This window comes from Chiroxiphia lanceolata, chromosome 4, assembly GCF_009829145.1.
Source record: "Chiroxiphia lanceolata isolate bChiLan1 chromosome 4, bChiLan1.pri, whole genome shotgun sequence".
NCBI lineage: Eukaryota > Metazoa > Chordata > Aves > Passeriformes > Pipridae > Chiroxiphia > Chiroxiphia lanceolata.
In genome coordinates this window covers 58,433,851-58,575,101 of record NC_045640.1, presented here as the reverse complement: position 1 = coordinate 58,575,101, position 141,251 = coordinate 58,433,851, and the positions used below count along the sequence as shown (strand labels likewise).

General features: G+C 44.3%; 8 protein-coding genes across 14 annotated transcripts in view; 4 read left to right on the top strand and 4 right to left on the bottom strand.

The window, feature by feature from the left end:
- MEPE (matrix extracellular phosphoglycoprotein) overlaps positions 1-100 on the bottom strand; it is a 4,674-nt gene extending 4,574 nt beyond the window's left edge. The window contains exon 1 of the mRNA XM_032684824.1: positions 41-100. Coding sequence (XP_032540715.1) covers positions 41-100 — 60 coding nt within the window. The remainder of the gene's footprint in view (positions 1-40) is intronic.
- A 2,892-nt stretch (positions 101-2,992) lies between these two features.
- Positions 2,993-7,852, bottom strand: IBSP (integrin binding sialoprotein). Its single transcript, XM_032684827.1, has 7 exons — positions 7,822-7,852; positions 6,705-6,769; positions 6,575-6,625; positions 6,376-6,447; positions 6,122-6,178; positions 4,086-4,187; positions 2,993-3,788 (listed from the first exon to the last, which is right to left on the bottom strand). The coding sequence occupies exons 2-7, from the start codon at positions 6,756-6,758 to the stop codon at positions 3,189-3,191; spliced, it is 936 nt and encodes a 311-aa protein (XP_032540718.1). The 5' UTR covers positions 6,759-6,769; positions 7,822-7,852; the 3' UTR covers positions 2,993-3,188.
- An 8,879-nt stretch (positions 7,853-16,731) lies between these two features.
- LOC116785960 (dentin matrix acidic phosphoprotein 1-like) lies at positions 16,732-20,188 on the bottom strand. Its single transcript, XM_032686181.1, has 5 exons — positions 20,015-20,188; positions 19,106-19,182; positions 18,965-19,006; positions 18,231-18,485; positions 16,732-18,075 (listed from the first exon to the last, which is right to left on the bottom strand). The coding sequence occupies exons 2-5, from the start codon at positions 19,160-19,162 to the stop codon at positions 16,801-16,803; spliced, it is 1,629 nt and encodes a 542-aa protein (XP_032542072.1). The 5' UTR covers positions 19,163-19,182; positions 20,015-20,188; the 3' UTR covers positions 16,732-16,800.
- Positions 20,189-36,948: 16,760 nt separating this feature from the next.
- Positions 36,949-54,532, top strand: SPARCL1 (SPARC like 1). The gene is made up of 11 exons (XM_032685134.1): positions 36,949-37,130; positions 42,678-42,795; positions 42,923-42,976; positions 45,495-46,658; positions 47,345-47,414; positions 48,062-48,180; positions 48,780-48,900; positions 49,738-49,874; positions 51,589-51,737; positions 52,650-52,798; positions 54,103-54,532. Exons 2-11 carry the CDS (start codon positions 42,742-42,744, stop codon positions 54,129-54,131), a joined length of 2,046 nt encoding a protein of 681 aa, XP_032541025.1. The 5' UTR covers positions 36,949-37,130; positions 42,678-42,741; the 3' UTR covers positions 54,132-54,532.
- Positions 54,533-56,549: 2,017 nt separating this feature from the next.
- Positions 56,550-65,749, bottom strand: NUDT9 (nudix hydrolase 9). 2 transcript variants are annotated; one of them, XM_032685137.1, is made up of 8 exons: positions 65,617-65,749; positions 63,095-63,331; positions 60,987-61,082; positions 59,961-60,047; positions 58,984-59,095; positions 58,436-58,582; positions 58,106-58,190; positions 56,550-57,175 (listed from the first exon to the last, which is right to left on the bottom strand). In XM_032685137.1, exons 2-8 carry the CDS (start codon positions 63,286-63,288, stop codon positions 57,000-57,002), a joined length of 897 nt encoding a protein of 298 aa, XP_032541028.1. In that variant the 5' UTR covers positions 63,289-63,331; positions 65,617-65,749; the 3' UTR covers positions 56,550-56,999. The 2 variants fall into 2 exon arrangements, with proteins under 2 accessions (XP_032541028.1, XP_032541026.1); XM_032685135.1 differs by lacking the exon at positions 65,617-65,749 and adding an exon at positions 65,201-65,497.
- Positions 65,750-66,235: 486 nt separating this feature from the next.
- LOC116785510 (estradiol 17-beta-dehydrogenase 11-like) lies at positions 66,236-73,665 on the top strand. The gene is made up of 7 exons (XM_032685139.1): positions 66,236-66,520; positions 68,380-68,487; positions 69,103-69,234; positions 69,845-69,951; positions 71,445-71,582; positions 71,835-71,951; positions 73,440-73,665. Exons 1-7 carry the CDS (start codon positions 66,311-66,313, stop codon positions 73,525-73,527), a joined length of 900 nt encoding a protein of 299 aa, XP_032541030.1. The 5' UTR covers positions 66,236-66,310; the 3' UTR covers positions 73,528-73,665.
- A 2,937-nt stretch (positions 73,666-76,602) lies between these two features.
- Positions 76,603-84,581, top strand: LOC116785509 (estradiol 17-beta-dehydrogenase 11-like). Its single transcript, XM_032685138.1, has 7 exons — positions 76,603-76,934; positions 79,747-79,854; positions 80,470-80,601; positions 81,207-81,313; positions 82,330-82,467; positions 82,720-82,836; positions 83,915-84,581. Exons 1-7 carry the CDS (start codon positions 76,725-76,727, stop codon positions 84,000-84,002), a joined length of 900 nt encoding a protein of 299 aa, XP_032541029.1. The 5' UTR covers positions 76,603-76,724; the 3' UTR covers positions 84,003-84,581.
- An 8,448-nt stretch (positions 84,582-93,029) lies between these two features.
- On the top strand, positions 93,030-114,627 carry KLHL8 (kelch like family member 8). Of its 6 annotated transcripts, none has more exons than XM_032685990.1 (10): positions 93,030-93,083; positions 100,871-101,117; positions 104,319-104,867; positions 107,265-107,451; positions 108,142-108,285; positions 109,179-109,290; positions 110,742-110,910; positions 111,488-111,647; positions 112,621-112,822; positions 113,210-114,627. In XM_032685990.1, the coding sequence occupies exons 2-10, from the start codon at positions 100,911-100,913 to the stop codon at positions 113,331-113,333; spliced, it is 1,854 nt and encodes a 617-aa protein (XP_032541881.1). In that variant the 5' UTR covers positions 93,030-93,083; positions 100,871-100,910; the 3' UTR covers positions 113,334-114,627. The 6 variants fall into 6 exon arrangements, with proteins under 6 accessions (XP_032541881.1, XP_032541879.1, XP_032541882.1 ...); XM_032685988.1 differs by having other exon boundaries at positions 100,808-101,117; XM_032685991.1 differs by lacking the exon at positions 93,030-93,083 and adding an exon at positions 95,247-95,337.
- Positions 114,628-141,251: the final 26,624 nt, after the last annotated feature.

Here is a 141,251-nt window from a genome sequence, read left to right as displayed (position 1 = left end):
TTCAGCAGCATGCTGGCAATCCAGGGAGAGCCATACTTACAGGTGTTGAGAGGGCTGTGCTGAGCAGGCACAGGCACAGGCAGACCAGGGCTGTTTTCATCTTGGGCTGCTCCTGGGGGCACAAAGCGAAGCATCACTGGAGTGTGTCTTCCTAGGACTTGTGGTCCCCAATGATCCCGGGTAGCAGCAACCTAAAAGCTCCTGATATCCCAAAGTCCTCGTGGCAGCAAGGTTTTCCAGCAAACCCTGCTTTCCCCAGCTTTGTGGTGGCCTCTGACATCACCCTGCCCCTCTGCATTCCTTGCAGCAAAGGTGATGCTCTCACCATGTGCAGAGGGCAGGACCAGCAGCACCGAGTGGGTTCTCTGATATCAGGTACTTCCTAACTCCCTCTGTCAAAGCAGCTTGGGTGGGTATTTGCAATAAATGATCCCCAAAGCCACTGCAGGCTAAGCTGTTCAGTCATAAGTCTGAATTAAGAAACTTGCAGGCTCTTTTCAAGGACACTGATAAATGGCAGGAAGCAATAGCTCTGTTGGCCAGTAATTCTCATTTCACCCAACCAGCCTGGCTTGGGCTTGCAGGTCCATCCCAGACTCTATATTCAGCCATACAAGCATTGCTACAGGAAACACCAGAAGGAAATTCATGCACAAGGATCAGCAGTACAAAGCAGTGTAGGCTCAAGAGATATGCACAGCCGAGGACTGGGATGTTCCCGTCCCCACTGTGGCTTGCCTGGAGTGAAAGCAGGAGAAGAAGCCCTGTTCAGGGAAAGCAGAGGTGAAGGGCTAGGGAGAGAGAGGGCAGGAAACTAGGTAAGAAGATTACCTTTCCCTGTCAGAGGCAGATCCCAGTGGCAGACCATGGAGTGTATGCCCACTTTGCTGAAATTTAAAGTTGGCCCCAGGTGCGCAGAGCCAATCAGCTCCTGCCCAGGGACATTTGTCAGCACTGGCAGCACCCGCAGATAACCAGGGGGAGTAATTTCCAGCTAAAAATGTGTTTGTGGTGAAAGACAGCTATCAAATGTTCCACCTGGCTGGATAAACAGAAAGCACAGTTTATAAATATCTGTTCTGAAGGCGAAATTGCTCGATCATTAGCGTAGATCTTAGTGTGGCACACAGCCAGCTTGGTTATTGATAAGAGGGTGTGCAGTGGGTCTTGGCGTGCTCACTGTGACCGACATGGGAAAGCCAGCAGGGCTGCAGAAAGGGAAGGGCAATATCCTGAGCCAGGCCTGGTCCTGGGCATGACTGTACATTGCAGGGCAGCATTGACCAAGCCAAGAGCTACCACCACGCCATAGCTTCTGACACTTGTTTTTGGGTTTCAACCTCAATACCTCTGAGCTAAACCTGTGCAAGTACAAAATAGCAGAGTGGCAAAAAATGAAAAAAAAGGTATTTTTCCATGCACTTCTTGCGCAGGTCCCTTCGAGCCCACCTTTGCTATGGAAAGGTACTACAAAGATGTGCATGATGTACATACCCTTTCTTCTCCCCACCTCAAGTTTTGGTGGCATTGCTGGTCACCTATACCCTTGCCAAGAAGGGTTCCCCCTGCTGCAGCCAGCCTGGCTCAGCTGCTCAATGTGATGATGGTGACAGCAGCTCTCATCCCACTCTGCCCCAGCCCAAATCCTGGGAGCTTGCATGACAGCTGGATTAACACTAGAAACGCTTAAACCATCAGCATCCAGCCCCAGGCAGGAGCAAATCTCAGAGCTAGCTTGAAACTTGCCCTTGCCCTGGGAGCTGCAGCCAGATGCTGTCCCACAGGTACCAGAGCAGCCAGCCCATGTGCCTTGGCTCAGGGAGGAGAGCTTTTGCCAGGTGCCTGGGGGGCTGACGCACACGGGACTGGGCTACGTGCCCTGTGGGAGTGGGACCCGGCCCCTGGCAGTGCCAGGGCCCTTTGTCCATGCTGGTTCCCTGACGTCTTTGGGCACCCCCTGGGGATGTGGATGATGGGGCTCTCGTGTCCCTCCCACCAGCCATGAGGGCATGCAGGGCTCCCCAGTGCCACCATAGGGATTTGGCTCCAGGGGTGCCCACCCTGCAGGCAGCACCTCCTGCCTCCCCAGCATCTGCAGCCTGGCTTTGGTACAGAGAGGCAGTTTTGTACAATGCCCAGCAGTTTGCTGCTGTGAAACTGGACTCATTTTGCAGTCAGACCTTCACTGGGAGCTGAACACAGGTTTCCTTTCTAGGAGTGTGAGAGCAGCATGGTACCTGCCGTAAACCTGCCATCATTATTCCCAAATGGTGGCACCTGTCTGGATCCCAGGCAAAGTCATTCTATCCCTATCTGTAGTGCTGATCCCTAGCTACACAGGGACATGCTCCTGTTGGGAAGTAACTGTGAGCAGGGATCCTGGGGACTGCAAGCCAGGCATGCCCATCCCTGATGCAGGAGGCAAGTGCATGCATTGCTGTCACTAGGACAGCCCTACCTTGCCCTGGGGATGAGACTGTGTGACAGGGACATTTTGGGCTGCAGTACTGGTGTTTAACACACACATCGAAGGTGCCCAGCCTTTTACCTGCGTGCCTGGTCCAGGGACACAGAAGCAAAGCCCTCATTGCAGGGGCATACATCTACAGCTAGTGATGCACAGAAAGAGAAATCAATGTCTTTACCTCTATTAACATTGCCTACTGTGTGGCCAGGCCGTGGGAGGCATGCTACTGAGGAATGGAGGATGTGGTAAAGTTATCACTGTAAATTCATGTCAACTCTACATAAAACATAGCTGTAAACCCAAAGCAGTGATGCTAAAAAGTGTCCTTTCATTTTTCAGAGAGGACTCTATGGAGGCTTTCCAAGTTAGCCTTTCCTTCCTCCCTCCTTTCATGTGCACCTGAGCTGGAATAAAAAGATTCAGCCCTGAGCAGCACGAGCACCAGTAACCCGTCAGCCCACCAAGCACTGTGCTGCCCCACTGATCCCAGCAAATTTGGCAGCAAACCTTTCATCACCAACAAGCTCAGTTCGGTTGCTTTATTTCATTTCACTTTGTAAGATACAAAAAAAAAAAACAAAGCCTGGGACGGAGCCAGTGTGCATGGCAAGCTGCCTGGCATCCCCTCTGGCGTGCAGTGGCTGCAGTGAGCCTTCGGATGCACCTTCCTGAGTGGCATGGGGCAGGTGGGGGGCAGCACCAGGGATGCCCCCCGACCCACTCACTGGCTGTAGTAGTAATCCTGGCCATACACGTCGTAGCCGTGCCCTTTGTAGTAGCCGTACTCGTCCTCGTAGGCCCGGTAGCTGTCCCCACGGGCGTACTCGTCCTGCTCCTCATACCCACCCGCGGTGGTGCCCTCGTCCCCCCGGCTGTGGTCCCTGGCCGTCACATCGTAATCCCACAGCTCCCCAACTGTGGTGGCATCTGTGGTGGCGTCTGTGGGTCCCCCATCTCCCACAGTGGTCGCTTGGGTCAGCCCCTCTTCATCGGTGGTGCTGGCGATGGTGGTGGCTTCAGTTTCCTCCTCTTCCTCCTCCTCCTCTTCCTCCTCTTCTTCTTCTTCCTCCTCCTCCTCTTCCTCCTCTTCCTCAGCTGCACCAGTGCCCTCCTCAGCCACTGCAGTGCCATTGCCATGAGGTCCATCAGCCCCCTCAGTGGTGTTAGTGCTTGTGCCATTGATGCCATTCTCGTTCTCATCTACTTCTTCTTCCTCCTCTTCCTCCTCCTCATTCTCATCACTGTCTTCATTTTCAGAGTCTTCCCCCTTGCTGGCAGTTCCATGCCTAACCCCCTTCAGGGTCCCTTGGCAGTCCTTGCCCTGGCAGGGGAAGACAGCACAGCATTAGTTGGGTGTCAGGAGGCTGGAGCTCCATGTGACAAGGGGCAGGCATGGGCACAGCTGAGCATCCCCCCCACACCTTGCATGGCAGGACTGTCTTTTTGGGGTACTCCTTCCAACCCCAACTTAATACCCAGAGCTTGGTCCAGCCATGGGTGTCTTGCACAGCAGCCCCCCAAGGCAGAAAGGTGGTGGAGGGCACCCATAGGTGCAAGCAAACATGCAGTGAACACACCCCTCCCCCTGGGTGCTCCCCTCCAGCTCCCCAAACCACACCTGCTGGGGAGATGCGGCGTCTCCTCCCAGCCCACCTTGGCAGTCCCCAGGGGCTGCTCCAGCAGGATGGCCAGCTACCTTGGTGCCAGCATGAAACAGCTCCTGCAAGGACAGGGAGAGGACAGGGCAGGGGGTCAGCAGCAGGAGTGGAGCGCAGCCCTCCCAGCAGCGAGGTGGGCACGCAGCATCCCCACACAGCATTTGGGCATTGCTCCGAGTTTCCTGCTTTCCCACGGGTCTTGTTCCAGACTGAAATGGAGAAGCTGCAGCAGGGCAGCCGGAGCTGTGCAATTAAGTGGTGGTGGCTGGAGTCGGGTGTTCCCATTCTGGCTACACATTTTGCTTTACAAAGCATCTAAAGGTTTTCTTTTGAAGTCATCTCTCCCAGTTTCCAGTAAACAAAGAAAGCCACAGGCACACTACACATGGACACACTGCACGTCATATGAGATGGTTAGTGAGAGCATGATGGCCCAAAGCCAGGCATGAGCCCGAACCCCACCAGCAACCAGCCATCGAGCACTGCTTGGCCCCCGAGACCAGAGTGGGGCTCCCAGCAGTGTGCATGGCAGTGTGCTCTGCTAAAAAAGGCAATGAATATCCCAAATGCAAGCAGAGCCTGGAGCAACCACTCGTGGGGCAGCTCACCCAGTGCCCAGCCTGGGAGGAGGAGCACGTTGCCACCAGCAAATGAACCCAGCCGTGGCAGGGAGACACGAGGTCAGGGTCATCTCTGCCCTGGGCAATCCCTGCTGCTCACAAGCCAAGACCAAGGACACTTACCCTGGCATTTTGGGCAAACTCAGACCTTAAAATACGGGTGCACGTGATGCCAGAGAAAATCCAGGCTGTTTTCCTCTCCAATGGGAGAGCCATCGAATTGCACGGTACATCCAGCTGTGCCGATGGGAGTGATGCTCCCCATCTAGTAGCTGATATAATTGGTCTTTACATACCTGTAACTGACCTTGGGGCCTTTCAGCACAATTTCTCTTGTGGACCAGCCCCTGTCAGTATTCCTGCATGGGAACAGTCACTGCTCTGGTGCCTTGGAAAGGAAAGGGGCAGCCCCAAACAGCAGCTACATTCCTGCATAACTCTTAATTTCTTCCTGAGGCTGCCCAATCCCACTACTGAAAGTTATCCCTAGAGATTGCCGTGGTAGGGAAGAGAAACACGCAAAAAGGGGCAAATTGCAGGGAGGTGCTGGTGCTGGCAGAGGTGTCTGGGGGACAGGAGCTACCCCATACTGTACTCCAGCCCCAAAAAGGCCTCCAAAGGGGGTTTTAGTACCAGACTCCCAGACTTTCATTAAATTATATATAAAAAAAGAAGAAAATAATAAAAGATGCGATTAGACCTGACACACCGGTTTCCAGGCATACCAGATCCTTCTTTCAAAGCACCCATGTGCTGGAGACCGCTGGATTATTTTTGAACATTTGCAGCTCAGTGAGGCACAAGAGACCTTTGTAATCCTTTGCATTTAATGTTGAACCTGGATGAGTCTCACAAATGCAGAGGTGCCCAAGCTCATGTTGATCCAGCAGACAGGAGAAGCATTACCATCTGGATTGATACAAATGGGCATTTCCCAATTTTCATCAGCACACACATAAGTGCGGAGCGTAACTGTGTTCTCCATAGCAATTTTGTCAGCATTGTGGGGGCAGCACACCCTGAAAGAGGACGGTAAGAGGAGTTCCTAACAGCGCTTTCTTCCTTGCATGAGCCTCCCTGCTTTTGCCTTTTGGCCTGTCTTGCTCCTTTCTGAGCCACTGAAAATGGAAACCCGGAGCATTTGTCTCAGGGTTGTTTGGTGCATCCCCCCCACAGGAATAAAAAGGAAAGAAAAAAGGGAAAAAATCCACAAAAAATAATAAAATAAGCCCCAGAGTAGAAAATCCAGTTGCATCCAGAGTGCAAGGCTGTGGGCGGTCAGCAGCCACAAATGCTGATGAGCAGAGACTACAAAACCAAAGAAAGTTCCCAATTTCCCGTATTTGTTTTGCAAGCTGTTGGTTTGCCATACTCACCCCCCCTTCCTCCTCCTCCTCCGAGCCATCCCCCTCTTCCTCAGATGAGTCACTGCCCTAAGAAGAGGGAAAACCAAGTGGTAGGCGAGTGGGTGGGTTTCTGCTGGCGTCACAGTGCGAGGCTCTGTGCCCAGCCCCGCAGGCCAGGGGCAAAGAGGGCACAGACCGTGCCTCACAGACCGTGCCTCCCAATCTCATTTGGGCCAACATCCCTGCATTTGGTGAAGCATCAGCAACCCCTCTGAAGCACCCACCTGGTACCGTCGCTGCGGGGGATACACATAGATGTATCTGTACAGGTAATGCCGGTGTCTGTTCTTGAACACCTACCGGGAGAAGAAGGGGGTAAATCCCATCAGTCTGGGGGCTTGGGTACAGGAGTGACCGAAACATGCTCTTCCTCAAGACCAGCACCGTGTGGGACTGGGCACGCAGGGTGGGGGGAGACCCTACCGCGTTTTCTTCCGAGTCATCCAGCTTGGCTCGCCGCAGCCAGCTCTTGACCTGGGGGAAAGGGTGGGTTGGCACAAGCCCCACACTAGCCCTGGCAGGGATGGGGTGTCCCCCCCTGCCTGGCACTCACCGAGAAGGCACACGCCATCCCCACCAGGCAGACAAAGACCAGGACTGTCCTCATGGCTGCTTTCTCTAGGAACAGTGAAACACATTGAGAGCTTGCTTTTCAGCTACCCCAAACTATCCATGTCTGTGTCCACATGGATGAGCAGGGAGAAGAAAGGCTGACCTCCAGCCACCTCTTGATGGGGTCTCCCAACCCCTCCCCAGACCCAAATCCTTCCTTTATTTTTTTTTTTTCTCCATGAATACATCATTTTTCAAGAAGCCACAAAATAGCAGAAAAGTGAGTTTCACCACGTAGTAGATGCACTGCTTTCCCTGAGCAGGACTACTCACTCTTGCTTTCCCATTGCCTTTGAGGGAGGGGAGAAAGCCAAGCCCCACCAGAGATGTGACAGGAGCAACTGGGAGCACTGCCCACTGTGGCTGCCCTCCCACAACCGTGAGGTCTGCTTGGGCTCTGCCCAGGGAGCATTGCTGCTGGGAATTACACCATAGAGAGTTTAACCTCTCTGAGGAAAAATAAATGAGCAAACAAAGAAATTAATATAGTTCCCTTCTGCAGTCTGCCATTGACGAAAATAGCAGTAGCAAGACACCAAGGCAAGGAGCCCCCTGTAGGCATATCTGGGAGGGGGCTTGGCTCTGGGCAGGTCTGAGCTGCACACCCTAAGCACCAAATCCCAGCCTGCCCTCCCCCATCAAGGAGCAAGAGCACATCCAACCCTTCCTGCAGCATCCCAGCCTTGCCCCAGGGAGGGATGCTCCCGGCATCCCCCCAAACTCAGTAAGGCCCACTAACCTTCATTTTTCCTACCCTTCCTCTATCTAAACCCACCATCAGCTGTGCTTGGGGGGAGTTGTTGTTAAATTCAGCTGTGCTTGAAGTTTGCTCTTCTTTGTTTAAGTCAGGCTTGAAAACAAGTGGCCGCAAGCTTCCCTGACCACGCAGCAAGGCTCTGGATATTCATCCCCTCCACCCAAGGGCTTCATGAAGCCACAGACCCAGAAAAGGACAAAAAGCAGCACCCAACCCTGACAGTGAGCTGAGCCCCCCCATCCTCCTACAAAAAGCAGACAGCAGCACACAAAAAGACTGGGAAAAGTCGCAGGAAGCTTACCCTGCCACAGCACCGACAGCTCCCCGCGGAGTCAGCTGGCACAGATTTCCTCCTGCTGCTGCCCTGCTGGGATATAAGGTCTGGTTTTGCCTCCCCCCAAGCCAAGTCACCGCCCTGCCCAGAGTGACGCCAGCCCGCCGCCGTGCACCAGAAAACCCCAAAAACTTCAGAGCTGGCAGATTTGGTGCACAAACATAGCGCCCCGTGCCGCTGCCAAACCTGGGGAGGTTTGCATTGCACCGCCTAATTGAGGGTCTGGCCTCAGAGGAACGGCCATGAGGCCGAGGGTATAATAACACTCTTGGCTTAAATTAAAATAAATATTGGGAAATCTGTTCCTAGGGGGTGTCCACCTCCCGTTTTTGGGAAATTCTGTCACTGTTTTTTCAAGTAGACAAAAAGACCGACCTCAAAGGCCCCTCTCCACAGCCACTTGGGCATAGCCGTTAGACAGAAAAAAGCTAAATCCAAACAAATCCCCCTCCAGGATGCTTGCAGAGGCCTTGGTAAGGGCAGGGAAAAAAAAGGGGACTCAGATACAGGTGTCACCAGTCCCCTCTTAAGAGCCATTTCTTCCACAGTGATACTACAAAATGCATGTCTGCTTTATTTCTTGTGCCCCCCAAACCATGCAGACCCACACAGGGGCCAGCCTGGTTACCTGTCTCCAAAATCAGGCATTCTCCAGCTGAAATCTGTGTATGTCCCCAGCGAAGCAGAAAAAAAAAATGCAAAAATACCACCCATGCTCAGTCAAAGCTCAGTGAGGAACTTGGCGGCCAGTGATCAGAGCCCACCACTGCTGCCCTGCACCTGATGGCAGTGGATGGGGGCACGTGGATGCTGCCCTGGCACCCACCTCTGCAGGGGCATCCTTTCTCCTTTAGCTATATTTGTCATTTCCTGCTGGGATTTCAGCCACCCAGTTCTCCAGTGCACCTTTTCTCAGCCTTTCCCAGACTTTTTCTGCACTCCGCAGCAAAGGCCCCTGAGCTCCTTCACACACCTGGGCTGCAGCAGCTCAGGAGAATGACTCCTCCCCAAACGCAGCTTTGCTTTCCACAGTGGCAAGGAGAACTGCAAATCCCCTGCCACCTAGTGCCTTCAGCCCCACAACCCTTGGAGGTGGAACAATGGTGCTGGAAAAAACATGCCTTCAAGCAGGTCCATGACATTCATCTTAGCTAGTGGTAAAACTATGGTTATTTAGGGCAGAAAAATCCACTTTGCCACAAAAGACCTGAAGGTTCATGTTTCTGCTCAAAACTAGGGTCACAAAAAGCCTCACCTACAACCAGTTGACCAAATTCCCAGGTTATGATCAGAATGACAAAGCCTTTTTTCTTTCTCATCACCACATCAATAGGTACATCATGGGGAGTTGCTAACTGCTTATGGAACACCATGCACACCACACACTTTCGGGAAGGGAGAGGTCCTTTGCAGCCCACTGGGAGTCCAGCAGCCCTGCTGTGCCTGCCCCACGGGTTTCAAAACCTGTTGTGTCACGTGAGGAGCCCTAATTACAAGGGAGGCCTGGAGCTGGCTGTGGCTTTCAGCTGGTGCCTCATGCCAGGAAAACCCACACACGCACAAAAAAAAAAAAAAAAAAAAAAAAAAGGAGGAAAAAAAAGCAGCCATGCAGTTTTCCAATGCCAACACAGCAGCCTCCACTAAAGAGAGAGACCAGCATTGTGAGGGTTCCCATGCTCCCCCAACCCCATGGGGTTGGAGCAGCTGGAGGGGCTGCTCAGCTAGTGGGTGTGATGCAGGGGGCTCAGAATAGAGACAGCCCTGCTTCCGACTGTCCCATGCTGTCCTGGGCTGCCTGGCCCAGGAAAGCAGTGAGCATGTGCCCAGCTTTGAGGTTAAAATTTCATCAGGGCTTGGGAACAGAGAGTGCTGGTGGGAGGCGATTTTTAATGTAATTAAAGGGCTTTTGCTCCAGGCTACTTAAAACAAAATAGAAAACTGACTATAAAAACACATATTTCACCCAAGATCCCTAAAAAGCACCAGGATAATTAACATGTACCCAAGTGCCTTGTGCAGCCAGCACCTATGTTTAGCTCCTGGAGCGGGTGCTCCCTGGGCAGGCCACCAGCAGCAGTAGCATCAACCTCACAGCACCAGGCAGGGAGACCAGCAGAGAAGTCAGCCAACGCATCCAAAATGTTTCCATTTGAATTTTTTTTATTATTATTACTTTAAAAAGCTTCACATCTCAGAACTGGAGCATTCATCTTTGTCTCTTAATGCTTTTGCAAGAACTCTGGCTGTCCAAGGGAGCAGGGCTTGGAGAGATAACCCATTTGCCCAAAAAGGTATCTTTTATTAAAAGTGACTGTAGGCTCTGAAAGCTTTATGAAAATTATCTCACCTTTGTAGATAACCAGTTGGGAAAAAAACCATGGAACAGCTCATGGAGGCTCATCTGCCTCTGGGGGATGGGGCTTTGACCAACCTAGACAAGCAGAAGGTGTCCCTGCCTGTGGCAGGGGGCCTGGAATTAGATGATGAGGTAACAGCAGCAAAAGCCCTTTTTTGGGAGGGAGAAGGTAGGCATGCATCATGCAGCCCACATGTGCAAATGCACTCCCATCAGTTTTTTAAAGTGTACAAATATGCTGCCATGTCGCTCATTATGCACCCTGATGAGCAGGGTGGGGGTCAGGCACACAGCCCACTCCCAAACTCTGTCTGGGCACACTGCTGCCCTCACACAGCCCATGGTGATGAACCTGCTGTGCCCAGGCCCTGACACCCCCTCATGCCCAACGCTGGTGGGGTTGGCACTAGCTGCTGGCACCAGCTCTGAGCTGCAGCTGGGTGGGCTTGCACCCGGCAAGGGCACCGTGTGTGGTTTCAGTGTACTCTCCTGATCCCGTGGGGACCTCACGGTCAGAGTGTCCCTGTCTGGCACAGGCTGACATGGCTCCGAGGTCCAAATTTAATTATTATTTTTTCAGGGCAGTAAATGAGAAGAGCAGCATGCTCCTGTCCTGCCTGGGTCCACTGTGGGGCTGAGGCTGTGGCTGGGGCTACACCATCCTATTTCCACGCCCTGGAGCTATTCTGGAAGGAAACCTCAGGGCCAAAAATAAGTAAAGAAAACAAAACCAGAAGGACACTTTGACCATGATGAGAAAAGACCAAGGTGCTGCTGCAGTCACAGAAAGGGGCACCCCTGCCATGCAGCTCAGTGGCCAAGGCACCTCCAAAATTTGTGCAGAGAGGCACCTGAGGCAGAGCTTTCCTTGGCTCCCACCTCTCCCTGTGTGCTGTCAAGGACAGCAGCATGTGTGCCATGGCCACCAACTGCGGAGAGAAGTAATGAGCTAGAAGAGGGAGCAAATGTAAGAATAAGGGATGCCTCTCTCTTTCCCTATCCTCCCACAGTACAAACCCAAATGCAAATCAGCATCAGCTGGGCACACAGCTTGTTATCTTTTCGCCAACAGTCGATTTTAGAATAAAAGTGTGAGGGGAAAATGTCTAAAATGCACCACACATCAATCTTGGCTATCAGTGCACAGTCTTTATATATTAACCCTCTGCAACTGAACATTTCATATGATTTTCCTTTTTCTTTGAGCAGAAACCAGGTGAAGGAAATTAATTCCATCTACATGCCTGGCAAAATGCAGGACAGGAGCAGCTATAATGTGAGCACTTTGAAGCAGCACAAACTCTGGGAACAGAAACCCAGGAAATCACTGAGGCAAAGTCACAGCATTATCACAAATCCCAGCACTTGCCATCACCCAGGCCCTCATGTGTTTGAGTAATATATGTATATCAGATTTCCTCTGACTTTTTGCTTGTTTTGTTTTTTTCAGGAGCAAGAAGCTGCTCATGAGCCAGAATAAGTTACCAGGTCTGGTCCCACCACCTGTCTGCTGCCTCCATCCACATGTGAGAGCTCTCAAACACAGCCACAGGAGAAAAAGCCAAATAAACCCCCTCAGAGGCCCCATTTTCAGAAGGAGAGCAGGCAGATAACCTGGGTTCATTGCAAAGGTACCACCTGCCCACCAGCTCAGGAAATGAGCTCTCTAACAAAGCTAAATCAGTGTCCCTGAAGAGTCAGGCATCTGGATGGCATGGAGGCACGCTGCTCCCATACCACACTAGTGATGGCTGCTGACCTCCCTGCCACTGTGCTCCCTGGAAAAAACCCTGAGTCTGGGATTAAAATGGTGCCATTTGCAGCAGAGACAGTGTCAGCAGGAACTGCTGCACTTACACTGGTTATTCGTTACTGCGTACATACCTGAGTTGCACAAAACTAGTATATGTATCCACATATCATAGGATCACAGAATGGTTTGGGTTGGAAGGGCCCTTAATGATCATGTAGTTCCAGCCACACAGGGACACCTTCAGCAAGACCAGGTTACTCAAAGCCCTGTCCAAAATGGCCTATATACACAGGGAAGTACATGTCTCTGGCAAAAAAAGTACCTTAGCAGTCAGACACCCATTTTATTTTTGAAAAAGATGGCTTTGGAAGTTTTCACCCTATGATGAACCTACTTTTTTCTCTGCAGGTTAAATAACATCAGGTTTAGGACAGAAAGGGCAGGTGTTGCCTGTGCTTCCCTGTTGCAGGTTCAGCTCCTTTGTTCGGAAACCTGATGCCTTCTGCTAAAACACAATACCACCTCTTTGCGGCTTGGCTTTGCATTTCAGGGTGTGAAAACAAAAGAAACCTGAACTGCAAACCACTTAGTCACTCTGCAGCTTTAAGATCTCCATTATGAGTTCAGGGGGTTGCAGTACGGGTGGATGTTAATGCTTGAACTTTACTTGTATCATCCTGCGGTGCCCAACTCCTTGGGGCAGTGCTGGGGGGACCACAAAACTCCCAGGACATGGCTGAGCCAGCAGGGGTGGGAAAGTTATTTGCCATTGAAGTGCATGGCAGTAAAGGCAGCTGGAAGAAAAATTTCTTTAGAGCATTCAAAAGGTTTTAATATTTTGGTGTTTCACTGAGGTCAGGGGCTGTTTTCTCATGGCCAAGATATTTCTTTTACTCAGATTGATGGCCATGGTGATTCTGTCAGAGGTTTTTCCTCCACGTTGAAAAAGGCCAGAGAAATGTAATCAAACTCTCCCGGCCTCACTGAGTACTTGGCAAGGAGTGGTTCCCATCACAGAATTCCATCACAGCGGGCATAGAAGAGAAAATTCCATCAGACCTTAAGGGAACCTACAAGGAAGATGACGAGAAACTTCTCACAAGGGCATGTAGTGACTGGGCAAGGGGGAATGGCTTCAAACTGAGAGTAGGTTTAGATTGGATATTAGGAAGTAATTATTTATTGTCAGGTGGTGAAGCAGGTTGCCCAAAGAAGTCATGGATGCCCCATCCCTGGAAGTGTTCAAGACCAGGCAGGCTCTGAACAGCCTCGTCTAGCAACAGGTGACCCTGCCTTTGGCAGGGGGCTGAAACTGTGGCACTCAGCTCACCATAAGAAGCCCGGGACATTTGGCTGTGATGTCAAAAAAGCCATTGCTGGAGGGAGAGGGAGACTGTGAACTCCAAGGGTATCTCTGTTTCACCCACCAACCCAGGAAAATAAGTGTTGAATAAATGCAGCTTATGTGCCATGGCTGCCCCAGGTCCAGCTGCTGCAGACAGCGTCAGCACTGCTGCCTCCCACTGCTTCAGCCACACCAACTACTTATTAAAAATAGACTTTTTTCTTCTTGGAAAGAACAAAAAAAAAAACCAACCAAGAAACCTTTCTTTTAGGATGATGCAAACTTATGTTTTCTCAAACCTAAATGCATCCAAAAATACCTGTTTTAAACCCCAGCGCTGATTCCTGGGTAAATCACTGCATTCAGCTCTAGAGGCCACCCCCAATGCACAAAAAATGTCATGTGGGTGGATAAGAAAAGCATACATTGATGTGGACACTTTTTATCCTTGCCTAACCCATCAGGTAAACTGTCCCTTACAACTTCATTGCATAACCATCACAAAACTGGAGGCAGAAACATCTCCAGTGATGGCAGAGCCTGTGGCTAACCTTCCCTGTTGCTTTGCCTGCCTGGCTGACAGCAGAGAGCAGGAGCACCCCCTTCCAGTGCTCACTCCCCTCTGATAAACAGGCACATGCCACAAAAACCAAACACATGGACTGCTAAAAATGCCTTAAAATCCTCCAAGGGAGCATTTTGGTCACACTCTGTTCATCCAAAACCTCACCCTGTGAAGCACTGCCCGTCATCAAGGCCGTCCAGATGTCAAGCAGAGTGGCCCAGCTTGCACAGGGATGAACAGAATTTAGTAGGGATAATCCAGTGCCACTAGTGTCCCCTGAAACCTGCCTGTCCTTGAAGACAAAATGCCAGGTCCTGGGCATATCCCTGCTTGACGCCAGCCAGTACGAGCGGCTCCTTCCCTGCGGCCGGGCAGGTTTCCCTAGTGAAGGGCTGTTTCCTCACCCTGTAATGCCCGGGATGGATGGTTCCGTGGGAAGCCGTCCTGGCAGGACCGGCAGGCAGCAGTCAGCTCTGGCACCGACTCCCTGGCCTTTGAGGAGCAGCCAGGCAGCGGGAGGCAAATTTTGGGCGTTGCTGGCAGAGACTGCAGCACGTCCCTGGGAAGGCACGTGAAGGGGACCCACGTGCAGGGGGGGAGCACAGCCGGCTGCCCCTCGGCACAGGGGGCACTGGGGCTGCTGCGTGCCCTGTTTGCAAGGCACCCGCGCCTCCCGTTCAGATTAAACCCAAGTTAACCCCGTTTTTCTCTCCCTTTGCAGAGAGGAGAGGGTGAGCAGTCCCCTTCCCAGCTGTGCTAGGCTGCTGCTCACCCCAGCACCGCTCACACAAGGGTGAGGACGGACATAGGGCCATGCACAAACTGCAAGAAGCAGCTTAACCCCAATCCTGCAGCGTCTTGACCGTCCTACTCAGTCTGGGCTCACTGCAGAGCTGTGTGGCACCCTCGATTTCCTGGAGGCATCCGGAAAAAAACCTCCCAGTCCCCATTCCCACCTCCATCGGTTGTCCCCACGCAAACATCACCTCTGATGGCCCCAGGGATGTGGCCCAGCCCTGTGGCAGAGCCAGCACCCAGAAGGTGCCCGCTGCCTGAGCAGCAGCACCGCTTCGTGGACACCAGAGGTTTCACAGCAGCGCCCTGCCCTGCCCTGCCCCGCCCCGCACCAAACACGTCAGTACTACAGCTTGAAACCAAACCGACAGCTGTCACCCAGCCCTTTTTGCGCTTCTGGGCATTTTGGTATCCAAGACCCTGACAGGCATCATCACCATCACAGTATCTCCAACTCCTCACATAACTGGTGCAAGGGGTCCAAAAAATAAGGGGCAAGTCATGACCGACGTATTCACCGTGAAGTGGGGATCAGTGGGGTGGAGGAGGGAGGGTCAGGAAAGAGACTCCCAGGGCAGCAACGTGGGGGAGCTGCAATTTTCAGAGCTGACCTCATACAGAAGGAAAAAAAGTTACACAGGGTGAAAATGAAAACATAATTTCCGCTAAAACCAGGAGCTGTTTAGCTCCCAGCCTTCGTAGTGGTGGAAAGAGGCTACAAACAAGGTGTGGTTCTGCCGTAAATAGTAAAAAAATTATTTCATTTCATTACTAGTTCTTGAATTCTGTATTGCAATGCCCAGGAGTGACACCCTGGAGCCTGGGCAGCTCAAGGGCATCTATCCACTCACGCTGGCCCCTTGGGGACTGTCCTCTGCAGAGCCACAACTCCATGCTGTAAAACCGCACAGCTACACAACAGCCCGTGGCTTCACCTGTCAGCATCGATACCCATGTTGCACAACTCATCACACACATGTGAATAAGGAAGAAGGGCCTGAGTGGGATTTTAAATAAAGAATGTGTTGTTTACTTGCTTGCTGGTAGGAGAAAAAAATAATAAAAGGTACGTGATAACATCTTTTCCCTGCTTACCTGCGTTTCTGCTGCAGGGGACCTCGTACCAGGGGCCACCCTGGGGACCCAGAGCTGGTGGTCCAGGAGAGCCCTCATGCCCTGGAACATCTTCCCAGCACCTCAGGAAGAGCAGCACAACCCTTGCTCGCATTGCAGCAGTGATGGCCATAATACAGCAAAGCTCCAGGCCCAGCTCGTTGGGGTCATTGGCCAGATTTTCTACTCCACTACGTGGTCACCTAGAGGCAGGGGTGGCCTTTGGGGTACCTGGAAATGGCAGGTGTGGGAACACCTTCAACCTCTGCTTTCCCCCTCACCCCAGCATGCTGTGGCTCCCCATGCAAATAGCCTCCCCTTTGCTCCCCACTCCCTCTAGTCTGGCTCCAAATCGCAGCACGAGTCCCCTGGGAGAGAAGAACAGCAACACCTCAAACCACACCACTGTGGAGTTTTGGTGGTTTTAATGGTAATTAAAGAAATCAACAGGGTACATTTCGGCTTTGAAATACAAATGCAAAAAGGGTACAATATAATGTTTTCTGTACATTTCTTACAAAATATTACATACATCCCATCCTGAAGTGGTACTTCACACCCTGCTGCACCCATGAACCACATATGCCCACCAGCTGTAGCTTTTCCTTTTTATGTGCAGGACATGGAGCTAACAGAAAGCTCCAGCTGGAGTCTTGGCAGAGGTTTTTAGGGCCATGGTAGGTAAATATAAGGGGTGAACACAGGGACCTTTCTGCCCAGCATGCCCAGGAGTGCCAAGCCACCACTGTACCCTTGGGACAAGTGGGCAGCATCACCCTGCTGGCATTCACAGCTGTTCAGAAAATGCCAATTCTTGCTGTGGTTTGGCATTTTCCCTGTGCCTGGCATCACCTACCTCTTCACACCCTGTGCAGTGTGCCCAGGTCTAGCCCTGGCGAACCCAATTCCATTTTAACCACAGCATCTTCTTGAGAAGAAGTCAACCAGGCTATATGGCAAATAAATTAAACCCCTCCTCCCCCCAAACCCCCCACACCGATGAGGCTGTGGGGCACATATCAGTATCCATCCTGGCAGTCATTGTCATCATAGTCAGCAGCAGGTTTGTGGCGGAGAGCGCCCAGCCGCCGCTTGCGAATCCCACTCTCCAGGCTCTGCAGCGAGCTGTCATCCTCATGGCTGCTGGACTCGTGGGTGGCATCCTCCTGGGAGTGGCTCTCCTCATTGCCATCCTCCTCCTGGGACTCACTGTTGTCGCTCTCTGGGGACCTGCTGTCCTCACCTGTGTTGTCCTCTGGGCTGCTGTCATCCTCTGGGGATGCACTCTGGCTCTCGCCTGATGTGCTTGGCACAGAGTCGGAGTCATTCTCGTCCTCCCGTGACTCCTCCACAGTGTCCTCTATGGACTGGGTCTGGTCCTCATCATCTTCCCTGGACTTGCTCTGGTCACCCTCTTCTTCTTCAGACTCGCTGTCAGGCATGGATGGCACACTCCTGTCCTCAGCAGACTCCCAGTCCTCTTGCCCTTCCCAGGTCCGGCTGTTGCTGTGCTCGTTCAGTGTGCTCACTACATCTGGGAACTCCTGTGGTTCTTCATCTGACTGGTCATCAGTGCCCTCCCTGGATCTGCTGTCCTCATCCTCGCTGGAGGGGCTGTCCTCCTCATCCCCATCCTCCCTGGAGCGGCTGGGGCTTTTTTCCTCTGATTCACTGTCAACAGGCTCTTCTGACTGACTGTTGTCCTCCACAGATGGGCTGTCTTCTCCAGAGTCAGCATCCTCCACCTCTGGGGACCTGCTATCACCCTCCTCCCATTGGTGAGAGCCAGCCCCCTGGATGCTCTCACGGCTGTTCCCCAGGGCACGGCGGCCAGCACGGTGCACCCTGTAGCTGCTGCCCCAGCTGTCGAAGGCAGAGGGGTCATCACCCTGCATGGCTCCGTCCTCGAAGTCATAGCTCTCCTCCTCCTGGCTGCTGCTGCTGGCCCCTCCCTGCCTGTAGCTCCGCTCATACCAGCTGCCCACGTAGTTCCTGTACCGCCGGTGGTCTGCCCCAGTGCTCTCGCTGCTGCTGCTGCTGCTGCTGTCGCCGTGCCCTCTGCCAGCCCCAGCATCCCCACGACCAGCATCGCGGTCGGGTTCACCCGCCCCATCGGCACCAGCCACGTAAGTAGGACCTTCTCCCCTCTCCTCTTCCCCATTCCCATCGAAGGTGTCATCCCCACTGTCATCCTCCTCATCCAGGAACCCACCGGCGTGGGAGGGAAGCCCGTTGGCTCCAGTGCCGTAATGGTCTCCGTTGTCACCATCATCAGTATCACGTGCATCCCCCTCCTGCGGAGGTGACAAACAGAGATGAATGTCAAGGCTTGCAGGTGGCAGGCACTATCAGCACTGCTCACCGTACAGGCCAAGCTCAGCCTTGACCAATGCCAGATTCGAGGCCAAGGGAGCTTTCCTGGCAGAGCAGAAGACGTCTCTCCACTTACCAGGAAACCAAGGTCGTTCCCATTGCGGGCACTTGCATCCTCGTGATCCACCTGATTCACGTGCTGAGCCTGCCCAACTCGGTCTCCCTTGTCTCGACCACTGTGCTCACCAAGCTCCTCATCCACAGCATTCCCACCCATCAGGTCCCCGGCAAGGGCATTGTCCCCCCTCTCCACACCAACAGGAGGATGTCTGCCATCTCCACCATCTAGGAGGTTGCCCAGCTTGTTGACGTGCTCTTCATTTGCTGTGTCCTGGAGGCAAAATGTGACATGATGCTTTGGTTTATTAAACACCAACTACAGCACATTTTTACTGCTGCTGCAGGACATCATTCCTAAGCCATGCAAGTGCTCAAGACTTTTTCATTGCTTGCACCTCAGCCCTTCAGATATTTCTGCTGATACAAAAAAACCTAGTAGCCACCAACAAAAGGACAACTCAGAAAAGCCCAAACTGTGACAGTTCAGAGCACAGAAACTCCTTTTTCAGGGCCAACACAGCAGAAAGCATCAGGTAAACTGGGAACATGCTCAGGGAGGCAAGTTAAAATGAGGTGAAACCAACCTAGCTTGAAAAGACCAAGTAGATGGGCAAAGCTCAAAGATCTGCAGAAGCAGCAGCTCCCCTCCCAGGTCCCTGGTCCAAGGATGCCTGCCCAAGGCTGGCTCCCCATCCTAGACTTGCTCCATGAGTGGCTGCTACCTGTGGGACTGGGGCACCCCTGGCTTACCTCCTGCTGGGCGCTGGGATGGGTGGACTCATGGCCAGGCACCTAAACACATCCAGGAGACATCTGATCAGTGATCGGTGCACCCTGGCTGGGCCAAACCGATGGGGTTTGGGTGTGAGTATCAGTCCAGTGTGTACTTACGGGGTGAGCGCTGGCCACGGCCCAGAGGAGCAGCACCAGGAATGCAGCCACCCTCATGTCACCTGTGGTCCCTGTGGCTGCAACAAGGAATAAAGTAATTGCACACTAGTGCAAAGCATTTGCACGTGCCTCTGGCTGTAACTTGGCCCCACAAAGCCCTTACAGCTGATACAGCCTTGTCATCCTGGCACATGGTGCTCAGCCTGGCATGTCATCAAACAAGCCAAGGACTAGTCCTTGTGCCACCTCCTGGCGTCTCCTTTGCAGAAACCTCCCTGTAGTTTGGGATTTGAAATATTTGGCCATGTTCTGGCAGATTTTTTGTCTAAGCATCATGAAAGAGCAGGAAAACTCTCCTGAATGTCCTGTTCCCCCAGTAATGTCCACCCATCACCCAGGAGAGCTCAGTGGCTGTGACAGGAGCCAGCACCACAGATAGGCAGCACCATAAGTCTGTGGGCTGCAGAGCTGCACTTCCCACCTGGACTGGTCCCCACAACTCTGTAAAATCTCCCACCACCCCAAAGTGGAGGATCGTGGTAAGGTAAACCCAGGGAGAACTGCATCCTCAGAGGCCACTGGGTCAGCATTCCAGCAGCACTGCTGCCAGGCAGGCAGGTAAGGCAGTGGGGGCTTTCCTCTAGCTCTGCTGTCATTTTCCAAGTCCCTTAAGCAGCCCAGCACCACATCCCCATGGGCCACATTAACTGCACTGTGCATCACTCTGCGCCCACAACACAGGCACGCTCCTGATTTCTTCCCTTACAAACCAATTCCTACATCTCAGCTTACAAGCCTTGTGCTTTCTACCAAAACTTGTGAGGAAATTTACAGCCCCTATTCCCAAACACTGCCATTTTCGCTCCAGGCATTTTCGCCAGATCAAGCCAAAGAAACCAAAACTTTTACCTTAAGGTGTAGTGCAAGTCCACGTCTCCTCCGGTGCTGGGGGTGGGATGAGCCAGCTGCCTGTGTTGGGATGCTCAGGGCTGTGTGCCCCAGCGTGGTCGTGCAGGCATTTAACCGCTGGCCAGTGTCAGCCCCGGGCAGGGGGCAGCCAATGGCACCAGCGGGCAGCGGTGCCACGCGTGGAGATGTCACCGGGAACTGGCCTCCCACGCTTCCTCTGCCCTCCGCCAGGACGTCGGCCCTAAAAAAGCTCCTTGTGGTTGCAGGATGACGAGACGGGCTGGCAGTTAATGACTGACTGCACTGACCCTGTGTTTTGACTGCTAAATTTATTCCATTCACACACTTCCCGCCATGACAAACACAAACAACTACGGCGTCACCCACGCCAAGCACTGGACCCTGTCCCAGAGATGGCATCCTCCTAACCCGTGCACTTGGGAATGGTGTTTGCCCTGTGTCACGGGCCAGGGTGCTGAAACCCACAGGGGATGATTCCCTTGCCAGGTCTCAGCCTTTTCGTGTACCTTGAGCACAAAACCATGCTGGAAGGAAAGGACTTTGTCTATTTTCATGCCCACACAGGCAAGGGAGAAGGGAAATATTAATGGAGGTGGGTACAGAGCATCTCATCCCCTGCAAGGAGGGAGTGTAACACCCCAGCTCTCCTTCCAGTTACCGGACAGAGGGAAGATGAAACCTCTGATCTGGAAAACACAGGCAACAACATGTGCACATGAGTATGGGCATGTATAGGTAATTCTATAGATATGAACACATATACACATGCTACATATTCCCCAGGGATTCTTGGTGGTAGCATGGACCACCTACTCCAAACAGCACCATGACGCAGCAGGACAGATGGACCCTCCTCACTCACAGGTACTACAAGAGAGAGTTTGCAAACCTCTACAGGTGAGAGTGCGACCACAGCTCTCTGCCCATGTGGAGTAGGACAGGACTAGTATGCCTCAACCATATGCCTGGCTTTTCCTTCTGCCCCAGCATGGGTAGAAGGAAGGCAGCTTCTTTCCCTGTATTTAGCCATTGCTAAATCTTCTGTGCCCACAATACCCCCCTCTGCTGCATGTGCAAGCAGGTTGCTTCGAAGCAGGCGATGCATCTCTACTCTGCCAGCTGGGCTCTCCCCACAGTCACCTGCAATGGCCCCTTGGTGCAGGATCCCAAATTCTCAGAGGGGAGTGTAGTACCCAGGGAACATGGGCACACTGCAGGTTTACAGGGATTCACAGGAGATGGTGGCACTGCAAAATAAATGACTGAAGGAAACTTGAGCAATAATGATTGAGTCAGGGCTCTGTAAATGGTGAGTTATCTGAATTTGCCCAGGATGTACCATCTGTAGACAACAGCATCCAGAAAACATGCCTTGTGCTGTGACACCACTGTGGCTGGACAGAGCACCTTGTGAAACCAGATTTGTCAGTCTGCTGTTGTGGGTGCCAGCTTAATTTCATTCTCCAAAATCTCCTGCCTTCTCCCCCCATCATCACCAGGCAGACCATGTGTGTCTGCCCTGTGAGGACTGCAAGGTGCCATCTGTGATGAGCATTTTTCTCCTGTCCCCTAAGCGCGGAGGTCCCACTGCTTTCCCCATGGCCCCTCGGTCTCAAGGTGGTCACCACTGAGCTGCCTACTCTCACTCTCACTCACACCTTTGGCAGATGTTTTCCCTCTTCTTCCCTGCCTGACCCCTGCCGCAGCTACTGTGGGATGTATTTTCCTTTTGACCTGGGACAAAATTATACCCCTGTCCCCAGCCAGATATGAGTTCATGTTGCCAACCTTTTTTAGGTACCTCCAACAATTACCATGTTTTGTTGTATTTTTTTTGTAATGTCAAACCTGTATTTAACTCAACCCCCAAAGATCTGATGCTGCCTCGCATCCAGGTGCTGTGGTGAAGAAGGAAATAAACACCAAGCTGTGCATACCCAGCTCTTTTATGACACAGGTCACCCACTGCCCCATCAGCCACCACTCCAAGGTCACCTCCCTCCCCTCCTTGAAACATCCACAACACCAGCACACCTAACAGTGCTCACAGTCAGCACCCCAGTCTGACCCCAGGTCCCTGTGATCTCCAATAGCCCTGGCTCAAAAGACCAAGGTCTGTCCCCCATATCCCTTCCAGAGATTATCCCACACCATCAGCTAGACCACCCAAGCAGATCTGCCTCTGTTTTGCAAGGAGAGGAAACCCCAGCCCACATACTGTAACCTGCCAATCAACCTTAAAAAAAAACCAAGACAAAAACCCCCAATAGTATTAAGGATTATTGTTACGTCAGAGATGAGAAAAGGACTGAGGGTGGGGGACATAGCTGTCTGATGGATGTTTAAAATGTCACTGGGCATTTCCCCAAGTCCTACTCTCCTGAAACAGTCGGTCCCTTGAGATGGTCGTGATGGAAAGCAGTGGGGCAAGGAAGATGTGGGAAACTTGGCCAGGCTAAACCTGGCACCCTCAGGCTACCAGGGATAAGGTGGCTGAGTCAGAGGGGACTGGCAGAGCGGGTAAAAAGATGCAGGAATATCACTTCTCTGTTTGAAAAGCTGGACTATGCAGTGTTCTTGAGGACAGAAAAGAAATTAGTGCAGACAGCAGCAGGGATTAGAGATGCCAAAGCCAAGAGAGAAGTTGGCACAGCAGAGAGACAGCTGACAGAGGAGGCACATAACAGCTGTTCTCCTCCACTGACTGAGACATCTCGGCATTAAAAACCAGAAATTATTATTGTTCAAAAAAAGCACCATTCCCTCTGTTTTTTTCCAGTCTAGGGTATTTTCACAGTACTGATGTTACTGGTGCACTTCTCTCCTGAATAGACCTATGGGCTTTGACGGTAGCATCAAAAGGAAAAGAATCAATGAATGAACTGGAGCAGAAGAGACTAGGATGAGAGCAGGACTCAAGCCTGTTGACACATCCTTAGCCCTCTCCCAAACACTGAACACCAGCTCCTACCTTATGGTCACACCCAAACCCAAATCCCTTTGCCAAGCGCTTTCTGGTGACAAAGGCTACAATGCATTGCTGATGTTTCCATTGGGAGCAGGTGGGGAAAACCTGCCTCCTAAATATTAATTTTCCCCATAAGTGCGCCAGGAATCATCTAGTGCCCAGTCCTAAGGGATTCATTCCCACAGTGCTTCTCTAAACAGGGGTGTTCAGCCTTGAAAACCAGCCAGGTTCCCAAGTCACTGCCTGCTTTGCAGGTGGGCAGAGCACAGCTGGTGGCTGCGTGTGCAAGGGGGGAGAAGCAGCCTGGCTTTGGCTCCTCTGCGCTCAAGGGATCTGAACAAAGGCATCACACCTGTTACTCGAAGCCTGAGTAAATATGGGCTGCGTTTCACAGCACTAACGTGACACGTAACAGTGTAGCTAATGATAACATTTTAGATGTTTGAAGAACAGCACTGATATTCCAACTCCCCCTGGAAGCAAGCCTTGAAGCTACAAATGCTGTGATAAGCAGCAGATGGAAGTTACCAGCATGGTTGTCACAGTGCAGAGGCGTGCACAAGCTTGGTTTATGCTAGGCCTTTAAAATTTGCTGTTTCTCTGCGCTGGAAAAAAGACATCATAGCTGCCTGAGTCCTGGAGCCCTGAATTACAGACAGTCACAGGACCCACCCTAATGCTACACCTCTGCACAAGACCAACTTCCCTCTGCCCTGGCCTCCTGACAGCACAAAGATAGGATTGTTAACCCACCCTTCTGTGTCTACAATGAAGTTTACTTTACAGCCAGAGAAAACAGGCACTTTTAAGGCACCAATCATTTGCCCTATTTCAGATACCTATTTCAGAAGGAAATGCATCACAGACTGTTTGAAGTCTTTGTGATGCTGTCGAAGGAAGGTGACCAGCATGCTGATCTTGTCCTACCAACAAGATGCACCATTCCCTCTCCCAAAACACATGCAAAGTGAGTTCCTGAAACCCCTCTCTCCCATGCCAACCCCACACTCCCTCAACTTCTGTTTCTAGCATTTTTATATCACCCTCCTCTGAGCAATGGGCTCCAGCAAAACCAGCACATCATCTTCACAGTCTGTCAGGATGAAGGCCCACTGATGTTGTACCTGTTCTGTGCTACTTGGAAGTTTGTGCTGCTTCTTGTTGCTGAGGCGAAATGCCAGGAACAATAATTGCTATTCACACTGTGTCCACTGCAACTGGAACTTGTGGCTGGACAGGTACCTTGGGCCATCTCTGCCAGGTGTGTGTGACCAGATTGTCAGGTCCTATAGATCCATATTCATCAGTCACCTCATTCGAGGCCGTGACTTCATCAGCTGTGAACAGAGTGCCACTGTCAGATCTAGCATGTCTTCCTGCACAAAGGGACTGCTGCAGCTTGCTGCCCTCGGTCAGAATAAGAGCAGGGACAGAACCCTGGCTCTGCCTCACATCAGGGACCAGTTTTGGCACTGCTGGCACCAGTACCAGGCAACTCCAGTGCGACTGGGCTGTCAAAAGCTCAGCAGTGACAGCAGTAATCATAGAGAAAGCAATGGGTAGTTACAGCTCCAATCTTATTCAGAGTACAATATCTTTTACAATCACTCCCTGCTCAGAATTGAATCCCTTGGGAGGCAGGAGCAATAATTATTTGTTAGTAACAAGCTGGAAATTGAACAATAACAGATCCTTAACGTATGAAGCTCTCTCCAGCCACCTCTCTGTGCTCGCCCCCGCTCCAACTGGAACTGAGGAGATCTGTGCCAGACACCCTCAAAGCAGCGTGATGTCAGTGCTCTCAGGAAGGAAAATACAGCAGTGATCTGGGGCCAGCTTTGCCCTCACATCAGCTGGCAGCCTGGGGTGACCTGCTCCAAGCTGCAGGTTGGACATATGGGCAGCTGCGCTGTGTGTGCCTGTCAGATGTGTGTATGTCTAGTGAGTCACAGTACCCTGATTTCTTTCCTTTTCAGAAGGAAATGACTGATGGAATGGATTGTATGAAGCAGCCACTGCACAAGTGCAAATGGGTAATGCGGAGGCACGGGCTGCCCAGAGTGGGCAGAGAGGTCAGGACAGGGTTGGCAGCCTGAGGGATTAAGACGTCTGTATGGAGTGCCAGACCCTCCTTGTGGAGAGCAGTCAGCACTCCTCTGGTTCCTGTACTGTCATTATGGCTCACTTGGTCTAAATTTATTGCTGCTTGGTGTAGCTGGACAGGAAGCATTACCACAGTCCCCTGGGAGCCTAGAAGCTGGATAGACACCATCAATGCAGCTCTGAGCAGGAGACCAGCAGTAATTTGGCTCTTGCCTCCAAAGGACAGAAGCCAGCTTCCAGTGTTTTCTCCACTCTGAGCTTCATCACGTGGAGATGCTGAGCAGCTGTGACCTGGGGCAGCCCAGGCTTCAGCCAGCCTTCTGGGTGCACAGAGTGCACAGCTCCATCAGAGAATCACCACCACTGACCCTGTGAGTGGAAAGCTGGGCCCATAGTCACAGCATCAGCTGTCACAACAAGGTTTGCACACTTCTTGCAGATGTGTCATGCATCAGGCCCCACTGGAAAGAGGGTTATCAGACCCTTCATCTGGCTTGGAGTAATAAAGCATATCTCCAAGTTCATCCAGTTTGCAATGACTTAAATTCCTGAAGTGCTTGAACTGGATGTTCTGCCCTAACGCTGACAACATACTTTTCCTTAGCCTTATGCATATTTTTTTTTTTAATCTTCAAAATGCTTACTCCTTTTAAGACCTGGATTTGTATGGTCTTCTACTTATTCCCCCAGTGATCAGTTTACCCAATCCAGATACCAGTCACAGGGCTGGATCAACTGTTCACTCTCAACGCTGTGGTGACTTTAACACTCTTCCTTGTTTGATCTATCAATGAATAAAGATTTTTTTCCCCCTACTTGTTCTTTGTAATTTCGTACCAATCAACTTAAATGAGCAGCTGTAAATGACAGATCAAAGTCTTACACAACAGACTAAGTCTGCTGGTCAAATATATTCACACTCTATTAAACTTCCAGCTGAATTCAACGGTACACCTCAAAGGAGTTACATATGTGTGATTGCACGTGTTAATCACAACCTTTTGACTCAAGCTAGTTCCTCTTCACTGTTCCCACTGGAAATTTCTTTTGTCGCTCTGTGCTTTTTTTCTGCATGCTGAATGCATAGAATAATTCTGCACAGGAGATAAGGAACAGAAATCTTAAAAAGAAGTCTGCAAGAAATGAATACTGGATAAGCGTTGACCCTCATGCACAGAATTCACACTTTTGCATAACCAGTCACAAGAAAAAGATGTGAAAATATGCTTGAGAGGCAAGCAGGGAAAACTGATGCAAACAAATTCAAGCAAGGTGCTGTCTGGGGAAGCAGCATCAAGAACTGCTGCCTATTCCCAACCTGTGTGGTCCCACAGCTGTAGCAGGAACACAACACTCTCTTCCAACTTTTTTTAGTAACTTCAGGGCTCAAGTTATTGACAAAAGATTTCCTGAGGATTTCTAATATTTGTGCCTCTTGAAATGTCTGAAAGCTCCAGCACTGCCTGTGTCCTCAAGTCACGTATGTAACTGCCTGTGCTGCGGGAGCAGCCCTGCTCTGCCCAGATGTAATTACACGGTACACTCCGTGGCTTTCTATGAGGAAGTGGCATCACCACCTCTGTGTTCCGCCAGGCACCTCTCCAGAAGCAGCCCAAATGGGAATGCAAAGCCATGAAAGGACTTCCTTCGTCTGCTCAACCCTGCGGGAGCAGGAGGATCCCTGGAAGTGTCGCCCCAGCTAATGTGCCGGAGCATCCTTTGCCTTCAGCAGGGTCTTGGCACTCTTCATTGAAGAAATCAGGCCCAAATCACAAAACCTCATCCAGCTCACCCATAATCCTCTCAGCATTGTGGGCTTAAGCACTTCACTACCCAGCCCACGTTCAAATCTCGCCCATGCCCACAACCATCATCTCTTCATATGACTAATGTGCTCCAGCAGGTAAGCTCATATCTTTCCATTCCCTCCAGCTGAAAATAAATGGAATAAAGGGAGGTTTCAGTTCGATTCACTTCCCCATTTGTTTTTCCTTTCAATGAAACCAAAACCCAAAATAAACCTAGTGAGAGCTGGCTGAGCATTAACACAAAGGGTGCGCTCAGAGAGGCATCATCAAAAACACTCAGTTCCGTGATCTTTTCAGGAAAAGCCATTCCCACCAGCAAACCCAGCCCATGCTGGCTGTGTGCTGTACCAGGGCAGCCCCATAGCCCAGCATTGCTGTTCCCATCCCCAGCTACAAGTTTTCTGCTGAGCTGGGCTGAGAACTGACCCCAGCCAGGAATTGCTCTGAGCTCTTCCCACTCCACCTGCAGCGTGTGCTGTACTAGATTTGGCTGTGACAACAATTTCTTTGGCCAACGAGGTGCTAATGGCTGCGATTCCAATGCAGTGGTGCAGCATAGGGAAGTGCTGCCATGGTGGAGGGGTGGGATGCAGCACGGAGGGGTACAGGCATGAGAGGAAGAGATGGACATGTGCTGGGCACTGCAGACCCCTGAGTGATGCTCAGATCACCAGCACTTGGGCTTGAACTTCTGGCTTTAGGGGTAACAAAGAAACAAGAAAAGATACAGTACTATTGAGAATTTTACATGCAGAAGTATTCCAAACCATTATTCTTTCTTTCCTTTTCTGTAACTATTAGATCCTGGTGTAATGGCCTTGGAAATTGTGCTCTACAATGTGTGGTGCTGCTGATGGGCTGGTTTTTAACGGCTGTGGACCTCAGGAGATGAATTTCCAAGGGAAGACAGGCAACAGTCACAGAACTCTGCAAGGTGGTGCTTCTGCACAGTGCTCAGTTTGTCTCCAGTTTGGGTCCTGCTTCCCTCTGAGCACAGGAAGACAGACACTCGTGCCCACACAGGGGGAAGGTACATCATCCTTTTCCTTCCCACCACCTCATCCTATGGCAAAACTATAATTTGATTCCTCTCCCCTCAGCTATTTTTGGATTTTCAGCACTGAAATTAGTATAACTCATTCAGACAGGAAGTTGTTGCTACAGCACTAGAAAAGGGTGCTTGGAAATGAATATCAGTCTTTGATTGAAAGATTGATGTCAAAAACCCTTTAAATAAAACATACCAAAATGACATAAAAAAAAAAAGAAACTATCAAAAGAATGTTCTACTCCCTTACTCTCACTTCATTTTGGCAAAAGACAATGGAAACATTTTTATAACTGCACTGTGTAATTAACTAGGAGTTTCTGCAGTGGTAAGGAAATAATCAAAAAGTTCTTTAAATAAAGGTAAATAGCAAGAAAATTAAATAAATAGAAATCGAAGTTTTACTACGTTAGACACATCTTGAATATCTAGAGTATATTCAGACACAACCATCTGGAACTGTCCAGGAAGCCTTCACTCAGAAAGTAATTTGGCACCCAAACAAAAGAGGTGAGAAGGATCTGTATAAAAATCCAAGGAAATGACTGGGAACCAGACACTTATCGCAAATCAGCTCAACTACATTGAGCCTTCTCTAAACCCAAACCTTTGCCTAAAGGGGAAATGAGCCCGTGTCTTTCTGGTGCTGGGGAGCAAGTGATGAGGGACATCCTATGGCATGAGTGTTTCTCTCTCCTCACTCCTCCCTTCCCAACAGAAGGTCCCTGAAAAGCAAGCTGGCTGCTTTTTTATTCCCAGTCCAGCTTGCCCATCTTATTGCCCCTTTGCTCCCCTCTCCCTGATACAAATCCAGTGACCTGAGCCACCTGAAATAGGCATTGGGACTGCAGTGAAAACCACCAGCCAGTCCAACACTGATGCTGCCTGAGCCCACCAGATATTTAATTTCCTTCAGTATCCTGTTCCCTTCTTGTTTAGTAAATTTTGTTTCAAAATAAACATCTCTTCAAATACCTTTCCCACTAGAAAACTAAAACATGCTGGGTGTGGATTGCCTTCTAAAACTGCTCCCCTCAGGTAATTCACAAGTGGTATTTTTAAACTTCTCCCTCGCTGAACAACAGACATTACACCCACCCACCCACAGACACGTCTTTGTCTTGGGAGGGGCTGTGAGCAGCGAGACATCACACACGCAGACGGCAGATTTGATAGGAACCTGACCTTCATGCTGTCACGAACAACACAGGCTCCTCAGTATTTATTTCTATTTGAGGAACAGGCAATTGCACAAAGTTGAGGATGCACACAGCAAGGGAAAAACCTGAAGGAAGAGAGGAGCAGTTGCCCAGGGCAGAAGCTGGGGGCACAATGCCACAGGGGTGGGTACCAAAACCCTCCTGTGCCCTGCAGACCCCTGAGAGCAGATGCCCACTGGAGAGCAATGCCAACTGCCCTTAGCCAAGCCAGAATGCCCTGAGAGCTGCTGCTCTCTCCAAGCTCCCAGCAGCAAAGGAATCTCCCTGAAATGCTGACTTGGAGGCAGGGTAAAGACAGGCCATGAGCACAGCAGAGCTGGTTTAGCCATACAAAACCACACTTGGGTTTTGCCGATTCCTGAGCAAGAGGGAGCCAACATTAGAGGTGAAAAAGCAACTTAGAGATTACATGGAATATCAGCAGCAGAACCAGGACTGGTTTAGCTGCACAATACCACAATTGGGTTTTGTCAATTCCTGAGCAACAGGAAGCCAGCACTAGAGCTGAAACAAGTCACAGGCTATATGGAATATCAGCAGCAGAACCAGGACCAGATGGCAGGAGATGTTGATACTCCATGCTAAGACCATGCTGTTCCTGAATCAACAAAGAACAGACTAATTGGAATGTTGCATAATTTTTATGTCTCCTTATGGACAAAGACTTCACTTCTTGTCACAGAATTACAGAATCAATTGGGTTGGAAAAGACTTTTCAGATCATCAAGTCCAACCTATGACCCAACTAGTCAACTAGTCCCTGGCACTAAGTGACACGTCCAATCTTTCCTTAAACACCTCCTGGGGTGGTGACTCCTCCACCTCCCTGGGCAGCCTTCACACACTTTCTGTGATGAAATTCTTCCTAATGTCCATTCCCCTGGCGCAGATTAAGACTGTGTCCTCTCATCCTGTCACTAGTTGCCTGGGAGAAGAGGCCAAGCCCCATTTGGCTACATTTCAGGTATTTGTAGGGAGTGCTTAAGGTCACCACTGAGCCTCCTCTTCTCCAGGGTAAACAACCCCAGGTCCCTCAGCCACTCCTGGTAAGATCTGTGCTCCAGACCCTTCACCAAATTCATTGCTCTTCTGTCATCACCAAAGATCACAGTGCTTATTAAATAAACAGTCTTTATAAACTCTTTTGTAAGTCTTGACATGCTTTTTACATCAGATTCCTCATTACAAGTGGATATGGCTTTTTTTTCCAGTTACATTTGCTTCATAGTGTTCCCGAACAGCTGCAGAGCTGCTTAATGTAGCAGTCAGGTTCCAAACTAATTAAATGTCACCTATTCATAATATGAAATGTTTTACCCCCTGTCCTGACACTTAAATCCATCTAAAAAGTCCGAATACTTAAAGCAAGCGTTCAACAGAACACCAGAAACGAGGAAGATAAGCCACAACCTCTGATGCTATTCCAACATCAGACTCCACTGCATAGCTGTCTGATGCTGTGTTACACCTCCCCAAAAGCCTCTGACTGCACTGTGTGTCTGATATGATTAAGAGAAATAACCACCTGCTCGAGCCACACATGGAGATTGCACGACTTGTGCACCATGAGTGCTTTCAGCTGAATTGCTCTTAAAATACTCACACCAACCTCCATCTCTGCGTCTCGCTATTAAAGCAAATGCACACTTGAGTAATAGGGCAAGACAAAGCACATCTCTGCAGTCCCAAATGACAGAAGGGTTCAGGTACAGATAAGATCTTTCCAGGTTTGAGCCATGTCTACCTCTTGCTGGCTTAAGGGATCTTCCTGCTCTTTTTACCTTCCTCTTTTTAAGAATTTGGTCTACAAAACAGTTTGAACAATACAGACCATTAGCTGAGTCTGTCTGGCTGAAGGGCAAAAATAGCCATCCCTCAGTCTGAGCTTTAAAATAGCTACTCCCCAACGGGATTCAAATGTTCCCCGGCTGGGAAAGATGTTTATTTATCTCCCTCTTTTTTAAACATTTAATTTCGACTTATGTAGGCCCTGTGGTCAAACATGACACAGTCCAACGCAGCAGCTCACAGGAGGCAGGACGAGAGACTCTAATACACTACCTGCATCATGCCTTGGAAGACAAAGCCTGATATAGCAGCAGCACATGGGCAGCCTTGTCAGAGCCTTGGCCCGTTTTGGGGTCAGTTCCCGAACATCCTACAAGTGCTACTCGTGTCCATACATTCGGGCAACAAGAGTCCTGGCTGGCACTTGTTCTCTTCTCAGGCATCATGGAAATCACAGGCAGAAATACATTCAGTAGGACATTTAATACAGGTAGAACAAGAAATAAAGAGCTGTGATATTAAAAAAAAAAATAAGCAATATAGGGTTTTGACAAATAGAGATTTCTGAAGGATTAGAAAATGCCATGTAATAAAATAAAGGAATTGTAGTGTACAAGGAGACAGAACTACTGCTATCTGGAATAAAACACTGGTGACAAGGGGCTCCTGGATTAGTGTAAAAGATAAACTATGCAACCATGTAGTCTCTATGGCTGTTGAATCTGTTTTTAGATGCACAACTGACCAAGTAACAGGCTAAAAAGAGCACATAGGAGGACTTTTAACTTAGTGTTTCTGTGAGTTTTTCAGTATTTTTAATGATATACCACACTTTGATGAGATTTTTCACTAAAAAACCTCTTAAGAGATAACTCAGTTTCAGCTTGTATGCATTTACTATTATGCTTCATCTTAAGAGATGCTTGCTAATCTCTAAAGGACTCAGGGCATTGTTGGTATCTAATTGAGAGGGGCAGCCTTTAGAGCTAAAAAAGCTGTGCCAAAAATTAGTTTTTTAAGAGCATAAAAATTTTCAGCCCAAATTCAGTACAAGGAGCCTCCGGAAGGCAGTAAAGTTTTCTTTCTTTTGAAGTGAAACAGAAGAAAGGAGTAATTTACTGAAATTACTTAGTTCAGAGGATTTAATATATATTCATATATGTACACACATATGTATTATATGTGCTATAATTACCAGTGATTTATTTTCAGTAGATAAATTTAGAAAGAAACATATCCAAAAATACTTGGTCAAACTTCTTTATTAGAATCTCTATGATGAGACACTTAAAGAGCCTAAACTCGACGTAAACTGATATTCTCCTGCCTCCCCAAGGATAAGGCACAGAAAACCCCTCACAGTATTCCTTTGGTGTGGCACAACTGAACAGAGCTGGTCCAAGGTACCAGTTCCCTCCTGCCCCAGCAGTGTCTCCAGCCCGTTTTTCTACCTGGCTAACTCTTCAGAAAACTAAACTCCCCACAAAATGCTTCTATGGTCCACATGAACCCTACTAATTATTTCCAATAAGAAAGGGCAAGCAGTACTTGCCAGCATTCCCAGTGGGAGTTGCTGTAGGCTATGATCTTTTGAGAATCTAAGTTATCTATACAGTTATCTAAGTGGTGTCCAGGTGTCAGAAAGACAAATCACTTGTTGGTAGAATTGCCTTATTAAGGTTTAGGGCTGGACATGCTTCAATGATCTCAGCCCAGGGGGAGGTTAACAAAGCTTGGGAAGAAGGATGTATCACTCATAGTGGGCACAAAGAATGCAGAATTTATGGGTCACAAGGACATTTGGCAGAAGTGCCAAGATAAGGAAGAAACTAATAAAGCCAACTCAGCAACTGCCCTGAACCAGCTCCGACTGGGTAAAAGGTAATTCCGGCAGGGGGAGATGGCAACCACTGACTGAAGAAACCCGGTGACCCAAAAGAAGAGAAGGACAGAGCATGTGGACTAATTAGCATGAGAAGAGAGACAATCATTAACCAACAGAAGATGGAATAGTAATTACTAAGAGAACCATGTAACTTGTAACCCATGAACATCAGTGCCCTTGTTTGCTAAAATATATAAATAGTGAAAGGTTTTGGTAGTTGTCTGCTAGCTGTGTGGATTTGCCACCCAGCCCCCATTTCTGTGCAGAACCGTAAATAAATCAAATACCTCGACTCTGTGTGGATGGGCCCCTTGAACATCAGATGAAAGAACCTTTTTTGGGCCAATAATTTCACAGGCTCATGGAAGGCTTTAGATGCACCTTTTCTTAAGGAAGTCACACAGAGACTTCCCTAATTTTACCGATCAGCTGTTAATTAATGACTAACATGCAATCAGATATATGCTTAGAGCCCTCTCAACACCACATGGCAGGCTGTGATCTGCAACAACCTAGGACACCCAGGCTCATGAACATCAGCACTGCATGGTCTGTCCTGGCTTCAGTCAGACTTTAATCAAAATGTTTCATGTCTACCTGTTGTTTTGTAGTTCTTTTTTTTCCCCCCTGTAGTAAAAAGAGAAAAAGTATGGACACATAAGCTAGGTACTGTATCATTGATATAATAGCCAGTGTACATGCAGGGTTTTTTATCTACTCTAAAAATCTCATTTGAATTCCAATTTGCTTGCATTTTTTTGAATTTGGGGTAAAGCATATTTGATGGAAAAGTCAAACTTTATTTGTGAATCAGAACTAGCATTGAGGTTAAAATGTAAAGTACATTTTAAAAACCTGTAAATTGAACCCTGCTACGTGGTCTGGAGGTGGATGGCTCAACACCACTCTCTTGTGGACAGAGACCTGAAGGCTTCTGGCTGGACTGAGCATGAAGATGTGCAGACAGCTCCAATAAAAACAAACATCTTTTCAGTTTAACTCTGTCTGCCCCCCAGTCAGTCATACCCCCAGATCTTTTCTGCTAAGAGAACACAAGGAAAGATAGGCATATTAATAAATATAATGCAAAATTCTCTGAGCTTTTGCTCTTCTTCCTTTGTTTAAAGTGTCTGTTTATCAGCTGTCACAGTGAGGCACAGATAAAACAAACTTTTTCACCTCCCTGTGCTCATCTGTCTTCTTTCTTCCGTGTTTTTTTTTACTGTTTGCTGCATATTCTCCTTTTAACTTTCCTGTTCATGTAGGTTTTTTCCTTCCGACAGCCATACTCCTCCTCACTGCAGGTTAGACTTATTGGAGACCAGCAGGTAATTTTCACCAGTGAGCACTCATTGTGCCAAAAATTACTTTTAAGGAGAACCCCACATGTCCAGTTTTCCCACCATGCTGCCAGATAATGCGTGACTTCATCATAATAGTGTAGGCTGCAATTAAAGAGCCAAAGTCTAAAATGAAACCGGGCCTTTCATGAGAGGTACATCGACGATTACACAGCACAGCAACCAAAACGGGACCCACTGATGATGAAGCTGCAGTGATCCATCAGTACAGGTTGATGGAGGCTGCGTGTTGACTGCTGTCTAAGGGTCATGCATTGATCAGGCAATTTGGGAAATATCTGGTCTTAACTACTTAAATTGGGCTTCAGTCCAAAGCCTACAGAAAGTACCTCTCCACTGACGTGGTTGCTGAGACGTGTCCCACATTTTTGAATCCAGCACACAGGCTACAAGCACAGCACTGAAATACAAATGGAAACCAAAGCAAAGATCAAGCCAGGATACCAGGAACTCTGGGGTAATACTAGTATTAAATGAATTCATGCCCTTCTATTGTTGAGCCAGAACTGATGCAGCCATATACTTCACTAAAAGATCACCTAGCTGTAAAACCCGTTCATGCTCAAGTCCTTCCTTCCAAGTAAAAGAGAGGTGGAGATAGGATACAATTATCTTGTTTCCAAATGAAATCCTCCAATGAGTCATAACAATAATTTCTAGGTTACAGATTTCAAGCATAGCAACTACTTGGCTTCCACACTTTACCACGATGGTACAGCACCTCTTTCTGGTGAGAGAACTGCTAATTCATCAATGAAAGAATTTCCAAAAAGCACCCTGCCTGACACAGTGGGACTGGCTAAGGACTGTAGCACTGGTACTGATGGCTCCTAGACAAGCTCAGGCCTCCTGATGACACTTGGAAAACAACCAGAGATCTTTTCTCAGCCAAAGCATTTTGTAATCAAGCACAAAAGCAGAAAATTTGATTCAATGAAATATTTCAAAAATATTTAACAGCTCTGATAAACCAGATATAATCTGAAAATCTGAAAAAGGAAATGTTTCCTCCCTGTCACCCTGTAAGTCCGAAGAAAGCTGTTTAAACACAGAAACGGGCAAAGCCTACAAATCACATACAGTTTTTCAAACTCCTACAAATTTCAACTTCAAGTTTCTGCACAGTTCTTCAGAGTCTCGCACTTTCTGAATTAACAATTTCAAGGCAATGTTAATAGCCATTTTCTGAAAATCTTATGAGAAAAAGAGTTGAATCTCAGCTAGCATAAGATTAACATTGGTATAGGTGTTCTAATTTCTGGGAAGCCACATGGATAACTTCTATTAGCTGAGAGTCCATCCATATCTGGAATATTTAAAAATCACAGGAAAACCATTTATCTTTTGTCCCCCAATAAAAATAATCTGATAGTACAACACAGCACACAACAAAGTTTTGAATAGATAAAACAAATAATCTTTTCTGCATGCACAACAAAAGAAAAAACAAACGTGAAGTTCTGAAATATCCCCGCTCCTTTCAGACACTGACTGGCTGACAGACCAGCAGAATTTCAACTCCAATAGGCATGAATTAGTTTCCAGGCAAAGAAGCAGAGATAAAAGAGAAAGGGATTTAAAGAATTTCTCATGGGGTTTTGTCAAAGGTTTTTTTCTGCTTGGTCTACAGAGAGAGGGTTCAGCTGTGATTTCAGCCTCTTTTTTTTTTTTTTAACTAACTATAAATTTCAGCGTTGCCCACATAAAACATGGTCAATTTTTGTACATTTCTCACTTTATCTTGTCTAATTGCCTCCCTGATGTCTATTACCTTTTTGGATGAACAGAGCAGAAGCCAGTCAAACTGTAATTTTACAAAACCACATGATAAAACTTTATCCAGAGTGATTGAATTTTCACCATTTACACTACAATTCTTACAAATCACATGGTTTATTTCACTTTACTTCAACATCTCTTCCAATCATGTCAACATAATATGGAAAGTGTCCTTCTTAGCAAGACATAGTATTGGCAGAATGGGAAATTTGAGGCCAGACCTGCTGACTTTACTCCATACAGCACTGGAAGGGTCTCTGTTCTCACAGTGGTACATCTGCTTCGCTATTTTTGATCTGACAATCTCCCAGAGAGTATTCCAATTCAGGTGGTGCATTTTATGGAATAATGGAATGAGAAAACAAAAAGAAAGATTCAACTCATTAATCTTTGCAAAACGAGAAGCCTCTGCTGCAAGCAGGCACCACTGGTAGAGGTTTTCACACTTTTCACCAGCTTGCTCTGTACTGTTGCTATGGCAGACAGGCAGCACAGCCATGGCAACAGCTTCAAAACAGCAAAATCCTGAGAGTTATGCAAGATTCTCCAACCAATGCTGGTTTTTACATTTTTAATTTAGGGATTCTTCCTTTTTACAGGCTTACACGCATCATGTACAGTATTCTGAAACAACACTGAGAAGTTCAACAGGGACTGGCATCCCCTGTGTTTTACTGTCCCCCAGGCCCACAGTATGACTGGCCCAGATGATCCCTCAGTTCAGCTCTTCTGGGGCCAGCTGATGTGGCAGAAACTGTCACACCCGCTCCCCTTGGCTCCCCTCCCTGCTAAAGACTAAATATGTCCTTCCCACACAATGGCTGAGCTCCACTGGCCAAGAGCCTGTGAACACTGAATGGGCTTTCTGATTCAATTAATTCAGCAGAATTACACCAGCCCATTACCCCCCCCCCCCCCCCCGCCTCATCCCATGGAAACCTAGGATTCCTTGTTTCACCAAGACCCACAGAGTATCATCTTCCTTCATTGGAGCTTACAGCACAACACACTTGCTGAGAGGGACCCTTTCAGACACCAAAACACTTCTCAGGAAAAGCAGCAACATTTTGCAAGGCTCAAGGATTTCCAGTTCATCAGTGGCTAGCCAAGAAGGAGCACCTCTTCTACTGCTATGGTACTGTTTCTTCTTTATTTTTAGTTAAAGTCTTAGAATTCCTTATATCTAACCCTCTGCAATTTTTTCCCACTTATCATGAAATAGCTGAAGCTTTGTACAGTATCATCTCTTTTAAGGATAACTCTTTTCAGACTGTCTAGAACAGAAATAGATGTTCCTTGTAGGAGAAAACACTGTATAGTTAGTGTGTTGAGGAAGACCTTTATCTTACTGCTGGAACAATTATTTTTCCAGTGGCCCAGCAAAGCAATAAAGCATTGCTTTGTGGTGGCCACCAGGAGTCAAGCAAAATACATACCTCTTTTAGGAGCATACAGTCTTCCTGCTGAAAGCCACAGTGCAACCTGATTTCCCAACACTTGTCCCAGACTCCTCAAATATCCATTTAGGGACAATAGACAAGGCAAAAAAATAGTTTCACCCTTTTTTTCCCGTATTGGAGAGGTGAGATAGAAACTGTGGCTGGTCTTGGAGGAACCTTTCAAAAACGTGTTGGTAGATCCAGTGAAAACATGTAGCAAATGTAGTCCATGAAAGAAATGCAGATTCTTGGAGATGACGAAACCCATCAACTGATATAGTGATAATTCTGGCTACTAAGTAATTCTCGTTTTGACTCTTCCCAAATTAAATCAAAGTAGCTGATTTTGATTTGATCTGGTCTTAAACTACACAGAGCTCTGAAAAAAAACCCAAACCTAAAACTCTAAACCCCCAGACCTCAGCATGTAATAAAATCAAATGGTAGAAGGGAAGTGCAAGACATCAAATGAGTACATTAAGTTAATGTGAACGATTTATCTGAAAATTGTTTTAACATGTTCCAAAATACTGTTGGTTTGAGGGGTTTTTTTGCATTCAGCTATCAAGGACTTATGCCTAACAACTTTTGCAGATGTAAAACTGGTAGCATCAGAGGGATAAATGCTCATTAGCAGCCATTTACTGGTACAGAACGAGTAGAATATTTAATACTTTGGTGTTTATTTTCTTATTACAATCTCTTCTTTTACTCAGACACATATCTGCCTCAAACTCTGCCTTTTAATTTTATATGTGTACACACATGAACAAGCTAATACATGTATGTCATAGTTATGCACACATGCTGTCATGAGGGCTTTTGAAACAGACCTAGACACAAGAATGTGCTATACCAGTTGCAATTTAAGAGCATCACATGTACAGTTTTATTATGGAAAAAATAGACATTGCATAGAGAATTCTCCCTCTCCCTACTGATGAATATCACCTTGCACACAGATACTTGTACACAAAACTCCATCCACTCAGAAAATTAGTGCTGTAATCCCAGATACCACGACTGCAACAGCATTTATCAGGGAGGATGTGGGCAACAGCATTTCTTGTTAACAAGCTTGACGTAGCACCAAGCAGAGACTTTTTACAACAATAAGACATTCAATTCTATTGCAGCCCAAAAAAGTTTCAGTGTGGCAATTTCAAAAAAAAAAAAAATCACATTGCATGCTTTCTCAATTATACTTTGGGGATATAGGAATGAAAGCTCAATTTTGAAACTTCTCTATCATTTTAATAATTATGAAAACCATAGCGTCTTAAAATATTTCACCTCACTCAAGGTTTCACAAAAGCTCGGCCTCATGAAATGAGCATTCATATCCATTCTACACAGTCAGAAACTGAGTTCCAAAGCTGAACTGTTGTACTCCAGATGTGTCTTCTAATGCCAGACAACGTCCATGCTAATCAGTGATGGCAGCAGATCGGGCAACTTCATCTTCTAGAGTCAAGTCTAAGGACAATAGCCTATGCAGAGTTTTCTGCCATTGCTAGAGCTGGAAGTAGGTCGGTCTTCGTGATTTGTTTTGTTAAACATGAGGCATTTATCATCTCCAGCCACAGCCTCTGCAAGTTAATCACTTCTGAGTAGCCCTTCAAAAAGCGAGAGAACCTGCTACATTGTAGTCACATGAGGTTTGCTCTTTCAGTTGATGACAACAATGCTGAATCAGAAACAAAACCAGCTGCCCACAAAAGCTGCTCTATCACACCCCTCCTCAGCTGGACAGAAGAGAGAAAATATAAAGTCTTGCAGGTCAAGATAAAGACAGGGAGAAATCTTTCACCAATTACAGTCACAGGCAAGACTAACTTGAGGAAATTAATTCAATTTATTATCAATCAAATCAGTGAGAAATAAACCCAGATCCTAAAAGACATTCCCCCCACCCCTCCCTCCTTCTTGGGCTTCACTTTGTTCCCAATTTCCCAGCAGCATAGGGAGACAGGGAATGGGAGTTCTAGTCAGTTCATTACATGTTGTCTCTGCTGCTTCCTTCTCTTCAGGGGGGGACTCCTCACACTCTTCCCCTGCTCAAGTATGGAGTCCCTCCCACAAGAGACAGTCCATCATCGACTTGTCCAATGTGAGTCCTTCCCGCAGGTTGCGGTTCCTCATGAATGTGGGTCCCTTCCGTGAGGTCACAAGTCCTGTCAGAAAATCTGCTCCAGTGTGGGTTCCTCTCTCCACAAGTCCTACCAGGAGCCTGCTCCAGCAGGGTAACAGCCTCCAAGGGTTGCAGGTGGATCTCTGCTCCCCCATGGACCTCCATGGGCTGCAGGGGCACAGCTGCCTCACCATGGTCTTCACCATGGGCTGCAGGGGAATCTCTGCTCCAGTGCCTGGAGCTTCTCCTCCCCCTCCTTCTGCACTGATCTTGGTGTCTGCAGGGCTGTTTCTCTCACATATTCTCACTCCTCTCTCCAGCTAAAGTTGCCATGTGTTTTTTCCCCCCCTCTTGTTAGATACATCATCCCAGAGGTGCAACCACTGTCGCTAATGGGCTCAACCTTGGCCAGCAGTGTGCCTTGTCTTGGAGTGCTGGCTCTGTTGGACATGGGGGCTTCTCACAGAAGACACCCCTGGAGCCACTGCTACCAAAACTTTGCCATGCAAGCCCAGCACACCTAGTTAGCATTGTTTATTCAATACCCCAAAGCTGAAGTATTGTTAAATTCCTCATTTCTTGGCCTAAAAAAACCATCATACACAAGAAATTTCATATTCACCTTTTGGCTAAGTTTTCCTATAGATTCTGCTGCAGAGCGACTTCTCTGAATAATGACTTAATTTCTCCAGGGAGATGTCTCCTGGCTTTTAAAAATAGCTTCTTGTGTAATCTTTCTTTAACCACAGCACTATTAAACTTACATATTACAAAAGCTTGTTTTTAGAAATTCTCTTCTGTAGGAAAAATTTGGAAATTCAAGTAAGAATTAAGTGTCTTCCCACTTAGATTGCAGTGTAAAAAAAAAAAAAAAAGTCACAATGTGGACCCTTTGATCATATGACAATTAGCTAATGTTTAATTTCTTTCATCACCATCACCTTAATTGGCAGATATTACATACCACCTACAAGAGCTTTCCCATTTCTGCACCTGCTCAAGCTGGCTCTTATATCACTTCTGCAAAAAATACTTTTCCTTTCTAGCACTGAAAGGCTAAATGAGTAAATACAAAAATCCCACTGCCATCCATTGCCATGAGCCACAGGCTTGGGCTGTAGGGCTTGCAGGAAATGCTCCTTGCAGGTCCACCACAAGGTACCATCTAAACCCCAAAACTCATTGCTCTGAAAACAATGGGAGGGGACACTTACTGCATAGGAATTGATACTGCTGCCATAGTCAAACAGGCAAACCCCATGAATTAACACTGGCAACGCTACTTAACGTTTGGAACAGATTATCCTACTGAAGGATGTATTATAAATCCTTGCAACTCATTGGGACTATTGTGACTAGAAAAAAATGATGTTCACATAGACCACAATCCCACTCTGTTCAGTGTCAGGCTTCCCTAATAGTTCAAGACTTATGAGTTTCCTTTCCCCCCACTGTGGGCTTGTTACTAAGAGGAAGAAATGCAAAAGCCCTGTCCTGCCACCTCAGCTCAAATTTATTCCAACTACTTTTTCATTATTTGGGCAAAGGTGGTGAAGGCAACTTTTACAGACAGTGGCACAAACCAAATTAGAAAACTGCAATTATAAATAAAATCCAACATGCAGAGCTTTTAGTTTATAGCTCTCAAACTAGTTTACCAAAACAAATATGACAAATGAGAATTTTAGAAAAAGAAACTTAGCTAAGTGACATGCCCAGAGCTGTGTTGCTCACCAGGAACAGAAAGAAATAAGAATCAAGCCTACCTGACATTCAAATACTTCTTCCCTCAGTCACTTGCCAAGCCTTCAAAAAGCACAGTATGCAGTTTTTAGGGCTACACATGAAATCAGATTATTTCCCTGTGTTTCTGGCAAGTTGCCTGCATAACCCTCAGTCTAACAACACTTGCCTTGATCTGAAGTGACTGCCCATACACAGCCCAGTGAGGCATTTTGCACATGCTCATTAATGGCTTTTGTTGTATTCTGCCTTTCCCTCTGAAAACATCCTAAACAACTAACTGCAAATGCCAAAGAGATAATAGATAATTAGTTAAGAGATAATTTAGAGACTAAATGAGCTTACTGCAAGAAAAATGTTCGCATACTAGATATGCCCCATTAATGAGTATTTTGGTCTTCATTAACTAGAAGATATTGACATTAAATCATGTATAACACAGGGATCTTCTGAAGTGTACACTTCAGATGACAATTTCCAAGAAAGAACAGACACTAGAATGAGAGCAGAAACAGAAGCAAAGTAAACATCCCTCTGATTCTGTATAAATAAAAAAGAAATTTAAAAAACCCAACCAACCAACCAACCAAACAAACAAACAAAACAAAAAGCCAACACAAAACTAGGGAAATTAAAAGGAATGAGAAAGGAACACAGTAAAAAAAAAATAGTGGAGGGTAAACAGAAACAATATGACTTGTTGATTTTTTATTTTCCCAGTGGTACACCTACAGCCATAGGCACTTCCAGTTCATGTGCTCTGCAAAAGTGAGAAAATTTGCTGGTGACATGTGAGGAAAAAACGAGTTGCCTGTCTTTTACTCACATGATGATATAAGCACAGACTGAAGAAATTCCTAATGCGCTGCATGGTCTTCTGCCACATACACCACTGTGCAGCAGAGTTGGGTTTGTGGTATCCCAAGCAGGACTGCACCCCTTTGTCAAACAGCCTGGACAGCACTTCTGAGCTTTGAGACCTGCTGAGTAGAACTTCACCAGTAAATTCTTCCTACTGCAGACACAGAGGGGAGCAGCCAGGAGACACCTTAGCCATAGAGATGCCACAAACAGGCCACTGTCTCAGAATGACATAAAAAAGAGACTTATTTCACAAATTAGTATCTCAGAGGAGTGGATAAATATTTACAGGGCTGCTATGTACATTCATAACTCTGCCTTTCAGTAACACTACTAGAGTTTGTGAACACAGCTACAGCTTAAATCCTGTAAAAGAACTAAGATCAAAATGTCCTCTAGTTAAGCTGGTCTAACACCTGAGTTTAGAGAACACTACATTGCTTCCATCAGTCATTTCTAGACCATTATACCCAAATCCTAACTTTTTTTCTTTTCATGTTGCTTGCAGAAAGGAAAACTCTAAACTTTACCACTGTACCATTAACTATTGTCCTCTACAAGATCTGAGAAACATGAAGGCTGTAGCTCTCTTCATTTGTCTTGTAGGATCAGCTTTTGCTATTCCAGTAAGTTTTCATCATGCTATTATTACTGGGCACTTAATTTCCCATTGTTTGAATGCTCTGTGTTATGCCATTGACCTATACAAGATTTTTATTGACATGCAGATATTAATATATTTATCTATTTTAGAGCCATCCCGTACACCACAAGCTCAAAACTCGTGGACAGAAAACTCCAGAAAAGGTACTCTTCTTATTCTTTAATCATTAAGAGGTAACTTATATTATTCATCTCAAATATAAAAAATACATTAGCACATATGTAGTGGTTGGCAAATTGATTTAGGTTAAAAAATTGTAGGCCCCCTCACCCCAAGAATTAGTACCAAACATGTCATGCCTTGCATATTAAACAGTTATAACAGGACAAAATGTAAAGCTCAAAATGGAAGTTTCCCTTATTTGAAATAAATTACCTTAAATGAATCCCCACATACAATCATTACCCATATTTTCACAGGCAGCAAGCTCCACTGACAGTTGAAATTGTGGTTTTCACAACCCCAGTACACAAGGAATCCCCACTTTATCACACCAAGTGATTATATGTGGGCTCAAACACATAAGAATTTTAGCCTCCATATGCTTCATTATTCACAATGCAGAGCATTGGGTACAGCTCATCCTGGCAAAGTACACTGTGGCTAACAAGCCACATACACAGCCCTGATGATAATGAGACAGATGATTTCAGCAGCCCTCCCTATGGCACATATGTACACTAATGACAGAGCCCTCAGTTTTTGCATTCATGGTTGGCCCAAATTAAAATTCCTTTTTACTGCACCGTTCTGGTGAGCCTTTGTGGTTCAGCCACAAAGGGCCTTGGCTCCAAGCCACTGGATGTTTTGGAACTACCAAATTCAGAGCGTGGTCTGTAGCAAGAAATCCAAAATCCCAACTCTGGTGGTAACCCTTTCCAGATTGCATTTCATATCAATACAGATTGTGCTCTGCATTATGAAAAACAAAAAATTAACTTTTCCTGAAGAAGTATCCAGCAGAAGAAATTATGGTATAAGCACTAGCCTACAGCTGTCTCCCAGAACAACTCACAGAAAATACTTGCATCAAAATAAAACACTGCAATAGCCAGTAAATTATCAGCTCCAAGTATATGCAACATCTAGTAAAGGCCAGTTGTCCTCTAACATAAGCTAATCACAGCTACAGTGACTGAAATTTGCCCAACTACCTTTGCAAGCAACTGAGTTCTAAGAGTTGATTAAATCCAGGGGACAAAAGTATAACAAAAAGTAGCATCTGAAAGCCACATCCAGGCACATCTCTGCACTAAGGTTGTGGTGCACAGCCAGGCTTCCTGTCAAGACATGAGCCAAATCTTTCCCAAACTTCTGCTTGAAATCCAGGCACTCAAATGATAGATTGGCCTGGTATTTTCTAAATCTATAGAACTGGTAGCCCTTCACAGAAAACTGCTTTTTGCTAAAACTTAACAACAAAAATATGTTGTACACAGCAGTGCCCAAAATCACATGTAAAAAACCACTGTTCTCAAAACTTAATTTTCAAGTTTTAGTATCAGCTTTAGATGCTTTGTTACACAAAGATCACTTTTTATAAGGTCTTCTAGAATAGTGCATTCAATTTGGAAAATCTCTACACTGAATCTCTGTTAGATTTGAGCAAACATGCAATCTTTCCCTAAAAAAGTTAGAGCTGGAACTTTTCCTGCATCAGCAAGTTTACCAGGCAAAAGACAAAAATGTAAAACATTTAGATACCACTTTGATATTAGAAAATAGGAGCCAAATTAGTATTTCTAATCCTACCTTTTAAAAAAATCTGTGTAAGTATTTCTTAGCGGAGTATTTGTTCCCAAGCAGTGACGAGACTGTCCAAAGGAAGTGCTATTCCAGCAACCTGGATGCTGAGAAGGACTCATTTTTGTAAATAAATCCCCCAAAAACTTTAAGAAAAATCAGCATCAAGTGCTATATTGTTGCAAGCAATAAGCAACACTGAACATCAATAGGTATTGTTCAGAAATACACTAGTCACTGCTGCTACTGGAAGTGCCTGGACTCACCCAGCAGCAGAAAGGTAATTGCTGCAGTAAGACATAACAGTCATTTTAGTACCTGTTTTCTGCTCGAGCATTTGAACCTTTTCCACTGAAGGTACTAATTTTGCTATTGGCTTGACAGCATAAAAAAAAAAGCCACTCAAACACCCATGACTCCTGCTAATGGGATTATGACAGTCATTGCCACCAAATACAATAGTTCCTGATGAATTCAGCTAGGAAGCAATGATGTATCAGACTCAGAGTAGACAAATGCATTGATTACGAAGTAGTTACGATGCAGTGCTCTCCTCGGCAATTACTATCATGACACCTTGTGAAAGGTACTCTCTCTTCCCTTGCTGATCTCCCACGAGGTAAGTGATAATTCTCTCACTGAGGTAAGTGATAATTACTGCAGCCTACAAGTGCCTGGAGTTATGACACTGAATTACTAATTAAGCATTTTGAGATTTCATAAGACAACATACTGATTTTGTGTACTGGGCTAGAGTAAGAGGAACATATACAAAGAAAACAAATAAAGCCAGTGTCATGCTTTGCACTACAAGGCAAAAAATAAATAACACTCTACCAACTTCAAATAAATTCTAAAATTTATTAATCTAGTTGTTAATTTTCTCTCTCTCTCTCTTTTTTTTTTTTTTTTTTAAAGACTGAAGATTTTCATCCTGAAGCCTCAAAGGAAGAGAACACAGGATATGTAGACAAGGATGATTCGCTGCCCAGTCACAGAAACTTAAAACCAGTGGTATCAGTACCAGGCATTGAGCACAGTGATGAGCCCCAGACCATTAGGAAACACGGAAGAACTGATAGCGAGCATCAAGGGAAAAATAGCCTAAAAAGCATCAATTTCCTTGCACTGCACAATAAACTAGGTTTGGCTTCTGATAATCAGGAGAGTGACTCTGGGAGCAGTGGCAGAGAACAGCCCAGCTCTGAGCACTACCAGCTCAGGAGGCATGAGAAACACAGCAACGCAGCCAACCAACACCTCACAGGCAATGCCCAACACCCAGCGGGAGCTCTCAGTCTTGATCGTGAGCATAACATGTGGAAATACAACAAAAATACAGTTGGCCTGTCTGAAAAAAGCAGTGAAAGCGATGAAGAAGAAAGCATGGAAGAAGAAGAGGAGGAATGGGGTGAAGAAACTGATTACAGAGATATGAAGCACAAAGGCCACCAGAGAAACCAAGGTGACCGATACAAAAGACAGCAGAATGGAAACAGTATGCAGTCTGATGAAGTCCTGAGAGACTCCAGCCAACCAACCTGGATAAGCAAGAGACATGGTGAGAAATTTGACCTAGAGGAAGAATTGAGGGAGAACGGCCAAAAGAAGCCCTATAAAGAAGAAATCCCCCTCTCTCAAAAAAACCATAATGAAGATCAGGATGACAAACAGGAAAGTCAAGAGAGAAAAGACAATATTCAAGTCAACTATCAGAGTGACACAGTAGTGAAAATACAAGATACAGAGGACAGTAATGATGATGAGGGTCATGACAGTGGTGATATTGATCGTGAGGAATATCCCAGCAATACCTGGAAAGAAGCAGTCTATGAGGAAGAGGAGAGAATCCAGAGTAATGACCAGGAGAGTACCAGTACTGAGCATGAAGGGGAAGGAACCACTGAAGAGGATGCTGCAGTTCACAGAGAGACTGCGGATTACCAAAATTTCAAGATTAAAGAATTTATTCACTCTGAAACAGATGATTATGATCATGAGCCACCTAATTCTGACAGCAAGCAACAACTGAAAATGCGTGGCTCTGTTCAGATCGTGAATTCAATGGAAAGTGAAAATAAGGTAAACTATCTTTAGAATAAAATTTAAATACAACAAAAAGGGGAAAGGGACCAGTTCCAAATTTAAATTCCTGGTGATTGAAATTATATTTTTGAGAAAAGCAGGTGTAATAACTTGTTAGTATGCAGAAGTCCAGCTCCCCCTTTATTCACTATTCATCTGGTTCATCCTGTGTCATTGCACGTAGGGCATTTAGATGAATTGTACCAGAAAGGAAGTGAACATAATTCATGTAAGAGCTCCAGCCTTGATGGGCTGTGTAATGAAACATGCAAATAAATATGGATATACAGATACAAAACCTGAAACCCAGTCTCAGCTTACTAGGACAGCCTGTTCACTCCTCTCTTGCAGAGATGTTAAACACTGCTATACAAAAGTGAACAGCTTGGAAGGCAGGGCTAGAGTCCACAGAATAATTATGAGAAACTCAGGCGTTACTGAGTTCCTGTTTCTCCCTTTCCACCTCCTACTTTATTTATTTCCCCAAATAACAAGAGCACATTAATATCACCAGAGGCTTTATGCTCTTCTCACACATTTTGCATAGCAACCTCTCTCTGCTGCAAGCAGGGAAATCATGCCTCAGTCAGCTCTATATTTGGACCTGAAAAAATTTTGTCCAAGTATTCTTTTTCTTCCCAAGATTTACCACAACTTGTGTTTATGCCTCTGTGACTGCACAGGTTAAGACTCCGGGCAGTTCCTATGGTGAGATGGAAAGTGTCAGCAACAGGACTGAGAAGGCTCTCCTGGGTAAGCCCCAAGCAAAGCCATCCTGTAACTCCTAACTCTCTGCAGCTGGGGAATCTGCTGGTCTGCATTTCTTTTCTGCCTTTTGCAGCACACAATTTCACATGACTGAACTGTGCCTCCACATAATCCTGCATCGCGGTTACGTTCCCAGAGTATCCCCCTTCCACACACCCTTGGATTTAGTTATTTGTTTGTGAAAAACATTTGTAGACAGTGCACAAATTTTTGGGTCAGTCATACAGAGATGGGAGTTACCTTGCATTGAAAGCTTTCAGTTTCAGAACAGTAGCTTGATTTCAGCTAGGAGTGGGACAAATGCCAGTGCTTGATTCAGCAAAGATAGATGGGATATGTTTCACAAGGAAGCTGGAAGTGAATGTCAGTCCTTAGAGAAGAAATAGCTTTTTCTGAGAAAATTATTTCCCCGTACAGTTCAAACCTGGGACTGCTAGAATTCTCACCAAAATCCTCATTTAAAGTTCGGCTTGATTTACTCAACACAAGATCCAGCTTCATTTGAAAAAACTGAAAAACGCACTTGACTTCTTGGTGAATATTAGACTGTATTTTGCTCCAGTAGTATCTGACAAACACTTGGCTTCATCCCATCATCTCTAACAGTCGCTCTTTCTTGCTATGATTGCTAGACCCATGTCGGAACTTCCACTGCAAAAGAGGTAAAGTCTGCCACGAGGACAAACAAGGGAACCCCCACTGTATTTGCCAAGATCCTGCTGCTTGCCCTTCCACCAAAGACTATGAGCATGTAAGTATTTCATATAGTGCACAGCACTGGGAAAAGCCAACTAAAGTGTTTACAACACATTCCTCCTGCTATTATTTAGAATAATTCTACCCTAAGAAGCATGTGAGTGAGTTTGAGTGATTTCAATAATTGAAAAAGTCAGTATAAAGTACCCAAACTCACTGACTTTGGCTCAAGGGTAGTACGAACATGTGTAACTACACAGTAACTGATTTGCTTCACTTGGTCTCTCAGGGATTGTAGCTTTTCCCTGTCACTAAAAGTTCTATTTATCCGTTTGATGTTTCAGAGCACATGCTGAGTACTGGTATATACTGAGTGAAATAATCCTGTAGCATCTCAAACTGTATTACTAATGCACAAAAAAATAAATTCAAGTGTTTTGGAACTGGGTGTGTTAAGTGCAGATTACTAATCTTTATGTAGGCATCCAACAACTACCATTTCCAATACTTCTGATCACACGTATTCCCTGTGGGTATTCACAACTGCCACACCATATGTTAATGATACTTTTATTATATACACCCATATGAGGGCAATAATTTTTCTCAACACGGTGGTGGGGGTGGTGGTTTTGCTCTTCACTTGTCCTCTAGGTTTGTGGTACGGACAACAAGACTTATGATGGCACATGTCAACTCTTTGGCACCAAATGTCAACTGGAAGGCACAAAAATGGGACGCCAGCTGCACCTAGACTATATGGGCTCCTGCAAATGTAAGGCTTGTTTTTCTATGAAGCATTCACCTAGGCATAAAGAGCCAGTAACCTTAACCATTAGCCAGCCCTAAATTACCTTTCTTCCTGTGCTCTGCCACTAATGCATCAATTATCTGCTAATTAAGACATTCAAACCCTAAACATGTCCAAAAAGTCACTTTTCCTACACTTGAGAGTATTAAGTATTAAGCATCTGAAACCTAAAGACATCTCTCCTATGTTGTCAACCTGATCTTCCCCCTGCACTGTCTTATATGTTCCCATTGCTATAGCCTCTGAATATTTTTTTAATAACTTGACCAGAAAAACAGTATTTACAGAAAAACAGTTTTTACAGAGTTAAGAAATGAAAATGTCCAGTCCAAACACCTCTGACAAAAAAACCCAAACCAACCAAACAAAAAACCATCAAAAAACCTATTTATATGTCAAATGCAGAAGTCAGATCTAAAAGCCAGAACTGATTTTCAGGCTTATCAATTGCTGCATATGGTAGGAGGAAACTGCACTCCCAGCCAGCATATTCCTTTGATTTCAAAAACTCTGCTTTCATGCAACTGACTGATAAGACTTTTACTGCACAACTATGCTCAGAAGCTCCACAGATATATAAAGGTTGTGGCTTGCACAATTGGTTAAGCATGTGCACCAAAGAATTGTATATTTATATTTGAACTCGTTAGTTGCATTCCCAATTTTATTTATTAACAGCTCCATCAATTTTAAGTTTAACTGGAAGTTTGATAGTGAGAATCAAATCTAACTGGGCTCAGAAATGCTCAAATGGGGACTTAACAGATCACCTGTTAACAAAAGCTTTCCTATTTGGCACAGACATCCCCCCCTGTACTGATTATGAAGTGGATCAGTTCCCCCTCCGGATGCGAGACTGGCTCAAAAACATCCTTATGCAATACTATGAACGTGATCTGAACACTTCTGGAATTCTAACTGAAAAGCAAAGGAATAAGGTCAGCAATCCTTTTCAAATAAGACCATGAAGTTACATTGTTAGAACTGGACTAACCATGTGAAAAAAAGTGATTCACATCTCATAGTTCTCCCATTTCCTATGAACACACCCGTTCTGGTTAAGGTAATTTAGACTCAATTAGATTCACAAGTTGCAAAATACACTTACATGTCCCCTCACACTCATTTAAGCTGAGACACATTTCTACTATGAACGTCCTTCTTGTCCATACAAATGCAAACCAAGTGCATTACTTTGAAGTCAGTGTCTCCAGACAAGAGTCAGACAAGTCAGAATTAGGGCACACAGATAAATATCATTTGCTTGAGAAGACATGAAACAGCTCCTGTTTAGGGAAGCTTTGCGACAAACCTCTTGGAAAGATCAACTAATACATGGATAAGGATAACCAAATACACGCAGTCAATGCCATTTTCCAAAGGACTTGAGGAAACTAAGCAGCCGTAAGATGAATAGTCTACTTATGGATGATCAACGAATTAAAAGACAGGATAAGAAGGAACAGCCAGGCCAGAGCTCACTTGTGGAGTTCCACAAATTGAAAGGATTTGTGTCATACAGCTTTCCTCAAGCGACCCTGGAAGAGGAAGGTAGGGAACAATGCAAAGGAAGGAAGGACTTTGACTCACCATGAAGAAAACTGCACAATGACCCCATGAGACTGAACCACTGGGCAGTCACACACTAGGATTTGAGAGAGAATTACAATACAGAGTTTAGGTGACTTTTGTAGGGGTAGGGGATGCCTGCCTTGGACCAACCAGAATTAGCTTCTCTTCAGTTCTCGAGACACACCTTGTACATGGCCATCAATACAAAACCATATCATTACCTGATATATATACCATTAACTCAACAGTTAATGGTATCGTTTACCCTTTCTAATCCAGTCACATATACTGACCATTTCCATCATGCTATTCAAGGGATATAAAATTACATAAGTCTGACATTCAGTTTTAGGAGAAAAGAGCTGCTTTCTATCATCCAGTAGATCTGCAACATCGCACTACATTGGCTTACAATGGACTGAGCATCTATTACCATTGGGCCAATTTTTTTCAGGGAAGGATTTATCTCAAATGAAACGGTGACAGTAGTTTGTTTTTGAAGATACAGATGTCATAACTGCCTAAAAAGCCATTGTTTAAGTTAAACCAAGACCTAGGCTGCTCTAACTCTGAAGTAGAAGGTACATGCAGTAAGTCACAGCACGTTTATACAAAATATGCTTGAGCAACATCAAAGACTACTTACACACTTACTAAGAGAGACATGCCCAGAATATCTCATACTAAGTGGTATGAATTAGATGATTTCAGAGATTATTTCACACCAAAACTGGAGGTGCTTGCCACAGAACAGAATATGTGATTAAACTGGTTTAATCTCCTACCAGCCTGAAGCTACTGCCCCCATTAGCTGAGTCTGACAATTGAGCCACAGGAATTTTACTTCCTTTCTAGTTACTACCAAAGTTGACAGGGACAGCAACAAAAATAACCTGGTCTACCTGAAGCAAGGTTTTCATGTTATGTATAGTCACAAACACTAAAACCCATTTCCCCAGTGGTATTTTATCAAGTTTCATTTCACCTCCTTTCACCTCAAACACCTCCTTGCTGGATAGTTGTCTTCAGGGCAGATCTTCATCTCTAAACAAAAAATAACAATTTCTGCATTGTGTTCAGGTCAAAAAAATCTACCAGAATGACAAGCGCCTTGCGGCTGGCAACCATACAGTTGAGCTGCTCCTGCATGACTTTGAGAAAAATTATCACATGTATGTGTATCCTGTGCACTGGCAATTTCATCAGCTTGATCAGCACCCTGTTGACAGGTAAAAAAAAAAAAAATCTTTGTGGGTTCAGTTCTGATTTGCTGTTTAAACTCAGGCTGTTTTGATTCTCTAAACCACTCAAAGGATTCTGTACATATAGAACCAGTCCCTCAGATCTTAGAAGCCAGCATCCTCCTCTTTCTAACACAGAACTTCTTCCCTCATTGTTTTCCTGCAGTAATGTCTTAGGTCAGAATTTGCTATCCTCTTGCCTTGCATAATCCTGTATTACACTCTGTAAGTTCTACAGAGTCTTAATAGCTACTAATGCCCTGAACCAGGAAGAAATCCTGTTACTACTGAAGCTAAGAGCAACAAGCTAAGGACAAAGGACAGAGTCCTGTCAGTACTAATTCACTAGTGAGGTACCCACAGTTCTCAACTACTACCACAGTTTAAGGAGCAGATATGTAAGACAGCACCAGTGTCACAGTTCAGAGGAAGCTCACAGCTTCTGAGAACACAATCCAGATTTCAGGCTTTTGGTCATATCACTCGGTGATGGGATCCATTTTTCAAAGCTCTAGGGTCTCAATACCTCATGACAATCACACCCACTGTCTTGGAACATAGCTAAGTACCTTTGCAAGCTTGATCTCCTGAGGATTAACAGCAAAACTCCATAACCGATGAGTTTTGAGCAGGTCACTACTTGTCACACTAGTAATTACTACACAAGTAATACTTGTTCAATAAAACAAAACTTAACAAATAGCAGCTAAAACATTTTATTGATATTATATGTCATCATAATGACCTGGGACAGATTCACTTCAGAAGCACCACAACAGAATCCACTGGGGTGTCTCTGATAAAGGCACTGTTGATGTCTTCTAGCATCTTAGATCATCTTTGATAATCCTGATGATTTAATAATGAAATACAACTCTAGACACCTGCTCTTTCTTTCAGATTATTAACACACTCGGAGCTCGCGCCTTTGAGAGCCTCCCTGGTTCCCATGGAACACTGCATAACCCGTTTCTTCCAGGAGTGCGATGGAGACCAAGACAAACTCATTGCATTGAAGGAATGGTGCCACTGCTTTGGGATTAAAGAAGGTAAACACAAACGAACAGGCAGATGTGCCTGACAAAATGTTCCTATCAGGACTAGGCACATTCTCAGACCACAATGTGAGGCAAAGAAATTGTAACCAGAAGTTCATGGCTACTGTGCTGAGAGGCAAATGGAACAGCAATGACAAGACTGCAAAAGGGGCAAGGTTCTAAATTTTTTTCATAAAGATAGGAAAAAGGTCTGCCTCTCAAGAAACACTATTTTATCCTTCAGTGCCAAAGGAAAGGTTAAGTGAGCTTGCACTTTCAAATCAGTGGTCAAAGCATATTGATTGAAAATGCATTTAAAGATCTCAAACCGAGTAGGGAAAACAACCAAGATCTTTCACCAACCAAGTAGAGATTGATCAAACTCTAGATTACGATACACAACACAGATGCTCTCATCACACTGTAGGCTATTCCACCTAATCTGTCGCTTGCAACACGTGCCCACCAGACTGCATGCAACAGGAAGCTTAGGCAGAGGCAGGGACAATTTCCAAATCCTAAACAGGATAGGCACATGTTTGGTTCAGATCAATCCACATTGAGACTTCTCTAGGATAGTAAAAAGTTTGGTACTACTGTGCTGGTGATACCTCTAGAATTAGGTAGCAGCTGAACAGAAGCTGTCATGATAGTAATTTGAGATTTATGAGATTACTGCACTCAACATAAGGCATTCTTTCACAATCTACCTTCTTCTGATCTAGCCCTGAGTGATAGCTGGACAATACTGCCAGCCACTAAGTAAGGGTTAAACAGGTTAATCCCAGAAGAGTTATGTGACAGAAGGCATTTGGCTAAATATTCAGACTGAATAAATGTGTTCGAAATCCTACTAGTAAGTCCCTAATTTTAAGTGGAGGCTGATTCTGGTCAGAGGTCAGATACACAAAGGCTTCATTGCTCCTAGAATTTTTCCAGCTCTTCTGACGACAATTTAGCAGTCACAATACACAGGTGGAAAAAAGCTGCAAACACTTATCTTAATACTCATATACTGCTGCCAGTGTTTGCTCCTTCACAGGGTCAGTCATTCGTGAAGAGGGAGGTGGAAGGCTTTCTTGGCTCACAAATAGATCGAGACCTAACACTACAAACAAGAAAGCACCATCAAGAAGGGTCTAAATGAATGGCTCCTGAGTATGACAGCAGCAACCATACTTGTTTTTTGTCAGGGACAGCGTTCCCCTACATGAGTCCTCTGAAACTTTACTGTACCAATTTATTGATAGTGATACAGCACAAAAATGCCTTTTCAGCATAAAATATTAATAATGTTTTCTTCTTCTTTGTTGCAGAAGACATAAATGAAAACCTCCTTTTCTGAGCCTGGCTGAACAGATTCCCACTGCTGCACTAAAACTGGTGAAATATGTGAACCCTGTCTATCTCTGTTATTAACAGCTTCGTAGCTTTCAAGACAAAGGTGGTGTAAGGTTCACTGCATTCTTATCAAATAACACAAGTGTAGAAGATTTCTACATTCATTAACAGCAGAAAAATTTAACTACTCCAACTGGTTCATAGCTTAACAACCAGTGTTTGCCCCTACATGCATCCATGATCTCTCTGAACCAATAAATAGTACTAACCTACAGACTGACCCGTTCACAAAACTCTTCAGTAGAATTATAGAATTTAGATTTTACCATATACTGAAATGGGACTTGTTTCCTTTATTTACTGTATTGTCAGCTTAACACTCTGCATAGAAGTCTCAAATAAAATGTCTACCTAGATATATGGTTTTTGTCAGAACTTTGTTAAAGAAAAAGTACCAAGGCAGTGGAAAGGTTCAATGAAAACTTCATTTCAGATATAAAGGAGGAGAAGAAATAGAGCGTAGATCATACACACCAATCCTGAACCCAAAATTCAGTAAAAAAGATCAGCACCTTTCAGATACTTCTTCCCCTACCTCTTGAAGCACAACAGTAATAGTACCAATGCCACACAGCAGAACTCCTGCTGACAAACTCTGTATGAGCATGGTGAGTGTGGATGCATATCAGGACTGCTTAGCAACACGTCCACCAGCACAAGCAGCAGAGGATATCACAGCTCCAACACCTCCTTATTCTCCTTAGCAGACACATTCTTCCTTCATCCTCCAGAAGCACCAACTAGTGCTACCATTTTTTTTCCTGAGAAAAAAATGCTAACTATGTCTTTCACCATCTCCCATCTTTTGGTGGCCTCAAGAGAGGCACAACTGAAGCATAAAAAAATCAGGACAGGATGAGATTATTCCTGAATCCCATTAACTCTGTGATTTTATTTTGAAGCACTTCACTGAAAACACTCCAATCAAGCTCTGCTTTAACGAAGAAGCCCCAAATGCTATTCCTGCAAAGGAAGGTCAGAAAGCACATTTCACCTGAACCATGTCACCTTTCCAGTGAAAAGCATATGGGATTCAGAAATGCTATTTTGGTAGCTTAAATAGTGGAAGTCCCCAAGCTACGATTATATTTAACACAGGAACTTCTTACACAAACCAAGGATTATTTCCCAGCGAAACCGGTTCCATTGACAGTTTTTCCCATGAGCCTGACTTATTGCTCACTTCACATTCTGTAACAACACACAGAAGTGTACATAAAACAACCTGGATTGCATGTATAAAAGCATATTCTCGGTGCCAATTCCATTTGGAAAAGATCCTTCCCCTGGGACAGGAAATGTCATGGGGAAAAAGTAATTTTGACTGCACTTTTTCTGCCCGACTGCAGCCTGTTGCTTATTTGCTCTTTCTGCAACCAAGACTCAGTCACCTTAAAACAATCAAATATAGTTCACACAAGGATAAATCACAAGAGATTGACCTACTCACCACTACTCCACTCAAACCAAGTACTAGAAAAAGATACAGTGAAATTGTACAAGATTTTCCCCAGATACATGTATTACACTTACTAGTAAAACAATCACTAAACAGAAGGATCAAGCGAGCACCACAGCTGAAAACTTATTTTCAATAGCTATTTTCAAGAACTCTTTCAACAGCTTTTTGTTTAATCTGCACAGAGTTGGATGGCAGAAAGCACAGCTCTCAAACTGCAAGTACACTGCTGGTACACAGCTGGATTAAAAAGGTAGCAGTGACTTTAATTCACAAGATCCCATTTCTTCTGGAAAAAGAAAGTATGTACACTGCATCTCAGTCAGCAGCTTCAGTACTCTAGGTATTTTCACCCAAGTAGCCCTCCAGCATCACTAAAGTGCAAAACATAACAGTCAGAATAATTATGTTGAAAAAAACCCACCACAAATATTCCTTTTATAAGACACACACTTCCACTGCCCAGCCTTTCTTAAGAAAAGATAAAGACAACTAACAGCAATTACTCGTTGATTAAAAACACAGGGAGAAATGTCAGCAACTGTTGTGCAGCTCCTGTTAGCAGCATAAATGCCATAGAAGGCCCACATCAGCCTGCAACTTACATTACCTAAAGGCTTAAATTCACAAGGTTATACCTTAAGGCTGCTCCTTCCAATGATTCTGTTTATGGTACAGTCTCCCCAACAGCTGTACTGCCATAAACAGTGGGAAGAGGGACCTTAAAATCCAGCTCTCCAAATCAGTCATCAAGTTTCATCCTTCAACAGTTATCTTTTTACACAGAGGCATTGTCACACGTTCAGATGTAAATACCATCCATACTATAAACTAAAGAGTAATTAAATGTGAAAACCAATCCCTCAAAATGGAAAATCACTGCAAGGATGTGTCAAGCGAAACGATTCAAAAAAGAAACTTCACTTTATTATGTAGCACTTAAATTAAGTCATTATCCAGGTTATCCTACAAGTCTCACATCCCTTAGGGATTCATTCCTGACAAGGAATCAGTGCAAAAATACAGAGCTAAAGTGAACAGCTTCTGAACCCCCACCAGTCAGAATCCCAGTGTGGCTGTGCAGATCTGCAGATATGATGAAACAGCTGCAAATAACAAAGACAAGGAAGCAAAGCAAGGTCAGATCTCCTCCTTCATCTCATTTCACACTAGCTAAGAAATCAAAAGAAGTAAACTCAAGTCTCTGAAAAACCTTCTATTTATCCCTGTCCATTGTTTTTTCCAGCTGAATTTCACAGAATTTTCACTGAATTTCCTCTCAAAATGACAGTCATCTGTTTCAAGGCTGGAAAACATATTCTTCTCTTGATGCCTGTCAGTTCCTCATTGACATCACTCATGGCACTCAGGTCCAGGATCCTCACTCCAGTGGGCTCCCCGTTTCTCAGTCACAAGCTTAATGAAGTAGCTATGACTTGCATACAGCTCAAGCTTCTCACTGATGTCAATCCACTTCACTACTCCAGCATCATCACCTGCTTCCAGAGGCAAATTATCCATTGTCTCACCTGTTCACAAAAAAAAGAATTAGGACATGCTATTGTATCTTTTCTTCTCGCTTTTTCTTCTCAGATCTAATCAGTTCCCCCTTCCACAACGCTCCTTCACAGGCAGCAACCTTCCACTTCTTCTCAGAGAAAAAAGAAATAAGTCACTCACTGATTCTGTGCCAGAAACCTTTCTCATACTTGTACTATTTTAAGTGGTGGAGGTGGTGGTAATTCCTTGTCACCACTCGTAGGATACCATCAGCAGCACAAAAAGCTACTGGAAATCATCAGGACGATACATACTCACTACCCCAAGTTTAGCCAATCCCTCTGCCTTGATTTTTGTTCATTTGCCTAACATTTGACTGCTGCTTTTCTCAGGCATTATTCTACATGAAAAACTTAATTCTGAAACATATATGCACTTACGAAAAAACAGAATAACTAAAACTTTATTAAAGGCCTCAAAATCAAAAATACTACTTAAGAAGAGATGCAGAAAGGCTTCTGAAATGCTCCAAGTTTTTACTCTGTTTCTAAAAAAAGAGTCCCAGGACTTCATAGACGACAACCAAGAAAACGCTTTTAAATTCTGCATTAGAAACAAAACCCAAAGATATAGGATTTCCCCCAGTTCTGGGGGCTGATAAATCAAGGACCAGTGACATGTGAAACTTCACAGCTGGTATCTACTACTCAAAATTCAGTGGAAATGTCACTATATGAAGTCTCTGACTTAACAAGTCAGAAACACCTGACTAGATTGATGTATCTTGCAGGTGAAAAATGAGTCCAAGAAAACAGACCATTCTAAGAATCTAGTCCCATATTTTACACCTGACTTGCATGTTCCCCAATTTCACTGCCATTCTCAGCTCAACATAGGTCCCAATTTCAAACAAGCACATGAAGCAAAAGGCAACTAAGAGCATATATGGAGATACTCACCTGTTTCATCATGATAGTTCACAGCCTCTGTCTCCATCCAGGCATTATCAGTGTTACGAGGGTCATCCACATATCCTCGGTACACCTAAGGCCCCAAACAAACCAAAATAAGCTCAGCATCACAACAAACAAGGTGGAATCACTAAGATTTTTTTCCTTTCCTTTGACACATTTGCCCTTACACCGTTTTCAACAGTCCCCTCCATTTCCTACACCACAAGAACCTGAGCAACATAACTTATTTTCATTTCAGCTACACTTTCTCAAGTTCCATAACCTGTGAGTTACATGCACAGCTGAAGAGGTTATCACAAGAGACCCAGAGCTCACCACAAAGTGTTCCTGACTGAACAGCTTGTGGAGTTGCTTCTCCAATTTTGCTTTCTCCTCGGGCGATTTCTGCAAAGAGTTCAAGGCCTCCTCCCCAAATTCCCGCTTCAGGGTAGCACTGATCTTCTCCCCTGGGTCCACCATCCCCTTAGAGGGAGAAAAAGAAAAAAGGTGATTTCACTTGCTGTAACTCCCAGCTCTTAGTATATTACATCCACCTGCATCATACTCTGGACACAGGAGGAACTTTACAGTCAGCTGTAAAGATCAAGCACATACGTCCTTCAAAACCTGCAGTGGAATCAACTGTGCCTGCATTAAGCAAGACATGGGCAGATTTAAACAGGAATACCACTTTGCAATGCAGAAACATCAGAAGGCATGCCAGCTGATGCCTGGGCAAAGTTAGTTCAAGGAGCATTTCTCCTCACTGCTGCAACACCAGGTCATTCATCAAAAAGCACTCTTCTGTCACACGCATGCCAGTTATTGCCTCACGGCCTCACCAGTGGGGGGAGATGTCAATGTCTCTGGAGCTTTGCCCTTACCCCTGGAATGGCCCACTCCCCACAGTCTCTCCTCTTGATAGCCACGAACTGCAAGATGTCTTTGCCAGTAACTGGATGAGCAACTTTATTGCCACTTCCGTCCCTTTTCCACCTGTAGCAAACAACAAGGGCACAAACACCCACCACTGCCTTCAGTAAAGGATTAAGAACTACCAGTAGTTAAAGCAAAAAGCTGTCCAAACAAAAATTTAAACAAAAGCAGCATGTCCTTGACTTTCAAGGAAGCAACTTGGTAGCAATGGCATCATTCTGAAAAGGGGAAGAACTAAAATGCACCAGGATGATTTTCCACAACGGTTCTACCTTCAGCATGGCACTTCCTAACTTGCACCTTTGTTAACTACACAGTCTTTTCTGAATGCTTTGTGTACACACAGATCCTGCTGGCAAAAGTACATTAAAACAAAGCACACGCTGACCAAAAGAGGATCTTAACCACACATCCTCTTACAATACAGTAAGTCAAGTTACTGTTTCTTGCATAACAAAAGCAGGCACGTAGCTTTTTATTCTTTTTTTTTTTTCACAATTGTGTCATTATGACAGAAAAACCTATTCTTGCAATTTAATTTCACATGCCTCATTTAAGGCCTTTTGGCAGTATAGTATCAAAGCATCACATAATCCTTTCAGTTCTTATATTTGTTTCCGAAGATTCTTCATATAATGTATCTCCATTGAATTGTGCTTCCTGGGTTATTTGGGTTTTTTTAATGTGCTTTCTCAGCATTTCAGAAGCAATTGCTTGTAATCAGCAGTGAGTCCTTACTCTTTACCATATGTTCCTCATGTCTGTGTATCTCTCCACTCAGATACCCATATCTGAATGGGCTTACATATAGAGAATACACGCACGAAAGGGCCACAAAAAGTAATAGCCTGTCCAGAGATGCACAGAAGAAACAAAATGCACTTTTTCTGTACTGCAGGGCACCTTGCAGTCACCTGCCCCTTACCTAGTTACGATGGGATCAGCAGCATGGTTTGGTCCCCAGCGCCCCAACAATCCTCTGCCTGTGAGGCCAGTCCTTCCTGCTGGATTTCTGAAATAAATGCCACAGTACACAACTTAAGAGTCCTGAACTGGTTCTAATCAGAAATTAAGCCCAGTTGCACCCTGATCTCTGAGTTAGGACAATGCTATTGTCCCTCTGATCTCTGAGGGCCAGCTGGAATGCAAGGGGATTTATTTACTGCTAAATTTATATACCCTTGACACAACAGTACGCTAAACATATTTATTTCCCCGCATTCAAAAGATGCTCCAAGTATTCTAAAAAAAAAATAAAACCAAAAAAACAGTTTTAAGGAAGATTAAATAACAAAAAGGGAAAGGATAGCAACATGCATTCAGTGTCCTCATGGGCTTTAAAAGGCAAGAGACACAGCATGGTTTTCTCCTTCATCAACCTCTTTTTGTGTTTAATAGCACAGGCAAAGGAAAAAGACAAAACAGCTTTGTCATTTTTCAGATCTTGTGTCCTGAGATGGTCCTGATCAGGCATCACTCTCATTATGCACACAGTCTTGTCTGAAAATGGAATCTAGTTTCCAAGACTATAGAAGCACAGAGCATTCAATTATGTACAAAAGGCAGAAAGAAGAGAAACTATTTTTAGGTGAGATTACCCATCTGTGCTACGCCAGGATTTGTCAGTGGAAGGAAATACTCTGCTCCTCCACTTTAGCACACAAGTGGAACAAAAGCTTCAGAGCCCCACATCTGGTCAAACTGTGCAAACAATTAACCCAACAAACCCTACTATTGACAGTATTAGACCTCCCCTGACTCCAGTGCCGCCACCACCACCCTATGTTGTGGCAGTAGTACTGGCTAAACATTTCACGCCTCTCTGCCACAATCTTCTTCCAAGAAGAGCTCTGGCTCCAAGGTATCAGTTTTCCTGTCTCTAGGGGAGACTATCTTGGCTTTGTTCTAGCAGGTACCACGTTAAATATGCAAACAAAAAAACCACACTCACCGGGGTCTCCCATTTTCAACCACATACAAGCCATTCAGACTCTTCCTCTCCACTTCTCCATCTCTCTCATTGAATTTGGGAGAAAAACCTTCATCACTGTGTGGAAAATAATGATTTAATAGAGATATGTTATAAAACACAAAACACCCCTCTGCCCCCAAAAACCATCAGACTGGCAACACCCATTTGACCAATGAGTAGTTTTTACCAGAACTTATGTTGCAGGCCCTCCCTTTTCTTTATATAAAGTCTCAACCTTTATTCATTATATTCTCCCTATATTTAGTTCTGCAGGAAAAGTGCAGAACTAAAGTATTTAACATCATATCTCCCTAAATTTTCATTTAGACAAAATGTTTCAAAGGTATTCTCGTCAAAGTTAGAATCGTAGAATCACAGAATTGTTTCAGCTGGAAAAGACCTTGAAACTTATTCAGTCCAACCATTAACCCAGCACTGCCAAGCCCGCCACTAAACCATGTCCCTAAGTGACACATCTACATGTCTTTTAAATACCTACAGGGACGGTGACTCAACCACTTCCCTGGGCAGCCTGTTCCAAAGCTTGATAAATCTTTTAGTGAAGAAATTTTTCCTAATATCCAAACTAAATCCCCTCTGGCACAACGTAAGGCTATTTCCTCCTGTCCTATCCCTTGTTATTTGGGAGAAGAGACTGACATCCACCTTGCTACAACCTCCTTTCAGGTAGTTGTAGAGAGCGATAAGGATCCCCCTGAGCCTCCTTTTGTCCAGGTTAAACACCTCCAGCTCCCTCGGCTGTTCCTCACCAGACTTGTGCTCCAGAACCTTCCCCAGCTCCATTGCCCTTCTCTGGACACACCTCAGCACCTCAATGTCTTTCTTGTACAAGTGAGGGGCCCAAACTGAACATAGGATTTGGGATGCAGCCTCACCAGTGCCAAGTACAAGGGGACAATCCCTGCCCTGGTCCCGCTGGCCACACTATTCCTGATCCAGGCCAGGATGTCACTGGCCTTCTTGGCCACCTGGGCACACTGCTGGCTCATGTTCAGCTGCTGTCTACCAGCACACCCAGGTCCTTTTCTGCTGGGCAGCTTTCCAACTCTTCCCCAGCCTGTAGTGCTACATGGAGTTGTGATCCAAGTGCAGGATCAGCACTTCACCTTATTGAACCTCATCCAATTGGCCTCAGCCCATTTATCCAGCCTGTACAGGTCCCTCCACAGAGCCTTCCTACCCTCCAACAGATAAACAATCTGCCACAACTTAGTGTCACCCACAAAGTGACCGAGGGTGCGCTCGATCCCCTTGTCCAGATCATCAATAAAGATACTAACCAGAACTGGCCTCAGTCCTGACTTTAAAATTTTTAAAGTATTGCTAACACCTACTAAAAGATTACCCAACACTGTCACAACTTGCCTTGGCAGAACATCGGCACACCTGTGGAGTCTGAGGATTGCCTTGTAATCAGCAGAATATTAAACCCCACTAAGAGTAAACAGGAGCACATGTTCACACAGCACTGGGGGACAAGGAAGGTAAGGCTGAAACCTCAAAAGCCTACACAGATGTGCATACATAGAAATCATCTTTTCACATTTATCACAAGTTACACCAGATGCATGCATTTAACTTTCTAGCCAAGAAGCATACAGCATTTCTTGAGAGGAGAATATTCACAGAATCAATAAAAATGAATACACATAGTCAAAAAACCCACAGCAACTACAGTCATGCATTCAACCTGTCATATTTCCTGAGTCAGAGCACTCAAGAATGGCAATTCTACTTTCTTTTCTCGTGTTGCATTCAATCCATGAACAAACAAGTATATTATGAAAATACTGTCCCAAATTCTTAAGGAGAATTAGGAAATTTTTATTTAGCTCACAACATAGAGAAACACTGCACAGCATCAACAGCTCAGTAAAATCATGTGTCAAAGACCTTCACAGCTAACCCAAACAACTCAGTTCTCTAATCAACACTTTTCTTAGACTTGACTTTCACACATCACTGCAGAATCACACATCACTTAAGCCGATGATCTTCTTAACTCAGGTCATCGCTATTCTCTGCTTCCATGTTCATAGAAGAAAAGAGCCACCATTTCCACTCACTTGATTTGGGGATCTGCCCAACTGGGTCCAGACAAAACCGACTTTGCAGTGTACTCCACGGGATTATAATCTTTCCATTCCGTCAACCACCCCACTTTATCTTCAGGAACTTGGCTACGCTCAACGTGTGATCCCGGATATGGGGAGGTGAGAGCTTTGCTGTGGTAGAACTTAACATTGTAACTGTTGAACATGTTCACAGGATGAAGATGGGACCAACAGCTTGCAGATGAGTTACTGAAATATAAACAACAAAAAAAAAGAAATATAGCATCTCATTCATTAGGCTTTAACCTGTAATCTAATACCAGATCTGCAGGGTACATGATAGCAAGTGGAATAGAGCCAGCTCTTTCCAGAAAACAGTTCTCAGTAATATATCACTGCTTCTTTCAGTGATGTACCATACTAAATGTATGCAGGACCAACAAGTCTGAATTTTATCATCAGCTACTTGAAGTAGAAGATACTCTATTAAATACACATGAAGACTTAACAGCATGAGGAAAAGCTGAAAACTAGAATTGCCATTCCAGGCTGTGTGTAACAGTGACTAGTTAGCAATCATATACAAGGAACACCTCAAGGATATTTACGATAAATGCAGCAAGAAGTCTGCTAAAGCATTAACTATCTATTTAAATCTTTATTAAATCTCTATTCATCAATAAAACAACACAGCCTTGCAAGAGTCCTGCTGTTGCATCCAGTGGTAGACCACGTAAGACCAAGAATGAAATATCTAAGAGCCTGAGCAACACAGTTCTTCAAGTTGCAATGAGCACCAAAATACCATTTTGTGCAATACAGATATGGGATAATACGTACTGTGCTTTTCAGTTTAAAAGAAGGCTAGAACTATCAAACAAGGTTAAAAGAAAAAAATACTTGAGGCCTCTATTTATTTTATTTTGCCATGAGTTTTCATAAGCTGAAAGACCGGTCAACAGTAAAATACAACAGGTTGGGTTACAGCTCCTGTTCATCAGCTCTTAAAAACTCTATACAGATTTTCTTCAATATACTAAGTGGCCTTCTTGAACTCAATTTTTTTTTACTTGTTACAAAAAAAAGGTTACTTTAGACAAGAGCCTTAAAGCTCAGCAAGGGGTTATTACCTAGAAAAGTACCCTAGAAACAAGATATTCATAAATTCTTAGTGAAAAGTTATGGGGGGGTTATAAATAAAGAATCACTTCCTCTATATAAGGAAATATATTTCCTCTGCAAAAGAGTTTTTAGATTTTAACCACCTAATATCTGAGCAAGGTGATGATGGGACTAATGAGTTTTGGATAAAAAAGAAAAAAAACCTACTCATACATTATCTACCCTGGTATTTCAACCCAGATGTGAATATTAGATTATAACCAGCAAAACAGGCCATGCTTTTTCAAAAAAACAGTTCCAGTGCCAAACACCTCAGATGCTGTGAAAATCCTCAGGTGCATCTGGGAGAGGAGGTTCTGCTTCTCACTGAAGGCTGAGAGTTCATTGGCACAAGTACAGGACGAGTCACGTTCACTGCTGAGCTGATGTTCTCAAAAGCACAATTCACAGAATCAATTAGGTAGGAAAAGATCGCTGAGATCGAGTCCAACCTCTGACCAAACACCACCATGTCAACTAGACCATGTGCCACGTCCAGTCTTTCCCTAAACACCTCCAGGGACGGTGACTCCACCACCTCCCTGGGCATCCCATTCCAACGCCTGAAGACCCTTTCTGTGAAGAAATTCCTCCTAATATCCAACTCAGAAAACACCTGAAGTTCAAAAAACCACAAACCCTTAACAGAGATGTAGAAAAGGGCAACATTCCTTTTGCATTTTTCAGTAACTACATCACTTCAAAGGGCAGGGCGGTTTGCGTTTCTGCCGTGCCCAAAAGGGACACCCCTCAGCGCCATCGCACGCCCCGCGCCGAGCTCCCCCTGCCCTGGTAGAAGACGAAAGGCAGCCCCGGGATAGAGGGCAGCCCCGGGATAGAGGGCAGCCCCGGGATCTCGGCCCGGCCGTGCGGCGGCTGCTCCCCGCAGAACAGGGCACCGACCTCCGGCAGCGACACGGGCCGCGGCCCGGCTCCCCCGCGCACAGCCCGCGGTACCTGTGTGCCGGGCGGCGCTGGGCAGCGCTCCGGGCCGACAGCACCACGGACAACGAGAGCACGGCCACCGCCCGCCGCAGGGACCCGGCCGGCAGCGGCATCGGCGGCGCCTCCGCGGCCCCACCGCAGCGGGGGCGAGCCCCGCCTCAGCCTCGGCCCCGCGGCCAGGAATGGGACTCTGCGCCGGGCCCGGGATGGGAGCGCTGCGACCGGCGGTGCGAGGCAGCCGCTCCAGGACACCGCTCCGGGACACCGCTCCTTCCCAGCTCCTACCCCCGGGCCGGGAAGGAGCCGCCCGCCGGCCCCGGTACAAGCTCGCCCCGCATTGGGCGGAGCGCCGCCAGTGACGAACGCCCCGCACCGGGACTGTCTGGGATGGAGCTCGTTCCCTACGGTGCTAGGCTGGGCACTGGTACCTAGAAAGGGGGCCGGGAACACAGCAGAGTTTTGGCTACTGCAGAGCACCGCTCCCACAGCACCAGCGCTGTCTCTCCAACATTCCGCCGGCCAACAGCAAGAGCGACGTGGGGAACATCCCGGGAGGGGACACCGCGAGGCCAGCTGACCCAAACTAACCAAAGGGATGCTCCATGCCGCGTGACGTCAGCTCAGATATGAATACTTTAAAAAAAAAAAAAAGGAGGAGGAGGAAGGGGAGGGCATTTGCTATTTACAAAGTTCGCCTTCCGGAGCGACCCCGACGTGTGCCGAAGCCCTGCTTCCCGGGATGTGGCCGGTCACCGCCTGATCATGCGAAACAGAGAATAATTTCTCTTTTTTTTCCCCTCTTTGCTTGTGCGTGCGCAAACTTTAGATTTTACTTCAGTAAACTGCTTTGTCTCAACCTACGGGTCGCTTTCCGTGTTATTCTCCATCCCTTGCCCGGCCGGGAAGGGGGAATGACAGAGCGCCTCGGCGAGAACCGGCCACGCTCCAGCCCCCGCCGCCCCCGGCCCGCGGCTCGGCCCCGCCCCCGGACGCGCCCCCCGCGCTCAGCCGCGCTCTGATTGGACGCTGCACCGCGGGGGGCGGAGCCTCCCGGGCCGCGGGGCGGGCGGGGGCGGAGGGACCCCGGAGCAGTTCGGGCAGCGAAGGAGCCGCGGGGGAGCCATGAACCTGTTCCTGGAGCTTCTCCTGTTTCTGGCCACGCTCGTCTACTCCTACCTGGAGGCTTTCGTGAAGCTGTTTGTCCCCGTGAGGAGGAAGTCTGTCAGCGGAGAGCTTGTGCTCATCACGGGTGCTGGCCATGGCGTCGGCAGAGCGACCGCCCTCGAGTTCGCCAAGCGCCAGAGCAGGCTGGTCCTCTGGGACATCAGCAAGGTAATGGCACAGCTCGTGTCCTCACTCCTTCACCTCCGAGCCCGATGGGGTTCAGGAGAGTAAGAAGGGCATCGTCAGATTGCATCCACAGCAGCTCCTTCCCCCTCCGCTGCCGTCGGGCCGGCTCTGACTGGCCCGCTGAGCGCCAGGAGAGGGTTTGGCCCTGCTGGCAGCAGAGGATGGAGGGCTCTGGGTCCCGCAGTTCCTCGGCGCTGCTCAGCGAGGGAGCAGGCACCGCCTGGCAGAGCCCCTGGAGAGGGAAGTGCGTGCTCCGAGAGCTGCTGCTGGAACGGCTGCCTCGGCTGGCAGGGAGAGCACGCCGAGACCAGCAGCCTGCTTCCACAGAGGAGCAGGTTTGCCTCCGCTGAGCGTCTTTGGCCTCAGGCGTTTTGCATACATTGCTGGAAGGTGTGTTTTCTCTTTGCTCGTGTGGACAGCATTGCTGTGCTGAGCTGTGTGCGAGCCCTGCTGCCCTCTGGGGCAGCTACAAGTGTAGATGGCTCCTTGCTGAATGTTCATACTGGCCCAAAGTGTTTCAGATAATTTGACTGGAACGCAAAAAGACCTTGGCAAGTGGAGGATGGACAGGTAGAAACATGCATCTTGGCAGTGAGTAGGGATCAAGGCCAAGTGTGTGTAGGTGCAAGCAGCTGTACAGGGAGGGTGAGAGGCTGGAGAGCAGAGAGTGGGAAAGGTTTCTGACACAGTGGGTCAGGAGAGGAGTTCATCCTGTCGTCCTGAAGCTGCAAAAACAAAATCCAGCTCACCACAAACAAACAAAGAAACTCCCACAAAATCCAAGACCAAGGATAAGGGGATGTATAAACAGGGAAGGTACTGTAGAACATTTTCAGTGTTTGTTCGTGCTGCCCATTATGGCTAAGACCAGACACTGGAGGTGTGGCAGGAGGCACAAGCACTGCTCTCCCGATATGTACAGGGCTGCAGCAAAGGAGAGCATTGTCCATGTTCTCTGGATGGAATTCAGGGATTACGGAATAAATTTAGTAGTGAGCGACACCTGGCTTTGGTGCTGGGAAATAGATTGTAAGGGTGGGCGTAAGGAGGAACTGAAATACAATACCGAAGAAGTGGTGGATTCCAGAGGATTTAGGACTATGCTTCTCCAGTCCAGCTACCTAGTCCAAGGCCTCCTTCCTGGGGGCTCTCAGCCTTAAGCAGCAGCCAGGACTGAGGGCAGCTGCCCAGTCACCCACTGCAGGGACCTGCACAGGTAATGTCAGGTGCTGAGCTGTCCCAGGCTATTTGTGACCTGAGGCCTTTCACTGCACAGGTCCCCTGGCACCTAGGGACAAGGCTGCACCCAAGTCACTTCTGCCCTGTCTTAGTGGGTTGATGTAATGACTTAGGGAAGCTTCTGTTCTGTGTGTATCAAATGCCATTCTTGAAATGCCATTTTGCCCTGTGGAAGGCACCTCTTTTCTTACACCTAGTCTGTGAATACATAGAAACCACTTTTCATATCTCAAAGTGTCAGACAAGCCTGTGTTTTAAGAGTTCTGTTTACACTCACAGTGTCTCCCTGCTGTTCTGTTATAGGCACTGTGTGCCCCCTTTCTGCAGCCTAGTTACATGTGCCTTACCAAGGCAAACTCCCTCTTGTTGCCACATTGCCTTTCTGGCAATCCCTCTAGGCAGGTCCAAAATTTAAGGCTGGAATACCTGTCCTCTCAAGGACCCCACCTACAGCTCTGTCCCTGGGTAACCACGGGGTGTGGCTGTGTTTGCACAGTTAAGAGATGTCTCCAGGCTGTAACTGCTCTGCTGAGGTGCCTGAGCAGCAACACGTGGGCAGGGCACAGTTGTGCATGAGTGTCTTTCTTTTCTGCCCCTTCCAGCACGGTGTTGAGGAGACGGCAGCAGAATGCAAGGGTCTGGGGGCCACTGTTGAAGCCTTCGTGGTGGACTGCAGCAAACGGGAGGAGATCTACAGCGCTGCAGAGAAGGTGGGGCAGCAGGGGCATGGACAGAGGCTCACCCAAACACGCTCCATTTCCAGAAAAGCCGGGACAGCTGGAGAAGAGGCATTGCAAGCAAATCATGCAAGGCCTTGGAACCTCCCCACTCCTCGCTGTTCTCTGTACACAGAGTGGTGAGGCATTTCCAAGATCACACCCTTTAGTGAGGCTCCAGGGTATCATTCCTCACTGCCAAGTTTGCTCTGGAGAGTTCCAGCTTCTGAAGAAACACAGGCAGCACTGAGGACATATGAAACATTTTATTGTAAAGGTTATGGTCCAGCTGGCTCAAAACTGTCTGTACCTCCCTAGTCCCAGCTGTGACTACACAGTCCAAACTGTGTGTGTGCGCAGTGTGTGGAAGACAATAAATTTTGGCAGTAATTATTTAAGGGAGAAGAATCAGATCTAAACCAGATCTCATGGTAATACTGCACACTTTCTGCCACATCTAGAAAGGTACTGTGATCTTCCTCTCCATAAAAGAAATAATGTTAAGAAATAAATTATTGCTCATCTTCTGCAGCCTTGCATTTTTTCCTTTTTTGTTTTTATATAATGAATGAGAGACACACTTCTGGGCCTTTGTTTTGTCTCCAAAAGGTGAAAAAGGAAATTGGGGATGTGACCATCCTGGTGAACAATGCTGGTGTGATCACAGCTGCCGACCTGCTCTCAACTCAGGACCACCAGATAGAAAGAATGTTTGAAGTCAACATCCTGGCTCACATGTGGGTAAGGGCCACTACCATCTCCATACCTACAGGGCATACCCATTGAGGAGACCTATTTAAAGTAACCCTTATTACCAGTGAGTTACCAAAGTGCTCTTTGGATGTGTACAGCACAGGGGCAGCCTTGGGAAACTTGAACAGCATCTTGCTGATCTGAGCAGGCTGGTGACAGCCTCATGTGCAGCATCTGTCAGAGCTGTACTGGGGCTTACAGAGTGGGGGGGTTCAGCTGTTAAGCAATATTTGTTTGCAGCTGAAGAGAAGCTGCAGGTTGACAAGTGTTTTATTGTACGTGCTGGGGGTGAGACACTCTCAGCATTGCCGGTGAGACCTGGAACCTAAAAAGCAGCAGAGAAAAGATGTGAAAATGAGATCCTGTTTATAGCTTCAGACTTCCTGAAACATTTGCAGAGCAGGTTGCCAGATGCACCAGCTGATCAGAGAACAGGTATCCCTGGGGCTCTCAGATTGTGAGGTGCTGTGCAGCACAAAGCATTAGTCTCTTAATGACTGATATTCAGGGTCAGTGCTGAATATGCCTAAGAAAACACTGTTCTTCTCTTCCTTCCTACCCCCTGCATTTTTGCCTCTTGGATTAAACGATTTTGAAGACGACAAGAGCTTTTCTGCCAGCCATGATGAACAACAACTATGGGCACATTGTCACGGTGGCTTCGGCAGCAGGTCATTTTGGGACTTCTTTCATGGTGGCTTATTGGTAAGTGATTTTTTTAGTCAGCTTGCTTCTTTTTTTTTTTTTTTAATTTTTAATCGTGTCTTCTCCATCAGAAAATACCAAGTTATTAGCTCTGACTGAATCAGGAGCAATGCTTGTATGAAAGAATAATCATTTGACACATCAACTAATGAAAGATTTTCTCCTGTTTTCTCTCCATCACCAATCCAGACTTTTGCTTAGCAAAAAAGGTATCTTTCTCCCTTCTCCTTACTATACAGTGATTCTGTGATTTGTTGTTGAGTTGTCAAGTAAACCCCTAGTGAGTAGTTTTTGATCCTTTTAACTTTGTGGCAGTGACTGTAGTGTATAGAAATAGAATCATCGAGGTTGGAAGGGACCTTTATGATCATGAATTCCAACTGTGAACCCAGCATTACCGCTGCAACCCCCAAACCTCTAAACCACATCACCCAGTGCTAGATCCAGAGACGTCTTAAACACCTGCAGGGATGTGACTCCACCACCTCCTTGGGCAACCTATTCCAGTGCCTGACCACTCCAGTAGTGAGAAAAATTTTCTAATATTTAATCTGAGTCTTCCCTGTCTCAGCTTAAGGCTAAGACTCATCTGCCTGTTCATCTTAGTCTATAACAGATTCCCACCATTATGTCTTCCCTGCTGACCTTCCCCCCAGTCTTCTGCCATCATGACATAAAATTACTTTTTTACTTAAAACATGTTGGGAAAATCATGGTGCATGCACATAAAACCTATTGGATTGCATATTGTCATTCTGCATCACATCTAGCTTTCTATAACAGCAGCTCCAGGTGCAGCAGTCTTCCCCTGGGAACACTCTTTCTTAGAGAATCACTCCCTGCTGGCAATGTGAGAACTCCCCAGCCAGGAATTTTAGTGGGATTACACTGTCCAAATCAATAACAGTCAATAAACTTATTCTCTGGTTCTCCTTTCCTTGGAATTGACTTAAACTAGAGGCACACACCTATTTCTGTGGCACGTTTTCCTCAGTTTTGCTTGCATAATGCTCCTCTATTTCAAAAGTCACACACAACTGTTACAAGATGCTCCCGTGTGGTATAAGAAACAGTAGAGGGTTAATCTTCTTTTCCACCCTGCCTGTCCTTCTTAATTTTAGAGATTCAGGCTGCATTCCTTCTACGAATCTTCTCACATGGATAAATCAGAATGTCTGTCTATCAATGCACATTAGTTATTGTTTTCTAAGATTTCCTTAGTCTGTTTGAAACCAAGGTGACTTTTTTTGAGACATCTGCTGTGCATTCCACAACTACTCCCCAAGCTACAATATCTAATCCAGCACTACATCCTGGCACACGGGGAATTAGAATTAGTCCCTGCCCTATCTCTCAGATGGATTACATTATGTGGTTGGTTTTTTTTTTTGCCTCCCAGCCTGTACTGTATGATTGTTTAGGCCATTTACAGTTGTAGAGAGTTAGAAATACTATTTATGCCTTTTAATTTGTGCTTTTTTCCCCTTCTGCAGCTCAAGCAAGTTTGCTGCAGTTGGATTTCATAAAGCTCTGACAGAGGAACTGTCTACCCTGGGAAAGGACGGAATAAAAACCACGTGCCTTTGTCCAGTTTTTATAAACACTGGATTTGTCAAAAACCCCAGTACAAGGTAATTCAATGCTCTGCGTTCCTGTCCTTCCTTCTTTGCACCAGGGCACTGCATAATATCCCCAGCTTCAGGCTTTCTATTCCAACTGACTGTATAATAACAGTGTGTATAATTGTCTAAAGAAGTGTCCTTTAACCCACATAATGGCTGCATTTGAATTACCTGAGTTTGTGCATGTGTGAAGCATCCCTGTGAAGCTTGTACCACCCCTTTCTACCACCACAGCTCTTACATGTGTGCTTTCCTTTACAGGCTTGGAAAGATTTTGGAGCCTGAAGAAGTTGTAGAGGCTCTGATGGAAGGAATAGTGACCAACCAGAAAATGGTTTTTGTTCCACCACAGCTAAATATTGGTTTGCTTTCTGAAATGTAAGTAGCAAAAGAAAATGAAAAAGTGGGGGTGGAAACAACAATGCTTACAACCTGAGTATATGAGGTTCAAACTTGTAACATCTGAATGAAGATTAATTTAATTTTACGGGAAACTGCATTTTGCACTCATGATATTAAAAGATATAGTTTGGCAGCATAGGGAAACCCTGAAATGACAACTGGACAGAAGTAGTTTACATTCAGCCCAGTTTTATTTATTTTATATTCAGTATTGGACATTGTTATACTTATTAATCCAGATTTGACATCAGTATGCCTATAGCAACTAGATAATGTGTAATTGTCTGCAGGAGACAGTATAATGTATTAAACAACCAGCCATCTAAAATATTTTAGTATGAGAAGAACACATCACAAGGTAATGAAATAGCAGTGGTTCTTTCTAATGAGAACACACAAAAAGATTTTTTGGAGCCCTCTCATAGGTCCTTCTAATCCACTTGCTGAAGATAACTGTTCTCAGTGAAGAGCTCAACTATTCTACAGGCTAGTAAGGAAGGAGAGGGAGAACAGAACACCTTTTCCTCAGAGATCATGATTTTCCTTGGGCTTGCAAACAGCAGTTTCTCTGAATCAGCATCGTTCCAGAAAGAGCTGAGGACCTGCTGCTTATTAGTGTTAGTTTCTTCATGTCAGCACCAAAGATTGAGGTCATAGAGGCTGGGGACTTTGCTTCAAATGGGCTCTACTGCTCTCTGCCATGTAAAGCAAGATTTTTCCTCTCACACGTCTTTAATATTCAGCGTAGCTGCTCTGCTGAGGAGGTGTTGTTATCAGAGCTCAAGTTCCAAATCTGTAATTTACATCAGGACAACTAAGCGAATGTCTCAGTTAACTGCTTTAGTATTTCATGAAACACTTGGTAATATCTTATTTGCAAAACCCAACTACAGACAGTGGGAAAAAGTTTTTCAGTTTTTTGCATCTCCAAGAGCTGCTTGCTGACAGTGCAAGTCTGCAGAAGCATCGACAAATCAAAACTAATGCTGTCAAAGCCCTTAGGGTAACTTTGCTTTTCTGTCTTAATTTGGGACAGGAGGACAGAGAGATATAACTCTTAAGAGAAAAAATCTTAGGAGAGGAAACTGCACCTCAGTTTTAACATCTCATCCTTCCTTAGACCTGCTGTTTTTCAGAGCATGAAGCACGTAATACACACCTATATCTGTACAATATTGAGCCTTCCTGGATCCTCCAGCAGTATTGCAACCCAAATACTGCCCAGCATATACCCAGCATTGGAACTGTCCTAACAAGACTTGGCTGGGACTGGAGTTTAATTAGTCAGAGATTGATGAGAGCTATGTGTTCTTTGGAAATAACACCCAGTTTAAGACTTAGTCTCAGTCCATATATGTGCATGCATTCGGCTCCCAGACCACTCTTCCCTCACCTGCAGTGCCACTTTTTCCCATAATTTAAGTTTCTATCTCACGCTTAATTTCATGTTATTTTCTCTTTCAGGGTGTTTCCAGAACGTGCCCTGAATGTTCTGAAGAAGCTCACTGTTCCAAAGTTTGATGCAATCATTGGGCAGAGAAGCACCCAGTGAAAGCCAAGAATTGATTCTCGTTTCGCAGAGGCACGAGTGAAAACAGAACATGTGCTGTGGGTAGTTCAGCTGGTTTGATACAGAACTAAGACAGGTGCTTCCAGGCCACCATTTCCAAGCACACAGAAGGGTTTATCCCACACCTGCAGCAGGAATATACCTGCATAATATGAAATGTTAGCAAAGCAGAGATGCAGCTCTAGAAAGGCTGCTTTGAGTGTACATCACATCGCCTCTGTCTCGTAGTGTTGAGGCAGACAGGAATTCCCACAAAGCCTGTATTTGGGACAGCACAGCTGCCCATTTGAGTGCCAAGGGATTGCCTGAAAATATGTTAACATGGACTCATTCCTGAGCAAAAGCATCTTGCAAGAAAAAATTTATACAGCAGGTAGGTGGCCTGTTACACCTCAATTTATCTTTTAAATGTAAAAAAATGTGCTCTAATGAACACTTACAGTTTCATGTGCATTTGAAATGTGTATTATTGAATTATTTTAATTAATTGTATTATTGAAATAATGCAGCCTTGTTTGTAATGTAATGCCTAATTACATTGATTATCAATTATGCCTTAGCACCATCAACACTCCTTATTTCAAATAAATACATTTTTCTAACCCAAAAGTGTCTCTCAGCAATGAAGACGGGAACTAGGTCCAAGAAAGGACAGTGGAGCAAGTGCAAAAGTGAAAGGGTCAGCCAGAGCCTGCCAACCACCAGGCCAGGCTGCAGGGATGAGGCAGGTCCTGTGGTCACACCAGCAAGTCACATCAGGATCAGTGAGGTACAGGGCCAGGCATGGCACACCACCAGCACAGCCCACACAAGGGCTGGGGCCAAGGCCAGGGCTTAAAGGTGGGTGCCAGGGAAGAGAGTACATGGGAAAAGGCTCCAGATGAGCCTTCGCTCAGCTCCTCATGACAAGCCAGTGGCCTGATCTGATGGGACCCACCTTGATCAGGAGGTTAATCCCCAAAGGCCTTCAGCCTGTGATACAAGAGAGCAGCACCTGATGAAACACAGGTCAAAGACCCCTTTGGAGCACAGGTTATCTGTGCACCTACTTGTGCAACTCCCAGCCACTGCAGGGACTTGCTGGCTCACAGCCGTCTGAGGGAGGCTGAATATGCTGCCACCTTTGGCACAGTTGGAATCCATCCTGCTCACCTGAGCATTTCTTGTCCTGTAAACAGGTTCTTCACAAAAGGGTGCAATATGTTCCAGTGACTCCAAAGAAAAAGCACAAAAAGACCCCTGAGATAGACAAGTCAGTGTCCCGATGACTAGGCCCTCTTGTCATACTGGCTTCAGTAGGACACATCAGACAAGATATTTGGCTTCTCCTGGCACACCATTCCCACTAGCCTTGTGCATTATTCAGATTCTCATGGCAGACAGAAAGATTGGAAGACAGAAATCCATCTAGGGAATGACAGACAGTGCTGTCCTGCAGACTCTGTTTCTCAGCATACTTGGTCCTAAGGAAAGGGAGAGTGTTTTCACTCCTGTTTTGCCAGATCTAGTCTAGTCTCTCAGAGCCCAGAGGAATTATTGGGCAGGGCAACTTGTGCAGTACTTCATATGTGGCTACAGTTGTTCTCTGTGTCTCCTCTGGCTTCAAGTCTTCTGCTTGGCATAAAGAAACTTATGCAAAAGCAAGGAATTGAGCCTTCATCTCCTGAACACCAGTGACAGAACTGATTCATCAAGCTTCCCAGGCTTCTCAGTTCTCTTTCTGGCCACAGCAGCCAACAGAAGCTTGTCCCATAGTGTAGTCATTATTGGTGCCCAGCAGGAGCCTATGTGAGCAAGCTTCATATAGCCACCTACAGCCAAGTCCCAAATTTGAAGAGCGGTATCTCACACCCTGGCTTAGGACTCGTTATGAGTCAGGCTGGTGACTCTGGCCTTGTGCTCTGCCTCCTGCTGAGGTGTCTCTTAGAGACAATGGTTCTATGCCCTGCCTGCCTTCACTGTTTTGGCCACGGCACTGACTGGAGCCCTGTGCCAGGAAAATGACAGCACCCCTGAGCCGTGCAATTAGGGTTGGGCCCAAATGCTGATGTGTTAATTAAGCAGAGAATGAAGTTCCAAGAGGAAGGGAGGAAGTGCCTAGCTTGGAATGGCTCTGCTGGAGCTGACCCAGTCTCTCACAGACAAGGTTAGCAACAATGCATCCAAACCACCAGGACAAAAACAGTACTTTTCAAGAATTGTAATCTTAACTGGAGGCTGATTTTGGTCAGTTGACAGATATTCATGAAACCTTCGTTCTTCCCCAAGCAGCTTAAAAATATGCTTAAATAAAATTATGAACATGACTAGTTTTCTAACTGAAAAGCAGAGGAGTAAGGTCAGCAATCCTTTTCAAGTAAGACCGTGCAGTTACATTGTTGGAGCTGGAAAAACCACCTGAAACTACTTTTCTCCTATTTCCCATAAGCACTCCTGTTCTGGTTAAGGTTCTGAATACACCCTTACACACAAGCAAGTTGTGTGATTTAGACTCAATTAGATAAGGATGACCCAATTCACTCAGTCAATGCCGTTTTCCAAAGGACTGGAGGAAATTAAGTAGCAATAGCATAAGATGAAAGGTCTGAGTATAAATCACTAATTAGAAAAAAGAATAAAAGAGAGCAGCCAGGCAAGAGCTCACCTATGGAGTTCCACAAGTTGAAAGGACTTGTCTCATTCAGCTTTCTTTAAGTGATCTGGAAGAGGAAGGTATTGGGACAAAGTCTGCTGACAATGGACAGATACCCAATGGGAGGAAGGACCATGAAGAAAACCACTCAAGGACCTCATGGAACTGAGCGACTGGACAGTCACAAAGCAGGATTTGAGCCACACAACACAGAGTTGAGGGGAACTTCAAGATGCTTTTGCCAGTAACTGGATGAGCAAATTTACTGCCAGTTCTGTCCCTCCTGCACCTGCTGCAGACGACAAACAAGAACAAGAACCGCTCACCCGGGCACGGAGAGCTCCGTACGGGGCTGGGCGGAGCAGCCCCCCGGGCTCCCGCCCCCTGCCCGGGACGGGCGGTGCGGGGGTGGATCCTGCCGGGAACTGCCAGGACGAGCAGTGAGCGCTGAGACGGGCGCGGACAGCTGGTAAATCAACAACCCACGTCCCCGTCGAAAGAGATAAAAGTTCAGTTCGGCCATCAAACGACCCTCGGAAAAAAAACAATGAATCTGTTTGTGGAAACTTTTCTGTTCCTGGCCACGCTCGTCTACTCCTACCTGGAGGCTTTCGTGAAGCTGTTTGTCCCCGTGAGGAGGAAGTCTGTCAGCGGAGAGCTTGTGCTCATCACGGGTGCTGGCCATGGCGTCGGCAGAGCGACCGCCCTCGAGTTCGCCAAGCGCCAGAGCAGGCTGGTCCTCTGGGACATCAGCAAGGTAATGGCACAGCTCGTGTCCTCACTCCTTCACCTCCGAGCCCGATGGGGTTCAGGAGCGTAAGAAGGGCATCGTCAGATTGCATCCACAGCAGCTCCTTCCCCCTCCGCTGCCGTCGGGCCGGCTCTGACTGGCCCGCTGAGCGCCAGGAGAGGGTTTGGCCCCGCTGGCAGCAGAGGATGGAGGGCTCTGGGTCCCGCAGTTCCTCGGCGCTGCTCAGCGAGGGAGCAGGCACCGCCTGGCAGAGCCCCTGGAGAGGGAAGTGCGTGCTCCGAGAGCTGCTGCTGGAACGGCTGCCTCGGCTGGCAGGGAGAGCACGCCGAGACCAGCAGCCTGCTTCCACAGAGGAGCAGGTTTGCCTCCGCTGAGCGTCTTTGGCCTCAGGCGTTTTGCATACATTGCTGGAAGGTGTGTTTTCTCTTTGCTCGTATGGACAGCATTGCTGTGCTGAGCTGTGTGCGAGCCCTGCTGCCCTCTGGGGCAGCTACAAGTGTAGATGGCTCCTTGCTGAATGTTCATACTGGCCCAAAGTGTTTCAGATAATTTGACTGGAACGCAAAAAGACCTTGGCAAGTGGAGGATGGACAGGTAGAAACATGCATCTTGGCAGTGAGTAGGGATCAAGGCCAAGTGTGTGTAGATGCAAGTAGCTGTACAGGGAGGGTGAGAGGTTGGAGAGCAGAGAGTGGGAAAGGTTTCTGACACAGTGGGTCAGGAGAGGAATTCATCCTGTCATCCTGAAGCTGCAAAACCAAAACCCAGCTCACTACAAACAAACAAAGAAAACCCCACAAAATCCAAGACCAAGGATAAGGGGATGTATAAACAGGGAAGGTACTGTAGAACATTTTCAGTGTTTGTTCGTGTTGCCCATTATGGCTAAGACCAGACACTGGAGGTGTGGCAGGAGGCACAGCACTGCTCTCCCGATGTGTACAGGGCTGCAGCAAAGGAGAGCATTGTCCATGTTCTCTGGATGGAATGCGGGGATTAAGGAATAAACTAAGTCACGAGCAGCACCTGGCTTTGGTGCTGGGAAATAGATTGTAAGGGTGGGTGTAAGGAGGAACTGAAATACAATACCAGAGGAGGTGGTGTATCCTGGAGGATCCCACTACCTAGTCCAAGGCCTCCTTCCTGGGGGCTCTCAGCCTTAAGCAGCAGCCAGGACTGAGGGCAGCTGCCCAGTCACCCACTGCAGGGACCTGCACAGCTTCTGTCAAGTGCTGAGCTGTCTCAGGCTATTTGTGACCTGGGGCCTTTCACTGCACAGGCCACCACTGGCATGGCTTTCTGGCACCTGGGGACAAGGCTATGCCCAAGTCACTTCTGCCATGGCTTAGTGGGTTGATGGATGAGCTTCTGTTCTGTGTGCGTCAAGTGCCATTCCATAAGAAATGTCCTTCTACTTTGTGCACTGGTGTGGTAGGTTTGACCTTGGCTGGATGCCAGGTGCCCACCAATCCACTCCCCCTTTTCAGCTGCACCAGGCAGAGAAAATAGCATGGAAAATGACTTGCAGGCTGAGATAAGGCAGTTTACTAAAGCGGAGACGAAATTTTGTGCATGCGCAAGCAAAGAGAAATAAAAGTATTTTGTTCTCTACTTCCCATCTGCAAGCAATGTCCACCCACATCCTGGGAAGTAGGGCTTCAGCATGCGTAGCAGTTGCTCCATAAGGCAAACGTCATAAAAAACGGATACCCCCCTCTTCCTCTTTTCTTAGCTGTTATATCTGAGCTGACATCACGTGGTTTGGAATATTCCTTTGGTCAGTTTGGGTCAGCTGTCCTAGTTGTGTCCCGTCCCAGGATCTCGCCCACCCCCTGCCTACTGATGGGAGGGGAATGTTGGACAGACAGTGCTGATGCTGCGCCAGCGCTGCTCAGCACTAGCCAAACCACTGGTGTGTTATCAACACCCTTCTGGCTACCAATGCAAAGCACAGCACTGTGAGGCTGCTATAGGGACAGACACAATACAATTGTGGAGGGGACCTCTCTTCTCACACCCAGTCTGTGAATACAGAAACATATAAAGCCTCTCACACATAAAACTTCTCATATCTTGGGTGCCAGACAGGCCGTGTTTGAGGAGCTCTGTTTACACTCACGGTGTCTGCCTGCTGTGCTGTGATAGGCAGTGTGTGCCCACTTTCTGCAGCCTAGTTAAGTGTGCCTTACCAAGGCAAACTCGCTCTTGTTGCCACACTCCTAAGGCTAGGAGAATTGTGATTGTTCAGCCTGGAAGAGACAGCTTTGGAGTGACCTAATTGTGGCCTTCCAGTACCTAAAGGGAGCCTAGAAAAAGGTGAGATGGAGCAAGATGATTTACAAGAGCATGTAGTGCCACGACAAGGGGGAATGGCTTCAAACTGAAAGAGAATAGGTTTAGATAAGATATTAGCAGGAAATTCTTTACTGTGAGGGTGGTGAGGCATGGGAACAGGTTGCCCAGAGAAGTTGTGGATGCTCCATTCCTAGAAGTGTTTGAGACCAGGTTGGATGGAGCTCTGAGCAACCTCGTCTAGTGAAAGGTGTCTCTGCCCATGGCAGGGGGTTGGAATGAGGTGATCTTTAAGGTCCCTTCTAACCCAAGTCATTCTATGATTCTATTATTTCCTTTTTGGTAGTCAGTATACACAGGTCCGAAATTTAAGGCTGGAATAGGTGTCTTCTCAAGGATCCCACCTAGAGCTCTGTCCCTGGGTGGCTGTGAACTGCTCAGGGGCCTGGCAGTGGTGACACAATTAAGAGATATCTTCAGCAGGGCACAGTTGTGCATGAGTGTCTTTCTTTTCTGCCCCTTCCAGCACGGTGTTGAGGAGACGGCAGCAGAATGCAAGGGTCTGGGGGCCACTGTTGAAGCCTTCGTGGTGGACTGCAGCAAACGGGAGGAGATCTACAGCGCTGCAGAGAAGGTAGGGCAGCAGGGGCATGGACAGAGGCTCACCCAAACACGCTCCATTTCCAGAAAAGCCGGGACAGCTGGAGAAGAGGCATTGCATGCAAATCATGCAAGGCCTTGGAACCTCCCCACTCCTCACTGCTCTCTGTACACAGAGTGGTGAGGCATTTCCAAGATCACACCCTTTAGTGAGGCTCCAGGGTATCATTCCTCACTGCCAAGTTTGCTCTGGAGAGTTCCAGCTTCTGAAGAAACACAGGCAGCACTGAGGACATATGAAACATTTTATTGTAAAGGTTATGGTCCAGCTGGCTCAAAACTGTCTGTACCTCCCTAGTCCCAGCTGTGACTACACAGTCCAAACTGTGTGTGTGCACAGTGTGTGGAAGACAATAAATTTTGGCAGTAATTATTTAAGGGAGAAGAATCAGATCTAAACCAGATCTCATGGTAATACTGCACACTTTCTGCCACATCTAGAAAGGTACTGTGATCTTCCTCTCCATAAAAGAAATAATGTTAAGAAATAAATTATTGCTCATCTTCTGCAGCCTTGCATTTTTTCCTTTTTTGTTTTTATATAATGAATGAGAGACACACTTCTGGGCCTTTGTTTTGTCTCCAAAAGGTGAAAAAGGAAATTGGGGATGTGACCATCCTGGTGAACAATGCTGGCGTGATCACAGCTGCCGACCTGCTCTCAACTCAGGACCACCAGATAGAAAGAATGTTTGAAGTCAACATCCTGGCTCACATGTGGGTAAGGGCCACTACCATCTCCATACCTACAGGGCATACCCATTGAGGAGACCTATTTAAAGTAACCCTTATTACCAGTGAGTTACCAAAGTGCTCTTTGGATGTGTACAGCACAGGGGCAGCCTTGGGAAACTTGAACAGCATCTTGCTGATCTGAGCAGGCTGGTGACAGCCTCATGTGCAGCATCTGTCAGAGCTGTACTGGGGCTTACAGAGTGGGGGGGTTCAGCTGTTAAGCAATATTTGTTTGCAGCTGAAGAGAAGCTGCAGGTTGACAAGTGTTTTATTGTACGTGCTGGGGGTGAGACACTCTCAGCATTGCCGGTGAGACCTGGAACCTAAAAAGCAGCAGAGAAAAGATGTGAAAATGAGATCCTGTTTATAGCTTCAGACTTCCTGAAACATTTGCAGAGCAGGTTGCCAGATGCACCAGCTGATCAGAGAACAGGTATCCCTGGGGCTCTCAGACTGTGAGGTGCTGTGCAGCACAAAGCATTAGTCTCTTAATGATTGATATTCAGGGTCAGTGCTGAATATGCCTAAGAAAACACTGTTCTTCTCTTCCTTCCCGCCTCCTGCATTTTTGCCTCTTGACTTACTTTGAAGACGACAAGAGCTTTTCTGCCAGCCATGATGAACAACAACTATGGGCACATTGTCACGGTGGCTTCGGCAGCAGGTCATTTTGTGACTTCTTTCATGGTGGCTTATTGGTAAGTGATTTTTAAATCAGTTCTCTTCATTTTTTTTTTATTTTTAATCGCATCTTCTACGTCATAAAATACCAAGTAACTGAAATAATCCTCCCACTGAATACGATACGGACAAATGACTGTGCTAAGGAGGAAGAAAGCACAACAGCCAGCACTTGAGGATGGCTGGCGGTTCTCACCTTTTAGTTATTAGCCCTGACTGAATCAGGAGCAATGCTTGCATGAAAGAATAATCATGACACATCCACTAATGAAAGATTCTTCTATTTTTTCTCTCTTACCGATCCAGACTTTTGCTTAGCAAAACAGGTATCTTCCTCCCTTCTCCTTAGAACTTAGTGATTCTGTGAGTGGTTGTAGTGTTGTCAAGAAAGCCCCTAATGAGTAGCTTTTGGTCTTTTTACCTTTGTGGCAGTGACTGTAATGTATAGAAATACTTCTACCATCATGACATAAAACTGCTTTTCTACTTGAAACATACCAAGAAAATCATGGTGCACAGAAGACCTGTTATATTGCATATTGTCATTCTACGTCACATCTAGCCCTCTATAAGTCACAAAGAATTGTTACGAGATGACCCTGTGTGCTACAAGAAACAGTAAATGGTTAATCTCCATTTCTACGCTGCCCATACTTCTTAATTTTAGAGATTCAGGCTGCATTCCTTCTAAGAATTTTATTGCATGGGAAAAATGGACGTCCTTCAATTGATGCAGATTAGTTACTGTTTTCTAAGATTTCCTGGTATTTGTCCGTCTATTTTGTCTATCTGTTCACACCCTGTCTGCTTTCAATAATTACTCCCCAAAGCAGCAATATCTAATCCAGCACTACATCCTGGCACAGGGGAAGTTATAATTAGTCCCTGCCCTGTCTCTCAGATGGATTACATTATTTGGAGGGTTTTTTTGCCTCCCAGCCTGTACTGTATGATTGTTTAGGCCATTTACAGTTGTAGAGAGTTAGAAATACTATTTATGCCTTTTAATTTGTGCTTTTTTCCCCTCCTGCAGCTCGAGCAAGTTTGCTGCAGTTGGATTTCATAAAGCTCTGACAGAGGAACTGTCTACCCTGGGAAAGGACGGAATAAAAACCACGTGCCTTTGTCCGGTTTTTATAAACACTGGATTTGTCAAAAACCCCAGTACAAGGTAATTCAATGCTCTGTGTTCCTGTCCTTCTTTCTTTGCACCAGGGCACTGCATAATATCCCCAGCTTCAGGCTTTCTATTCCAACTGACTGTATAATAACAGTGTGTATAATTGTCTAAAGAAGTGTCCTTTAACCCACATAATGGCTGCATTTGAATTACCTGAGTTTGTGCATGTGTGAAGCATCCCTGTGAAGCTTGTACCACCCCTTTCTACCACCACAGCTCTTACATGTGTGCTTTCCTTTGCAGGCTTGGAAAGATTTTGGAGCCTGAAGAAGTTGTAGAGGCTCTGATGGAAGGAATAGTGACCAACCAGAAAATGGTTTTTGTTCCATCAAATCAGAGTGTTGCTTTACTGCTTGAAAGGTAAGTATTAAAAAAAAAAATGTATCAACAAGTATCAACTATAACTTGCTGAGTGCACCACCCTCAAACTTGTAAAATCTGATTCAGTTATTTTAGAACACATCACAAGGTAACTAATAATGCAGTGGTTCTTTCTAGTGACAACAGCAGATGTCATACACAGTTAGTTTTTTGAGCCCTCTCGTAGGTCCTTCTAATCCACTTGCTGCAGATAACTGTTCTCAGTGGAGAGCTCAACTGCTCTACAGACCAGTAAGGAAGGGGAGGGAGAACAAGAGAACAGTTTTTCTTCACTGATTGCTATTTCCCTCCTGGAAATACCACATTCTCTGAAACAGCACCCCCAGTGCAGTTCCAAAAAGAGCTGAGGACCTACTGCTTATTAGTGTTTGTTTCTTCCTATCAACACCAAAGATTGAGGCCATGGAGGCTGGAAAATTGCTTTAAAATGGCTCCATTCTTAGCTCTGCTATGTAAAGCAAGATTTTTCCTCTCACACATCTTTAATATCCAGTGTAGCCGCTCTGCTGAGCTCATCAAAGCTCAGGTTCCAAACCTAGAATTAACATCAGAACAACTAAATTTAGTTTTCAGTTATTTTCTACAGTATCTCATGAAACTATTAGTAATTTATTGTTTGCAAAAGCCAGCAAACTTGGGCCTAACCCTAAATTTCTTTTTATGAGGAAGTGTAAAGATGTTTGGGTTTGGTTTTTTTTTCCTTTCAAGAATTTCCAGATTAACCAGGTAACATTTTGAAAGCAAAGAGAAAGAAAATGCACGTCTATGTTCAATATGAAAAGTTCCTGGATTCTGCAGCAATATTGCAACCTAAATCATATCCAGTGCATACCTGTCCCAGAATTGTCATAAAAGGAGATGGGTGGGATTGGAGGTAAAACTAGTTGGAGATTGATGAGGGCTACATATGCTTTGGAAATAATGCCCAGTTTAAGACTTAGTCCGTGTCTGTGCATTCTGCTCTCAGACCACTCTTCCCTCACCTGCAGTACGCCTTTTTCCTATCATTTAAGTTTTTCTTATCCCACATTTAATTTCATGTTATTACCTCTTTCAGAGTGTTTCCAGAACGTGCCCTGAATGTTCTGAAGAAGATGACCGATGTCAAGTTTGATGCAATCATTGGGCAGGGAAGCACCCAGTGAAAAGCAAGAATTGATTCTCGTTTCGCAGAGGCACGAGTGAAAACAGAACAGGGTAGTTCAGCTGGTTTGATACAGAACTAAGACAGGTGCTTCCAGGCCACCATTTCCAAGCACACAGAAAGGTTTATCCCACACCTGCAGCAGGAACACACCTGCATAATGTGGAGTGTTAGCTAAGCAGAGGTGGAGCTCTAAAAGTCTAAAGGACTGCTTTGAGTGTACATCACATTGCCTCTGTCTCGTAGTGTTGAGGCAGACAGGAATTCCCACAAAGCCTGTATTTGGGACAGCACAGCTGCCGATTTGAGTGCCAAAGGATTGCTTGAGAATATGTTAATCTGGACACATCCCTGAGCAAAGCTGTCTTGCAAGAAGGAATTTATACAGCAGGTGGGTGGCCTGTTTCACCTCAATTTATATTTTTATATGTACAATGAATTTCACGTACTTTTGTAGCAAGTACCTGAAACAATATAGGTGTGTATGTTATATAATACCTAATTACATCGATTATCAATTATGAATGAGCACCATCAATATGCCTATATATGAATAAATACAGTTCTTTAACACAAAGAACATGAAGTGTCTCTCAGCAGTGAAAATCATAAGCACAACCCAGAGGTGCATTTAAGATGTGGTATCAAGTAATACACCTTTCCCTGTATCATTTCTCACACTGCTCATCTGCAGTTCCCAGACACCTTTAAAACCCTTCCCCATGACAACAGCGCAGTATTTCTCTACAAATTGCTGGGTGCTCTCCTGCATTTCATGCATGCAGCAGAATGTGATTTGTTGTGTGAGAACACAGACCAAGTTGGATGGTTTTCCTCTTTCCATTACAAGGCAATGAATCCAACTAATGGAAATTCTGCAGTCTGTCTGTGTCAGTATTCATAAGTCAGACTCGTGTTATTAAAGAAAAGAGCAAGGTTATGCTGAGCCAGGAAAGCCTTCGTTTGCATGCAGCAGGTGAGTTTAAGTTGAACTCCACTCATGAAAACTCCTGAATACGTCTTCATTTCAACTAACTAACATGTCACTGCACAAAGTTAAACCCCTACAGGCACTGGATAACACATGCACCTCCATATACCTCTTTTCCGTCCATGTCTTCCAACATGTGCACCAGGCTGAGGGTTGATGTTTTCCACTCCTATGAAACGCTGCCTTGCTACTGGAGAAAGTGCTGCAGCAACAACATCCCTGTGTAATCTTGGACTTTAATTCCCAGCTGTGCTGTGCCCCTTCCAGGTGCAGGGGAGCAGTGGAGTAGGGACTCTCGGCAGGAGAAGGTACGCCAGGTGCTGGGGGCAAGGTGGGCATCACACCAACGTGACACCACCCCACTGCTGCCGGGTAAAGACAGCAGAGCAGATGCTGCAACGGTGGAAGGGTCAGCCAGAGCCTGCCAACCACCAGGCCAGGCTGCAGGGATGAGGCAGGTCCTGTGGTCACACCAGCAAGTCACATCAGGATCAGTGAGGTACAGGGCCAGGCATGGCACACCACCAGCACAGCCCACACAAGGGCTGGGGCCAAGGCCAGGGCTTAAAGGTGGGTGCCAGGGAAGAGAGTACATGGGAAAAGGCTCCAGATGAGCCTTCGCTCAGCTCCTCATGACAAGCCAGTGGCCTGATCTGATGGGACCCACCTTGACCAGGAGGTTAATCCCCAAAGGCCTTCAGCCTGTGATACAAGAGAGCAGCACCTGATGAAACACAGGTCAAAGACCCCTTTGGAGCACAGATTATCTGTGCACCTACTTGTGCAACTCCCAGCCACTGCAGGGACTTGCTGGCTCACAGCCGTCTGAGGGAGGCTGAATATGCTGCCACCTTTGGCACAGTTGGAATCCATCCTGCTCACCTGAGCATTTCTTGTTGTCCTGTAAACAGGTTCTTCACAAAAGGGAGACCTCTCAGCATCCAGCTCCTTCTGCTCTTAGTTGACAATATGTAAAAGTTTGTGCTGCCATCAGCACAAACAGTGGCTAAATGTGCTAAATGAAACAAAAATAGTTCCCATTTTCTTCGTGGAACATTCATGTAACAAGACACTCAGGGTGTGTCAAAGCACAAGTTCCCAGGTTTGGATCTTTTGCTTCATAGTGGAGAATTCCCAAGACAGAAGAAGAAAGGAAGGGTAGCAAATTTCAGAGAATTAAAAACCTCAAAAGGTTAAAAGTAAATTAAAGAATGTTAGATGTGGTTTGTATTTGAAACCAAGACCCTCCAAATCCCAAATCTGAGAACAGCGATTTAATGTCCTTTTTCTACTCTGAAAGAAGTTTTTCATTTTGTCCTGCTTTTATTTGAGCTCTTGCTGAGAGGGCTGGCCTGTCACAACAGAGAGACACTTGGTCTTCTATATGTTGCTTGAGTTTCCAAGGCTTCTGCTTTGCATAAAGAAAGAGACAAACAGCAAGGAGTTAAGTCTTTATCTCCTGACCACCAGTGACAGAACTGATTCATCAAGCCTCCCAGGCTCCTCAGTTTTCTTTCACAACAAAAAGCTGAAGCTTATTCCAAACTCTGGTTTATTACTGGTGCCCAGCAGGAGCCTATGTGAGCAAGCTTCATATAGTCACCTACAGCTAAACATCAAATGTGAAGAGTGGTACATCACACCCTGGCTTAAGGAGTTATTAGGAGTTATGAGTCAGGTTAGTCACTCTGGCCTTATGCTGTGCCTCCTGCTGAGGTGTCTCTTGAAGTCAATGCTTCTATGCCCTCCCTGCCTCCTCTGCCTTGGCCAGCACTGACTGGAGCCCTGTGCCAGGAAAATGACAGCACTGCTGAGCCATGCAATTAGGGTCTAGCCCAAATGCTGATGTATTAATTAAGCAGAGAATGAAGTTCCAAGAGGAAAGGAAGAAGTGCCTAGCTTGGAATGTCTCTGCTGAAGCCGATCCAGTCTCCTGCAGACATGATGAGCAACAGTTCAGCTAAAACCACCACGATGTTGGCTAGAGGCCCGTGGAGCTCCTTCCCCAGCTCTTCCAGGTGTTCCACGTTCAGAAAGCAGAAGAGAGTAAGGAGCCCACAGGGATTTTATGTGCCAGGTGCACTATGTACTCCCTGAGCTGCTGCACCCAGTGTGCAGATGCCAGTGCTGGGACTACCCTGCTGGCTGACAGAGGCTCTGTCCCCCAGTGCTGGAGGCATGAAGGTGAACTACTGGTATCATAAACCCTACAGCTCTGTTTGGAAGCTATATAGCCAGGCACCACGCTCATGTACTGTTTCGCAGTCATCCATACTGCTGAAATGTTAGCTGGATTCCTGGCGCAGTTGTGGCCCATAACTCTATCTGGCAGCAAACACTCCAGCATATTGTGGGGGCAGTGCATCCCTGGATACAGGGCTGCTGGGCAGGCAGCATGGGTGAAACCATATGCTTTGCAAGAGAAGTGGAAGTTTATGGACATAGAAGCCTTTTGAGGACATCATCCAAATCAACAGTGAATAAAACAAAGGAGCAGCTGTGATAGTTTCCCTTTGTCCACTACAAATGTTCACTGACTGGTCCGAGACTCGAGAGACTCATTATTAGGGGGAAGAACAACATTTAACAACAATATTTAATGATCATAATTACTGTGTTCATCATGATAGGTAAAATTTTCAAGAGACGCTTAAGTGGCTTCAGCTCATCTCGGCCACATTTAGTCTTACAGACTTTCCAATGGCATGGATTAAAGCTCCCCACAGCACTGCCACCTGACCTCTCTCTTCAGCAAAGTCCGAGAGGACTTCTTTGAAGACTGGCTCTGCTGCATTTTTCTAAAGTCCTTGAATCCTGCTCAGAATGTTAAGAGAATCATCTCAACCCGTGTTTCTTGCCACAAGCCTAGGCCACTTACAAGTGAAAATCATGGCTGTACCTCTTATTGCCACTGTCTGCTCGCACTGAGGCCCCAGCCTCATGATGGGGGCAATACTCACAGGGTTATAATGCTTGCAGGTAATGCCAGTATGCATAAAATACAAGCAGTTTTAGGCAGCATTTCAGAACACGGATTTCCAAATGTAGAGAACCTCCTGAGTCCAGCAGTTTAATGAAACTGAACTTTTATATTGATTTGTGGTTTTTTTCTACTGCTCCACTGAAATTGAGCATCTGAGATCACTGGTGGTTCACAGTGTTGCAGAACTGTCTGCAAAATTCCAATCTGACTCAAATTGTCAGTACCCTCAATTTTCCAGATTATTTCACTCTGCATCCAGTATCTGACCATGCAGGTTTCTCTTTTCCAAGTAGGTCTTTTGCTTTGTTTGAACTCACCACTAAGTTTTACTGCAAAACCCCTATCAGACTATGAATAAGCTTACATTTATCCGAGAAGCCAGGTGTTAGTAGGAGTAAACTTGCTCTCCTGCAAACTACTTCCCCTCCGTGTACTCAGCCTTTTCACAGCTGGTAGCTGATCATTTTCAAAGACATCACAATCAAAATGTTTTTCAAGAAACATCAGCACACTAATTAAGAGGGGCTGTTAGTTACAGCTAACACAGCGATGTTACTCCTGAGATTCAAGGGAATATCTCTGACGAGGACTCTGCAGATACTCTGTAAAGGAGACTCCTTTTATATATGTCAGTTGTAATGGTTGTGACATTAGGAATGAGTGAGTGACAGTCATTTAAAGGCAACATTTTATGAACATAGTTTATACTCAGTGTTCACGTGTTCACTCTCCGGATAAAGAATTCCTGACTCACAAGGATTACTTTGTTCCTAATCCAAAATACATATGGTTAATCAGTAACCAACCTAGGGGCAGGAGCCACTGTAGCTCACTTTGTGCTCTCTTTCCTCAGCAGCAAGGAACAGAGAAAAGGGAAGAAATGTGCCAAACAGAGGTGTGTTCTCCTTTAGCAGGATGACCTAAGTCCACGCATCCCACAGGCCTATAGATAAGAAAGCAGCAGCACAGATTTTTTCAGATAGTTGTTTTTCAAGCCATGGATTGTTTCAATTTTGCCCTGTCACACACAACGCTGTTTTTACATCTGCAGCCTCAGAAGTCATGAAACTTGGGACGCTGTGTACACAGTTACATTAAGCACATTAAGTGCTTAAAAACATAATATGGATCACAGGCAGACAAATCCTAAAGCATGATCCTCAAAAATCTAAAGCCAATTTTAGATAGCGCCTGTGCTGTGCAGTGCTGAGCTACCAAAGGCACTGAGAAAGAGATGTTTTGCATGTATGGATAGCCCCATGATAATCTGCTACCTTGGAGCCTGGCAGTGGTACAGCTGTGTCAGTGCTGTTCTGCAGTAACAAGTTTGGGAAAGGGATTGTTCTTCATTCATCAGCTGACCCAGGATCTCTGGATGATGCCAAGTGACATGGTGCAAACCTCTACTCAGTGCATGACACCTCCTTGGCAAGACAAAACTACCTGGCATTCAGTCTCTATTCAAAGCCTCCTCAAGAGAGGTGTTTATTCTCCTGTGTGTCTCACCTTGTAGGCATATCTGACACGCACTGATTTAGCTGAGCTTAGCACACAAAGCCACAGTCACTCAACACCCAAAGATCCTTTTCACTCAAGCTTATGTCCTGTCTCTGAGCTGCCAGGTGATGATTTGTCTTTTGGATCAGGTGAACTTCTTTTTTCCTTCTGACATGGGTGAAAAAACCCAAAAACCAAAAACCAACCCAAATCCACTCACCCACCCAAAAATCCAGCTATATAATTTTTCATAATTGGCCCTCTTTTTTTTTTTTAGAATTGGTACAATCAGAGAATAACAATATTTTTAAATTAATTGCCTTTACAGCAAGGAGATAAAATATTAAATTCTCATCAATCTCTTAAAGCACATTCACCAACAAAGTAGCTCAGCAACCATCCAGGCTTAATTCTTTTGTGGTAAATTATTTCAAATGATCATTAGTCCTGCTACAAAACCTTGAATTCCATAGGCTCTACATTGCCTAACTTCAGATACAGTCCAAATCTTGGGAGCCTGAGGTCCCTTTCACTACTCATATGTTTCATGCAGCATAGTACACACATTTCTGTATTCTTACGTTATTGTTGCAGAGTTAAGGAGATGGCTAAATAAACTTAATTAAATACATTGGGAGATTAATCAGATTTCCACTTCCTAAAAGATTGCACCAACCAGTGCAATCTTTAACTGCATTTTCTAGAAAACGTATTCTGATTCTACAATTGCTAGTTCAATGAGCCACTATAGTTTTAAACTCAAGTCTTTAGGAGAACCCATTCAAATTGTTATTTTACATTTACTAACAAAACAGAGGAAAAGCTTTGACTAGAACAGTCACAGTAGATCACCAGGAATCCAAAGTCTCCCAACATTCAGGAAAAGGTAACCTCTTTCTGTCATCAGAGATTATACCTCACCCACGGGAATCACTGCTTGCAATGACTTAGTCGATATAAGTATCTGAGGGCAGGACCCAGCACTCCAATGAACCCAATGGCAGCAAAACGAAACAATGGCATCTTTGTGGGTTGAAGGCCCACAAACTATTACTGAAGTCAATGGGAGCCTTTTTGGTGGTTTCCAGGGGTATTGGATGAGAGCCACAACACATTACAAGCAGTATCACTAACTCTCAAAGTCAGAAATAAGAGCACAAAGGCATTAGTTTCTCATTTGGAATAGCAGCCTGCCCACTGACTCCTCCTGCCTTTCCACAGAGTAGAGCGACAAACTTCCCTCATCCCCAGCACTCATCTTGGGAAGCTGGCAGGTAAGATTTTCTCCCTTGACACTTCTTAAGTGTCAAGCTTTCATCTTGAAGATAACCCATCTGGAAAACTAAAGCTGCTGCCAGGCTGGACATTGTGGCATATGATGTAGAAACTCATTCTCTATGAGGCCAACAGAGAATAAAAGAGTGCATTGTGATAGAAAGGAAGGAGGAATCTGCAAAAAACAAGTCTGTACGGGTCGCTTTGTCTCATCACAGCCTTCAGGAAACTGCTCATGGACAGCAGCATCTCTGCCACATACATACAGGTTAGTAGCTTTCGAACACATGGGTGAATTTGGGGAGGATTCCTTGGGTTTTTGTGTTCAGAAAAATAGCCACTAAAACACTGCTGAACAGGAATTTTCTGAGATGTGTTTGTGCAAACCCTAAAATGTGCTGGGTCGATCAGAATTAGTGCAGTTTTGATAAGCACACCATATAATCAATTCAGCTGTTTGCTACTGAATATTCGCTCATGCTGACCTCTATGAAACAAATGGCACAGGGGTGTGGAATATTAACCCAAGCCCACTATACTGATACATTTTAGATAATAACAATGATTCCCATATTCTTTATGGATAGTTTTCTGGCTCTTTCTCAAACAGGTCAGGTCCAAAAGCAGCGTTATTTAGTTGGACATTTTTGCCTTTAAGGGCTCCAAAATAAATTTGCATCTCCTCCTAAACACAGTATATGTGTATTCTGTGTGGAATTGTAAACCTCCAGCCATTCATTCTCAGATAAGCACGGATTTAGAAAACACCTTCCTGCTTTTCAGCAGAATTGTGTTGGATTCAGGAAAAAAGGAAATCCTAGAATTATTATGCACATCTGTAGGGGTGAGCTTGGCATGCACTGTGAGTCCAGCTTTCAACACTGCAGTATGGAACTGGAAAATCTAATGAGCTATTTAGCTGTGGGGCTGGAGGTGGAGGGCATTTTCAGTTCACAAGCTGTGCTTGCTTTTGTGCAAGGAAGACTCCGTGCTTCCCAGGGCATGTATTTCTTTAATAAGGTCTTTATTTGATTTTATCAGGCTGTAAAACATTCTTGACCAACTCTTTTCAAGCTCTCAAGTCAAGCTTTAAGCAAAGTGGGATGAAGACTTGCCATTATTGCTCCACAGGCACAGAGGGGCACTACAAAGAAAGAGACTGAATTAAGCCAGGGGGAAAGTGTGTAATGAGGAAATGTATTCTGGCACTGGAGAGGGTGTAGGTATCTCTCTGCACAAGACATGTATATATACACTGTAGAGACCAGAGCTGGTGGACAGGTGGGGAGAAAGGAGCTGGTATAGCCTTTCCCTCTCCCTGTTACATCCTTCTCTCTCTGAACTTATGGAGAACAGTTCCTGGAAAATCTGAAGCAGAATCACTCTGATCTGTATTACAGAATTACAGAATATTCTGACTTGGAAGGGACCCACAAAGATCATCAAGTCCAGCTCTTGGCCCTGCACAGGACATCTCCAAGAATCCCATATGTGCCTGAGAGTGTTGTCCAAATGCTTCTTGAAGCAGCAGGCTTGGTGCTGTGACCACTTCCCTGGGGAGACTGTTCTAGTGCCCAACCACCCTCTGGGTGAAGAACCTTTTTCTGATATTCAACCTAAACCTCCCCTGACACAACTTCAGGCCATTCCCTTGGGTCCTGTCACTGTTTCCCCCAGAGCAGAGATCAGTGCCTGCCCCTCCTCTTCCCCTCACAAGGAAGCTGTAACTGCAGTGAGGTCTCCCCTCAGTCTCCTCCAGGCTGAACAGACCAGGTGCCCTCAGCTGCTCCTCTTATGGCTCCCCCTCAAAGAAGGGGGAAGATTATTTCCGAGGAGATTACACTAGTTGGGGGTTCAGGGTGAGGGTATTTCTCAGGAATTGCTCTGCCTCTTTCTGCTTCCCATTGAGGGGTAGCTTTTTTACGCGCCAAAAGGAAAGGAGATAAGCATTGAACCAGAGAAGGGAAACATGGTGGTGAGAGAACCCCAAGTCAACAGGATCATTTTCGCCGTGGAAACTGTCCGGCCCCGGGTGCCCGTGGGGCACGTGCTCCAGCGGCACTCAGGTGTCTTTATTCGCGTGCCAGTTTTGCGTTCTGTTTCCCGACGGGCCTGGAAACTCTAGTTTTCCGCACTCAACGCCCAGCGAGGACAGCGGACTCTCCATTCCCCTCACGGGGCTCTGGGCGGGCCGGGAAGGCGGGAAGCACTCGCCTCCCCCCACGTTCCCCCCCTCACCCCGCGGCGCATGCGCGGGGCGCGCCCCCTGGCGGCGGGCGGGAGGGCGCTCCACCAGTCCTGCCGCGGCGGCGGCGGCGGCAGCGGCAGCAGCGCAGGTGAGCGGGGCGGGCACCGGGCGGGCACCGGGCGGGCAGCGAGGCGGCCTCGGGGAATCCCGGCTCCTACCTCCCACCTCCCGTTCTTCCCCCGCGGTGAGAGGGCTGCAGCCCCTTCCCAGGCCCTTCCCCCACCGCCCCTCGCCCTCGTACCGCGCCCGCCGCCATGGCGGCTCCCCTGCCCTTATGTAACGCGCCCCCTGCCCTCGGGTTCCCCTCAGGTGTCCCCGGGCGCCGCCTCGGCGTGGGAGGTGCCGCGGTTGTTCCCCGTCCTCGCAGCTCCCGTGGGGTCTCACCCCTCGGGCACCGCCGCCGGGGCGGGACGGAGCGGGGCCGCTCCCGGGAGGGCCGCTCCCGGCGCCGGGGAGCGAAGCCGAGCCATTTCGATTAACCTGGAATCGCTACCAGGACTGGGCTGTGCCCCGGGCAGCGCAGGGCCGGCCCCGCTGCCCGGGGTGGGCTCTGCTCGGCGTCAGGGGGTTTGTTTGTGCTGCCGTGGAGCCCTCAGAGAGAGCCGTCACTGCCACACGGTTCGAGAAGGAGACAAAAGTTAATTAAAAAAAAAAACCTGAGCCAGGATTCCACGCGTTTCGAGACGCTCCATTTAGAGACTACACCCCGAGGATCTGGTGCCCTGGCCGGCTCCCTGTTGACATCTTGTAAGGGATAACGAGTCGCTTAGCTTACTCCAAACCAAATATTTCTTGTGTTAAAACCAGCAAGAAATTGCCTGTTGGTACTGGGGAGAGCCTCAGGAGTTCCCAGCCTCTCCTTGTTTCTCAAATAAATGAGAATTTCAGATGTCTCAGCTCCTCTAACTCTTGATATTGCCTGCCTCACTTTCCTTCCTGCTTTGATCCACCTTCCCTTCTCCACTCAAGCCATTTGCTTGACGGATGCTGGGAGGTATCAGTTAATCAGATTCTTATCCATAAGAGTAGGTACTATCCAAAAGGAAGTAGTTCACAAACTTATTAGGACCTCCTAGTTCATATGATCTGGATGTCTCAGTTGGTTAGGGCACAGTGCTAATAATGCCAAGGGTGTGGGTTTGACCCCCTTAGGGGCCATTCACTTAAAAGTCAGACTCGATGATCCTTGTGGGTCCCTTCCAACTCGGAATGTTCTGTGATCTGTGTTACCTCCTTTGCCTAAGTCATTCCTACATATCCTGCAGTTGAAAGAGTTAAAAACCTCAGAGATACCTGGCTTTCTGTGCCTGTTGCAAAGGCTTCTGGAAGTGCGGTCAAGAAACAAGTCACACGTGTGACTATAGAAAAGCACCACAGCAGGTAAAATAGCTCATCAAATGTTAAACTAAAACCACAACAGGCCTGTCACGTGTGGCTTTGGTTGCTTGTAATGTAGGTGACGCTGCAAAAGGCTCAGACACCTTCTGTAACCAGCTGGGTCTGAGGTTTTTGAGTCAGTTTATGCTGATTCCCCTATAATCTCTGTGTGAACTCTTGTGCTATGGAAGACCTGTCTGTGTTGTTCCATGGCAAGATTGTGCCTGGGGTTTCTGTGCACTATACTCGTGACCTCGTTTGTTTTATAAATTGTTAGCAGCATGTCACTAGCCTGGCATCCAGTTTTCTGGTTGGCCACTTGTTTGTAAAAGCAAATTTAATCAGTGTGGTCACACAAAGACACATGGTCATTGTGTAATGACTGCCAGTAATTTGGTGCAGGGCAGCACAGTACCACATTAGCCAGTGCCTTGCTTCTTCCCCAGCAGGTTTCAAGGATCAGATTTCATAATAATAATTTCCTGCATCAGTAGTTGTAGCGTTTTGAGTTGTGAAGCCTTTTGTCTTGTATTACTGCTGCCCCCTCTTGATTTCAAACAGATTTTAAAGAGCCTTACAGCTCTGGGACAAAAGGAAGATGATATTGCTTTGTGGTTTGAGCTGTTTGACTTGTGAGTATATAGCATGAGGCTGCAGCCTCAGTGAATCTCAGCTCTAGGTGAGAGAATATGATGATGGTAGGCAACTAAGGCAGAGAGTTCTGGGAAGAAGGGGGTGGTGGGTGTATGAGAAACAGTTTGGCTACACCTCTGGAATGCTCTGCTGCTTACCATGCCCTAATTTACATGTCCAGGATAAAGGGCAGCTGGCAAATGACTTAGAAATAATGTTACTCTCTGTTAATACCTCCCAGGAATGGCTGAACTAAACACTGCTGTGGAGATCATTAGACTATTGCTATTTTTAATCAGGTCCATCAGAGAAGACAATAGTGCCTCCCCTTGGTAAGGATCTGTTTTGTGTTCTTATGAATGAAATACGCTAGTTAATTTTTTAATATATCTATCAACACTTCACTGTGCTCCCATTGCACTGATTTGCAATGTTTTTTTCTTTTGTGTTCTAGTTTTTGGGTATTCCCAAGGTTGCATTGCATAAATAAACCACATCTTAGTCATACCTGTATCTGCAGAGCAGAATCCTTTGCTGTTTTGTGGCTTCTGAGGGATTTTGCTGGTTGTTCTGAAGCAAAAATAAATCAAGCATAAATAAATCATGGCATATTAGGTTGGTTGGTTGTTTTTTATAATGGAAAATTGAACAAAATTGTCAGCCTGTCATTCCATAAATCCCAGAAGACAGATGGCCTTTCTGATGTTTGATGGAAACTGGGATTAAACCTCAATAGAACTTCCTGGAGCATTCAGTCGAAGAGAGCAGGGAAGATGCTGTCTCAAAACAGCCTTAAGGGACTGCTAGGCAGAATTATTTCCAAAATAAGATTTTATCTGACTGTGCTTTTCATGCTCTACAAAGCACCTCTTCTGTTGCATTTTTCCAAGAAAGAGCAGTCCTTGTTCACTGTTTGTGTGTCTACAGCACTGGTGGGGTTTTGGTTATAGAAGCAGATGAAAGATGGTGCCAGCTGTGCCCATTTCAGTGTTTGCTGAACTACCTGTGTAACAACACAAAACAATAATGTCAGTTTTTGCTACAAAGAACCTTTGAAATGCTGAAAGGGTTTAGAAATTGTATATTAGTGTTGTCTAAGAAGCTATTTTATGAATTTCTACAAAAGGAAGCCTAGTGGTTTTAAACAAGCTAAACCAGTTAGATGTGTGGTTTCTGACTTTTTTTTTCTTTCTGTTGACTAACTTTCTGCTGAAGAGTACAGTGGGCTTAGATTTGTGATACAGTATATGACTATGTTTGGGAAAACCATCAAGTCTTGTCTGATTTGACCTAATTAGCATGGGTATCTGAACACTTTTGCATAAAGTTTATGCGTCATCTTTGACAGAATTGGTGAATGGAGAAGGGGAGAGCACTGAGAATTTTCTACAGTATTTTGCCTATCCTTTTTTCCCCCCGTGTTCCTTCTTGATGATGCATCTGTAACCAGACTGAACAGTGAACAGCTGCTTATGCAGTCCCTGCCAGAGCTGCTGCTTGTCTGCAGTTTGCACTGCAGCTGCCTCCTGCCTTCCCACTTCTCTCCCTCTGTCTTTTCCTTAGCTCTGTCAGCTGCTCGCTCTCAAATGTTCCCGTTTTCTTAGAACAACACAAGACAACAGCTTGACTTGTTCTGTTGGCTGGATCAAACTGGAGAAGATCTTGTCCCTGCCTGTGCTTATCTAACCTCGTGGTCAGCAGCACCAGTGGTTCATTACCCACACACACTCACCAGGCTCTGTATCAGACAAGGTAGTTTTGCACAGCCACACGTATGAACTTGTGTATATTTATATGCATGCAGTCTCTGTTTGTACTTGAGTCACTTCCAAAGCCTCCCTGCTCATGGAGCTACAAACTTTGCATTTGCAAAAATTTCTCATCTTATTCAATTAAAAGGCCTTTTTGTTTTCTGAGTGAGGCTGATTGCCCTGCTCTGCACAGATCACGGTGTGATTTTAGTTCGTCTTGTGGGTGGGTAACCAAAATTACATACAGGGTAGTTGGTGAAATTTCGTCTGTGTCTTGATTTCTCCTTGACTTCTGCCCCCTTTTTTTCCAGCTTCAGTACCACTGATTATAAAGAGCATTGGATTTACAGGTATCATAATTCCTCTCATCTGAATGCTACCTAGTTTTGGTTATACTGGGACTCTTGGTTTTTTGTTTGTTTTGTATCACTGAAGTGTCTTCCTTCCATGTGTCAGAGAAAGAATAAGGATGATCTTGTCTTTCTGGGACACCATCTCCCAAGGTACCTGGCAGGGGAAGCAGGCCATGTACTCCAACATCTAGGTTGGCTTGTTGGGCAGGATTCCTGGGGTTTTAATTTCATGATGGGGGAAAACAGAACAATGCTATTCATGTCCTGCCCCTGTCCAATGTCTACAATTTCTTTTTACTTCAAAACTGAGGTATTATACCTCTCTTGAGCATAAGTACTTTATGTGACATGAGTAATTTTACACTGGATTCAGTTTCAGATTGAACTAGAATGTCTGAATCAAAATCACTTCACTTTAGGATGTTACTGTTATCTGAATTGCAGCAGTTATAAGATAATGTGTTTGTGCTCTGACCCCCCCATCCCTGCTTGCTTTTGTAAGTTTGAGGAATAGGGAAGAGGGGATCCTCAGTCCCTTGCCTGGAGTCCAGAACATGAACAGAACCCCTAACAACCAGAACACGAACTTTGGGGTCTGGAACAGCTGCACTCTTGAGAACAGCAGGCATCACTTAAATATTTAACTTGAACAAGAAAATTGCTGACTTGCTCTCAGCAAACAATGGTGAGCTGTAAAGGTGTGGTTTGGGTTTTTTTATTCAGACAGTTGCTCCTTCATGGCAAGAGTCAAGCAGTTGTTTACAAGGAATAACAGATGATTTTATGAATGAGGCACTTCCTTTAGTTTCCTTAGACAGTCACTTCCTGTGATGGTCACTTTCAGTGTTGTCAAAATACTGGACTGTACTGAGGCTGGAAGACTTAATTGCCAACATGAAAAAGGGAGCAGGTTATTGAAGTTCTGAAACACATGGCAGTATTTTGTTCTAGAGAGGAAAGACTGTATATGTGTGGCATTCACCCACTTCTAAACTAACCTCAAGTAGCTGGATGTTATTGTTGTATTACTGATGATTTGGGGAGCAGATCTGTAAATGGCTCTTCTCTCTTTGTTTGTGGAGCTGAAATACACTGACCTCCTCAACTTCAGAGTGACCTCCTGATTTCCAGAGTTTAGTATCTTGATTCAAATGCTACTGAAATTCATTTCTTTTTCATTTAAAATCTGAGAACAGAAAATGCCTGCAGCTAAACATTCAGATGAGCCCAAGCCAGTATTTTCTGCAAATGAAACATGGCTGCAGCTGGTACTTTCCATAGCAGATGATGATTTGTTTGAAGACTCAAACTGTGAGATGCTGTAATTAAGACCAGTGGAGGATTTGGGGATACGTATCTGAAAAGATTTGCATGACTGAGATGTGTCACAGAAACAAGATGCTCCTAAATTGGTGACTTGGGGGAAGAATTAAAATCTTATCTTAAATATTATTATCTGTCACAAAGTCTCATCAAAAGAAAGCTGAAGTGTGTCAGACTACTGCCATCTGAATATTTCCCTAAGGTTATATTATATGTTTATTTTCAACATGTTGCAGAGACTTCTTTTTACCTGAGGAGCAGTAAGTGACTTGCTCTCATGTTCCCATGCACATATTTGATATTGCAATTCTGGGGGCTCCCTCATCCATGTGATCTATGGCTGTGTGCCTGACTAATGGCATTGGTTTCCTCTGGTGTGATTTCCAGTTTCTTCCCCTACGGTATCAGGTGTGTACTTAGTATGCATCAAATATATAAATCCAAATATGCACTCGACTTCTTTTCTTACAGGGCAGAGCATCACCAAGAGCTTTATTTGCTATAGGCATCAGATTTGGATGAAGAGCTTTGATTAAAATCAGTTGTGTTTGGCTTATGTGTTACTGCTTAGTTCATTTGTAGCATTAAAAAATTGACCCCAACAGCACTGATTTATCTGAAGACTCACAGGTTTAATATTGGTGTTTACAGTGGCATACCCAGAGCAGGTAAAATGTAGCCATCAGCCTTTTTTTATAATGAGAAACAGAATAATCAGGGAAAGTATATGTGAGTGATTGCAGTTAAAGCATGAGGATAAATGTAGCATATGTGTCAGATGGAAAAACCTTATGACTTGGGAGCTGTGAACTGTCATTTAGGAGTCAGTGGCAGTCGAAAGCAGCGCTTCTACACGCTGTAAAAATTGTTAGGTTGTTGAAGTGAGAGTGTCAGTCAAAGACCAAAATAAGCATGAGTTCCCTGGAAGTGTAGGCTAGAGATGAAGGAATGACACATGATGCTCTTCAACACCCTTGTACAGCATTTCAACTGCTCTGTTTTTTTCCTCTTGTTTGTCCATATTAATTTTTATAACTTCAGAAGGTTGTGCTTGAAGCTTCATATCCCAATGCTAGTAGTGACTTCCTTGAAGGGCATATTAAACAAAGCAAAGGTGGTGAGTACCAGTAGTGGAGGATTAATTTGAGAATCAAAATAGCCTAACAAACTAGAAAAACAGCTTAGTATAGTAACTTGCCAAATCTGGCATAATGGAAGCTAAGTTTTCAGCAGAAAAAAGTGTTTATTGCTATAAACTGTATAAATATCCCATGGTCCCTAATATCTTTGAGTGAGTTTGGGGTTTTAGAAGAATTAAGACCTTTCTCTTAGATACCTTTTAAAGGTAATATTTACCTTGCTTAAAGCACCACAAGCAAATACTCTAGGGATGTTTGATCTTGCTTTAACCTGCCTGGCCCAGTGCAGCCACCAGCCCTGTCACCACACAGGACACAGAGCTGACAACAACCCTGTGACCCACAGCAGAAATGAGTATGGTCGCCTCAGGTCACTTCCTGCTTTTTCTCTGGTACTGAGGCATGAAGAGCTGTAAATTCAGTAAGAGACACTTTCAAAATATCCCAGAGGAAAATCAGTTCTGCTCCCAAGCACGTGAGTTAAATTTTTATTGTAGAAGAATTTTTTGTTCCTTTGGTCAGTCCACTTCCTGCAACGCCAGAGTCCACGAGCAGAAATCACTGAACTACAGCAATCATCAACTCTCAGTGTAGAATGAAGAATGAATGCATCATAAATTAATTTAAAAAAGTGAAAACCAGATCTAGCCAGTGTGAGAGAAGAACATGCTACTCCATATACTCTCGAGTACCTTCAGTATTTATACAAAAGAGAGAGTGACATTTTACGTGGGCAGATAGTCATAGGACAAAGGAGGATTTTTTTTAAAAAAAGAGGAGAGATTTAGATTAGATGTTAGGAAGAAATTCTTTACTGTGAGGATGGTGAGGCACTGGAACATGTTGCCCAGAGAAGCTGTGGATACCCCATCCCTGGAAGCGTTCAAGGCCAAGTTGGATGGGTCTTTGAGCAACCTGGTCTAGTAGGAGATGTCCCTGCCCATGGCAGAGGGTTGGAGCTGGATGATTTTTAAGGTCCCTTCCAACACAAACTGTGATTCTATGATACATCTTTGCCTTTTTCATGTCTTTTTCAAGAATTGTGGGCAACAAGTTCACAAACAATGGCTTTTTCTAAAGGTACCTGCATAGGATTCTTGACTGTGGGTTGGGTTTTTTTACCCCTTCTCCTCTCACCTTTGCCAAGTAAGCTTGTAGGTAGTATTTATAACATGTAATCAAAGTGTTAATGTACTAGCATTACCTAATGTTTCATTTTCTTTTTTTTTTAAACAGGAAGGTGGACAGAACTGCATTTTAGGACTTAACTTCTGATGGGCTGGATTTTTGTCTTGGCAGGAGTTTTTGAAGATTCATGCAGTGAGAGAAAAGACAGCCAATGGCTTCAGAATCCATGGTCCCTGAGCAGGCAAAACAACATCTGATAAAGGGAAAAAGGCGGCAGCAACAGCAGCAAACCAGGCCTTCCAACAGTGATGGTGAAGATGACGTCTTTGTATTTGAGGCAAATGAGGCTTGGAAGGATTTTCACAGCTCTCTTCTTCACTTCTTTGAAGCTGGAGAGCTCTGCGACGTTACACTGAAGGTGATAACTTGTCACACATCCATTGCATTTAACACTCTGAAGATAAAGCTACAAATAAATGTGCTGTGAGGTGGCTGTGAATTTGGGTAGGGATGTGGAAGCCACAGAATACTTGTTGCATATGAGGCATCTCTAGATATGCTGATGTTTTTTTTCTTATTTAGGAGGTTTACAGCTGAAATTGAAACATTTAAGGTGAAGAACATGACTTTGATCTCATCCAACTTACCTTCTAAGCAAGGTCCCACAGTTGATCAGTATGTTACTGTGCAGTTTCAGCTCCTTGTAGCCTCTTTGTTCTCAACACACTTTCATCTCCAATTCCATCTCTTGTTTCTGCATTCTGTATTGTTTTGCTACATCCTTCCCAGCAAACAGGATTTCTGGAACAAATCTGACTTCCAGCATTCTCAAAGGAAGAAAGAAAAAATAAAAAAACCCCAGACAATTATGTTGTACAGCTGATCAAAGAGTAAAGGAGGAGGAGGAGGAAGAAGAAGCAAGTTATATGATTCTTTCATAGCATTGCTTTAATGCATTATTTGTAACTCAGCTGTATGTTCCTTATATCCTGATCCCAATAAATTTGTATCTAGCATCCATAACAGTGGGTGCCAGCACCTACAAATATTAGATGTTGCTTAGCTAGACATCTTACTAGTGCAAGATTTAAGAAAAAGAGATGGAGCATAGTTCCTAAACCAAGAACAAATGATAATGGATACCTTTAGGAGCAATTGTTTGCCTGCCACTTTGACTATTAGATATGAACTGGGAAAATCCTGGACAGATGTGTGTCCTTGGTAAACCCGGTCCCCAGGAGGCATCTCATCTTTCTGAAATGCTTGGGAGACAATGGAAATCTCTGAGAGGAAGAGGTTTTTCTCCCTTCTGTCCCGGTGGACAACAGGAGTAATAAGCAAGAACATTTTCCTGTTCTGCTTCACAACAGGTACTAAATTGCCTGTCACCAGGCACCGAGCAGGCACTCAGTGCAGTAGGTCCAGTGGCTCATAACAGAGCCCACAGGACACTGAATGACAATGCTGAAGCTGCTCAGGGTAGCTTGAGAGCCGTGAAACAATTGGGCTGAGCACTCATCATCAGGTCTATTTACATCAGGTCCACATCAGAACTCTTAACAACCTTCCTCATCTCTTTTCTTGTTGACCTCATACTCACCTGCCTTCCTTTCCACCTACCCTTGCAAAAAAAAGGCAGAAAGTCTTACTTTATAAACATAGTTAAATGTATACTCCTGCTAGGGAAGCTTGGCTTGGAAAATACACTTTACTGTGGCTGCAGTTTAACTTCCCCCAAGTTAGGCTTGTTTTAATGCTCATTTGCATTATCTGTGTGGAGCTACTTTGGTAATTTAAGAATATTACATTGCATGACTCGTCTTCCAGTGAAAGCTAAAGCAACCCATGTACGTCTCACTGTACAGCTTCCTAAATCAGTGACTTTCATGTAGCTGGTAACTGTTATCTTGAATTGAAATTTTCTGGAGGGCTTGAGTTTTCTTTTTGTAGCGCTTAGGCATTTGTCATGTTTTAAGAATAATTACATCTCTACTGAACTTTCTGCTTTTGTGTGTGACCTCTGATAGTGAGCAGTTCTGGCATTGCTGTTGTCAGACCAATTGCTGGCTCTTAAAATATGATAGTTAATAACTGAAGGGGAACTCAGATTTCAAAATACCAGGAATATGCTAGATATTTGATATTAAGCAGATTTGGGTAACATAATAAAGCCATTTGATTCAAAAGAAAGGTTTAATTAGAGGGTGGGAGGATGGGCAGAATAAAAATCTGTGAAGATGAGAATAGCTTGGGAGCTTTCCCTGATACAGCAGACCAGGTGGTGGGATCTTTTTACATCAGTACTGTAATTAGTTGGAGTGATGCTGTAACAATGATAAGCCGTGGGAGCACACAGGGAGACTTCCTCTGCTCCTACGAGCTAAATTCTGGAATTTCACTGTACTGCTGCTGTCATATGAACAGTGTTAGGGGGCTGTTAGAAGGCAGAGAGTGTCAGGTGATAGCATCTGCTTTTCTCCTCCTGTTGGTTTGCTTTTTGTTCATTTGGTAGGTCTGAACTGTTCCTTCTGGGGTGATCTAGTTTGATCACACTCAGCCATCCATCTTCGCCTCATTTTTAATCTGTGTACTCTTTCACATGTCTTTGCTTTCTGTACTCAACTCACTGCTTACGGGTAAGTTACACTTGTGTTGATCATACACACTTTTTAAAAGGTTAGAGCAATTGTGTATTGAATCAGAGCTAGAAAAAGGTCCAAATTACCCTTTTTAATTTAGTATCTTTTTTTTTTTTTTTTAAATTGCAAGACAGGTCACTGTAACACCTTCATCTGAAAATGAACACGCAATTTTAGCCCATCAGGGAAAATGGTTGCTTAACTGAGCCATACCTTTATGGCAGTGCAGACTGCAGAATGACAAAGGCTGTAAGAAGGCACTCCTGTTAACACAAATAGTGGATTGTTCCTTTACCTTCAGTATTTACATTCTTTTTAAATGTAATTGAATTCTAGAATTTAGTACCTGAAAAGCCTATTTTGTGCTTTCTGATCAGAGTTTTGAGAAATACCTTGTCTCTATGGGGATACACTATCTTTTGTGGCTAACAGATTCTAAAAATCTTGAAGTGATTGGTAACTTTTAATAATCCCTGTAATAACTGTTATTATTGTGGTTTTACATAAATTTGCTACTATAAAGATCATTATCAATTTCTTGATAGTAGTAAAAGTCCAGAAGTTCAAATTAAGTAGTCTAAAAATGTCACTTTACGATTTCCCCCCCTTAAAGTCTCTGAATACACATAAAACAAGTGCCTAGCAGTCTCCTTCTGTCTCCAAGATGCATCTGGAATGTTCCTAAGGATGATTCATGTGGCTTTTCAAGAAAGGCAGGTTTAGTGCATCAGTGCTGCTGCTTCCTTGTTTTATGGCTTTGCGCTATTCTGGTGGCCAAGTTACAACTTAGATCTGCCTGGGGTACATGGATGTAATTCCAGAAGTACAGGGCAAGTGAAGTTAATTTGTTTCAACGAAATACAGTAGCTTAATGCACATCGAGTCCAGAATTCTTATTTCAGCTTAACCGTTCATCTTTTTCACAGCCAATACTGACATTACGGTAAAATGGAGGGTTTTTTTGTTCTTTTTTTTTTCAGGTCGGTTCAAAGCTTATCTCCTGCCACAAGCTGGTTCTAGCTTGTGTCATCCCTTACTTCAGAGCCATGTTTCTTTCGGAAATGGCTGAGGCCAAGCAGAAGTTGATCGAGATCAGGGACTTCGACGGCGACGCGATAGAAGACCTGGTGAAGTTCGCGTACTCCTCGCGGCTCACGCTGACGGTGGACAACGTCCAGCCCCTCCTGTACGCTGCCTGCATTCTGCAGGTGGAACTGGTGGCAAAGGCCTGCTGTGAATACATGAAGCTGCACTTCCACCCCTCCAACTGCCTGGCAGTCAGGGCGTTTGCCGAGAGCCACAACCGCATTGACTTGATGGACATGGCCGATCAGTTCGCTTGCGAGCATTTCGCGGAGGTCATGGAGTGCGAGGACTTCGTGAGCGTGTCACCGCAGCACCTCCATAAACTCCTGTCCTCCAGTGACCTAAATATTGAAAATGAAAAGCAAGTTTACAATGCTGCTATCAAGTGGCTGCTGGCCAATCCACAGCATCACGCCATGTGGCTGGATGAAATACTTGCACAGGTAGGGCAGACCGAGGCACCACGTGCCTGTCTTGTCAGTGGTTTAGTTGTTTAATCAACTGTTTGCACTTGGGTAGATCTCAAGACGAAAAATGTTCTCAGCTGTTGGTGCCTCATCTGGTGTTCACAGTTGTGAGCTGACTATGGAAGCAGGTTAGATCTCTGGAATATCAGGAAAAAGTGGTGTTCTCCTGTTTCTGTACAGAGAAGAGTACTCACTTTGTGCTCACGGCTGGGGGGGGAGTCAACAAAAAGCTACATCTGTGCTAGAGCAGAAACTTCTTAGATTTACTTGAAACAGAGCAAGCCATTGCTTCTCTTGATTTGACAGTCCTACAGCCTGAAACTACTGCCCTTGCTGGCACGTATTTGTACATAAGAAAGGAGTCAAAACTATTGGGTTTTTTAACATGGCTAGGAAAGTAAAACTGAAACAGAGACATGTCACATCAAGTCATGCTTCTAAAATATTTCATGTGTTTAATTAAAAAAAGGCTAGGATATGTCAGCCCTACAAGTAGGCCAGGAAACATGATAGACCTTTTAATGCTCGCTAGACTAGCACTGGTTATCTGTAGGAGTCAAAAGGAGTTGGCAGTTCAATTGTCCAGACTTGATGCGAGTTCACTGCTTCTGAAAGAAACACAGGTATCAAAAGGTCATTCAGCTGAACTTACTTGGACACCCATCAGACCTCCTCCTGTCAAAGCATTAGGTACTTCAGTTATTCAAGCTCCACATGTACTGGTTATGGGAGTTTAAAATACAATATTTGAGACAGGTATGGGAACCTATGCTGGGGAGGATTGGGGTGCATGCCATGCACTGCAAAATGCCCCATGTGTCTTAGTAGGATCAGCTGTGTGGTTTCAGTTGTCACTGAACTCCAACTTGAATACTTTGCATTTAGCTCAATTGCTAATATTGGTGTTATGTGAGTGAGGAGAGATCCACTGAGATGCTGCTGTCAGTGTCTTCATGTGTCATTTTTCACATTTCCTAGTAAAAGATGGTTTATTAACTGCCTTCCAAAAACCTTCAGTTTCATCTAAACTACCATGAGGTTTTTGGTACAAAAAGCCCTTCTTTAGTGCACTATAATTAAATTTACAGGCGATATATATAAGAGTTTTATTGCCCAGTTGTGCTATCACATGAGATTAACAACTTCATTCTATTGATACTAGAGTATCAATATATATATACCAGTATTGAAACTAAGAGTCTGTATTGAAGCAATGAAAAAGTAAACCCCTTCCTGTGCATATAGGTTATTTGTCAGAGTATATGGAGCCATCAGTTGACTTGGACATTATTGCTAGCAGAAAACATGACTGGGCTTATCAAGAGTTTTTAACCACATCATAATCAGCCTTATGGGTTTTGCTGTCATAATCAGGTTCTGAGTCTGTCAGCCTGGAGTTCTTACCACAGTACTAACCTCAGGAGCCTGTCAGCAGGGCTACGGTGGTGCTTTAAAGCAGCCTAAAATAAGCCAGGCCAAAGTAAAGGAAGAAGTGGGACTGAAAGCAAGTAGGTAAGGAAAAACTGGTAGAGACACATGCTTATTTGGAGGCAGGGGCACTTGTCAGTGATATAACAGCACCATCCTGCTGCTCTGGGAAGCCCTGGAGATACTGCACTTCACCACTGAGCCAACTGCAGCATTGACTCCAAACCTTAAGAAATCAGGTGGAGGTTTACCTCAGTTTCCCCCGCTAACACCTGTCCCACCTATGCCCCTGATTGTACTTTGTATGCTTCACTGTTTCTCTCACAAGGAAAAATGAAAGGTTTGCTGAAATAAATGACAGAAAGGATTTAGAAACGAAACAATTGGCTCCCAACGTTTTTTTTAAAATCTCGAAGTCTGTCAAGTCTGCATCAAAGAAAGGTGTTACTGCGTTAGCAATACATACTTCGTAGGCACTTAGGTCATGTTGACAGTGTTTCCTTTCCTTTTTGACTTGCCAGCCAAAGAAAATGAACCATTCTAGCATAAGCCCTCCTTACATTAGCATAACAGTGACCCAAAAATTAATACCCTCAGCAGGCTAACCTGACACAGACTACCCTGGTGAAATCACAGGTGCTGCCTGCATCACACCTGGCAGCTTCAGCTGCAGCACAGGCAGCTGCACTTCTCCCACACAGCCTGGGCCAAGGGACAGTTCTCCGCTGTTGCTTAAGTGCAAATGGTTGTAGCAAACATTTGTCACTCGAAAGAACTGTTCATATCGCTGTTATCTGGGAAAAAACCATGCAAGCCGCTCTCTTCAGTGAGGAGCGTGGGGCTGCCAGCTGGCCCAGGAGCTGCCATCTGTTACATGTGCATCACTGTGACTGGTGAGACTCAGCCAGTTCAGCCAGTTTCTCCAACTGTGTTCATTCCTGTCAGGTACGGCTGCCTCTCTTGCCCATTTGTTTCCTTATGGGCGTTGTGGCAAAGGAAGAGATTGTCAAGCAGAATCTAAAATGTAGGGATTTGCTGGATGAAGCAAGAAACTACCACCTTCACCTGAGCAGCAGGGCAGTGCCTGACTTTGAGTACTCCATTCGCACAACACCAAGGAAGCAGACTGCTGGTAATTAAATGTGTGTCTGGTTATCCCGTAGGGAGTGGTGTGGAGGAAAGGCAGCACATCTGCGGAGGTATATTGGTATCAAGCAGGCATGGTTTGGTATCCAGGATTGGTAATGACTTAATGCAAAATTGTGCCATTCTGGTATTTAGATAATGTGCTGCATTTTCCTAGCAGAACTTTAGCAGTCATTTTCTTTCTTTAAAGCGTTATGTATTTATCTTGATTGGCTCTATCTGTATTAATGCTAGAGCTGTTAAGTATGTTATGACCAGGCAATCTGTTCAAAGCTATACCAAAAACAGTGGACAGTTATCTTTTGGTGTAAGGCTGAGCTAACTTTTAAAGTCTTTGACTAACCTACACCAAAAGTGAGTGATGAATATTAGACTGCAAATCCTCATTTTTACGTTGTTATATTTAACAAACAATGTATTCATCTCCTTAAGCAAAATCACAAAAAAAGCATATTTAAAATATACATTGTGTTTGCAAGAGCATAGATAGCCAATTGCCATAGCAGCATGCCAAGCAAAGGCCAAAATCCAGTATGCAGTTATGCAGGGCAATGACTGTGCCCTTGAAGTGAAATACAACTTCTCCCAAACGATGTAATTTTCAGTTTGCTCTGCTATACTGTTTTTTTCCCCATCCTCCTGCTAGTTCTCTGGAAACGTGTTTTGTCTTCTTCAGGTGTGCTGTTCTGTGTCGGGGGCAGAGGTGGATCAGGCGACCCCTTTCGCAGCATTGAGTGTTACTCTATCAGTAAGAACAACTGGTTCTTCGGCCCTGAAATGAACAGCAGGAGGAGGCACGTGGGTGTGATCTCTGTGGGAGGTCAGTAACCCTATTCAAGCAACCCAATTCAAAAGGCACTTGTTTTTGTTCCTTTTGCTGGAGTTGATACTTTTTACTACTTGTACAAGTAGTAAACTACTTTACTTGCTTAATTATTGAATATTCTTCACTTTAGTAAAGCTTCTTTCCTGAAGAAGTGTTTGGTTCTGAACCAATCTAAGGCCATACTTACTGAAAAGACATTAGTATGAACTGACAGAGTTGGGGCTGTTCAGACTTGAGAAGAGAAGGCTCCATGGAGACCTTATTGTGCCCTTTCAGTGCTTAAAGGGAGTTTACAAGAAAGATGGGGACAGACTTTTTAGTAGGGGCTGTTGCAATATAGGACAGGGGGTAATGATACTAAAAGAGGGTAGATTCAGAGTAGATGTGAAGAAGACATTTTTTTACAGTGAGGGTGGGGAAACATTGGAACAGGTTGCCCAGAGAGGTGGTAAATGCCCATCTCTGGAGGCATTCAAGGTCAGACTGGGTGGGGCTCTGAACAACCTGATTTAGTTGAAAATGCCTCTGCTCGTTGCAGAGGGGCGGGACTAAATGACCTTGAAAGGTTCCTTCCAACCCAAATGATTCTGTGAGTCTATGAACTGTATATACCCCCTTGCCTTAACAGGGGTTTTACTTTTTATAAATCCACTTATAAAAAATGGCCTTACACAGCAGTCAGCCAGTCCTCATTAGAACAGATTCCTGGTTGAGTACAGCATATAAATATATAAAGTCCATACTTACTTAAATTCTGATATCGAAAACATTTAGAAACTTTAACTGTTATTTGAGCTCTTTGTCTCCACACAGACAGGGATATTATATAAATGAAAACTGAAATGTTGCCAAGCACTCTCTATATCAAAAGATGTGTATGTGTTCAGGTAAAGTCTACGCGGTAGGTGGACATGATGGAAATGAACACTTAGGAAGCATGGAAGTATTTGATCCTCTCACAAACAAGTGGATGATGAAGGCATCAATGAACACAAAGAGGTATATGTGTCCCATGATCCAAAATTTAAGTCTTAGTCTGTGATATATCATTTCTTGCTGATGCTGGAAAACATCATGTCTGCCCTGCCTTTATTTGGGTTTTCAAACTGCTATTTCTAGGAATTTTTCTCCCTATTTTGGAGCTTTGTGCTGTAAAGGTATTATCCTTATCTTTTCTTCTTTTTTGGGGGGAGTTGGCTTCTGGAGCAGAAACCTGTTCTACTCCAGCTATGCTTATATTCTGGTATCAAGGGCCTTTCTGCTATGCCCAATAAACAACTTGAAACTGATTAACTGGTTCTGTGGATTTTTTGCTCTTTCTAAGAATGAGCAAGATAAGTGCCAGCATAATATGAAAAGTGAAATACTGCCCAGCAAACAATAGCCACCTATGTTTTTGCCTCGGAAGGCCGGAAGGACTAAAACACTGAAAGTCCACTTGAGGATTTTTCTTGCCTTTTGACATTTAAGATTCTTTTAAGGAGTTACTGGACTCACAGATCTGTAATTTTTTTGTTTCTTCTGTTATTTAAACCATCGTACTTAATTCTACATTCCATCTTGTTTGTTGTTTTTAAAAGCATCCTGTACAAGTAGGAGCGTACTGAGCACGGCTAAGTCCCAAAGCTATTTGTAGCTGTGGCCTAATCAAAATAGAAAACAACTGCCATCATTAATGGTGTCTGTTATCTGCTGAGGCAATTTAAGATAAGCCCAGGATATTGCCACAATGTTTGTTCTGTACAAAGATTGTGCCTCCCTTGCTCCTGCCCACCTGCCCATCTGTGAAACCTGCCCTCTGTGTAATGAGACAGGAATGTTCCCAAGGACATGGTAAATCATCTGTCTTGGTAGTTAAAGCAGAAACTAGACAATGCTTTTTAATTTTGTACTACTGATTGTACTCTCATGTTGGTAGATTCAGTAGAAACAAACCTGAGAACCATTTTAACACTTAATTTAAAAATCAGAATGGAAGAAATTGTGATTACATCTTGGTAGAGTTCAATCATCTAATATCTAGCAGAGGTTTGCCTTTTAGTATGTACTAATATTCCCCTTCAATCATTCCCAAATTGTAGAAGCCAGCTATACCAACAAAGTTAAAACCAGCAGGTTTTGGTTCTTCATCGGATTCAACAAAATCGGAGGCATGAAATTCAGTACCCAGACAGAGAAAGCAAATATCTAAGACCATCTCAGATATCTGAGCATGTGAGTAGAGGACTTGGGCCTTAGGTGACATTCGGTCAAAACAGTATTCCATGCCCCTCTGGCACAGGTGTGCAGAGGGCCAGCTACATTATTTACTATAAACTTCACTTTTTAAATATTTGTTGCTTTTTTCCCCATAGTTTGAAAGAGGTGCCAGTCGTATAACATTGCACTTGATGTGTCATTCCCTTTCCTTGAGGATTTGTGCTGAAGTGTTGATCCTGTCATTTTCCTAGGAGAGGAATTGCCCTGGCCTCCCTTGGCGGCCCCATTTACGCAATAGGAGGTTTGGATGACAACACCTGCTTCAGCGACGTGGAACGGTACGACATCGACTCCGATCGGTGGAGCACAGTCGCCCCCATGAACACTCCCCGGGGAGGAGTCGGCTCCGTGGCCCTGGTGGTAAGTGACTGTTTACTCCCAAGTCAGGGCCAACTGAGGAACCGATCTGCTTTTCAAATCTGCTTCTACAAGGCAGAACACAAGATCTTAAACAAAATGCAGGTGGTGGGTCTGAGCACCCCTGGTCATCAAAATCCTATGGAACTGTGCAAAAAGTGAGGATATTTAGGATAATACTTGTATCAAACTGAACTGTTTCAACAGTATTTGAGGTACTGGGAGGAAGTACTAGAACCCTTCTAACCACATGGCTAGTGCTGCTTCCTGTCTCACTCAGAAGTCTGATTTGGTATGGTCACTATGATTAAAGGTACCAAATGCATCTGCACTTTAAACCCTCTGTTGCCATATATGCTCTGCAAAATAGCTGCAACATTACATAACTTTTTCTCTTCTTTAATTGGAAGATGGCATTTATGTTAGATAATTAAGTCTGTTACTGGAATTCTTAAATAAAGTAAATAATTAGGACTGTGTGGATGTACCAGGTTTTCCTATAATTTTAACATTGCTTATGGAAAGCTGAATAAAGACAACTACATTACTAATAATCTTTCCCTGTCCAACTGTTTTCCAGAACCACGTTTATGCTGTGGGGGGCAATGATGGTGTAGCATCTCTTTCCAGTGTGGAGAAATATGATCCCCATTTGGATAAGTGGATAGAAGTGAAAGAGATGGGTCAGCGAAGAGCTGGGAATGGTGTCAGCGAGCTCCATGGCTGCTTGTATGTTGTCGGTGAGTAGGGACGTGGCATTTTGTAGTGCTGGTGCTGCCGAGTACTGGCCTGTGGAAGAAGCTGTTGTTGCTAGAGGAACTGGGGAACAGATAGACCTGACCTGTACTTGGTGTTCTTGGGCAGGAGAAGAGAGCAAGTACAACCACGACACACTTAAACAAAGGTATGTTAGCAAGGAAATGAAAAAGCAGTTGCTAACCCGCATTTCAGGAGGGTTATACTGTTCAACACAATATGTCTATATTAGAAAACCCTCTTAGACTCACTAATCTTGGGTTTCCTTTTAGGAAATGATTTTTAAGTTCACACACTTTCAAAGCTTTTTAGTTGTGTTCTGAGTGTAGACAACAGTAGCTTTTTCGCGCTTATTCCACAGCCTGTTGTCCTGTGCGCTACCTTTTACCTGCTTTCCTGAGGGAGGAAGATGCCAGGTAGGTGTGCCATAGTGATAGTTGCAGGGCTCTGCCTTGTGTATTATCATAAATGCTTAGAAAGGTTTCAAGCAGAATGCTCCTCTGAGAGCTGCCCCAGCAAGGGGAAAGCATCACTGAAGTCTTACATGAGGAATTTTTGTTTCCTACTGAAGTATTTGTCAATGCTGCAACTTGAGAACTCTGCAAGAGTGTGTTTTGCATAAACTAAACTAAACTTAAGATTGGGACCATCTTTTTACTGGTCTTTGGGTTTTTTCCTGTTCCAAATGGGAAGCTGTTTCATTTTAAGTGTGATGAATTCAAGGAGAAAAATAATAGAACTCTTGCAACTTGAATAGAAGAAAACTGTCGCCCTGGGTGATGCTTTTAGTGACAGGAGGGAGAGCTGCTAGATTAATTTTTAGGAGCTTGGAAAGTTCTAGTAAAGAGGGAGCTGGACAGTACCCCCGAACACTGAGAGTAGCCTGATAATGCCAGTCCTGGGCATCACCTGCACCAGAAGTGGTTAAAAGTGGATAAACGTGATGGTTCTTTGCAGGTGGCTTTGACGACAACTCCCCACTGAGCTCGGTGGAGCGGTTTGACCCACGCAGTAACAAATGGGAATATGTGGCAGAGCTCACAACTCCAAGGGGTGGTGTTGGCATCGCGACACTGATGGGAAAGATTTTTGCAGTTGGAGGTCATAATGGCAACGTGTACCTGAATACAGTGGAAGCATTTGATCCCGTAGTGAATAGGTAATTTTAAATGTTTTATTTGGCTTAGTAAGACAATGAAGTCTGCCTATATGAAAACACAACATAACAGCGTGCAGCAGGAGTCTAGCTGTTGTTTCCTGGTAATAATTTAGTAATATCCATGACTGTCAATATAAGACTGCTGCCTATGCCACTAGTTTGTTCTTGTAAATATTTAAGCACCTCCTCCCTCCTCTGCCTCCTCTGCATCCCTTGTTCATTCAGTAACAATCTACAGAGAAATAATAAGCTACCGGGGTGCATTTTTGTGCAGGGCAAGCAGCTAGGCTGTGTAAAAGAATTTTGGACACAGAAAATAAGTACTTTCAGATTGCTCAGAAAGGACAGGAACTGACTTTTCTTTTTTCCCTCTGCCACGTTCCGTAGGTGGGAGCTCGTGGGCTCGGTGTCACACTGCCGGGCAGGGGCAGGCGTGGCCGTGTGCTCCTGTCTCAGCAGCCAGATCCGAGATGTGGGCCAAGGATCCAGCAACGTTGTTGACTGCATGTGAGCTCTGCTGCCTCCTCCAAATTCCAAAGGAATGATAATAGGGAAGCACTGCAGAGCTTTTAAACACTGTGTTTTTGTATGGTAGGTTAAGAAATCAGTGCAGTACATTTTCTTTATGAAAATGGTACCTTCTGCAGCTGTAAAGCTTTTGGTGACTTTTTATCAATAGTGATACAGAAAAGCCTGTGATAACATGGAATAAAAGTGTGACTCACAGGAAAAAACCTGCCAAGAGCTGCAATCATCCCCTTTTTGAGAAGCTGTAATTTCAGAATCATTTGAGGCAGCTGTTGCAGGGACTCATTATTACAGGAACTGTAAAGCAGGCATGGGGAGAAGACAGAAATTGTTACTGCTGAACTTCACCCAACAGCCCTGCTACATGTTTCCTGGAGGACTTGAGTGCCATTTAATATAACTTATTTTCTGGAATGAAGTCTTAAACATTTCCTAATTGTACAAGAGCTTTGTAACACAAGGCATCTCAAATTTTAGAAGGTAATGACATCCCTGGTGCAAAATAAAATAACTGAGGCAGAGAAGTTCACTGCCCACCTCCCAAGGGACTGCTGGCAGCAGTGGAACTCAGTCTGAACTGTCTTTCAAAGTACTTTCTTGAGCTTATACACGTGTTAGAAAACAGAAAAGATTCTTGCCCTGAGTTTAGCCACTGCAATACAATTTTTATATGGAATGGAAGTGCATAATAAAATCTGCAGTAAAGACCTTTAAGTGCAACTCTAGGAGATGACACAACCAGTATCAGTATCCAGTAATTCTCGAGGTACTGGCTCTTTTAAGAAAGTAGGTGGATAGCCTCAAAACAGGTAGATGATGAAACGCTTACATAAACCAAAGAGAATCAGCAAAAAAAAAATTGGGAATAAACCAGTACTTACATAAAAAATTGAAAGAGGAATTTGACAGTCCTGCATACAAACACGTCTCGTTAGGCAATCAGAAACTCTGAATTCCGAGTAAAGTCCAGCTGGAAAGATTGCTGATTCTTGTTCCTGCATCACCTTGGAAGACCAGCAACTGACAATCCTTTGTGACCAAAGTTTCACATTACCAGGTTGTTCCAAGTGACCTGGGAGAGGAGCAAACTTCTCTGCATTCAGGCCTGGGGAAGAGGCAGGACAGCATGAGCGTAAGGCACAGTCGTGTTTTGCTGCTGAATTACCATGGTTTAGCTGTCCTGTCCAAAATGGCTTCTTGCACTTTGGTAGCACCCAGGGACACAGTGAATGGTACTGTAAATAATGAAACATTGCAATAAACATTTGTACTTCAAAGGACCTCGTTTGTAGTATGACTGGAGCATGCTGTTGCTGGGAAACATTACAACGTGGAGCATTTTTTGTTTTCTGCAGTGTATAATTCTCAACAGAAGGCTTTTGACAGCAGAGAAAACCCTGTGTTACAGCTGCGAGTTGTACCACCCTGCTACCTGCCTTGCAAGGCTGTGGTTACCCTCGTGGCTCTTAACCTGATTAGGAGGGGTGGAAAGAAGGGAAGCAGGTTCTCTCTCTGGGACCAGATGAGTTTTTCTATGGGTGTCCTGGCTAACAGAAAACCCCCAAGTTTTCTACCAAGTGACACTGACTGTGAAACCAAGTAGCCTGGCAGTGCTACATTTCTCCTCTTGGTGGGAAAGTGGGAGCACCCTTGAGGGCAGCATGTGAGTAACTCATGCCTGGACCACACTGACTGTAGTCACCTTCCAGGCACCAAAGGGAGAAGTGTCCAGGGGGGAAATCAGATGACAGCAAAGGCACTGGGATTCTGTACTGTGTGGGAGGAGCTCTGCTGTCACCCTGTGGCTGTAAGTAGGTCTGAACAGGATCCCAAGACAGACAGTTGTATTTCAGTGTGCAGCCCTGCCCCAACACAGAGGTGAATCCTTAAGGACTGGCATGAAAACTGCAAAGCAGGTTTACAAGGAACAACCCTGTTGCCAGTACAGTGATGTCCAAATTTTTAATCTTAGATGGCACCAGAGCTACAAATATTTTGTGTGGAACTGTTTTTAGAAACACTACTGCTGGAAATGTGACAATGATGTCAAAGTATTAAAAAAAAAATAAAAAAAAGCAGGATTACTTTGGTGACAAACTGTAACTACCTACGTGCACATAAAGCTGTTGTGATTTAACACTGGCAAACTCATTTTGCTTCTTCCAGTACTGGCAGTGGGGTAATGATGACAAAGGAATACCCTCCCTGGGCCATGCTGAGGGACAGAGCAGCCCCTGCATTTGCAATACTGATTTGTGAACATTCAGGACCAGGAAATCATTGCATCTAAGAATGATGCACATCTGATCCCAAATGTGGAATTGTCTCTGCTGATGTTAATGACCTTTTCCTGCATGTAAAAGCCTTGATCTCTCCCTTGAAAACTGTAAACCCAAAGATGCCTGTTGGTACATCCTTTAAATGCAACTTAAAACTCATTTTGGATGAATCAAGTGTGGTCACAGTTAATCACGCAGGTTTCTGGCCCACTGATTTTACCGATGTCATGTGCTTTTGGGAGGAGCACAGTCAGACTTCGGACCACTCTTGACCAGCCCTCTTGGCCGTGTATCTCCAATCACGTGGGTGCAGCCACTGCTTACAAGCCCCCCTGCTGCCACCCACTCCACCTTCTGGGACACGCCACCTCCCCATCTCCGCTGCCCTGCGGCCCCACAGGCACCTTCACACACAGTGCTGCTCCTCACCTCGGGACTTGGACAGAAACCTCCCAAACCATACCACTGCCAAGGGCAGCTGTGTCTTACGGAGAGTTTAATCTGAACAGTTCTATGAATGGAAGATCAGCACAAAGGCAAAGATTTTCCTTTGAGTTATATTTCTGATCGCTACGCTGAAATAGTAATTTCTGATTGTTTTTGGTTTTTTTCCTGAACATGCCATAATGCCACAATGATGCGAGGACCTTGCATGTGCTAGTGTTTGTTTCAGTTTTTGTAAAATACCTCCTTTCAAAAGAATCATAAATTCACACCATATTATTTCCATTCAAAGGGGATTGTGGTCATTTGGTTATACTTTCACAGCTTCAAATCCTTTTTAGTACTGCTCTTCCCCAATGGCATCATCATTCCTAATAGAGCCATGCTTGCAGCAAAACTCTTTGGATTCGACATCCTGCTAAAATACTTGGCTGTGAGTATCTTAGAAGGCGACATGTGATACTTGAATATTTTAAAATGTAAACAAAATACATACATGCACTCTTAGTCCCATCAGGAAGATTGCAGACTTCCCTCCTGTTTAAACACCGGCTGAGACAATGATTCCGCTGGAACGCCTGCCTGCAGAGGGGGATGCAGCCCTGCGGGTAACCGAGCCCGCGCTGGCAGAGAGCTCTGCTCACACCCTGTGTTTATCAGCACAACCAACAGGCATCAAGCAGCAGCCTCGGGAAGCTGCACGGGAGAAGCAGCGGGAGGCAGGAGGCAACAATGATCCCAGCCAGGCGAGGGAGGGATCCTCTGCCTGTCTCCAGGGTCTTCCTTCAGATGCGGTGGGATTAGGGGGCAGTTATTGCAGTGCCAGTGTTGTTAACCCTGTCAGGGTTAACACACTACACACGGAGGGCAGACTGGACACGTCAGAAGCAGTTTGTTCATCAAAACCAAGGAACTTCTCTTGCTTGTGATCTGGTAAGGCACTCCTTTCTTTTAGAGCAGTGGGAAGGTAATTAAATGAAAGCACAACTACTGCCCGCAGGACTGGCAGCAGGTGCTGAAACCAGCATTCGGGTGAACAGCACTGCTGTTTCTCTGTGCTCCACCCCACTACATTCCAGTGCAAGCAACAGTGTTAGAGACAGTCCAGCAGCTCTAAGGCTACTGAAGCACCAGGAGATTTTATGAGATCGTTTTGCTGCCCTGAACTTTTGTCTGCACTCACCTAAAATCAGGAGTACCTTCATGCATCCTGGCTGCAGGACCTCAGTTCTGTATCTTACCTCCACTTGCAACAACATTTTGATTCCTGGAGTGATTCCATCTCTTCTAGTAATTGGGAACAAGCTGCATGAGAAATTCACATCATCAGGCAAAATATCTACAAACAGCAATCACTGAGGAACAGGGGTCAGGCCTGAGCAAACAAAGGTTTGTTAGAGATAAAATCGAGCACTCAGAATGCAACACTGACTGCACAGTTTCACAGCTCCAGCCCGACACAAGTGCCCTGAACCACCATGAGAACCAGAAGCTGTGTTCACCTTGCTGGCTGTGTGTTCTCTCTGCCTGTTGAGGCAGCTGCAGGATGCTCAGCTGATCCCATGTCACTGGAATGACACAGATTGATTTTACAAACAAGTTGTCAACAGGCGATAAAAATTCAGCCAATTAACCCATTCAAGCTTAATTAGAACAGATGCCTGGAAAATCCTTAGCTCCAGACTGCTTCATAGTTAAGTGGGGCTTTCTATCTTCATTTAGGCTGCAACTGCTTTTAAAACTATATTCAGCATCACTGCAGTGCAATTTTGCAAACCCAAGTTCTCTATTCCAGATGCTCCACTTAAATTTTTTGCTATCCACTTTTACCACATCTGTACTTATTTTCTAAAGCTTTGCATGTTCTCTTGACTGGAACTGGCAGCAAATAAAGCTCGCTCAGCCAGGAGATGAAACTTCTAGTTGTAATTCTTTCTTGGCTCTATCATCAAGGTAGGTGTTGCTGCCACTTTGTGGCATTTTAATGCAGTTTCTTTTACTCCAGTGAGGTTTCTTTTTGAAGCTGTTTCAACAGCAAAAAAAAAAAAAAAAAAAATTAAAAAATAGTCATCAGGCAGCTATGTAATATCCTCCATCTGACTTGTCTGGTCTGCAGGGGTTGTCGTGCTCTGTCACTTCAAAGAAAAAGCCCACTCAACATATAGCTGCTGTAAGTTTTCCACCAAAAAGGGTGATCTGATCTTTCAGTAGGTGCACACCCCCTACATCGGGTGGTGCAGCAGCCACTGTCCTGGCAGGGGTAACAACACACGCGGGCACTGGGCTGTGCTGAAGAAGAGAGAAGGCTGAGAGGGGATCTCATTTATGCATATAAATATCTCAAAGGTGGATACCAAGAGGGTGGTGCCAGACTCTTTTCAGTGGTGTCCAGGGACAGGACAAGGAGCAATGGCCATAAACTGAAACACAAGAAGTTTCACCTCAATGGGAAGAACTTCTTTACACTGAGGGTGGCAGAGCACTGGCTTCTAAGCTTCTAGGTCTTCAAAACTGCAAAAACCTTCAAGGTGTTTTTCTGAACAATTAAAAAAATTAGCTAAATTAAGTTTCTAAGTCTTCAAAACGGTAAAAAACTTGAAGGCACTTAACGTCCTGGAGAAACAATTAAGGCATGTTTTCTTCCAGTCTCAGTCACTGTAATCCCTATCTGGTGTAGTATAACAGGTCAGCGAGGCTACTGGTCAACACCAGAGCACATGACTTCAGCAAATATCTCTGGGAAAAGAGAGGGAGAGAGAAAACATTTGGTTGGTTTCATACAACAGGCACATCTGACAGAGGACAGTCAAGAAATGAGTTACTTTATTCAAAGGGGACTTGCAAAGCCCTTTGAATTTCAGCAACTGCCTTATTAGTGTGAGCATTTTTACAGCTTTCCTACAGCACATTGTGCTGATTTTCTTTTGCCAATTTGCCAACAGATCATGGCAATGCATCCCTTCACCCAGAGTAGCTCACAAAACTATGGACAATGACACTGCAAAGGCCACATGGGATGGCAGGTTACAGGCTGAACTGCACTTACTCTACAGCTTTTACAGATTCACCACTGCTTGCACCAGAGCAGGACATGACACTCTTAACAACAAAACTGTACAATAAAAAAAAGTGAGGCTCTGAGGTGGGATTTCCCGCAGTCGGGTGCTGAGATTGCAAGGGAAGACACACCTAACATCAAATAGCTCCTCTCCTGGCTCTTTGAGACAGATTGACTGCCTGTTTCCCTTTCTCTTGCTGCTCTGCAAGAGGGGGAACTGCTGGGGTCTCTCATGTTTCTTCACCATTTCTCTGCTCTTCTCAATTTCCCCCCACAACACAGGAAGTTCGGCAAATGACAAAATTAAATAAAACCCGCAGAGGAACCAGGGTTATTCGCCCACCCGTGCTAAGCCACCTGCTCTGTGAGGAGGAGCCTAAACGTAGACAGGCACTGAAATATCCACAGGGAATGCTCATTCACCACAGAGCTTGCAGCCGACTCTTTGCGCAGCTGAAGCAGTTGGCTGGAGGTGTATTCATAGTTCCCTTTGGAAGTTAGCTTTCCAAAAAACACTTGTGAGGAACAACCACCTCAGTTAAATAAAGGGCTGTCTGGTAATTTAAGGGAAAGCGACTATCAGAGTTGAGGGGCTTGGCAAAGGGGGCTCTGGGAAGTCCCTTACTGGACGCATCTGTCTTTTAGGCATCAGCATAACTGCGAGCACCACAGCAGCTCCAGGGAATACCAAACAAGCTTGATGCAAATTTCTCTAAGTGCCAAGTGCCTCAGGTACCCCGCTGCTTTTAACAGAGTGGCTTGGAGGATGGGCACTGCCGCCCTACAAAGCTCTGCTTGGGTTGGAAGCTGAAGAAACCCACCAGTGCTGCCAGGGGTTGACCAGCCACATGCTGACACAGCCTGCTGCCCAAATTTTATTTTTTTTAAAAAAATATTTTTATTTTTGGAATTATTTTTATTTAATTTTTTGTTTTTATTTTTATGCCTATTTATATATTTATTTTATTTTCATTTTTTATTTAGTTTTAAAATTTTTTTAACTTATTTGTTTTACAAATTTTATTTTTATTTTTATTTATTTTTTTATTTTCATTTTTGAATTTATTACTAATTTTATTTTTACCTTTTTATTTTAATTTTTAATTTTAATTTTATTTTTATTTTTTTCATTCTTTTTTAATTTTATTTTTCATTTTAATTTTGCCACTCCTTGGGGACCTAGTGAGATTGACAGCGACAGCAGCCAATGGGATGGCGAGGAAGGCGGTGCGAGCCGCGCTGTGACCAATGGAGAAGCGGAGCGAACTTCACGGTAGCCAATGGGAAGGTGGCGCGGGCTGCTGAGCTTGTCTGCCCCTTCCCTCCCTGCTCTGCGCTCTCCCCTCTCGCTCGGGGCACGGCGGGGCTGCGCCGGTGTCCGGTTGCTGGTTTCTGTCTCCCTGGTGCCGGTTCTCATTCTTTATAACATAAAAATTAAAATCGAGGATGGGATTCAAACCCATATGTTCGTAGCAGAATAGTTCCCCCCGTGAGACTTGACCCACTCGGCCACGGGGTGGGTCGGAAAGGCTGGACCGCCTTAGACAGCCTTTAAGGAGAGAGGGGTGAGCCCTGGAGGCCGCCATTTTGTTGTACGGTGCATGAAAGGGGAGCGCCACGTTGCCCGGACGTAGGCGGCCGCCATGTTGCTGTCCGGCGATTCAGGTGGACGCGGGGCGGTCGCTTGGATTTCAGCGCGCCAGCGGCCACCAGCACCGCGGAGCCAGGAACCGAGAACTGGCGCTGCCCCGCCGTGCCCCGAGAGGGAGGGGAGAGCGCAGAGCAGGGAGGGAGGGGGCAGAGAAGCACAGTAGCCCCCGCCGCCTCCCCATTGGATGCCGTGAACTTCGCTTCGCTCTCCTATTGGTCACGGCGCAACTCGCACCGCCTTCCCCACCGTTCCATTGGCTGCTGTCTCTGTCAATCCCGATGGGTCCCCAGGTCCTCCGTAAAACCTGAACAGAATATAAAAAAATAAAAAGAAATTAAAAAAACAAAAAGAGAAAATATAAAACCCCCCACCCAAATAAAAAAAGAAAATAAAATTATTTAAAAGATTGTTCTCGTTTTATTTTTCATTTATTTGTATTATATTTTTATTTAAATTTTATTTTAATTTCTACTTTAATGTTTTAATTTTTATTTTCCATTTCCATTTTAATTTTTATTTTTAATAAATTTTTATTTTATTTCTGAATTTAGTTTTATTTTTTATTTTATTATTTTTAAATTTTTTTATTTTTAAATTTATTTTTATAATATTTTTATTTTATTTTTATTTTTATTTTATTTTTCATTTTATTTTTATTTTTGAATTTATTTTAATTCTATTCTTATTTTTATTTTCTTTTATTTTTATTTTCTTTTATTTTTATTTTCTTTTTTATTATATTTTTATTTTAATTTTTATTTTAATTTTTTAAAATGTTATTTTTATTTTCATTTTCATTTTTTAAAAAAATTTTATTTTATTTTTATTTTTATGGTATCCTGGGGTGCACTAGGAAGAGCATTGCCTGCAGGTCAAGGGAGGTGATCCTGCTCCTCTACTCAGCCCTGGTGAGGCCACATCAGGAGTGCTGTGTCCAGTTCTGGGCTCCTTAGGACAAGAGAGGCACAGAGCTCCTGGAGTGAGTCCAGTGGAGGGCAACTATGATGATGACAGGACTGGAGCATCTCTCTTAGGAGGAAAAGCTGAGGAGCTGGGCTGTTCAGCCTTGAGAAGAGACAACTGAGAGGGGACCTCATCAATGTCTATTAGTATCTGAAGGAAGGGTGTCCAGAGGATGGAGCCAGGCTCTTCTTGGTGGTGCCAAGCAATAGGACAAGAGGCAATGACCAGAAACTGATACACAGGAAGTTCCACCTGAATGTGAGGAAGAACTTTATTGCATGAGTGGCCATGCACTGGAACAGATTGCCCAGAGACATTGTAGAGTCTCCCTCACTGGAGATATTCAAGAGCCATCTGGACACAATCCTATGCAATGTGCTCTAGGATGACCCTGCTCGAGCAGGGAGGTTGGACCAGATGACCCACTGTGGTCCCTTCCAACCTTGCCCATTCTGTGATTCTGTAAATATTGCTATACTTTTTGGCAGGGCTGTGATTCCTCGAAAGTGCATCTGATTTTACAGCACTGCAATCCCTGGAAGAATTATGTTAAACTAAAAGAAGCTCTTACTATTTCAGAAAAATGAAACCTGACCACCAGTTACTTTTAACTTCCTTCTCTCTAATCTTCTGTTTCTCTCAATCCTTAATGCCTCTCTAATGCCTCAGTGAAGAGGCACCTGAAAATATATCATGAAGCAGAATGAGCAGGCTGGGATATTCAGTTGATAGCACTGTTCTGACACTACTCCTCGTGAAACTGGTAAACCTCAAGCTGCTTTCCTCTGAAGAAAACAAGGCTTAAGCAGAGGATAATCCTGGGCTTTAGGTGCTCAGAAACACTGCTCTCTTCTGCAAGTGGCAGGCTTGGTTTGAGAGTCTAGCAGGTTTGCTTTGCTGGGTAAGGCAGTGCAGATTTCACTCCAGGTTAGCTCATACTGAGGTCTGGTTCCAGGAAGTTGTAGCCCTGAGAGAAAAGAGCCCCAAAACTCCTCCACAGGCAGATGTTCTAGGAAAAGGGGATAACTAAGGGTGCAATTTCTGTAACCGACAGGAGTAGTGCCAGATGAAATATAAGCAACTGACTGCTTGGGAGCTGTAATGAATCAATAAGTCAGGAGAGGCCTCAGGAGTGTCATTCACACCTCAGGGGGTGCCTCCTATTGTTTTGGAATAGTGAGAGAGCAGGAATCATTACAGTGTCAGCCCTTCCCATTATTCAATTGTGCCCACTGGATACAGGGCTGCCTACAGCAAGAAATATATGTGCTGCTGCTATGTGTGTCCCTTTTGAGCTTGTAGGACCTTCCTAGTGCAGCCTGCAGGTCGGATGCGAGACACTTCCTCCAATTAGAATTTAATTGCCTTAGAGAACAGCTGAGAATTTCAATCTTCTTTTTTTTTTCTTAGGCCCATCAATCTTGTTTCTTGAAGTAATTTGATTTCCCCCTCTCAAAGAATGCTAAATCTTCTCAGGGGAATGAGGAAGCATGTGAAGAAGGAGAAAATAGTTTTCAGTGGAAATTTAAATACAATGCTGATTGTTTGCTATGAGCACTCCAGTGTACCTACAGCTGAATTCCTCAACTAGATGCAGAAAGACTACTGACCTTAGTAGGAGTCTACCAGAATCTGGGAAACAATAGTTTGAAATACCACAGTAATCCAGGCCAAGACTGCTCTGATCCTGCTTCAGTATCTTAGAGCTGACATACTTTTGAAACCCTAGGAATTTTTAAGACTGTCAAATGTAGCTGCAATTTTTCTGGATTTTTCACAGTTTTGAGGTTCGTTTGTTCAAATGAACCTCTAAAGAATGGGAAAAGGCTGTCAATGGCTATCACTGAAAAATTGCAGGAAAGGATGTGTAGTACTATCCTTTTCCTGAAAATACCTGACTTTCCAGAGCAGTGCAAGCTATGATTGCAGGAATTCATTCAGAGCTGCAGGTGCTGCACGTTTCATCACTGGATCACTGTCTCTCTTCTGCAGATTAGCAGGCAGAGCATGGAGGCCAACATCACACAAAATCCTAGGAAGCAAGAAAGAAGTATTACATGTCCAAGTAACACAAACATAGGCAACAGCCTGACATAGTAATTGATGTAACTAATATCCCAAATCTATGTCTGTTCATATGAAAAAAAGTAATCCCTATTTCTACTCTTCCTATGTGAAACACCAGACATCACCAGTGTGGTTTGTTACCACCACCCCAATGCAAACAGTAAAGATTCTCCCACAGAAATGAATTGGACAATGCACCACAAGTTACCACTCTGTCTATGTAGGTAAGAACCAGGGCCTGCACAGCCAAATGACACCCAAATATTTCCTAGTAGCTGTATCTGAGTACATAAAATTCTGATAGCTGTATCAATTGTATCGAGCACTGCATATGGGTCTGACTGTTGCACAACAGCCTGACAGTGGAGGTAGATCTTCCTGTGTCTCTCTAGTAATTTCCCTACTGCATCATGTTATTCACTATGGACATCTGCAAGAGACAATAGCTACCAGAACGAAGGATTATCTCACCCCATTTTCCATTTATCCTTTTCTCCAGGAAACAGGGCTTCTGTGACTTCACTCTGTCAATTTTCCCTCTCGTAACTTTGGAATCAGTTTCCCAAACTCAACCAGACTTGGCAGAAACACTGAATATAAAGCTTCTATGGATTCTGTGGGAAACAGGCAGCCAGGCAGATGAAAACATGTTCACCTGGAAGAAAGGCAGTGTGAAATCAACTGTTTATCGGTAGCAGAAAGCTCAGATTGGCTGGACCAAGGACACAAATCTGTGGAAAGGCAGACTATACCCAAAATTCCTGGAAATATTATCTGTTTTTTCTCAGTTAAATATGCTGGTTGTTTCATCTGTGTAGTTACACTTGGCCAGGTGTTTGCATTCCTGCCTTGGTGAGGCTCATCAAGCATTTTTGCCAAGACACTAAGAAGCCAGGAAGAAATTACTCCAAGCCCTCCATTTCTTGATTTGTTCCTCTGTATCTGTTAGAGGTGATTTTAAAGCTTCTTGTTTTCACTGGAGCACATTTTCAGGACCATTGGGTCCCTCCAGACATAGCACACCAGATGACTTGGAAGATATCAAACATCATCCTCAAAAGCCTCAGTTACAGTAAACCAGAAGAAAGAGTCACAAAGTACTTAGATATTGCCACTGGACTGTCACTGGAGAACTCGTGTTCCCTAAGAACACCATCTGCTTTCTGTCTCAGCCACAATCAGACTAAAGGACTTCAGGTGGAGGTAAAAGAATAAAAAAATCTCATCAGTAAAACTGTTTGTAGGGAGCAAAACGTTTCTCCTTAGCTTCCATAGCTAATAAGTTTCAAAGACTAATATTAGTACAATATCCAGACTCCATTCTGTATTCAAGCATTAGATGTAGGTTTGAACATACCACTATGGCTGAGTCCTATCACAAACCTGATGCCCTATCTCTGGGTAATATGATCCTTTTACATTAATTTGGCATAAAAATCCACATTGAAACATGAGAATTTCTCAAAGGATAAAAATCCTGAATTTCACTCTAAGTAATAATGAATTGCTGATCCAATTAAACATTAAAATCCATAATGAGCTGGAAGAGATTGGCGTGTGTAACTAGCATAAAATGTGGTATGATTGCAGCTGCCTGTCCCTGTAAACAGCAACGGCTGTTTGCAAACCTTGTGCACATGAAAGTCACAATGTATTTTTTTGCCCTGTTTCCTCTGACCCTCTTTTACTGTGTTTGCACTCTTAGAAGCTATTGAGAAGATGTTGTTCTAATTTAAGTGTAATAATACAGGTTGAAATTTGTAAGAAAATGATAGAACACCTGGTCAAAATCTTGCTGAAGTCTATAATCAATAGTCCATTTTAGTATTAGCAGCCTTTGAGTGAAACCTCAATTATAGCAACATGAACTCTGTCCAGTCAGCAATGAAGAATGAGCACCATGTTCCTTTGGACAAGCCTATTTGGAATGAATACTGTTTTTCAAAACACCAGTAGAGATACCCTTAGCCCACCACAAACCAACAAACACAGTTTTAAAGGCTCAGCAGAGGCTGAGATAAAACAATTGTGTTGCTATGAGTAAAATGAAGCCTCCAGCTTCAATTCAAACAGTAAAGAGTATAATGGATACTTGCTGAACTTCTAAATAGATATTTCAGATGCATCTGCCTGCAGTGAGCAACTGAAAAGCCAGCATGTGAAAAGTCTTGTCTCTTTAAAGCTGCCTGAGCAAATGCATCTGGTAGTTGTGTCTATTCATATATGATTTTGGTAGAGAAAAGTAGAATGGATGTGGTAAGTCTGATACACGGTTCACTTCAAAAAGAAATGCAGATGGTGCCTTTTGTTGTATAACTGTTAGTAGCAAAAAGGGTGATGTTCGTTGACAGTTTTTGACAGATCTTAACCTCAGAGCTCTGGGATACTATTTTGAGCTGAAGGATACTACTTTGGTGAAATTATAGTAGCAGTAATTCTAGATGAAATAGCAATTGGAGTTAAAGGCATTTGGGAGAATTTATTAAAAAGTGAGAAATTAATTAGTTGGTAATGGGAGTCATATACTGATGGGAGAAGAATCTTGCAAGCTGTAGAAGAAGAGCTGTGATCAGAAACCTTTAACACTGGTCCAGGCTTTGCAGAAGCAGTAGTTGGGAATTTAATTTATAAAGTGAAATCCAGAGGACAACGAATGCCCAAAGAATCTGAAGTACTGGAGTACAAGATAGAGACTGTAAACTCATGTGGTTCAAAGCACAAACCAGCCCGACACTGATTGTAAGGACAGAAATTAACTGTATCTAGTAATGAAAAAGCCTCTACTTGGACACCCACATCAGCCTGCTCCCATGGAGATTTTACTATGAAGGTATTCTTGCCTACTCCTTAGCTGGGCCTGAACTCAGTTTTGCCACATGGAATAAACCACTGTGTTTCTGATACATAAGAATGGGCATCCCTTTCAGCTTTACCAGACTTAGTCCCTGAGGACAGAACTATTTTTCTGACAATTTCCAAGTCAGCCTTATAATTAGATTCTACACTAAAACACAAGAAGCATATTTACCTTTCTTTTGATTCAAATTACCTTAGCAGTATAAAACATTTCAATCTTCTCACGCTTGAAAACTACAATGAAAACCACTACATAGGCTCCACCTGGGGAAAAAAAAAATAGGCTGTAATGAAATGAAAATAGCAATTTTGATGCAGTGAATTGAAGAATTAGATCAAGAGCTAAGTCCATTCTTAAAATGCCCCACTTTGGTATCAAAGTTTATTTTCTAAAATGTTGTGTGTGTGTGTGAATGTCTGCATGTCTGAACATGTACATGAGCATTTAAATAACTACATATCTCAGATAATTAAGATGATATGATGATTGCAGGTATTTCAGGCTTCTCCATTTATACAAATTAGCTCACAGCCCCAGAACAGCTGTTTTTTTCACAATTTATTACTGCTGCAGAATGACTTCACACATTCAAAGCACTTCAGTCCCATAATTTAAACACTTAGAAGATTCTGCACTGACAGGTCATATTCAAATTCCATATTCCATTAGACCATACTCCAGTAAATAATTGAGTTTGATCTTGTTGTTTGTATTACAGGTTCAATTATTTAAACCATTTGGGCTCAGATATTTTAAACAAAAAATATTTAAATGCTGATTTTCTTGTGAAGTATCAAGGCCAAAAACTGACAGGTATTTTTCTTGGAAAAAAAAAAAAGAGAAACACAAAACTCTAAACTAATTAATAAAATCACCTGTACTTGTTAACAAAGCTTTGAGAGTGACAGCTTGCTGCTGCAGGTCTTACTGTTGGAAGAAGGGAAGGGTGAGTATCACCCAAGGGTTTACAAGGGGAAACTACAGCAGAATCAAAACTGCCTTACAGAGGCACCACTTGTGGAATGTTACTGACTGTCTTGTGTTTGTAAAAAGGTTATTATGTAGATCAGAATTAGCACTAGAGAGAGATAATTTAGACATGAGTCTGCAAAGTGAAATCCTCAGCTGGAGTCTACATAGGGGGAAAGATCCAAAATCAAGCTCACATTTTGTTAAGAAACTCTAGTGTTATGACTATGAATGAAAATCTTGTTCATTTGATTATGAGATTAGACATATTTAGACATTTAGACTCAGAGGCATCCAAGAAGACAGGAAACATGCTTCTTCAAAGGAGGAGAATAGGCACGGAGATGAAGGCTAATAGAGACATAACTTAGTATGATATAGATGACTGAAAACTGTCAAAACACATGAAAGGCAAGCTAGTGTCTATTTGCCTTCCTCATTGACTGAGAAAAGTTATTTGTTAAAGGATGTCATGGAAAAGATCAAATGCTGAAGCAATGTGTGCAGCAGCATAATATATAACTCAGTGATCTCAGCAGGAGGAACTCAAGATTTGGAGCACACAATTTCTCCTACTGTGAATTCAAGCTGGGCACCATCAGGACTTAGTATTTCCATTTGAAAATGTATTTCCATTTGGAAATGGGTGAATGGCAGCTACTTGTCATACAACTGATGACAAGCAGCAAGAGGTATTAATTTGCACTCACATCTGACTTGATCAGTATTTTCTGTTCAGAACTGAGTCCTGTCCTCCCTAAAAAAATATGTCTTTTACTGAGGATACTGATTTATACTTTCAGAAACTTGCTATTCAGTAAAGGAGTGCTCTCTTCAGAATCAAGTAGATATTAATAAATCATTAAATACTTTATTTTTCAAAGGATGATGATTAATTACTGCTGCTTTGCGATTTAATGGCAAAAATCCTCATTTGTCACATAGATCAGAGAAAGGCAAACTGTAAGGGAAGTTGCAAGGACCTTTCAAGTCCAGTCTTCTTTTGAGACAAAGTGGAGTACTCTCAGTCCATTCCTGATGAGAAAAAACAATTCCTGAAAATCTTAGAAGTTTCCTGTCCCATGTTTGAGCTGGCATTTATCTCTCATTTCCAGTATGTCTGTATAATCTTTCCCCTCTCCTTTAGTGTCCCTTGCTAATAGAAACTATTCTGTGCAACACCTTTCTGCTGTGATCCCTTCATAATTAAATTCTTCTTGTAGTGTGTGCCCTTATTTTTGTACTCTGTCCAATTCCTTCTACATTTTTAAGTTACAGAAAACCTTATGTTGTAGCCACAATCATCTCAACATACTTTTCCATTTTAATTAGATTGTCATTGACTTCTTCAGAACGAATGGCTTTTCCTAACTCCCTATCAATCCTTAAGCTTAGCTTTAATTATCTCTCATTTTCTTCTCTTTAAAGAAATAAAGTAAATCCCCATGATCGTTTTCATCCCACTTACCTGTCCTTTTTGGATTCACAGTAAATTCCTCCCCACAAATTAATATCAAAATCTAAACCAGACATTTCATTTGCTTTCCAAAACCAACAAGTTCTCTCCAGCACCCTCCAAGGATTCAGTGGTCTGTGATGGCACAAGTTTCCTAGAAAATCTACAAATAACATTTTAAATATCAAGACCTAATTTTCCTTCCAAGCAAAGAACACCCTTTCTTGTCGTAGTGCCATTTAGCAGCATTTTCATCTACACAAAAGCCTCCCTGCAGTAAGGTTCTCCCTCTCCTTTCTTTTTGCTGTCGTCTGTGGATTAATGTCTTCCAATTTCCTGCAGTTGCCCCTCTGTCTTCCCTGCTCTCTCTAGACAGGGAGAGCAGGGTCTCAAGAAATTTTTTTGTGGTTTGTTCTGTTTTCCAGAAATCAAGTGGCTTCCCCATTACCTAGACTCACACACTCAGAATCATAACATCCCATTGATTCACAGTCGGAGCTGGTTCTCAAAAGCCTTCAGCAATCTGGAAACACAAGGCAAGGCTCAATAGTATTTGCTCTGAACAACAGAGATAAGATGGTCATTGACCTCATTTCTTTCTAACCACTTTTTCTATTGAGCAGCTTCTTCTTTGTTGACCCTGACCACTGACATCACTGCAAATAAACATTTTGTAGGTATTTTCTGCCTTTGACCACAATCCAGCATATTTTGGAGTCCCGATCACTTCCCAGAGAGCTAAAATTCCTTTAAAAGTCTGGGTCTATCTTCATAAAGCTTTAATGATCCTTCACATCATAGCATGACACATGAAGAACTCCATGATTTCACATGTGTAAAACCTGAAACATGAAAGAAGTAAAAGGATTTGCCTTTTGCACGATAGGAGGATTTTGCAGGACAACATGGGAGTGTCTGATCAGATGATAATCATTGCCAGATAACCTATCACAATCATGGAAGCCTGAAGATCCCTTCATTTTCACCCCTTATTTTTGCAGTATGGTTCCTATGGTAAATGCTTAATGTAGCAAAGATTTATTGGATATTCTCCTGGGGCTTGTGCTTTGGTCTTTTCTGCCTACTCTTCTCTGAGATTTCTTATCTTCTAGAGATAATTATGGCATTCATTAGCAAAGTGACAGTGAAGACCTCATCACCATTTTTAGTCATGTGGTCTATTACCCCACTGATTCAGGTAACCTAGATTTGCAGCATTAGTGGGGATAAACCACATAATTATCACAGCTTTTTGCATTTGTTTGAACATAAAAGGGTAATAGGGGCAAGTGGCCAAAACTGAAGTGGAACTTACCATTCTCACATACACTTGCCAGAGAGGCTCTGTATTATGACAAGAGTTTTAATCTAGACAAAGGGTGCACTGTTTGCTGTTAACAGGTACAAATTCTTTTGCTACTGTAATTGTAGGTTGATCAAAGTAGGTGAATCAAAAGTGTGGATTGTAAGACAATTATGTGCATCCCTGCATCATCCTTCCAGGCATAAAATGGTAGTTGGAGCTATTTTAAGGTCCTGAAAGCGCAGGGAAAAGCAAGTGGCTTATCTCTGCATTTTGTCAGAGCTTCAAGGTGCATACAAGCAACCAACATTGCTGAATTTCATGATTTATCTTCAGTTACATCCTCCATTAAGCACTATGTTGACCTCCCTAAATGTTACATGGGTAAAAGAAGAAGGCACATCAATTACTACATACAGATCCAGAAAGAAGAAAATTCTCACAATTTTCTAATCTTTCATGTTGTGGCAGAATTACATCAATATTTTTTTGGGGGTCATTTATCATCTCCTGTAGTTCTTGAAGTATGTTCTTGAAGAATATCCAGACTTCCTGGGCTCCTTTATTCTTCAGGACTGCCTCTGAAGGGACTCTGTCAATCAGTCTCCTAAACAGGACAAAGTCTGACATCTGGAAGAACAAGGCAGCAGTTCTGCTAACCTCCATCATTTCCTGATGGCTGTGCCCAAGATGGCCTCCAGCCATCACATCAGCCACAGGTCCATTGGGATGCCTTCCCTAGTAAGGTCACTCACCAGCTGTGTCTGTTTGCTGTCTGCTATACTGTATTTCCAGCAGACACCTGGTGAGTTGAATTCCCCCAGGAGAAAAAGTGCTAGCAATTCTTCCAGCTGTTTATAGCATATTTTGTCTGCCTCTTTGTCCTGGTTGGGTGGTTTATAACAGACTCCCACCATGCTGCCTTGTTGGCCTTCCTCCTCGTTCTTTCCCATAAACACTCAGCCCTATCATCACCATCATCAAGCTCTAGACAGTCAAAACATTCCCTAACTTACAAAGTTACCCCACCTTCTCTCCTTCCTTGTGTATCCCTTCTGAAGAGTTTATAGTCACCTATTGCAGCACTCCAGTTGTGTGCATCATCCCACTGTGTTTCTGTGATTGCATATATATATCATAGTTTTCCTGCTGCACAAGGGCTGTGAGCTCCTCCCTCGTGTTGTCAGTGCTGCTTGCGTTGGTGTGCACCAAGAGAGGTCAGATCAAAGGACTTCGCTAGCATACCATGCCTCAAATCAAGGTTGCTCTGCATTTCCCTTTCCAGATCACTCCTTCTCTTCATGCATATTGAATGAAAAGAGTTCAGCATTTTATTTGCACCTCAGAGAACTCCGTCCCATTAATTTTTAACATTTCTTCACTTCATTTAGGATCTCAGAAACTCAAGCCATTTATCAGAGAGGGAGAAGCTACAAGTGCAATTTCAGTCCCCTTTAAAAGGTGCAGATCTCAGAGCAAAGTGCAAGTGTCAGAGATAAAACATTTCTCAGTCTATTACAGTTGAGGATATGTCAGAACATAAATATAACTCCATCCTTTTAAGCAGCAAATTTCTCACTCTGCTGCAGCTTATGGAGCAAATCTCAGATCAAATCAGTGAGAGCCAGAGGTAAATTACTCCTTAATACACCATAATTTAAAATGTCTCATAACTCACTGTACAGAGCACAAGGTTCAGAGTGCCTTTAGCTTCAGTGTGAAAGGCAAAAATGGGTAATTTAGAATCGAGGAGAGTGGAAACCTGTAAGAATTAAATAGACCCATGCCAACTTCAATGAAAATTATGACAGTGACAGAAGGCTTTCATTTTTAGCAAGTGATGTGGTCCCTTCACTGGCTATATCATTACTGGCTGTTGACCATGACTTGGATATTTCAGAGGTCCTCTCTGTGATAGCAGGATGGTTGAAACACAGTACATCTTGTTTCCAGCCTCATTTATTGCTAAGCACCTGTCCCACAATCATGATGCTGAGAAAAGAAAACATTGATTCTTTCAAGTAATTTCTGTATAGATCTTTTCTGAAGTACTGTAAGGACCTTCCCAGGAGTTTTTGTCCCAAAGGTTAGATTTTGACTCACATGACATTTCATATTCTAATCTCTCTCTTCCCATCAGTTCTGTGTCTCGTGATGAGATAAATCATGGCAGAGTCTGGCTTACAGGGACAACTGTACATGTATGTATATATGTGTAGTAACTCCCAGTGCCACTCTTCCAAGTTTTTTTTTCTACCACTTTTTAGTATAAAAATGCAGATAATATTTATGGTCATTTGATTTCTTGATCAGAAACAGAATCCTCTGCATTTTCTACAGAAAGCTAAAGTCTTCTGTGAAATCAATTTGAACAATTTTTTTTTTAATTGAAAATTAGTCTGCATATTACAGTGTTACAATGCAACCCAGAAACAAGAAATTATATTCTCATTTATTTATCTATGGACACCAGCTAGAGAACTCAGAGAACTCATCTACCCAGGACGTTGTGTTTCTCCACATACCAGTGTGGACTATGTGCTGGAATAGTATTTGGTCCAGATCCTAAGCAGTATTTGGGATTTTGTGCCCAGAGACCTATAACTTCTCTGAAGCTCTCCCTTACATCAATCCTCTCCACAAATATAAAAGTCAGGGCAATATAGACCTAATATCTCAGTTCAACTTCATGTCAACACAACATGAAGTGGATTTTACTGGATGATTTAGAAGGCTCCTTTACTTCGATGATATAGCACGGGCATGTAACAGATCCTTCATTTTCTAGTGGAGACAAGATAATCTATTTAGAAAAAGAAAAGATTTAGATCAGATATTTTAACTCTCAGGGGAAAAAGTACTTTCAAATTCCTTTAATCTCTCTCCCTCAATGTGATTGTGACTTTAACACCTGGAACACAAAGATATATTTCTTACTGTTTCTCAGAGAGTTCTCATATCAAACGTAACTGAATCAAAAAGCCCAATTTTAACACAACCAGGCCAAAACTCTTCTCTCTATAAGCAGTGCACACTGGTCAAAGACAACCTTTCCATGGAAAAAAATGTTGTCCCTATCACTTTGCATGTTTGAAAGCCACACAAGCCCAACCAAATTTCTAGCCTGCTGCTGAAACTGTATTTTCATTAAAGGACCTATGTTTTCACTGCAGATCTTAGTTTCAAAGCCACATCACCATATAAAATCATGAAATCGGGAAAATATTGATAATTTTTTAGTGTAACAACACTGCCAGTCTTGAAACTAAAGCCCAAAACTAGAATCTAACCCACTGGCCAAGATAAGCAGTTATTTTTAATTAAGAGGTAATATCTCTCTTCTTGTGGATGCAGCAGGAAGAGCTGAATTATTACATAGATGTTAAAGGAAAATTCATCAGAAAACCAGGGCAGGCTGTGCTACAACAGGAGAAATTATTCCTGGCAGAGGGTCTAAACCAAGTTCTATCTAGAGCTGGCAGCTGGAAGACCTTCCTTCACAATGCTGCTGACAATCATCACAGTCTCATCCAGATACAACACAAAAAATCAAGTATTCCAAGGTGAATTCTGTTTCTTAAAGAAACTATTGCCAAAAACTTATTAGAATTAGCACCACTGTATCTCAGAGCTGTGCCAACAGTCTTACCTGGGCACCATAACCTGCTCTGCTCCGTGTTATAGACACATACACATACATATTCTTTGACCTTTGGACTTAGTTTTCTAAATGCCATGTGTTTAATCATCAGGCCATGTAAAATATACAGGTTTTGTTCTGGACTTGAATTGAGAACTGGTCATGCAATAACAAATTATAGTGAAATACAATATGTGTTTCTACACTGACTTCTCACTTTCTTCGTATCTAAGATGCAGAGAAATATCTTTTGTGTATCAAGAGGAGAAGAACTAGGAAATGACTCATGGTCTTGGATAACTTTATAATGACATTGACTGAATCTCCTATTCTGAGACACTGCAGTAGCTTCAGAAAATTAATTGGTCTTGGGTAACAATGAAAAAATGTGGCTTTTACATAAATCACTACTTGTTACAACAGCAGGAGATTTTCTGTGGTTTTTTTTTTTTTTTTAATATTTTTAGCATCTTCTAGCAATGGCTTAAAATAATTTGCAAAAACAATACTTTACTTTTGTTACCAGAAGTTTTTACCATAAGGCTACAAAGGGCTTTGTGCTTTCAAGACAGTGATGTGCTGTGGGAAAATTAGTGTGCCATTTAATTTTATTTTTGAAAATAAAGTTGCAGCTTTGCCTCTTTATTTCAATTTTCTTTTGTATGGTAATAACACCACTTCAATCTTGAGGTTCATGCCCTGCCTGTGTGATTTAAAATCATACAGAAGTTTTCTATGTGCAGCCTCTGTAACTTTCATAGCTGAAAATTGGTTAGAAAAAACCGTAAGGTGAATCTATAGATAATAATGTTGAACTCCTTTTAAGATTAGTTGTAACTAGGAGGAGTGTTATGATGACAGCTTTTCAGGAAAAAAAAAAGATGAAGTGTGGTGGAACAATACTAGGTAACGGGCAAAAGTCTTTTGCAAACAATAAGCATATTCTTTACTGTATTGTTCAAAGAAATAAATACTTTTCTACTTCCTTACACAAAAAGAGAATGTGCACAAATTTTCAGCAGTTTCTTCAGGCACATAAAGAAATTTTATTGACATTCTTGGAGATAGAACAGAAGAAAAAGCAAAAGGTGGGGAACAGTGGAAGAAACAGTCAAATTGCCTTCATAAACAAGATTAAGATTGTTTAGAAGCCAGGCTATGTATGTCTGTGGACCTAGGAGGGTTAGGTAGGAAATGAGATTTTCCTAACACTTTCTCAACACTTTCAGGAGGCATTTGCAAGTATCATCATCTTTTGTTTAGAAGCAAAGCTTAAAATTGAGAGACACACAACAACAAAAAGTGCCACTGTCAGCAACATTCAGAATGAAAGACACTTGGATTTTATCATTAGCATCATTCTAACTACCCTCACATGTCATGTGTACTTAATGGGATTCTTATGGTTCCCAGTTTCTTACTAAGGCTGATGTACAGTGGAGCTCTTCATCCTGGAAGAATGTGGCCAGTAATTTGAAAGGCACTTCAAAAATCTTAGGTGAAATAAAACCAGTATTATTGTCTGCCGTTTGAGTCTGACCCTAAGAGGTTCATGGCAGCATTCTCTCTCCTGGTTTGAAATGTATTTTTAAATTCCAAGGAGAATAGTCCATAACTTTCTAGTCAATAGAAGGCCTCAAAAAATGACAGAAACTAGAGATAGAAAGAAATACACATGGGGTAGCCTCCAAGTGAAATGATTTCCCCCATGTGATGTTCAATGTCAATAAGCTAGTAAATATGTTAGTTACACCATTACTTAAAACCAAATCTTTTCTTGGAGATCAGAATACATGGTGAAACAACACTAGGCTCTTTTTTGTCTTTCAAGGAACTACAATTGTATTCTTTTACATCAGGTCAATATTTTGTGTTCATGTTCCCCTCTGTAGTTATTTAAGGAAGAGGTGTCACTTCCAGAAATCCGTAATTCGTATGCAGGATAGACAGACAATTTGTAGTAGCAGACCTAAAAACCCAAGAAGAGATGGATGAATATAAAGACATCTTTTTAAGTAGGTATTTTATGCTACTGTAACTAACTGATGTTCCTGATGCCTCCGTTGGCACATTTGCAATTTGTCCCCTAGAAACTGTATCTTATTGAAAGGGAACAAGCATCAAAATTACATTGTATGTCTTGCAACTTTCAACAGTCGTTTTTGTTTCCCTAAGATGAAAGAAATGTGTCCATTCCATGGAGAAGATGTTCTTACAAGTGTTTTTTATTTAATTCTTTGCTGAACTGTATCTCCATTTTCAAACAAAATATTTCAGTCTGCCACCTCAACACCAAGATGCCAAACCAGTGAGCATCTATGTCCTTTTGGAGGCAAAATGGGCTTCCTCATTTTCACTCATTAAAATTACCAAAAACATTACCAAAAGTGACATTGCCTTGCAGAGACTTTCCATTCCAATGAAGTTTTTTATATCTCTGCTTTTAAACCTTTTCACAGGTTGGAGGCCATCAGGAGAAAACTAATAAAAATTTGACCAAAAAGGGCTATGGCAGTAAAAACAGGGCTTGATACATTGCTTACAAACCCTGGAACAGGTTAAGTCTTCTAGCTAATTGCATTTTGTTTCATTGTCTTAAAATAGAACTATACCCTGTGCTCTGCAAGGTTTATGTAAGGGTTGGGGGAAAAAACCCCAAACAACAAGGCACAGTTTTCTTCCATATGCTTTTTATAGTAAAATCTGCTGAGAGTTGGAGACTGTTTATATCTTATTGCCTGCTGTGTCAGGTTAAAAACAAAGCTATGCAGCATGATGTATGCATCCAGGTTATGGAAAAAGTATCATCAGGCTCTGAATTAAACAGCAAGGTCATGCATGTAAAGTATTTTCTCTGTGGGAAATACTGCTATATTGTGAAGATACTGAATTTGAGATTTCTAAGTAGTTACTGGACATACATCAGATACGAGCAAAAAAAAATGAATGTGGAAAAAAATTTACAATATCTCCTTAGAAGTGAGATAGAGCCTGAGACGTACACCCATGTGGGAAACAACTTATCAGTCCCAAGGCAGTCACTTAAATGCTTACAGTAAAGTTTTCTTCCCTAATGAAAGAGAACCTTATGAAAGTTTCCCTCCCCAATAAATGCATGTTTGTATTTGTTGTACTGCCACTCATAAATGTTAATGCTATAGGGTGAATGATGGTTTATTTATAAAGAAAAAGCTAGTTATGGGCATCTGTGGGAATCTGGCAGCAAAAGCTATTTTGAGTTGGGGATGTAGCGTAAAATAGGATCTGTGGGAAAAAAATGTAGGAAAAATATGAAAGCATATTAAATAAGAAAAGTAAAAACAAATACTGGGAAAATTAAAGGGTGGAAGAAAGCCTGGCACATGAAGTCCTCAGGATTGTTTTGTAGGAAGGAAAGGGAAAATAAAAAAAAGAAGTCTGAGAAAACAGAGTCCTTGGAATTTTGCTCCTTGACATTCATGAGGCACAGGAAGATGCTGTAGTAAGTCAGATTGTTATAAAAGGAGTTAAGGTGGAAGACAAAACCTTTTAAGCCATAGGCATAAACTATAAAACTCGCTTATAAGTGTTTGGAGCTGGATATGACTTCCTGATGCTAAAGTCAGGAAGGTTCAAGAACTGAGACACTTATTATCCAAATGATGAGGTCTTTTAATAGTCGTGCAAGTCTACAGTACAGTCATTTATCAAGAGGTCTTTGCTTCTGGAGGACATTTATGTGCACTCCATCATATATCCATATAACAAAAAAATCAGTGGTTGGCTAAAATTTGCTTCCAAATGTCATGATCTTTACTTCATCATGCTTTCCTTTGGCATTGCACGGGATATAAAAGATAGAGGTAAGACTCACTGGAATATGCTTGTTCAAAAAGAAATCCTTCTTTCTCTTTTATCTAATTATCCTTGAGATAACAAGGTTGCTGACTGAATCAATGTGATGGTTTTTACCTAATGGTTTTTACCTTGAGAGGAAGGGGGAAATAGGGAAACTTTTATTGAAACTACCACTGCACTGAAGGTAAACTATTCTTCTTACAAGCGAGTTATGTTTTCAGGCAGATTAGCTAGCCAATAATAGCCCTCCCCTAGCATAGCATCTAGGATATTTTCCATTATTCACAAATTCAGAAATTTACCAGAAGATTTCACTACTCTGATCTACTGTGTGACCAAAGCCAAAAGTTTGCCCTGAGTCCATTTTGCTTTGACTAAGAGATATTTTTATATGTTGATCTGAACTAATAAATGCAAACACCTCTGCTGATGGAAGACTTACAGTCATAGAATTATAGAATCCTTTAGGTTGGAGAAGACCCATTAGATCATTGAGTGCAACAATAAACTTAACACTGCCAAGTCCTCAACTAAACCGTGTCCATAGGATGCCACATCTACATGTGTTTGAAATACCTCCAGGGGTGGTGATTCAACCACTTCCCTCTGTAGCCTGTTACAGTGAAGAAATTTTTCCTGATGGTTAATCTAGACCTCCACCGGCGCAACTAGAGGTAATTTCCTCTCATCCTATGATTTGTTACTTGTAATACCCACCTCAATACAGTCTCCTTTTGGGTAGTTATATGAAGGAATAAGGTCCCCTCTCAGCCTTCTTTTCTCCAAACTAAACACTTCCAGCTCCCTGAGCCATTCCTCATAAGACTTGCTCTCTAGACCCTTCATCAACCCTTCATCTACTGCATTGTTCTTCTCTGGATGAGCTTCAGCACCTCAATGTCTTTCTTGCAGTGAAAGGCCCAGTGATGAATAAAAAGGGATGATCACTTCCCTGGTCCTGCTGGTCACACTCTTTTGAATACACTGCTGGCTTATATTCATCCAATGTCAAGCAATGCCCCCAGGTCCTTTTCCACCAGGCAGTTTTCCAGCCAGATTTCCCCATGCCTGTAACATTGCATGGGGTTGTTGTGACCCAAGGGCAGGACTGGGCATTCGACCTTGTTGAACCTCATACAATTGGCCTCAGCCCATCAATCCAGCCTGTCCAGATCCCTCTGCAGAACCTTCCTACCTTCCAGCAGATCAGCACTCCACCCAACTTAGTGACATCTGCAAACTTCCTGAGGGTGCACTCGATCCCCTCGTTCAGATCATTAAAGATGTTAGACGGGACTGGCTCCAATACTGATTCCTTGGATGCCACCTGTGACTGGCCACTAACTGGATTTAACTCCATTCGCCATCACTCTCTGGGCTTGGCCATTTAGTCGTTTTTTTTACCCAGCAAAGAGTGCACTCATCCAAACCATTAGCATCCAATTTCTCCAGGAGAATGCAGTGGAAAACAGCATCAAAGTCTTTATTAACACCCAGGTAAACAACACTTACAGCCTTTCCCTAATCCATTAAGGAGGTTACCTTGTCCTAGAAGGAGATCAGGTTAGTCGAGCTTCTGCCTTTCATTTACCAATGCTGACTGGACCTGATCACCTTGTTGTCTTAAGTTGCCACAGTCCTTACAAAACTGTCCGGATGGTTAATGACACTGGAATGGGTTCAGAAATTCTGACTACTTGACATGTCATGGCACTTAATACCTTAAATCTACCCTTCATCATTCCGCTCACATTAACAATGCCACATACCTTACTACAAATGCAGAGAAACCCTCAAATTTGCAATACACTTTCTGTGGAGGAAAGGAACTGACCTTCTTTCATCAGCTACTGCACAGGTTTTTATTTCTGGTCAAATCTCTACCTCAGAATGAGACTGAGTAGACAGACTGGAAAACAGAGGGGTCTGTGGATTTTATATTACATCTCTCTCTGACTGCTGGAGGACAGAAAGGGAAGGGGACCTGAGTGGCATTGTAGTACCACCTCCTTACTCAAACCATGTTCCCCTGTTGTGTCTCTGATTTCAGATGGTAAGATGATACAGAAGCAGTTTTACAACCTTGGAATACGATCATGATTTTGAAAAGCCATCGAGTCTTCACACCAGATTCTGCTTCATTCATTCATGTTTAATCTTTGAAATCAAGGTGTTTTGCAGAGTAAAGATAGCAGAAAGCAGAAATATGATTTTCTAAAAACACATAATTCTTTTCCATTACTTTTGATGAAGGCTCTACATTTCTCAAATCTATAACAATTTGTTCCAGGATGAACTGGGAATAGCATATTCTCATTTTTGCTTAGGTCTTTTTAGACAATTCTGGCTGCAGTGAAAGCCCTTTTCCAAGTGTAGGCTGCAGTTAGCCACCAGAGTAGAAAGAAAATTTTTTATAAATAAAAATCGGGCTCAAGATGTGCTGACTATCCTTGAAAAAAAGTAAAAAATATATGTGACAAGGCTTCTCTGAAGCTTTAGAAACATGGATCTATGAGTATCTAGTGTGATATGAGAGCTTACACATTTCAAATCTGTCTGATTTTAAAAATCACTGTAAAGAAAAAGCATTTACAGTTCCTGTAATTTTGTGCAATAGATGTCATAATCTCTATCAAAAGTATTGAAGGTTAGGTTCTTAACTTGTAAAGTTTATAGATGTGTCAAACGAGTCCTGGCTGAGCACCTGACCTAGAACACCAGGACACTTTTTACTCTTTGAACATAAATTCTTGACAGTAGAAAGGAGGCCAGGTTGGCTTCTTGCTTTGAGAAATTGCCTCTATGGCCCCAGTCTGAACTCTGAAACCTGTGGGAAGTTTTTGTTTGACATCAGTGGGCTTTGGAATGAGAAACAAACAAACAAACAAAACAGCATAGGAGAAGGATACTGCCCTTATTGAAGTGGTTATGCAAGTTCCTCTCACTGCTGTTCATGCCTTTACAAGTTTCTTGCAGTTGCCTCACTATGTGTCTGTCAAGCAGATTGACAGCTATGGAAACTGCTTGTACCTGGAAAGCAGACATCAACCAGAAAGGGAGAGCTATCATGCAGTTCTAGGCCTCCATGCTAATACCTCAGAATCACAGAATATACTGAGTTGGAAGGGACCCACAAGGATCACTGAGTTCATCTTTTAAGTGAATGGCCCATACAAGGGTTGAAGCCGCAACCTTGGCATTAATAGCACCAGGATCTAACCAACTGAACTAATTACCAATACCTATGTTGGAGATTACTACTTTTCATCACAGGGGTAAGTAGCCTAAAAACGAAGACGTGCAACTGACTCAACCAGTCTGAGTGATTATTTACATTTTCACCTTTTTCTGTGCAAGCTTTGTCACTTTAAGTTGCA

Excerpts from the sequence above, each read along its gene's own strand:
- IBSP (XM_032684827.1), bottom strand. The coding sequence starts at position 6,758 with ATGAGGACAGTCCTGGTCTTTGTCTGCCTGGTGGGGATGGCGTGTGCC. Across the intron at positions 6,626-6,704 it reads GGATGGCGTGTGCCTTCTCG|GTCAAGAGCTGGCTGCGGCG; the intron begins GTGAGTGCCAGG and ends CCTTTCCCCCAG. Across the intron at positions 6,179-6,375 it reads CCCCGCAGCGACGGTACCAG|GGCAGTGACTCATCTGAGGA; the intron begins GTGGGTGCTTCA and ends CCCTCTTCTTAG.
- LOC116785960 (XM_032686181.1), bottom strand. The coding sequence starts at position 19,162 with ATGAGGGTGGCTGCATTCCTGGTGCTGCTCCTCTGGGCCGTGGCCAGC. Across the intron at positions 19,007-19,105 it reads CCGTGGCCAGCGCTCACCCC|GTGCCTGGCCATGAGTCCAC; the intron begins GTAAGTACACAC and ends GGATGTGTTTAG. Across the intron at positions 18,076-18,230 it reads GGAACGACCTTGGTTTCCTG|GAGGGGGATGCACGTGATAC; the intron begins GTAAGTGGAGAG and ends TCACCTCCGCAG.
- SPARCL1 (XM_032685134.1), top strand. The coding sequence starts at position 42,742 with ATGAAGGCTGTAGCTCTCTTCATTTGTCTTGTAGGATCAGCTTTTGCT. Across the intron at positions 48,901-49,737 it reads CTATATGGGCTCCTGCAAAT|ACATCCCCCCCTGTACTGAT; the intron begins GTAAGGCTTGTT and ends TATTTGGCACAG. Across the intron at positions 49,875-51,588 it reads CTGAAAAGCAAAGGAATAAG|GTCAAAAAAATCTACCAGAA; the intron begins GTCAGCAATCCT and ends CATTGTGTTCAG.
- NUDT9 (XM_032685135.1), bottom strand. The coding sequence starts at position 65,301 with ATGCCGCTGCCGGCCGGGTCCCTGCGGCGGGCGGTGGCCGTGCTCTCG. Across the intron at positions 63,332-65,200 it reads CAGCGCCGCCCGGCACACAG|TAACTCATCTGCAAGCTGTT; the intron begins GTACCGCGGGCT and ends TTTATATTTCAG. Across the intron at positions 58,191-58,435 it reads TCAGTCAGGAACACTTTGTG|GTGTACCGAGGATATGTGGA; the intron begins GTGAGCTCTGGG and ends TTGGGGCCTTAG.
- LOC116785510 (XM_032685139.1), top strand. The coding sequence starts at position 66,311 with ATGAACCTGTTCCTGGAGCTTCTCCTGTTTCTGGCCACGCTCGTCTAC. Across the intron at positions 68,488-69,102 it reads TCTACAGCGCTGCAGAGAAG|GTGAAAAAGGAAATTGGGGA; the intron begins GTGGGGCAGCAG and ends TGTCTCCAAAAG. Across the intron at positions 71,952-73,439 it reads ATTGGTTTGCTTTCTGAAAT|GGTGTTTCCAGAACGTGCCC; the intron begins GTAAGTAGCAAA and ends TTTCTCTTTCAG.
- LOC116785509 (XM_032685138.1), top strand. The coding sequence starts at position 76,725 with ATGAATCTGTTTGTGGAAACTTTTCTGTTCCTGGCCACGCTCGTCTAC. Across the intron at positions 76,935-79,746 it reads TCCTCTGGGACATCAGCAAG|CACGGTGTTGAGGAGACGGC; the intron begins GTAATGGCACAG and ends TGCCCCTTCCAG. Across the intron at positions 82,837-83,914 it reads GTTGCTTTACTGCTTGAAAG|AGTGTTTCCAGAACGTGCCC; the intron begins GTAAGTATTAAA and ends TACCTCTTTCAG.
- KLHL8 (XM_032685990.1), top strand. The coding sequence starts at position 100,911 with ATGGCTTCAGAATCCATGGTCCCTGAGCAGGCAAAACAACATCTGATA. Across the intron at positions 108,286-109,178 it reads GGGTGTGATCTCTGTGGGAG|GTAAAGTCTACGCGGTAGGT; the intron begins GTCAGTAACCCT and ends GTATGTGTTCAG. Across the intron at positions 109,291-110,741 it reads GCATCAATGAACACAAAGAG|GAGAGGAATTGCCCTGGCCT; the intron begins GTATATGTGTCC and ends TCATTTTCCTAG.